This window comes from Sus scrofa, chromosome 9 (assembly GCF_000003025.6).
Source record: "Sus scrofa isolate TJ Tabasco breed Duroc chromosome 9, Sscrofa11.1, whole genome shotgun sequence".
NCBI classification, from domain to species: Eukaryota; Metazoa; Chordata; class Mammalia; order Artiodactyla; family Suidae; genus Sus; species Sus scrofa.
Window position 1 is genome coordinate 33,084,505 of NC_010451.4, and position 144,179 is coordinate 33,228,683.

At 39.1% G+C, this 144,179-nt stretch overlaps 2 protein-coding genes across 2 annotated transcripts; both read right to left on the reverse strand.

Annotated features, from left to right (window-relative positions):
- Positions 316-75,842, reverse strand: TMEM123 (transmembrane protein 123). Its single transcript, XM_005667282.3, has 5 exons — positions 75,308-75,842; positions 70,525-70,581; positions 7,133-7,543; positions 5,602-5,755; positions 316-2,823 (listed from the first exon to the last, which is right to left on the reverse strand). Exons 1-5 carry the CDS (start codon positions 75,405-75,407, stop codon positions 2,799-2,801), a joined length of 747 nt encoding a protein of 248 aa, XP_005667339.1. The 5' UTR covers positions 75,408-75,842; the 3' UTR covers positions 316-2,798.
- On the reverse strand, positions 130,086-140,576 carry MMP7 (matrix metallopeptidase 7). The gene is given in 6 exon segments (NM_001348795.1): positions 130,086-130,396; positions 133,142-133,303; positions 135,136-135,264; positions 136,587-136,735; positions 136,822-137,048; positions 140,304-140,576. Coding segments are annotated over 6 exon segments (804 nt in total). The 5' UTR covers positions 140,412-140,576; the 3' UTR covers positions 130,086-130,367.

The window sequence follows — 144,179 nt, forward strand, 5'->3', positions numbered from 1 at the left end:
AGTAATGATCTTGGTGACAACACTCTCTACAAGTCTTGCCTCGACACTGCTGAGGGGTGCCAGCAGCTGCAGCTCCAACTTGACTCCTAGTCTGGGAACTTCCATATGTTGTAGGTGTGGCCCTAAAAAGACCAAAAAAAAAAAAAAGAAGAACTTGTATGTTTAACAATTTTCCAGGTATGCTCCTGCTGCTGCTGGTCCAGGCAACCATTAAATGTCAGCTAAAGCCCCAACAATCTGCCTTTTTACTTTGGGCTTTTTCTATTCTGTTAATTTCTCCTGAGTTTGAGAAAATGAAGCAAAACCACACAAAACTCTAAAAGAACAAATTTATATTCTAAAAATAGATCTCAGTAACAATGAAATCCCCAAAGTTGGTCATTATATTAAAAAGAAAAACAAAGTAACAGGAATTTGCTTTACATTATTTTTTCTGAAAAATACAAAACTATCACTCTAATATACTGCCAACCCTCATTTATCTGTATTTGAATAATCCATTCTATGGATTATCCAAGGATATTCTAAAATCATAGACTGAATTCTGCCTAATATTTAGATGTATATTTGGATTGCATTTATCTTCAAGTAAAACCATTCTCAAAAAAAGGCAAATAAAACTGAATATTTGCTGAAATAAACATGAGGAAGATAAATTTATGCTTAGGAAATGTGTTCCAAAGTGAAATACTGGTTTGTATCATTTCCCTCAATTTTTGCAGATAACAGAAAAAAAAAAAAAAAACAACCCCCCTCCCCAAAACTCAACCAATTGCATTGAAGTACTGATATTAGAAAGTAACAAATTATACAACTTATACACAGAAAAAAAGACAACTAACCCTAACCTAACTCTAACCCTAACCCTAACTAGATAACTACATCACTTCAAACCTAAAGCACAGGAAATTTTAAAGGCAAATAATGATATTTAGTACTAAAAAAAGTGGTTTTTAATATCTTCAAAGTGCTAAAGAAACAAGTATTCAAGAAAATTTCAGGTCTGTCTACAAAGTTCTGACTTGAAGTACTGGAAAATTAAGAATACAGAAGATAAGTTTAAAAGGCCCCCAATACCATAAAACCTGTCTTAGAAATGAAGCAATGGTTAAAAGACCAGTTAGTCCTAAGTTAGTAACATACAACTTACCTATCAGCCCACATCTCTTTTCACACTAATGTAATTTAATTTTTATCCATATTCATCACATCATTTGATCATAATGCATAGTGAGTAGAAATGATCCTTTTATATCAGAATTCTCGATTCTTGGCAAACCAAAAGCTGATCACAAAAGTTACATTAAATTCCTATTAATACAGGTACATATTAAGTAGGACTTCTTAGCTCATTTTTGGACTGTCAGAAATTGGTGTGATTTACTTTGACCATCTAAGATAGAAGAAATAATATTTTAGTACATAGTATAACTAAATACCTCTTTTGTCAAAACTTGACCCTGAGTTCTGAGTGCTGGAATATAAACTGTAAAACTGAAAACACTCCAAAATACACTGACTGTATTGATGTCCCTACAGTACTGTGCTTTTCCTGTCCATTAACATAATACATCTCATCAGCAAAGGAGGAAGAGGAGTGGTCTAGGAGACTGAAGTAAAGAAGCAGGATGTTTCCTGTCTTAAAAACGCCTCTTTTAAAACTCTGAAGGAATTTATTCCAACTATAGTGGTATTTTAATATAAAAATGCTGTCTCCCCAATCTTGAGTAATATCAACCATGCACTTTCAAAAATGCTCATCTTGTAGGTTCAGGAGCCTAAGGTGGGGTGGTCCCACAGTCCCTGCCTTAATAAACACAGCAGTCATCCATCATTCTGACTGAAAAGAGTTCTAATGCTTTGGATGGATATCATCTAAGATCTTTTTTTTTTTTTTAAAGTTAGGTGTGTTTACATTATTTAATTTCTAAATATTGAGAGCAGTCCTACGTCTGTTAAAATATTCACTAAATATAAAATCAATAGCTGAATATGAAATAAAGCAACTTCCAGTGCTGACAATATTCTCACAGTAGCAAATAACTTTTTAAAACAACTAAGTCTTTAAAATATTCTCATGTTAAACATCGCATTTTACTGAAATTATAGAGGGAAAAAAAGGTAATTACATCAATAGCCATTGAAAGCTCAAAAGAAGTTATTGAAAGTACATGCTCACCAATGGCTAACAAGGATAAACCCAGGTATTGTTTCTAGTTCTATACTTTGGTGGGAGAGGGTATGAATTTTATTTCTAAACCAAATAACTAAGCTTTAAACATATGTATTATCGATGCCTCTGTAGAGACACTTAAACTAAAATTATACTTACGGCTTGGTTTATTCATATTGGTTTGTTCATATAATTTCTGCTACGTGACATTGGTAATTAGGATACATTCAGCTCTTAATCGCACTGAGGTTCTTTGTGTTAGCAGAAAGGACATCAAAAGCGTTTGGACAAGCTCCTTATTTGTGTGACCAGATGGCATCATGCCCTTCAGTGATAATGTCTTCCAATTACCGGCCCTAGGCAACCAATGCCACAGAAAATGGACAGGACTTGTCTTATTATGTTTTCCAAAAATGAATATTATAGCTATTGAATTAACTGGTATGCTCTATATGTTCATTAAAAAACCCAAACCAAACCCTTTTTACCTTTAGTAATCACAAGGAATCTTTACATACTTATATAATACATTGTACATTATATGCATGGCCTGTTTAGCTATTTTCAAGAAGAGAATGATAGGGCTGCATCAATCTTTCTTCTTTCTTTTGGTCCTTAGAGTCCCTTAAATGATGGCATCATGTTCGTCACTGTAATAAATGAAAAGTTAAAATTACTTTATGTTTTGTATTTGTTTCAAACCACTTATATGTTCACATTTTAAAGTAAGTAATGAGTAATTCAAGCTTCAGAATCAAAACAGTCATTTCTTTGTGTAAAGTTTCCAAAGTAAAAGGTATACTGTAGTGGTTAAGGATTCAAACAGTGTGTTCAGGTTGTGAAATGCACCTGTACTCAAAGCTCTGCAGTGGCTGTGTGACTTTTCACCAATTAGCTATAAACAACCCTCTTCAAAAAAGAAAACAACCATCATTTCTTGATGATCTTCTATGTGCCAGATATCATGCTGCAGAATATGTCTATAACTCATTTAATCATTACTATAGCCCCAAGCAGAGAGGGTTCTTTATCTATCTATATATATATGTATGTATCATTTTATTTATTTAACCACTCCCATTTTGCAGAATATCAGAAGCTAAGCAAGCATGTGAACTCCCATCTTGTCCACTATACACTGTGCTGTATCATTTACATAAACATGGGCAGGTACCCTGCCAGTCAATAATAAAGTCAGACTCAAGATTAAGTCTGTCTGCCGCAAACCCCATCTCTTTACCACTTCTCTCCACTGTCTCTCCATGAAGCTCTAAGAAACACAGGAGCTAACCTTTAACCAGTGTTGTAATCAGTGTTATTATCTAATATATGAAAACCAGAAATGCTCAGTATTACTACATACAGAAGGTCTCAAGTTTCCTTAATGGGACAAATATTAACTTCTTTCTTATGGAATGTCATTATTTATAATGTCAAAGGACACTAAAATGCACTTTTTAAAAAATGCAGCACCAAGAAAAACATGGCCAATTAAACTACAACGCAATGCTTTTTCACCCTACAGACTGTAAGATATACCCATTTCAGAGGTATTAAAATGTGAAAAGATACAAAAACAAAAATGTGCACTTGAGACCCAACTAAATATGGTGTTTTCATATTTACTAGTTTCTATATCAATAAGAGTCATATTAGAGTCACACTGCCTTACATACTGATTAGTTTCCTTACAGTTATGGGGCTTCTGGACTCTGACTTCCTCCACAGGGCATGCTGCGTGTGGAGCATGTGCTCATGTGTATGTAAGGAAAACATTATAGTCCATAAAGCTAAAATTACATGCTTTGTAGTCAAGGCACTTTAAAATGAAAATAGCACATTTAAATTTAATTCCTTTGATATTTTATAGCCTCAACTATATCAATAAATACTGATATTATAAAAAAGGAATGGCATTAAATTTACCATAATCAAAATGTGCATTCTGTTTAACTGGTGAAATTTACCAAGAAAACAGATGATAAATATTTCTAGAAACAAATGGTGGTTTTAAAAAAATATCTCAAATTGTAAAGCATTTTTAAAGCTAACTCTAGTCAGTTTCCTTCATGTATTTTTTTCTTTTATGGGCTGATCTAAAAAAAGACAATGTTTCTGAATATACTTTTAATCTGGTACCACCTTGATATTTTTTTAAAGTAAGTTTGATATGATGAATACTGTATGTGGAGGGTAACTTTTAAAGTTTGGTTTTCTTAGTTCAATAAAAAAATTTGAGAAATATTTTCACACTATGTTCTCCTAGAAATTCACAATGCACACGATATATATAAGGCTTACAGAATTCTTAGAGTAATGTAACCTGTTCTATTTCACTTTGCTCAATTAGTATTTCCCAAATGTTTCTAACATGGAAACTGTATGGAACACAATAGGTATATGATAATCTAAACAGAACATATTTTGGGAAATGGTCCTCGATGCTATGGTATTTTATACTACCATAACAATCAAAAGAATAAATTCAGGAGTTGGTGGTAAAAACCCAACTAGATTCCATGAGGATGCGAGTTCAATCCCTGGCCTTGCTCAGTGGATTAAGGATCCACTGTTGCCGTGAAGTCTACATCACAGATGTGGCCTGGATCTGGAGTGGCAGTGGCTGTGGTGCAGGGCAGCAGTTACAGACAGCTTCAACCGAACCCTTAGCCTGGGAACTTCCATATACCACACTTGAGGCCATAAAAAGAAAAAAAAAAAAGAGAATAAATTCACTTTGTACATATAAGCAAAAGGACTTGTTGGAGTAACAGAAATTGGGAGATAATACCTCCAAAAAACATTAGATGTATAGAATTAAAGGAAGGGTGGACATGGTTTGTTGATTGGCACTTGTTGATAAAGCTTATCACAAAAACACAGTTTTACTACAAATAAACTGTAACATATATTACTTGTACTAACAACTCATTTGATATTGTAAACAAGGGAAAATGAGGCTGTCAGAAGAATGTCTAATTTGTCACAGAAAGTAAAATTCATGCTTTTATTGAAGATGTTATTTTAGTGTGTCTTGTGTTTGTCAGTATAGACTACTGACTACTGACTAGGTCAGTAGCCTCATAAGACCTGATACAGTACTTCTTGCAATCCGAGGTATAAACAAGAAGGACTGGCTAAACTTAGGTCTCTAGTAAAAACAGTAACAACAAAAAATGCATGGCACTAATAAAATGCAAATACTTTTATAGGTATATATATCCATGTTCATTTGCAAATAATTATAATCACGAGCTTATACATAAATAATTTTATTTTGGGCATAGAGGATTAATGGGAATATAACTCATAAATCTGAACTATTAATCCCTGCGATGAACACTGGCTCTACTCTGATGTTTTGTTATGATTGTTAAATAAAGAAATACAGAACTAATTTTAAAAAGTCCTGGCCAAGGAAAACTTACATGGTTCTATACCGAATGCCTCTTCTTGAATAATACATTTTGCAGCCAATGTAAAGAAAAGATAAAACTCCCAGTGTTAATACAATACCACCAACAAAGCTGCCGGTATCAAATTTTGATCCTTTATTTTCCTTAGAATTAATAGTTGCTGTGACTAGAACAAAAGAAAAAATATGTTTTAGTGGTTTTTAAATACATTGTAATAAGCTAAAACATTGTGAATTTCTGTATAGGAACACTGAATTGGGGGTCAGGAGAATGCAGGCACAGAAAGTTGCCTGATTTTGTCTAGTGATTGCCTGGCTCTAGTCTTCTTCACTTGATCCAACAGAGCCCTTAAAGAAACCCCCAGTGCCTGCAACCCCAAGATCTTAAGGTGAGACTGGACTTGGCAGTCTATCAGAACGTCACAGACAGCAAGATCTGGGGAATTTTTCTTAGAAATCCTCTAAGTAAAATATGTCTGGATAATAGCTGTAACTTTAAAACTGGATGCAACTTGAGTAGATGTTTCTAACTGAAATTCCTTCTTTTAAATAAATTACGAGTTTTAACCATTTTAATTTTATCAAGAGCCCGAGACATTAAAGCTGATTTTAATACATAAATTGTAGTAATAAAATAAACTATATGGAGTAGAAATACATAAAAATGCAAAATAAACCATAAAATCTGCCATTTGTTCTAATAAATGTAATCATAAACTTTTAAACAGAACTTCAGCTTTGAATAACTTAAAAGAAAATCTTAAGGTTTCTAAATTCATTAGTTTCACAGGCATTACATTTTAAACAAATGCAAAAAAGGAGTGCTGAGACTAATACTACATATAGGATTATATATAATACATTAAAAAGCATCTTTATAACACAAGTGAATTAAAACCAAAGTTCACCATGACTCCGGTTTAGAAATCATGTAGCTTGAGCCTGGCTAATTCCTTTTCAGAATGAAGTACTAAGAGTTAAAGGAAGACAAGTTTTCAAACCAGGTAAAATAAAATTCCCCATTAGGATAAATTATTTATTCACAGACGGATGTTATGCAATCATTATTTGGCATCATTAAGTTGGAAATAATTTTTTTTTTTTTTTTTTTTTGCTTTTTGCCTTTTCTAGGGCCACACCTGCGGCATATGGAGGTTCCCAGGCTAGGGGTTGAATTGAAGCTATAGCTGCCGACCTACGCCAGAGCCACAGCAACGCGGGATCCAAGCCATGTCTGCAACCTACACCACAGCTCACAGCAACATCAGATCCTTAACCCACTGAGCAAGGCCAGGGATCAAACCTGCAACCTCATGGTTCCCAGTCAGATTCGTTAACCACTGAGCCATGATGGGATCTCCTGGAAATAATTTTTTAAAGGAATAAGTCAGTTACTACATCAACTGACTCTTCCTGATCTCTACATCTAATTTATTTAGGAAATAAGAAATAACTGTCCATATTTTTGCAAAATGGAATGATGTAAATGTGGTATTTAACAACTATTTTCAGCACAGGAAAAACAGGTCCATTTTTATACATACTTGTTACTGATGGAGAAACAGATGTCACCGAACTATTGTGGGTTGTGTTCATTGTGGATGTTGACATCTGGGATATATTCTGTGAAACACTTGTTATTTTGGGTGTAGACCTTATGGTGGTGGAAGTCGTATTTGTTGAGACCTGTGGTGTCATTTTAGTTGTTGCTATGGGTTTCAAGGTGGTGGCTGTTGCATTCTTGGAGACTGAGGAAACAGGAGTTGTTGATGGTTTTGCTGTGGTTTTCAAAGTGGGGGTTGTTGAATTCTTTGAAGAAACTGGAGTTGTTGACGATTTTGCTATGGGTTTCGAGGTGGTAGTTGTCACCTTTGAGACTGGGGAAACTTGAGTTGCTGATAGTTTCACAGTGAAGTTAGAAGATTCATTTGTACGGCCTAAAGGCACCTGCAGGGCTGCAAGAAAATCAAGAAACATTAAAGCTGGAGCTATGCCTTATAGAATTAAGATCCCACTTTACTGACTTTCATGGTCACACTTTAAAAATATGGTCTAACAGGGAGTTCCCATTGGGGAGCAGGGGAAACAAATCCAACTGGTATCCACAGAGATATGGGTTCAATCCCTGGTCTTGCTTAGTGGGTCAGGGATCTGGTGTTACGGTTAGCTACAGTGTAGGTCGAAGGTATAGCTCGGATCCTCTGTTGCTGTGGCCCTGGTGTAGGCTGGCGGCTGCAGCTCCAATTCAACCCCTAGCCTGGAAACTTCCATATATTGCAGATGCGGCCCTAAAAAGCAAAAAGCAAAAAAAAAAAAAAAAAAAGAGAAGGTCTAACAAACACAATCAGAATCAAAGATAGTCTATTAACACTTAGTATGAGATAGCAATAAGCCATAAAATGTCTCAAACTAGTAAAATATTTAAAAGTAAACAACCATGGATTTACATAAAGTTAGAAATTTATGTGAACATATGGGAAAAACAAAACAACCAACAACACAGAACCCTGTATTGAGCTCCTTCAATACAGGGTTGGTGTCTTAACCATCATCCCACACTTCATCTCACAAATAGTAGCTGAATATATGATTAAACTACTGGATTTTTCTAAAGTCTCTGCCATGTTCTTTCAAAAAGCATTGAGCATGAATGAGACATTCTTTTTTTAAATGTTCCTTTTTTTCTTTTTTATTAAAGTATAGCTGACTTACAATGTTGTGCCAGAGACATGCTTTTTAAGGGTAAAACCAGCTTCCCGCAGTGCATTAAGAAGTGAAAGAATGTTGTCAATGTGGCTAGTTGGAAATCTCATACTGATGATCATTGGAGAGATATTTATAAAATTATTTCTGAAAACTTTAAAAATCTAAAATTAGTTTTGTAAGGGAAAATCACTGGTGTTAATTTAAAATAACTGGAAATAAACATGCCCTAATACCAAAAAATATTATCTATATATAATATCCTGTGACCAAAAGTAAATCTTTGTCTTAATAATATTCTTTCATACTCTATCTTCATTGTAACACTGCAACTTAACTGATGTTTATGACTAAAAGATACTTTAGTTATTATAATTTATTTTTATCATTATTTTTGGCCATGCCTGAGGCATGCAGAAGTTTCAGGGCCAAGGATCAAACCCATGCCACAGCAGTGACAACCCTAATCCTTAACCTGCAGAGCCATCTGACAACTCCTGTTATTACAATTTAGTATATACTGTCTAGAGAATGAAAAATGCTTCTTTGTCCTAATTTATGATGTAGTTTATTTTTGAATTTGTTTCTTAGTCTCAAAGTTTATTTGCAGGTTTAGTGGTTTCTCATGTTGCCTATCTACTCCCATTTTATACTCTCTATGGCCAAGTTCTAACGTGGAGAGAAGGAACCACCGGGCTTGCCTTCTCCTTTCCCCCAGTGACGGCAGCACAGGGCCTTCATTGCTGCTGTCACATCCCCAAAGCGATCACTTTGTGTATTATCATCCTGTCTTCCACAAGTAATTTGGACTTACTATTCAAAGAATTCAAACATTTATTTTCAACTTTACAGGCTCGTTTTAATAGTGTTGCTTATCTGCTTTTACTGCATTCCTATCACATTTTCTGAACTTTGGTTCTCCATTGTATAATCTTTTCCTGTGAGTATTATCTGACTTTAAAAAGAAGGCGAAAGGAATTAATAGTTTTGTATTATAGAGACTAATAAATTATTCAAGTAGATGATACAAACGCTATGAACTTTAAACTTATCTTTTATTATTCAATTCTGAATGCTCTCTAGAGATATAAGTAATACACTACAACACTGAAATAATCACCTTTTATTTTACACTGGTGAATGAATGCTATTGTAATGAAATTAATACAGCAAAGAACCATCATTTATATCCTTTCTTTAGAACAGAATGATCTTTGCAGACTAAAACAATGAATGAACACAATGCTGCTTTTGGGTTACACACACACACACACACACAGCCCACAGCCTACTCCCTTCTCTGCCATAGTAAGATATTCAGAGGTACTGTACCATGAGTCACATTGCCAAAAAAACAGACTTGTAACAGGTTAATTCATCACTAAGAAAACCGAAATGTGTTAAAGAAACCACTAAGCAGCTATATTTTCTCTACAAACTGGCAAAACAGGCAAATAAGATTTAAAGTGTGTTTCAGAGTTCCCATATGGCACAGTGGGTTAAGGATCCAGCATAGTCACTGCAGTGGCTGGGGTCACTGCTGTGGCACAGGTTTTGAGCTCTGACCGGGGAACTTCTCTACATGCTGGGGGCACAACCAAAAAAAATAAATAAATGAAGCGTATTCAGGATTTTCTTTTTCTTGGTCTTTTAAGGGCTACACTTGTAGCTTATGGAAATTCCTAGGCTAGGGGTCAAATCAGAGCTGTAGCCACCAGCCTACACCACAGCCACAGCAACATGGGATCCTTAACCCACTGATCGAGGCCAGGGATTGAACCCACATCCTTGTGGATACCAGTCGGGTTCATTACTGCTGAGCCATGACAGGAACTCTCTGATTTACAATGTTTAAGTGAGTTGACTGCAATGCAAGGAGGCTCCTTCAAGGTTAGAACTCACATCCAGTAACCCAATCCCCGAGTCTGTAATATAAGTAAATGGTTATTTGTGCTCCTCTGCAACTGAGACCATCCCAGCATGGCTGGGTGCCTTTCTTCCGCCTTAACTGTTCAGCTCCTGACCAGTGCCCTCCAGGGCATGGCACAGTGAGCACCTGCAGAGAGGTCAGCAGAAGACCATCCATGCAGGACGTGGCAAGGGTTAGGTCCTATCGGACTTTGCCATGTTAGCCGTTTGGTCTTTCCCAGCCTCTGAGAAGCAGACACTGTAAAGGTGTGGAGGGTGGATGACACAAGTGAAGGGGGTCAAAAGGTACAAACTTTTAGTTATAAAATCACTAAGTCATGAGGATGTAACGTACAGCACTTGGTGACTATAATTAATAATACTCTACTGTATATTCGAAAGCTGTTAAAAGAATGGACCTGAAAAGTTCTCATCACAAAAAAAGAAATTTTAACTAAATGATAGATAGATGGTATCTATTTAGATACATTATTCTATATTATGATAGACGTTACTTACTGTGATCATTTTGTAATACATACACAAGTATCAAATCATTATGTTATAGACTTGAAACTGATGTTTTATGTCTATTACATCTCAATTTTTAAAAGTACACAGAAAAACAAAATCAAAACGAAGTAAGTTATATAAAGGCCCAAAGAGGGTATGTTACTGGAGAGTGTCAAGCGTGCCATGTGTCCATGCCCACCTCTGCCCCTGGAGGAAAGGAGGAGACCGCTAGCTCTCACCTCAAACCAAGCTGGCAAGGCTTCAGGCGGTCACCTGAAGAGCAGGACCAGTATCTCCTGGACTTGAAGGGACAAAGACTGGGATTTGACTCAAGTGTGAAGTGACTCTAAGGGCGAGATGCTGCCTGTCAGCAGAGTTTAAAAGGCTGTGCTGGGAGGAGACACTTCTTTCCACTGACAGTAAAGGTACTGGTTTCCCATGAACCACATCAGGCCCCGTGGAACGCAGCCAGTGTGTGGCTGCCTTCAGAGCCTCTCCAAAGAGCTCTGCAGAGAGGGGTGATGATAACCAGCAGAGAGGGGAACGTCAAAAACTAGGGGCTGAGGGTTTGAAGCACGAGGGTCAGCTGGAGGGGAGGCCCCAGTGCATCAAGGGAGCTGCAGGGAGAGGCCCCAGCTGCAGCATCTCCTTGGAATCCACCATAGAAAATCACACCTGCCACCCAGGAGGCACCAGCTGGCTTCTACCCTTGAGCGCCTTTAGGCCTGATCCTTTAGGGTCCAAACCAGCAGAAGTGGGGGAGAGAAAGGCAGAGCAAGAAAGGAAGCCAACAATATCAAGTTTCCCACTGTAGCCCTCCAAGCCTGAAGCAGGCAATATCTTTTCAGATCTACCTCCTAGAGTAATGAAAATAAAAATAAATGGAACCTAATTAAACTTAAAAGCTTTTGCACAGTAAAGGAAACCATAAGTAAAATGGAAAGACAACCTACAGAATGGGAGAAAACATTTAGAAATGAAGTGACTGACAAGAGATTAATCTCCAAAACATACACATGCAGCTCAATATTCAAAAAAATAAACAACCAATCAAAAAATGGGTAGAAGACCTAAACAGACATTTCTCCAAAGAAGACATACAGATGGCCAAAAAATACATGAAAAGTTACTCAACATTAATTATTAGAGAAATGAAAATCAAAACTACAATGAGGTATCACTTCACACAAGTCAGAATGGCCATCATCAAAACATCTAAGAACATCTCCAATGCTGGAGAGGGTGTAGGGAAAAGGTAACCTTCCTACACTGCTTAGGGAATGTAAATTGGTACAACCACTATGGAAAACAGTATAGATGCCTCAAAAAACTAAAAACAGTAAATTCCTGTGTGTTGCAGCAAGCTAAGAATTGCTTGTTGCCATAACTGCAGCATGGGTTCAATCCCTGGCCCAGGAACTTTCACATGCTTCCTGTGCAGCCAAACAGAACAAAACACCCCTAAAAATAGAGCTAAAACCTAAAAATAGAGCTACTATATAATCAAGCAATCCCACTCCAGGGCATATATCCAGAGAAAACCATAATTCAAAAAAATAAATGCACCTTTATGTTCATTGTGGCACTATTTAAATAGCTAAGACATGGAAGCAACCTGAATGTATATGAACAGAGAAATGGATAAAGAAGATGTGGTACACACATACAATGGAATATTACTCAGCCATGAAAAAGAATGAAACAATGCCATTTGTAGCAAAATGGAGAGACTTTGAGATTATACTAAGTGAAGTAAGTCAGAGAAAAACACCATATGATAGCACTTACAGGTGGAATCAAAAAAAAAAAAGATACAAATGAACTTATTTACAGAACACAAACAGACTCACAGACTTCAAAAAAACTTACAGTTACGAAGGGGACAGGTAGGGAGTAGGGACAGACTGGGTGCTAGGGATTGGCATGGGCACACTACTGTATATGGAATGACTGGTCAATGGGGATCTGATGTATAGCATAGGGAATGCTACTCAATATTCTGTGATAACCTATATGGGAGAAGAATCTGGAAAAGAATGGATATGTGTGTGTATGTGTGTATATGTGTGTGTGTATACATATATATATATATATATATATATATATGTATGTATAACTGAATCACTTTGTTATACAGCAGAAATTACCACAACACTGTAATCAATTCTACTTCAGTGAAACTTAAAAAAAATGGGGGAAAAAAACCAAACCAAAAAAATGATGCTCCAGGCTTTCTTCTATTAACACCAGCTGGCCACCTTCTTGTTACCATAAGACCAGGGACACTACTATCAAGCAGCTTGTTTTTTCTACTACCAAGTAAAAATACTCATGCTCTTCAAAGTCTGGATTTATTCCAACTGTTTTTGTACAACTATACTTTGCTGAAATAACTATATCTATAACCTTGCATCCAAAAATATCTAAGTGCTATTTTTTCCTTTATAAACCTAAATATATCAAAGTTAATGGTGACAATTTGTTTTCTTTGGGGTATCAGATACACACTTAAACCAGAGCAGAAAATTCACATTCACTTTAAAAAAAAAAAATCTCAGTTATTTTAAAATACGATAGTAGTAGCTTTTCATTTTCTATGATAGTTGTCAAAAATACACAGCTGTTTAAGACATAGACCACATATTTCTGGTGCCACAGAGTTATTTTGAGGGTTCTAATGATTCTAATGAGCAAATTACTAGTCTTCTGTGTGTGTCTTGGAATATTTTTAAACACTGAGAATCTTTCCTATAGAGAAACTTAAATATCAGTGTAATCCCAGAAATATTCAATATTAAGAAAGCAAAGGGGCCTTTCCTCATTATACAAAGTCAGCAGATTCATTACAAAAATTCTCCTGAATCCAGGAAGATGGGATTAAGATGGTGGAATAGAAGGACTGGAGCTCAACTTCTCTCCTAAAAACAAAGTTTCAACCAAATGCTGAATAATCTTCAACCAAATAGACTGGAAACTTTCAAAAAGATATCCTACTCCAGAAGACAAAGAGGAAGCCACATCAAGAGGCAGGAGGGGTGATTATGTGATATAAGCAACCCCATACCTCCTGGGTGGGAAGCTCCACAGACTGGAAAGTAACTGTATCACAGGGACTCACCTGCAGAAGTGAGAGTTCTGAGCCCCACTTCAAGTCCCCATGCCTGGGGATCTGTCACTGGGAGAAAGCCTCCAGAGCATCTGGCATTGAAGGCCAGTGGGGCTTGTGCATAGGAGCTCCACGGGACTGGGGGAGATGGAGACTCCATTCTTAAAAGGTGCACACAGACTTTCATGTGCACTGGGTCCCAGGGCAAAGGAAAGTCTCCATAAGAATCTGGGGCAGACCTGACTACAGTTCTTGGGGGATCTCCTGGAAAAACAGGGGGTGATTGTGGCTTGTTGTGGGGGAAGGGCATTGGAAGCAAAGCTCTTGGGAATATTCATCAGCATGCATTTCTCTGGAGGTGGCCATTTTGGGGAAAATCTGGCCCCAACCATCAGTGCTGAGAAGCCCCAGGCTAAACAACAATCCAGGTGGGATCACAGACCCACCCATCAGTAAACAGGCTGCCTAAAGACCGCCCCCCAGGCACACAGCCACTTCTAATCTCACCCAGAGACAAAGCCCTACCCACCAGAGGGATAGGAATCAACTCCACCTACCAGTGGGCAGGCACCAGTCCCTCTCATCAGGAAGCCTACATCAAGCCCCTGTACCAACTTCAGCCACAAGGTGGGCAGACACCAGAAGAAAGGTGATACAACTCTATTATCTGTAAAAAGGTCACCACACCAAAAACCTATAAAAATGAAAAGACAGAGAACTATAACTCAGATGAGGGAGAAAGGAAAAAAACCCAGAAAAACAGCTAAGTGATCAGGAGATTCTCAGCCCCCAGGAAGAAGACTTTAGACTGTTGATGCTGAAGATGATGCAAGGAATTGGAAATAAACTGGAGGCAAAGATGGATAACTTACAGGAAACACTGAGCAAAGAGATACAAGATACAAAACTTAAACTAGAAGAGATGCAAAATACAACAACTGAAATAAGAAATTAATTAGAAGCAGCGAAGAGCAGAACACAGGAGACAGAAGAACGAATAAGCAAGGTGGAAGACAGATCAGTGGAAATCGAGGATGTGGAACAGAAAGGAGAAAAAAAAGATTGATAAGAAATGAAGAGAGTCTAAGAGAACTCTGCGGCAATGTTAAATGCACCAACATCTGTATTATAGGGGTACCAGAAGAAGAAGAGAGAAAGGGACAGAAAAAATATTTGAAGAGATAATAGCCAAAAACGTCTCTAACATGGGAAAGGAACCACTCACTCAAATCCAGGAAGCACAATGAGTGCCATATAAAATAAACCCAAGGAGGAACACCCTGAGACATGCATTAATCAAACTAGCCAAGATTAAATTACAAAGAAAATATTGAAAGTAGCTAGGGAAAAGAAACAAACAACATACAAGGGAGCCCCGATAAGGTCATTAGCAGATTTTTCAGCAGAAACTCTGCAGGCCAGAAGGGAGTGGCATGATATACTTAATATGATGAAAAAAAAAAAAAAAAAACCTCCAATCAAGATTACTTTACCCAGCAAGGCTCTCAATTCAGATTTGAAGGAGAAATCAAAAGCTTTACAGATAAGCAAAACCTAAGAGAATTCAACAACAATAAACGAACTTTACAACAAATACTAAAGGAACTTCTCTAAGCAGAAAAGAAAAGGCTGCAACCAGAAACAAAAACACCACAAATGACAAGGCTCACCAGTAAAGGGATATATACAGTAAAGATATGAAATCATCCATGCACAATTATGCCACCAAAATCATAAATTGTGAAGAGGGTACAAATGCAGGACACTGAAGATGCACTTGCAATTAAGAGACCAAGAACTTAAAACAATTTTGTAAATATACAGACTCTTATATCAAAACTTCAGAGTAACTAGCAAACCAAAAATCTACAACTGACACACAAATAAGAAAAATCAACTCAAATACAACATTAAAGACAGTCCTCAAACCACAAGAGGAGAGAACAAGAGAAGGATAGGAGAAAAAAGAGCAACAAAAACAAATCCAAAGCAATTAATAAAATGGCAATAAGAACATACATATCAATAATTACCTTAAATGTTAATTGACTAAACGCCTCAACCAAAAGACACAGACTGGCTGAATGGCTACAAAAACAAGACCCATAAATATGCTGTCTTCAAGAGACCCACTTCACTTCTAGGGCCACATACAAATTGAAAGTGAGAGGATGGAAGAAAATATTCCATGCAAATGGTAATCAAAAGAAAGCTGGAGTAGCAATACTCATATCAGACAAAATAGACTTTAAAATGAAGAATATTTTAAGAGACAAGGAAGGTCACTACATAATTTTCAAAGGATCAGTCCGAGAAGAAGATATCACAATTTTAAATATCTACACCCCCAACATAGGATCACCACATATATAAGGCAACTGCTAACAACCTTAGAAGGACAAATCAACAATAACACAATAATAGTGGGGGACTTAAACACCCCACTTACAGCAATGGACAGATCATCCAGACAAAATCAAAAAGGAAACACAGGCCCTGAATGAAGCATTAGACCAAATGGACTTAATAGATATTTATAGGACAGTCCATCCAAAAGCAACAGAATACACGTTCTTCTCAAGTGCACATGGAACATTCTCTAAGATTGATCACATCCTGGGCTACAAATCCAACCTTGGTAACTTTAAGAAAACTGAAATCATATCAAGCATCTTTTCTGGCCACAAAGCTATATGAGCGGAAATCAACAAGAAAAAATCTGTAAAAAACACAAACACGTGGAGACTAAACAACATGCTACTAAACTACCAATGGATCACTGAAGAAATCAGAGGAAATTAAGAAATACCTAGCAGCAAATGACAACAAAGATATGACACTCCAAAACCTATGGGATGCAGCAAAAGCTGTTCTAAGAGGAAAGTTTACAGCAATACAAGCCTACCTCAGGAAACAAGAAAAAGCTCAAATAAACAAGCTAACTTTACATCTAAAGCATCTAGAGAGAGAAGAACAGACAAGACCGAAAGTTAGTAGGTGGAGAGAAATCATAAAGATCAGAGCAGAAATCAATGAAATAGAAACAAAGAAAACCATAGAAAAGATCAATGAAACGAAAAGTTGGTTCTTTGAAAAGATCAACAAAATTGATAAATCTTTAGCCAGACTTATCAAGAAAAAAAGTGAGAGGACTCAAATCAATAAAATCAGAAATAAAAAAAGAGAAGTAACAACAGACATCACAGAAATACAAAGGATCACAAGAGACTACTATATGCAACTATATGCCAATAAAATGGAAAACCTAGAAGAAATGGACAAATTCTTAGAAAAGTACAATCTTCCAAGACTAAACCAAGATGAAATAGAAAAGATGAATGGGCCAATCACAAGTACTGAAATTGAAACTGTGATTTAACAACTCCCAACAAACAAAAAGTCCAGGACCAGATGGCTTCACAGGTGAATTCTATCAAACATTTAGAGAAGAGCTAATTCTGATGCTTCTGAAACTATTCCAAAAAACTGTAGAGGAAGACTCACTCCCAAACTCAATTCTAGGAGGCCACCAGCACCCTGATACCAAAACCAGACAAAGATACCACAAAAAAAGAAAACTACAGGCCAATTTCACTGATGAACATAGATGCAAAAATCCTCAACAAAACACTAGCAAACCAAATCCAATAATGCATTAAAAGGATTGTATATCATGATCAAGTGGGATTTATCCCAGGGATGCAAGGATTCTTTAATATCTGCAAATCATCAGTGTGATACAACACATTAACAAACTGAAGAATAAAAATGATATGATGCTCTCAATAGATGCAGAAAAAGCCTTTGACAAAATCCAACACCCATTTCTGATAAAAACCCTTCAGAAAGTGGGCATAGAGGGAAACTACGTCAACATAATAAAGGCCATATATGACAAACCCACAGCTAACATCATTCTCAATGGTGAAAAGCTGAAAGAATTCCCACTGAGGTCAGGAACAAGACAAGGATGTTCACTCTCACCACTACTATTCAACATAGTTTTGGAAATTCTAGCCACAGCAATCAGAGAAGTAAAAGAAATAAAAGGAATCCAAGTGGAAAGGAAGAAGTCAAACTATCACTATTTGCAGATGACATGATGCCGTACCTAAAGAACCCTAAAGACTCTACCAGAAAACTGTTAGAGCTCATCCATGAATTTGGGAAAGTCACAGCATACAAAATTAATACACATAAATCAACTGCATTTCTATATACTAACAATGAAAGATCAGAAAGAGAAATTAGGGAGGCAATCCCATTTACCATCGCACCCAAAAGAATAAAATACTTAGGAATAAACCTACCTAAAGAGACAAAAGACCTGTACTCTGAAAACTATAAGATGCTGATGAAAGAAAACAAAGATGACACAAATGGATGGAAAGACATACCATGCTCTTGGATTGGATAAGTCAGTATTATCAAAATGACTATAATACCCAAGGCAATCTAAAGATTCAATGCTTTCCCTATCAAATCACCAAGGACATTTTTCACAGAACTCAAAATGTTTTAAAGTTTGTTTGGAGGCACAAAAGACCCAGAACAGCCAAAGATATCCTGAAGAAAAAAAAATGGAGCTGGAGGAATCAGGCTTCCTGACTTCAGAATATACTACAAAGCTACAGTCATCAAAACCATATGGTGCTGGCATGAAGACAGAAATATAGATCAGTGGAACAGGATAGAAAGCCCAGAATTAAACCCACGCACCTACAGTCAACTAATCTATGACAAAGGAGGCAAGAATACACAGTGGAGAAAAGACAGCCTGTTCAATAAGTGGTGCTGGGATAACTGGACAGCTACATGTAATATAATGAAATTAGAACGCTTCCTGACACCATACACAAAAATAAACTCAAAATGGATTAAACACCTAGACATAAGACCAGACACCATAAAACTCTTAGAGGAAAACATAGACCAAACACTCTCTCACATAAATGACAGCAACATCTTCTCAGATCCACCCCTTAAGAGTAATGACAGAAAAAAAATAAATAAACAAATGGGACCTAATTAAACTTAAAAGTTTCTGCACAGCAAAGGAAACCCTAAACGAAACAAAAAGACAACCCACAGAATGGGAGAAAATCTTTGCAAGTGAATCAACTGACAAGGGATTAATCTCCAAAATTTATAAATACCTGCTACCACTCAATACCAAAAAAACAAACAACCCAATCAAAAAAATGATCAGAAGATCTAGACAGACAATTATCCAAAGAAGACATACAGATGGCCAAAAAACACATGAGAAGATGTTCAACATCACTCATTATCAGAGAAATGCAAATCAAAACCAATTTACACCAGAATATCTAAACAGACAATTCTCCAAAGAAGACATGCAGATGGCCAAAAAACACATGAAAAGATGTTCAACATCACTTATTATCAGAGAAATGCAAATCAAAACCACTTTTACAACAGTCAGAATGGCCATCATCAAAAAGTCTACAAATAATAAGTGCTGGAGAGGATGTGGAGAAAAAGGAACTCTACTACACTGCTGATGGGATTGTAAATTGGTGCAACCACTATGGAAAACAGTACAGAGATTCCTCAGAAAACTAAAAATAGAACTACCATTTGATCTAGCAATCCCACTCCTGGGCATCTACCCAGAGAAAACCATGACGCGCAAAGACACATGTACTCCAATGTTCACTGCAGCACTATTTGCAATAGCCAAGACATGGAAACAACCTAAATGTCCATTGACCGAGGAGTGGATCAAGAAGATGTGGTATATATACGCAGTGGAATATTAGCCATTAAAAGAAACAAAATAATGGCATTTTTCGCAACATGGATGGACCTAGAAATAGAGAAGCCAGTCAATGAGACACCAAAATCAAATGCTATCACTTACATGTGGATTCTAAAAAAAAGGACAGAATGAACTTCTTTGCAGAACAGATACAGACTCACAGACTTTGATAAACTTATAGTTTCCAAATGAGATGGACTGGGGGGTGGGGGGATATACTGAGGGTTTGGGATAGACATGCTTTCAAATTTGATTGTGATGATTGCTGTACACCTATAGACATAATAATATTCATTAAGTAATTAGGAAAAAAAATTCTCCTGAATCCAAACTATCTGAGGACCAAAAATCCATAGAACTGAAAAATCTAGATTAAAAAATAGATAAGGGAAAATTGGACTTTTAAAAAATGTTATCAGGAGTTCCTGTCATGGTGCAGTGGAAATGAATCCCACTAGGGACTGTAAGGTTGCAGGTTCAATCCCTGGCCTCACTCAGTGGGTTAAGGATCTGGCGTTGCCATGAGCTGTGGTGTAGGTCGCAGACACGGCTCAGATCTGGCGTTGCTGTGGCTCTGGCATAAGCTGGCAGCTGTAGCTCTGATTCGACCCCTAGCCTGGGAACCTCCGTATGCCATGGGTACGGCCCTTAAAAAAAAAAGACAAAAGACAAAATAAATAAAATTTCAAAAAGGAAAAATTGTATAATGTAAACAAAGTAAAAATAAAAACTATTTTTTTGGGTTTTCTTTTTGTTTTTTTTTTTTTGCTATGCCACAGCGTGTAGAAGCTCCCAGGCCACAGCAGTGACTTGAAACACAGTGGTGACCACACTGGATCCTTAACTGCTAGGCTAACAGGAAACTCCTGAGGATGTTTGAAGTTATAGTATATCTGTAATAAATTTTGTTTCTGCATTTTGTTATACTATCATCACTCTACCTAAATTTTTTAAAATATAAACAGGATGTTTGTTTACTCTGGCAAGAGGTAATAGAGGCATTTTTAGTCAAAGCAATTAATCTTCCTTAAGGACAGTGAAAACCAACAAATGAGACACAGTCCAGGTTTGTTTAAGGAAACTGGATCTGAAGGGCAATCCTGGGCATTCCCAGGGCTGGATGCAAAGCAGCTGAGCACTGAGTATCAGGAAAGCAGCATGGCTTTTCAAGGTAGTCAGAACCCTCTAGCCAAGGCTGAGTTGACAGGGGCTGTATAGATAACATCCAGGCTTTTTTAGAGACTACCCTAGGTCTTGCTCACTCTATTCAGGTACCCCAGACCCAGCCCACAGTTTGTAACCCTGACTAATTAAAAAAAGAGGCAAGAGTCACCATCACAAGGGCATCAGGCAAAATTATATTCTTCCTCTGTTCCTGCTCAAAACCTTCCTAGCCTCTCATCCTGGCAACCCTCACTCTCCTGGAACAGAATTCACTGTCTGCTATTCTTCCCAGACACCATCTAGTCCCAGCCTGGCTCTTCACTGGCAAACACCAGCCATGCTCCCTTCTCCCAGCATCACTTAGTATCTACTCAGTGCCAAGAACTAAGGAGGAAACACAAGAAACACAGGGAAGATGCAATCTTTCCCAGGTATCTCCTTTATTTTTTATTTTATTATTTATCACCTTATTTTTTCATTTGATCTGGACTCTAAAATCTTTTTTATTATAGTTGATTTATACTGTTCTGTCAATTTCTGCTGTATAGCAAAGTGACCCAGTTTTATACACACACACACACACACACACACACACACTCTCTCTCTCTCTCTCTCATATATCTTTCATTATGTTCCATCGCAAGTGATCAGAATTTTATCTGGACTCTTAATTGCATTATCTTATTTTACCTTTTGAATGGAACCAGCTGGTATTAACTGCAAGAACTACATCTCGTATTTTCACTGTCCTCTACAAAAGAGCCAGGCACTGTTTTGGGAGAAAGTGATCCCTTCCAGCAAACTGTGAGGAGGGAGGGCCAATGCATATCTCTTCACCATGGCGACAGGGCCCTGTCTCCTCTGTGGCCTAATATTCTGTCACTCTCTCTGTCCCATCAGATCTACTCAGCTCCCCATGCAGTTGTTTCTCTGTTTCTGTGGTTTTGTTATATTACTTCCTCTGCCTGGAATGCTTCCCATCCATTTAAATTCTATTACTCTTCATGGCCCAGCCTAGAAATCCCACTGAAGTTATAGTAAATGGACTAAACAGGCTATGTACAAAAACTATTCACTGGATAAAAAACAAAAACCAAAAACCAAAAACTATGAACTGTTTATATGTGATCTTAAATTTAAGATTCAGAAAAGTTGAAACATACTGAAAGTGAAAGCATAAAAAAAATCATACTACAGAATTACTAATCAAAAAAAGGGTGATGAGTGGTTCTGGTTCACCATGGTGTACAAACATTCTAAACTCACCTTCTCCCATAGACACATTGCATCTACAGACAAGTACAGAACAATTTCCTATGGGGGAAAAAAACACCCCAAACTGGCTGAGCGACTCCTACACATTGGGCAAGCAAGAAAAAAAAAACCCAACACTGAAGCAGGTAAAAAAGGCTGAAACAATCTTGCCATAAACCCTCCCTCGTCACCCCCTCTGCTGTGACGCACAATCAGAAGGGAAATAAAACCCATGGCTTCTCCCTAAGGAGTGAAGGGTTGCAACCCCATATCGGGCACCCCAACTTTTAAGACCTGTATCTGAGAGACGAGCCCCCAGGCACCCAGCTTTGATAACCAATGGGGCCACATCCGAAGATCCCTGAGTCTATAGCCAAGTGAGAAATGGCTCTTAAAGGGCTCATCTTCAGATATACCCATCCCAAGGACCAGCTCAGGGACAGTCAACTGAGAGGCATACAGACTTTACGTGAAGTGTTGGTACTTAATATACATCTAAGAGCCTACTGGGGTACCCTCCTGAGAAAAAAAGGCTGGTGGGCATCATTCCAGCTCACTAATATCCCTTGGTGCCCTGACTTTTGAGGCTGATCCCAAGGGACACCTTTAGGACGCCTGGCTCTGATGGCTAGCAGAGTGTATGCTCACAGGTTCCTGAGGACTGTAACCAACAGAGAAAGAGCTCTCAACCAGCTACCACCCCCAAGCAACAGACCCAGGAGCTCAGTCTCTCTGTGAAAGAGGCCTATTAGCTTATCTTCACAGCTAGGCCTGAGAGGCAGGCTTCTAATTAACCACACATCTAAGGGCTGAGTGGAATGCTTTGCACAGACCTAGAGGGTGGGTGCTATCTTCATGCTCTCCCTCTGCCTCACTTCAGAGCACCAGTCATCCTGGAGTGGACTTGGACATGTGTCTGGTGCCCTGTTTCTTGTGGCTGCTGTACAGGGAATGCCCCTTGATTGCCTGGCTCTGGAGGCCGGGCAGGGGGAGAGGAGGGGGCTGTGTTCCTGGGTCCCATGGGACTATAATAAATGCAAAGATGGTTCTTGGCTGGTGGCCACCCCTGGAGAACTGTGCATACAGCAGACAGAAACACACCCCCAGTCTTTCTGAGAGAGAGGCCTACTTGCTTGTCCAGGGGCTCTGGCCTGAGAGACAGGCTTCAGGTTAAGCACACTTCCAGAGGCCCACAGAGGTGCACTTAGGGAATGGAGGCTGGGAGGTGTCACCTTTGCACTCACTCTCCCTTTGCCTCACTCCAGGGGTCTGGGATCTTATGTAAAGGAACTTGTACATTTTCCTGAAACCCCAATTTTTGTGACTGCTGCCCAGGGGACACCTCAAGATCACCTAGCTCTAGCTGCCAGTGGGACTTATGATTGTGGTCCCAAAGGACTGTATATACTTGCACACTTTGAGAGCTGCTACCTAAGAGTTTGGCTTCCAATCAGACTGAGCCTAGGTACTAACTGAGATATCCTCTTCCACACTGACAGGTCTTGTCACACCCTCAACTATGAGCATTCATTAAAAATAAAACAGACTATTTAACAATCAAAAAGCTTAGAAAGACAACTGAGAGCCAGAGCAGGATTGAACAATAAAGTTCATCTCCTATGTGGGCCCACTCCTTAAGGACTGGGAGAGATGGTTGTTTTATCTAACACATAGAAATCAACAAAGAGAGTCAAGAAAAATGAAGAAACAGGAGTATGTTCCAAAGGAAAGTACATGAGAAAAAAAATATATAAATGTGTAACTAGGTCACTTTGCTATACAGCAGAAACTGACAGAGCAATGTAAATCAACTATAATAAAAACAATGAAAAAAACCTCAGAAAAACACTTTAATGAAACAAATATAAGTAATTTACCAGATAAAGAGTTCAAAATAACAGTCATAAAGAAGCTCACCAAACTTGGGAGAAGAATGAATGAACACAGTGAGAACCTCAACAAAGAGAAGATATAAGAAAATACCAAACAGAAGTCACAGAGCTAAAAAATACAATAACTGAACTGAAAAATACACTAAAAGGGTTCAACAGCAGACTAGATAAAACAAGCAGGAGGATCAGTGAACTCAAGCACAGGACAGTGCAACTCTTCCCAAAGCAGAAAAAAGAAAAAAAAAAAAGAATTAAAGTGAAGATTCCTTAAGGGACAACATCAAGCAGACCAACACTTGCATTATAGGCATCCCTGAAAAAGAAGAGAGAAAGGGGCAGAAAATTTAGTGCAAGAAATAATGGCTGAAAACTTCCTCAACCTGGCGAAGGACAGACATCCAGATCCAGGAAACCCAGAGAATTCCAAATAAGCTGAATCCGGAGAGACTCATATAATTAACACATTATAATTAACGTGTCAAAAGATAAAGACAAGGAGAAAATCTTAAAAGCAGCAAGAAAAAACAACCTGTTATATACAAAATAATCTCCATAAGACTAACAGATTTTTTTTTTTTAGCAGAAACTTTGAGGGCCAAAAGGGAGTGGTACAATATATTCAAAGTGCTCAGAGGAAAAGCTGCCAACACTCTAATTGGCAAAGTTGTCATTTGGAATCGACAAAGAGATAAAGAATTTCCAGAAAAGCAAAAGCTAAATGAGTCCATCACTATACTGGCCTTATGAGAAAACACAAGAAGGTGCTAATCAGTAACAGAGAAACATATGAAATAATAAATATCACTGGTAAAGGTAAAATTCAGAATAATGTAAGGTTGGTAGATTAATCACTCATAGAGCTAGAGTGGAAATTAAAACACAAAAGTAATAAAAACAACTATAACTATGATAATTAGTTGAAGAATACACAAGATAAAAGGATATAAATGTGACATCAAAAAACATAAAATGGGGTGGGGAGAGAGCAAAACTGTAGAGTTTTAGAACAGGTCAAATTTAAGTTGTTACCAACTTAACGTAGACTGCTATAAGTTGTTTTAGCAGGCTTCATGGTTACCACAAAGAAAAACACCTTTAGTAAATACATGAAAGGTAAAGGAACCTAAGCATACCACTAAAGCATGTCAGCAAATTAAAAATACAGGGAACAGAGGTACTACAAAACAGCCAGAAGTTAACAAAATGGAAATAAGTCCATACCTGTCAACAATTGCTCTAAATGTAAATGGACCAAAAATTCCAATTGAAACACAAACAGTGGATGAATAGGGGAAAAAAAAAAACCACATCTATATGCTGCCCACAAGAGACTCATTTCAGGTAAAAGGACACACAGAGACTGAAAGAGAGAGGATAGGGGAAGATATTCCCTGCAACTGGAAATAAAAAGAAAGCTGGGAGAGGTTTACTTATATCAGACAAAATAAACTTTAAAAAAGAAAAAGATTGTAATAAGAGACAAAGAAGGCACTACATGATGATAAAGAGCTCAACTATATAAGAAATATATTTATAAGTATTTATGTACCTAATATAGGAGCACCTAAATATATGAAGCAAATATTAACAAACCTAAATGGAGAAACAGCAATACAGTAACATCATCCAGAAAATCAATAAGGAAACAGTGGCCTTAAATGACATGCCAGAACATAGAGAATTAGTAGATATATACAGAACATTCCATCCAAAAAGCAACAGAATGCACATTTTTTTCAAGTGCACATGGAACATTCTCCAGCATAGATCATATGTTAGGCCAGAAAATAAGCCTTAAAGTTAACAGCACTAAAATCATATCAAGCACCATTTCCCACCACAATGATAGGAAACTAGAAATCAAATACAAGAAGAAAACAGAAAAATACAAAAGTATGTAAAGATTAAACAAAATACTACTGAACAACCAATGAGTCAAAGAAGAAATCAAAGAGAAAATAAAAAAAATACCTTAAGATGAATGAAAATGGAAATACAGCGCCACACCAAAACTTATGGGATGCAGCAAAAGTAGTTCTAACAGGGAAGTGCATGGCTACAAATGCCCACCTCAAGAAACAAGAAAAATCTTATAAACAACTTTACCCCTAAAGAAACTAGAAAAAGAACAAATGAAACTCGAAGTTAGTTGAAAAAATAAAACAAAGATCAGAGTTGAAAAATGAAATAGAGGCTAAAAAGACAAGTGTCCTTTGATGAGTGAATGGATAAAGATGTGATACACACATAGCCATACACACACACACTACAGAATATTGCTCAGTCATTAAAAAACAAAGGAAACTTTGCCATTTGTAACAACAGGGATGGACTTTGAGGGCATTTTATTAAGTGAAATAAGCCAGAGAAGGATAAATACTGTACGATGTCACTTATATGTGAAATCAAAAGGAAAAACTGAACTCAGAGACACAAATAATAGATTGGTAGTAATGGATGTGGAGACGTGGGGGCAGGGGGTGATGGGTGAAAAGAGTGAAGGAGGCAAGAGGTATAAACTTCAAGTTATAAAACAAGTCAGGGGATGTAATGCACAACCTGTTGACTACAGCTAGTAATACAATATTTCATAAAGTTACTTAATAAATCTTAAAAGTTCTTATTATAAGAAAGAAAAATTTGTAACTAGGTGTGGGGTTGGATGTTAACTAGGTTTATTGTGATCGCTTTGCCAATATACAATTACCGAATCATTATGCTGTATACCTGAAACTAATATAAAGTTTACATCAGTTATATCTCAATAAGTAAAAGGAATGCATTTTGCTTATTTTAAAATTATGTTTTATACAGCATGTTTGTGTAATCAATTAAAACAGATTTCATATTCCTCCTCCCTCCAATTTTGGAGTTTTAAAACATGCTCAAAAGCTCAAGATTATAAGGTAATTCAGTAAAGTTCTTATTTATTTTTGGAGGTTTCCTATAAGTTCAAATCAGGAAAATGCTACAAATGAGGCCAGAAATTAGTTGTGATAAATTAAAGGAATAAATAATATCTGCCATGAATAAAAAGAAAAAAATCCCAGAGACAGGATACTGATAACACAAGTCAGATTATGACCATAAATCCTGGCACACAGCTATGCTCATTCACTCACATACTGTCTGTACCTGCTGTGGTGCATGGACAGAACTGAGTATAGTTGCAATAGAGACCATATGGCCCCCAAAGCCATAGATATTTACCATCTGGCCCTTCACAGAAAAATTTCACTGATTTCTGATATAGCGGGTTTGTTTAATAAAGTGTTAATAGTTTGTTTGGAGTTCCTGCTGTGGCTCAGTGGATAACAAATCCGACTAGGAACCATGAGGTTGCAGGTTCGATCCCTGGCCTTGCTCAGTGGGTTAAGGATCTGGCACTGCTGTTAGCTGTGGTGTAGGCTGCAGATGCAGCTCGGATCCCGCGTTGCTGTGGCTGTGGTGTAGGCCAGCGGCTACAGCTCCGATTGGATCCCTAGCCTGGGAACCTCCATATGCCGCAGGAGCGGCCCAAGAAATGGCAAAAAGACAAAATAAATAAAGTGTTAACAGTTTGTAAAGGCTCCTGTAAGAATCAAATGCCTAGGAATTATCAAACACCTAGGAATTATACGTCTTCCCTAATCAAGAATGTGCGGTTTCACACCATTATTGAAATAACTATACCCTAGGTAATGACTAACTATATCCTGTCACCTTGGCCATAAGCCTTTTTCTTGAAACATACAGCTTAGAGCACATATAAGTATATACGGCTTACAGCAGTGTAACTCCTTGGTGTTCCTTTCAGGATAAACTAGCTGCAAAATGTATTTCTAGGCCTCTCAATGGGGAGACCACACTGTAGAACGTGGTTTTCAGTCCCAGCTGCACAGAGTCACCTTGGTCAGGGGCCACCCCCATATTCTTACCTAATTGCTGTGAGGTGGGGTCTAGGTGACTATAATGTGCAGCTAGCATTGAGAACATTACTGAATAGGGCTATTAGTTACAGCAAATCAATTTATAAGTTGGGAGGTATCTACCAGAAGTGATTACTTTGGTTTTAAAACCATTTATGTGTGTGGCTATTTGCTCTGACAGAACCAGTTATACTAGGACTACTCTCAAAAATGATGACAACATGATGCCTTCTGTCTAAAAGAGAGCGCTCACCCATTTATTCTAATGGGAAACATGCATTCAATTCCTCCCAGAGGTTACAAAATTATGAAGAAATAATTTAAACAGAAGTGGTCAAAATAAGGATGGGACAAGAGACATATATGCCTATTTAACTCAATTGCAAATTACTGTCTAAATCATAAAGAAATCTCAGCCAACTCTGGCTCTTGCATTAGTACTAAGACATAGGTTGGTTTGTTTTTTAAACTGCCTCTCAGGCAGTTTAGCCCATGACGTCATTCCTAACCAGAGGTAAAGGATAAATAATCTACTTTAAGGTCAACTGATTAGTAACCTTAAGTACATCTGCAAAATTCCTTTTGCCAGGAAGATAATAATCATAGGAATGATTCTCATATTCACAGGTGAGAAAATTAGACAAATGGTGAGGGTCATTAAGGGGTCATCTTAGAATTCCACCTACCACAGAGTTTTGGGTAAAGTTGACCTTGCCCTGCAAATCTGGGAAAACTAAATTATTAGCTGTCAAATGGGAGAAATTGTCAGCAAACTTTCATTAAATTTAAAGGTTCAAATTGAGGCAAACAGATTTGATTCCCAACCATAGGCTGGCTAAAATTCTCCAATGTGGTACATCAATCAACTGTAGTTCAATTAAAAAAACAAAAAAATAAAGTTTTCCTATGTGAATTTTTTCTTTTTTTTTTTTTTTTTTTTTTTAGGGCCACACCTGGGGCATCTGTAAATTCCCAGGCTAGGGGTCAATTCAGAGCTGCAGCTGCCAGCCTATGCCACAGCCACAGCAATGTGGGATACGAGCCCAGTCTGCGATCCATACCACAGCTCAGAGCAATGCCAGATCCTAACCCACTGAGCAAGGCCAGGGATCAAATCCACATCCTCATAGAGTGAGGCCAAGGATGGATTCCTCATCTTCGTGGATACTAGCTGGGTTCGTTACCGCTGAGCCATGGTGGGAACTCCCTTCTCCTATGTGAATTTATTGAACATACTTTTTTTGAGGGGAGTAGTTTCAAAAACTTTCCAGGAGCCTTTCAATTTAATAAGAGCTATGTTTTCTCATGTCCTGAATAAATACTTATTAGCTACCAAGAGCGAACTGTCAAACCAGGGTTAATCATATCCCTTGTGTACCTAACAGAGAATTAACCCAATGCTGTGAGGCAAGTGAGCTTCCTTCTCAAGACTCCAGGAAAGAAAAATTTTTGTCTGTTGTCTGTTGTTGCTATTTCTTGGGCAGCTCCTGCGGCATATGGAGGTTCCCAGGCTAGGGGTCGAATCGGAACTGTAGCCACCGGCCTACGCCAGAGCCACAGCAATGCGGGATCCGAGCCGCGTCTGCAACCTACACCACAGCTCACAGCAATGCCGGATCGTTAACCCACTGAGCAAGGGCAGGGACCGAACCTGCAACCTCATGGTTCCTAGTCGGATTCGTTAACCACTGTGCCACGACGGGAACTCCCAGGAAAGAAATTTTAAATGGTCCCCTAGCAACAAATTACCAAGAGAATTAAATGACTGGTTTAGGCATAAATTTATTAATCTAAAAAGATAATTCAATATTATCTATTTATGAACAGAAATTATTGGCACAGATTAGAAGCATCTGGTAATAAAGGCTGAGGGATAGTTTTGCCTGCATTTCTACCTGGGAGGTAGTATTATCAATCCTATCCATCGGCTGTTTAACACTTCCTACTCTGCTTGGAATGGCTTTTCTGGATTAAGTAGAAAATGAACTATGTTCATCCCTGTTTTAAACCAGGAACAGTAATGCTGGAAATACACTTTAAGTGACTTTAAGACTTCATTTTTCATTCCAGTTACATTTTAAAACTAAATTTCTTTCTGTAGAAACTTATGAAAATATTGGAATAGAAAATTTATATAGAAATATGCACATATATACATATTATATGTGCACTATATACAAATACACATTGTCTTAGAAACTGTGATGGATATTTTCTGTTTGTTCCTCTAGTTCCCCCCCTACCCTTGTCCCACCAGCTCTCTGTCCTGAGAAGTGACAGAGGCTCCCTTGCTCCCCTAAGGTTCTGGTTTGGGTAAGCCAAAGGGAAAGCATCCTTTGTTGATGCTTTTTATACTCTTGTGATTATGTCAATGCCCCAACATTAACCTTAAACATGTTGCTAGCTAAGGATAAGAAAACAGATTTTAGGGAGAAAAAAATAACAACATAAACATTCTCAGAATTACTCTGAGCATTTAATAAACCTCAGCTGGGAATGTACCAAATACTCTTGATATTCCATGTTCTATAATCCTACATACAGGAAATACTACCAGCCTGTCTCCATTGTAAAACACACAAAAAAACAATAATAGAAACTTCTTATACTCTGAAATACCATTTCATTGTCCCAGTAGGGCTATAGTGTATGAGAAAGTATGTCTGAAATATTTTGAAAGAGTATTATTAGAGCTATACTGAAACCTCCAAAGATTATGCAGGTGGTACTGTCGCTCAGTTACAGAAGATTTATGGTTTGAACATGGAGAATAAGCATGTGTAATGTGCAGCTGCCACATAAGAATTTGGTCATTAACAAGCTCAAAGCACCACAACAAAGAGATATTCAGTCAGCAAAAAGCAGTCTGCTCAAATGTCAGCAAAAAGAAATCCCTAGAGATGACAACTGCACAGTTTAGCATCCTCTATTAAATAATTTTAACTCATTGTATGTATGAAAGCATTAGAAAATCTAATATTTAATACTGAACAATATTTTCTTACAAGAGAAAAAAAACTTTGCAATTACTAAAAAACACGTATTTGCTTAAATGCTAGACATGGTATGACTTGTAATACTCCACTTACATCATCTGAAAATCAATAAGGAGACAGTGGCCTTAAAATAATGAACACCTGCTTTACGTCAAAAACTGGACCCGGTGCTTTCCATGTTTTTAATTTTTAAAGTTTTTCATGGGATCTGTATAATAACACTGAAAGTAGGTTTGCTCCCTGAAATTTACAGATAAGAATACTGTGACTTAGAAGGTTAAATAAATGCCCCAAACTGCTATCAGACACAGTGGTCAGCGGTCCATCACACAGGTCTTGGACTGATCTGAGCCTGATGATCTTTTCACTGGTTTGCTCACTGTCTCCTGATGAAAATCCACCTGAATTCTGGAGCCTACTGAGTTTACTTCAGGCATTAATTTTACCATTGACTATCTGCATTGCACTCAAATCACTACCAATAAAAACAAATATACTTAATAACAATAGTTGAAGGTAAAATAAGAACTGAGAATTTAAAAATCAAGAGCCTCTCATAATTCTCATTAAGTTAATACTGCAGATGTACAAAGATACAAAGGAGTTTCCTGGTGGTACAGCAGATTAAGGATCTGATGTTGTTAGTGCAGCAGCTAGGGTCACTGCTCTGGCACAGAATCAACCCCTGCCCAGGAACTTCCACACGCTGAGGGCAGCTCCTCCCCGCCCCCACCCCACCCCCGCAAAGGTACAAAGCGTAACACAAACACCTATGTTCTTATCATTCTAATTAGAAAACTGCCAATTAAGAAACCCCACAGAAGTGTGCCCTCCCCTAACTGAAGTCCTTCAAAGTAACCATTGTCCTGAATTTATCATAGATTTCTTTATATACTATCTCTAAGCCATACAGTACTATTTTTTTCACTTTTTTTTTTTTTTTTGGCTGTAACTGCAGCATATGGAAATTCCCAGGCCAGGTATTGAATCCCAGCCACAACTGCCACCTAAGCATAGCTGTGGCAATGCTGGATCCTTCACCCACTGCACCAGATCAGGGATTGAACCCACACCACTGCACAGACAACACTGGATCTTTAACCCACTGCACCACAGCGGGAACCCCTCACATTTAAATTCTTACAACTAGCATCATGCTATAGATATTTTTTCTTTTTTTTTTTTTTTTTTTTTTTGGTCTTTTTGTCTTTTCTAGGGCCACACCTGCGGCATATAGGAGTTCCCAGGCTAGGGGTTGAATTGGAGCTGTTGCCACCAGCCTATGCCACAGCCACAGCAATGCCAGATCCGAGCCGAGTCCGAGACAGCTCACAGCAACAGTGGATCCTTAACCTACTGAGCGAGGCCAGGGAACAAACCTGTAACCTCATCGTTCCTAGTTGGATTCGTTAACCACTGAGCCACGATGAGAACTCCTAACCTTGTTTTTTTATACTCAACATTACATAAATAAATTTTACTCATGTTGCTACCTATATCCCTAATTCACACATTTCTCAGTATTAACCTTTTCTTAATTTCTAAGAATATTTTGAAATATTTTCTGTTTCTACAAGTCTGATTACATAAAATGACTAACTCCAATATCTTTCTGAACCATCTACCCAGAACACAGCTGAAAGGCAAATATATCTATATACACTCTGGCTCTTTACTTATAAGGGGTCCATCCCCTTCCACCTGCTCTTAGAACCCAACAACTACCGACTCAACAATTTCACTTTCAGGAACCTAGCTAAAATGCTAGTGTTAAGCTGGTAAAGATATATATATATATATATATTCGCTGCAGAATACATATATACACCTTTATATATATTGTAGAAGAGTAACAATATCTACCAATGGGGGCGTGGTTAAGGAAATTATGGTACATCCATACTGCGGAACACAAAAATGGAGATGAATGAGAAAGCTATATATACTGTGATGGTTAATGTCTACAAATTCTTTAATATGCCTCCCTTCAAAAGGCGAAGCCTAATTTCACTTCCCTTATATGGAGACCTAACTTAGAAACTTGCTTCTAGCAAACAATATGGCAGAAGTGATGCTGTGTAACTCCTGAGGATAGGTTGTCAATAGGATAGCTTCTACTTGGCTCTCTCTAGGATCTACTGAATCTTTAAGATTGCTCACTCCTGGGGAGCCTGCTACCATGTTGTGAAGATACTCAAGCAACCCCGTGGGGAGAGGAACTGAGACCTCCTGCCAATAGCCTATCTTTTGAGTTAGTTCAACTCTGAATGAAGCCTTCAGCCCCACCCAAACCTGCAACCTCAAATCCAACTCCAGCTAAGCACCCGCACTACAAATTCCTGACCCACAGGAACTGAGGTAATAAATACAGTCAGACAAGTTCCCTGGTGGCCTAGTGGTTAAGGATTCAGCATTGTCACTGAATGGACACAGATTAGGGTTAGGGTTAGGTTCAGATTCAATCCCTGGCCTAGGAACTTCCATAGGCCTTGGGTGCAGTCAAAAAAACAAAAAACAAAACCCCACAAATATATATTTGAGGAATTCCCACTGTGGTACAGTGGGTTAAGAATCTGAATGCAGTGACTTGAGCCACTGCAGAGGTGTGGGTTCAATCTCCAGCCTGGCACAGTAGGTTAAAGACCCAACATTGTCACATGCATAGGTCACAGCTGTGGCTCAGATTCAATCCCCGGCCCAGGAACTTCCATATGCTGTGGGTGCAGCCATAAAATATATGTGTGTTTGTGTATGTGTGTGTGTGTGTATATATATATATATATATATATATATATATATATATATATATATATATATAGTGAAACCACTAAGTTCTAGGGCTCTATTATATAACAATAACCAGTAACATACTAACATAAAAATAAAAAGCTCAATAGCTGGGTCAAAAAAGCAAGCTGCAGAACATTATGTATGAGCCTATTTTGTACAGTCACACCAGTAAACAGTGATTATTTCTAGGAGTAATTGGACAGGGAGGGAGGGACCAGGTCCTTCGTTGATTTTACATGCTTTTGCATTGCTGGAAAGATTAAGTGCATGCATCATTTCTTAAAATGTTTAAGAACCTATAAAGATTCTTAAAATTTAGAAAATAAATTTGAAATTTTAAACCAACTGAGATTAAAAAAAGTTCCTCTCACCCCTTGTTAAAAGAAGAGAACAAAATTTTAGGCATGCTGCTAACAAGTTCTATTATGTGGTTTCCTAGTTGACTGCTGATTAAAAGCAGCAAATTGAGGGAGGAGTGGGATATCAGAGGGAGGCATAATGTCAAGACAAAGGCATGACAGTTGAGTCTGTTAGAAAAAAAGGAGAAGCTAAAATAAGCCATCTGAAGCCACTCAAGTGTAGGAACAAAGACCCCTCTGTGTCTGAGGATGTAACTGTTTCACAAGACTATGATTATAAAAACAATATTTATAAAGCAGTGAAGAGTTTATGAAGTATTCCCTATCCTGAATTTTATTTTTTAACCCACAGTAAATCTTGAGCCATAACGAAGTATTTTTACTGCCATTTTAGTTTGGAAACAAAGCCAGGGAGTGAATGGAGTCAAGGCACAGCGACCATGAATTCTATGCTGAGATTGAACTTGATTATACAGATAATGGTATTTATCTGATACTGAAGAGGGAGGGCGTCAAGCTGGTAGATGTGAGACCCCAAGTCACTACAGCCAGAATGAGTGCTCTCTCCAGACCCCTCAGCTCTGTGCGGACTGTACACTTAGGGGCAACCTTGTCAGAAACAGTCCTGGGGGAGACAAACACATGTTCTTATCAGGAGTTTCTTGGAAAGGGCTGGAAACTGAAAACCTGTTTGTTGAAAATGTAGAGGCAGTAATGAAGAAAAGTCTAACTTGTATCAATTAGTAGTCTCCACATGGCAGCATATGTATCTAATGATCTGTCAATCAATAACTTGAGATTTTGAAGAGGCAGCCAGGTATGTGAGAAAGAAACCCAGGTTTTTGCATCAACCACTCCTGTGCTTGAGTGGTTAGGCAGTTCATTTTCTTCTTCTTCTTTTTAGGGCTGCACCTGCGGCATATGGAAGTTCCCAAGCTAAGGGCTGAATCTGAGCTGCAGCTGCTGTCCTACACCACAGAAACAGCAATGCCAGATCTGAGCCACATCTGCTATCTATGCTGCAGCTGAGGCAATGTTGGATCTTTAACCCAATGAGTGAAGCCAGGGATTGAACCCACATTCTCACGAATACTAGTCAGGTTCTTGACCCGCTGAGCCACAATGGGAACTCCAGAGCAATTACTTTTTAAATCACAACTTTTCCACATTTCTAAAATAACACTTTAAAAAGTTACCGGGTGGAATTCAAAAACAAGGGTGAAATACCTGCACAATGCGTGCTGACAGCATGAGGCTCAGCAAGTGGCTAACATCATCGTCCCCACCACCCTCCGCATGTTACAACTGAAGGCGGCCCGGACCAAATTTCCAGCATAGACTCATCTCCGTCCCCACGACCTTCTTCACATCCTGTCCCCCAGTGACAAATCTCTTCTTCTTCACCCCATCTCTGACCACTAAGACCTAGTTCAAGTGCTGTTTTCCTCAAGATTTTCCTAACTGAAAAGTAATCTTTCCCTCTTTTGAGTGCACTTTTATTATGTTTTGCATCCTGTTTTTTTTTTTTTTCCCTAAATGACTGTTTTGCTCTTATTACCTTTTGAATTAAATTGTAAGTATCGCAAGGGCAGTGCCTATATTCAGTTGGTTTCTATAGGTCCCATAGTACCTAGCACACTGGCCAAACACATTAGGTTCAAAGTGAATATTTGCTGAGTGGACATAACAAAGGAGTATCAGAGGCTTAAGCAGCAGAATCATCACTCAATTTCACTCAATTTCAGCTAGATTTTGGAGTTCCCATCGTGGCGCAGTGGTTAACGAATCCGACTAGGAACCATTAGGTTGCAGGTTCGATCCCTGCCCTTGCTCAGTGGGTTAAGGATCTGGCGTTGCCGTGCGCCGTGCTGTAGGTTGCAGACGTGGCTCAGATCCTGCGTTGCTGTGGCTCTGATGTAGGCCGGTGGCTACAGCTCCGATTGGACCCTTAGCCTAGGAGCCTCCATATGCCGCGGGAGCGGCCCAAGAAATGGCAAAAAGACAAAAAAAAAAAAAAAAAAAGTTCAGCTAGATTTTTATAGCTTTGAGTCGAAGTAACTATAGCAACATATTGGAATTCTGACTTCACTCTTGAGCACTGTATTTGCAATTCTCTTAATGACAGTAATAGTTTACAAATACATAGCATTTATTATGTGCCAGGCACTGTTCTAAGTGCTTTATATGTATTAACTCACTTAATTCGCACAACAACCCTATAAAGAAGTATTAGAAGGAAACTGAGGTACAAAGATTTTAAGGCCATAATCATCAATCTCTTCCCTCTGTGTAAAAAAAACGAAAACTAATGAAAATGCAGATGGGTAAACCTAGGAGTCAACAATCTTAAAAAGCTATAATGGCCAAAGAAAATTTATTACATATTGTAACACTCCTCACATTTACCTCAGTCAGTCTTCATGAAACTCCTGTGGGATGGAATTAATTGTTTTATTTTACATTATTTCCCTATACACATTTTAATTATTAATGTTTATGTTTTCCTCAAGGTAAAAGAAGTTTGTTATCTATCATCCATAATTAATCTCCACTGATCTACTGAAATACTTTTAGTTACCTCTAAATAAAGTGTAAGTATCAAGCAAATTTGTCTCCCAATCTCTAGGCACTGGACCTCAGAGGGACTTAACTTTGCCTGAGGTCAACTGCTTTGCAGCTAACTAGTAGATGGACAAAACATACATAAGAGATTTTTTAGGGACTGCATTGCCTTTTTGTCATTGTTTTAAAAATTCGGATTCTTTTCATTATAGCTGGTTTAAAGTGTTCTGTCAATTTTCTACTGTACAGCAAGGTGACCCAGTTACACATGCATGTATACATTCTTTTTTCTCACATTATCATGCTCCATCATAAGTGACTAGACATAGTTCCCAGTCCTATACAGAAGGATCTTACTGCCTATCCATTTAAAAGGCAACAGTCTGTATCTATTAACCCCAAGCTCCCCATCCATCCCACTCTCTCTCTGTCCCCCTTGGCAACCACAAGTTTATTCTCCAAGTCCATGATTTTCTTTTCTGTGGAAAGGTTCATCTGTGCCATATATTAGATTCCAGATATGTTATATCATACAGTATCTGTCTTTCTCTTTCTGACTTACTTCACTCAGTATGAGAGTCTCTAGTTCCATCCATGTTGCTGCAAATAGCATTATTTCATTCTTTTTTATGGTTAAGAAGTATTCCACTGTGTATATATACACCACATCTTCCTAATCCAATGATCTGGTCAATGGACATCTGGGTTGTTTCCATGTCTTGCCTATTGTGAATAGTGCTGCAATGAACATGCATACAGGTGCATGTGTCTTTTTTAAAGACAGAACACAAAATTTATTGACCTAAAACTCTGCTTTGAGCACAAAATTACCTAGCATCCATTTCTTTACAATAATTTATCCCTAATTAAAGATGTTGCTATGTACATTTTAGGTATCTCAAGGAAGTTAAAAATTTGGCTTTGACTTCATAATAATGAAAGACCCCTGAAAGTTCACAACCTAATAAGGTATGTAAGGATTTTGGCAGGCATTTTGCTGCTGTTGTTTAACAGTGAAAACAAATTTACTTACTAGAATTCGAAGATAAGAACTGAGCAAGCGGTTTAACATTAAAAAGCCTGTTTTATTTCTCAGTTATAGATCAAAATCCATGACTGGCTAATACATTTAATCAGAAAACTGAATAACCAGCTGTGGATAAAAAGTATTGTGTTTGGGCATATACATCAGTTATTTGATATTCTGTAGTATCTGGAATGTCTTCAAGCCAAATCGCAGTTTTCTAATTGTGAATGTATTACTGTCTACTGTGGATCAATTTAAGTTGCAGACTTAGTTGCAGGGGTTTTTATGTGTGTGTTTTTGTGCAGGTTCTCCTTTTACAATTACAACACACTATGTATATCTTATTCATCCGTTTTATCTAATAAGTATGCTGACAAACACTATTAATTCACAGTTGGCTTAAAAATAAATGCCTCCCCCCCTACTCCGTAAAGATCTGATTATACACAGAATGGGGAGTAGGCTCAGTCCTTCTTGGCAAGCTGCTTTCCTCAAGGCTGCTAAATTTCTCCCTCTTCCTCTAGCAACGGATGTGTGTCCCCACCCTTTTCCTGGTGAACTTGAGGGCCCACTTGTCCTTGGAGACCTTGACAGCCTCATGTGTACACCACTCATACAGAGCAAAGCTGTACACCTCCAGGACTGGCCCCACACGAATTGAGTGTGTGTGATCACCTTGGGCCCTTGTTGAGGTTCACGGCCATGGGGCAGCACAGAGCAGTGACCACTGCTCTTCAGTGCCTGCTGCAGCGGAAGGCCAAGAAATGTCTTTCAAATTCAAATGGCACAATGGTACCCCAACACATTTAAATTCTTATCCTTGAGCTTTTAATTATGTTGAGTTTCACAAAAGAAGTCTCAGGTCTCTGTTCAAGTAGTACATGCCCAAGAACCAAGAGGAACAAGGGTAAAAGCAGAAATGGTAGAAAGAAAATGGGCAGGGTATAAATTATAAGGAAATAGAATTTACATGTTAATATTCTGACAGTTCATTCAGGAAGACAAAGAGTATTCTATGTTGAGAGGTAGAAGAGAATACACCTACACCTTTTGAGAATTATCATGATAATTTTCTCGGAAGACATACTTCTAGGTTAAAAACTTGCTGAGAAAAAAGTGAGAAGCAAATAAGAAAAGTGATTCTAATGAGAAAAATCTCAAATAAACAACCTAACCCATCACCTAAAAGAACTGGAAAAAGAACAACAAAACCTAAAGTTAGCAAGGAAGGAAATCATAAAGATCAGAGAGGAAATAGAGTTATTTTCAAAAATGGGAAAAAGCAGTTCCTGTTGTGGTACAGCAGAAATGAATCCAACTAGGAACCATGAGGTTGCAGGTTGATCCGTGGCCTCGCTCAGTGGGTTAAGGATCTGGCGTTGCTGCGAGCTGTGGTGTGGGTTGCAGATGCAGCTCGATCCCTCGTTGTGGTGGCATAGGCCTGTGGCTGTAACTCTGATTCAGCCCCTAGCCTGGGAACCATATGCCACAGGTGCAGCCCTAAAAAAAAAAAAAAAAGTAGAAAAAAAATCTGTGAGTTCCCTTTGTGATGCAGTGGAAATGAATCTGACTAGTATCCATAAGGATGTAGGGTCGATCCCTGGCCTTGCTCAGTGGGTTAAGGATCCAGCCTTGCCATGAGCTGTGGTGTAGGTTGCAGACACGGCTCTGATCCCATGTTGCTGTAGCTGTGGCGTAGGCCAGCAGCTGTAGCTTTGATTCAACCCCTAGCCTGGGAACTTGCATATGCTATGTGTGTGGCCCTAAAAAGCCAAAAAAAAAAAAAAAAAAAAAAAGGTAAAAACGGGGGAAAAAAAGCAAATCATTAAAACCAAGAGCTGGTTCTTTGAAAGGGTAAACAAAATTGACAAATCTCTGGCCAGGCTTGCCAAGAAGAAAAGAGAGAGGACCCAGATAAACAGAAAAATGAAATAGGAGAAATCACAACTGAAACCACGGAAACATCAAAAACCATAAGAGAATGCTATGAACAATTATGTCAACAGATTTGACAACCTAGAAGAAATGTACAAGTTTCTAGAAACATACAGTCCACCAGCACTGAATCAGAATAGATAACCTGAACAGACCAATCACTAGAAGTGAAATAGAATCTGTTATAAAAAACAAACAAACAAACAAAACCTCCTTACAAACAAAAGTCTAAGAGCAGATGGCTTCATGGTGAATTTTACCAAACATAGAAGAGCTTATGTCAAAATTTATATTGATACTTCTCAAACTCTTCCAAAAGACTGAAAAGAAAGAAATACTCCCAAAGACATTCTATTAAGGCATCATCACCCTGATACCAAAACCAGACAAAGAGACTATCAAAAAAGAAAATTACAGGCCCATGTCCTTGATGAATACAGATGCAAAAATTATCAACAAATGTTAACAAACCAAATCCAACAACACATAAAAAGAATCATACACCATGACCAAGTTGGATTCATCCCAGAATCACAATGATGGTTCAACATACTCAAATCAATCAATGTCATACACCACATTAACAAAATAAAAGTCAAAAACCACATGATATCAATAGATGTGGAAAATGTATTTGATAAAATGCAACATCCATTCATGATAAAAAGATCTTACCAAAGTGGGTATAGAGGGAACCTATGTTAACATAATAACAATTTACAACAAGCCCATAGCCAATATAATACTGAATCGTGAAAAGCTAAAGCCTTCTTGCTAAAATCTGGAAGAAGACAAGGATGCCCATTCTCACCACTTCTATTCAACACAGCATTAGAAGTTCTAAAAACAGCAATCAGAGAAGAAAAAGAAAAGATTCAAATTGGTAGGGAAGAGGTAAAATTGCCATTATATGCAGATGAAATGTTACTGTATATATAAACCCCTAAGGACTCCATAAGAAACTACTAGAACTGATAAATGAATTAGGAACAAACTTTATCAAGGAAGTGAAAGGCATATGCTGAGAACTACAATGCACTAATATAAGGAAACTGAAGGTGATTCAAAGAAATGGAAAGATAGCCCATGCTTTTATATTGGAAGAATTAATATTTTTTAAATGGCCATACCCAAAGCAATCTACAGATTTATTATCATCCCTGTCAAATTACCCATGACATTTTCCAAAGAACTAGAACAAATAATCTTAAAATGTATATGGAACCATAAAAAGAACCAGAATTGCCAAAGCACTCCTGAGGGGGGGGCAGAGAGCAGGAGGCATAACCCACCCAGACTTTAGACAACATTAAGAAGTTACAGTAATCAAAACAGTGTGGTATTGGCACAAAAACAGACATAGGGATCAATGGCACAGAATAGCCCAGAAATAAATCCATACATCTATGGTCAATTAATCTTCAACAAAGGATGCCAGAATATACAATGGAGAAAAAGTCTCTTCATCAAGCAGTGTTGGGAAAGTTGGACAGCTGCATGTAAATAAATGAAGTCAGAACACACCCTCACACCATACTAAAAATAAACCTAAATGCCTCAAAGACAAATATAAGACATGACACCATAAAACTCCTAGAAAAGAACATAGGCAAAACGTTCTCTGACATAAATCATACCAATGTTTTCTTAGGTCAGTTTCCCAAGGCAATAGAAATAAAAGAAAAATAAATAAAAATGGAACATAATCAAACTTACAAGCTTTTGCACAGCATAGGAAACCAAAAGCAAAATGAACAGATAATGTACAGACTGGGAGAAAATATTTGCAAATGATGTGACCATAAAAGCTTAATTTCCAAAATATACAAATAGCTTATATAACTCAGTAACAACAACCAAAAAACCCCGAACAACCCAATCAGAAAATGGGTAAAAGACCTGAACAGGCGTTTCTCCAACAACAAAGATGGCCAACAGGCACATCAAAGGATGCTCAATATTTGTAATTATTAAATACAAATCAAAACTACAGTGAGTTACCACCTCACATCAGTCAGAATGCCCATTATTTAAAAAGTCTATAAATAACAAATGCTGAAGAGGGTGTGGGGAAATGGGAACATTCCTATATTGCTGGTGGTAATATAAATTGGTACAGCCACCAAGGAAAAAAGAGTATGGCAGTCCCTCAGAAAACTAAAAGTAGAGTTGCCATGTGATCCACAACCCCATTCCTGGGCATACACCCAGACAAAATTATAATTCAAAAAGATACATGTACCTCTATGTTCACAGCAGCACTAATCACAATAGCCAAGACATGAGAACAACCTAAATGTCCATCAAAAGATGAATGGATAATGAAGACATGGGTAACAGACACAGACTCCACACATGCACACACGTGTGTGAGCACATACACACAGTGGAATATTACTCAGCCATAAAAAAGAATGAAATAATACCATCTACAGCAACATGGATAGAGCTAGAGGTTATCATACTAAGTGGAGTCAAAAAGAGAAAGATAAATGCCATATGATATCAAATGAGAAAGACAAATACCATATGATATCACTTCTATGTGAAATCTAAAACGTGACATAAATGAACTTATTTATGAAATAAACAAACTCATAGAGAACAGACTTGTGGTTGCCTAGGAGAAGGGGGAACTGGGGATGGAAGGATTGGGAGGTGGGGATTAGCAGAGGCAAACTATTACATACAGGATGGATAAACAACAACCTGTGATAAACTATAATGGAAAGGAATATGAAAAAGCATATACACAACTAAGTCACTTTGCTGTACAGCAAAAATAACACAATATTGTGAATCAACTATACTTCAATAAAATAAAAAAGTAAAAATGATTCTAGATTAATGTTATCCTGTATCAGAAATCCTGGTTATCTGGACAATTTACAAAGGTAAATGAAAAGATACTCTGAAATTTATGGAAAATGATCCTTCTCCAATTCAAAGTGGTGGAACATTTTTGCCACAGCTCACATATAATACAAAGCTGACAAGAGATGTTTCTCAAAAGAAAAGGCCTAACTACTCTCCACTTAGTCTGATCAGACAAAATCATTAGTATTGATGGTGGCTATGTGGCTAATATAGGGAACATCCACTGTTTTTTTTCCCTGTTTAGCTCCTGGTCCTATATATATATATGATATATATGAGATATATATGAGATAATATTTATTTATTTGTATTTGCTTTTTAGGGCCGCACCTGCAGCACATGGACGTTCCCAGGTACAGGTCTAACTGGAGCTGTGGCTACAAACCTATGCCACAGCCACAGGCACATAGGATTCAAACTGTGTCTGTAACCTACATCATGGCTCATGACAATGCCAGATCCTTAACCCACTAAACAAGGCCAGGGATTGAACCTGTGTCTTCATGGATACTTTGTCGGGTTCCCTACTGCTGAGCCACAGTGGGAACTCCCCCCCCCTTTTTTTTTTAACAGCTTTCACTCTTCCTTTAGAGACCCACCTCTCCTTTATTCCATGTGCTTCAAAGGGACAGTAAATGAGTAGGAAAGTGATTCAAATTAGGCCAATTATACTCTCAGGAATTTGAAACTTGAGTAATATACACTAGGGTGGAAAATAGTTGACAGTCATTTTTGATGGCAACTCCCTAAAGATATTTCTGCTCACTCCTGCCCTTGAAATACCTAGCACTAAGTCTAGTTGTTCAATGTTTTCTCTTTGACTTTGTGACACCATGTCTTCCAATAATTCCTTGTTTGCCTAAACCAGCAGGTTAGTTTCTGCAACCAAATATTTTTAACAATATGACAATTAAACCTGCAGTGATGCCTACTTTCTTCTTCCTCTTCTTCATAAACAAGTATATGGTCCTCTTCAGTTTTTTTTCCCCCTTTCCAACAGAAGGTACTTTTCAATTTGTGCCAAGAGGAAGATTACACAAAGCTATTTGCTAAAAGGCAAGTTCTGGTGTGTAAATTGGAAGCTTCTAAAATTAAGATTTTTCCCTTTGAAACAGTCTTTGACACTCCTCTATGAACCTTTGACTATTTCTTTGAGAAAACATTTTCTAAAACTAAGACATGAATACATGAATGCCTGTATCTGTATGCTGCAATGTCACTATACTTACAAGCCCACTCGACTGTTAAGTTTTGATTCTAAAGTAAACTGTTACAATCATAGCATTCTACCAAGCAGAAGCTTTACATCTTATACATAGCAGCTTTCGCTGGTAAACCAGTATGGATTTCAGACGCAGCTAGACGAACTGACTTTATAGGGACTTAGCATCATCTAAAGCACTCAGTCTAAAAAGTTTTTTCTGGGTCTGCGTAATCAAGAGCGTAGTTATAAAAAGAATTATTCTCAGTCCAACCTACCAAAAAGAGATTAACTTCTCTGCCGAGACTGCAACATATAAGTTGTAGATATGGTGTCAAGTCTCGTCAATAAAATTATGCCATAGTAAGCATGTATTTTCCTTGGTGTGTCAGAGTCACTATAGATTGCTGAATCTCAAAGCTACTTTGTGGGAATTCCCATTGTGGCAGAGCAGAAAAGGATCTGAATAGAATCCACAAGGATGCAGGTTCAATTCCTGGCCTCGCTCAGTGGGTCGGGGATCTGGTGTTGCCACGAGCTGTGGTGTAGGTCACAGACACAGCTTGGATACTGCGTGGCTGTGGTATAGGCCGGCAGTTACAACTCCAATTTAAGGCCTGGCCTGGGAACTTCCATATGCCACAGGTGTGGCCCTAAAAGGCAAAAACAAAACAAAACAAAAAACAAACCAACAACAAAGAAAAAGAAAAAAAAAAGGAAAAAAAAAAGCGCTACTGTGAAACAGAAGCTCTCTGAATAAAAATAATACAATCATGGGAAAATTGAATTACAACGAACTCTTGTAAGAAAATTTAGTGACTAGAACTAAATATACGCAATTGAAAAAAAAAATAAACTGAACACTTTCTCTTCTCTAGTAAGTAAGAAGAACGCCTCAGTGGGCATTCACTGAGGAATTGTATAGTATTTCTTAGTTTATAATTTTCACATATAATTAAGCATTATCATTAATTCCCAGCACAAATACATTAAATAAGAAAAAAATCGGAGTTCCCGTCATGGTGCAGTGGTTAGCTAATCCAACTGGGAACCACGAGGTTGCGGGTTCAATACCTGGCCTTGCTCAGTGGGTTAAGGATCTGGCGTTGCCATGAGCTGTGGTGTAGGTTGCAGACACGGCTCGGATCCCGCATTGCTGTGGCTCTGGTATAGGCCGGTGGCTACAGCTCCGATTCGACCCCTAGCCTGGGAACCTCCACATGCCACAGGAAGTGGCCCTAGAAAAGGCAAAAAGACAAAAAAAGGGGGAAAAAAATCATACAACTAAGGGAAAGACAAATGAACTTCCCTGCTGACATCTTTTTCTAAATCCTGTGGTCTCTCCATAATAAATCCCAGAAGTCCCTTGGATTCACCTTTATGACCTTGGGTGGACTCAGGACCTAGACTAAGTTTACACAATCTATTTAGATAGCAGGGGATGGGTAATTGTGCTTTTGCTTTGGGAGGAGATTCCATAGGGATCTTTATTTTTTTTAACCTCTGCCCTCAGAGCTTCTGTTGCCTTGATTTAGAATGTTCTGTTCTGGCAAACTCCTATGCCTCTGGCAGAGCTGGTGACTTGTTCTTGTTTTCTCACTCGGTCTTGAGAATACCCATCACATGGTACTGGCCAACTCTTGTTCATGTGTTTCTCATGACCTTGAAAAGGGCAAGGATTCTCTTGTTTCACTGCTGTATCCCAAGTCTAGCAGTGTTCCTGGGACTTGGGAACCATACATTAATCATTTACTAATAAAAAGACAGCTTCTCATCTACAAAAAGATGAGAATCAATTAAATTCACCCCTCCCTTTACTTAAAAGTATTTGTATTCTTCCTTTTCCTAAAATTTCTTAAGTAGTACATGTTGAAAAACAATTCAAATAAGCACTGACTCCATATTTGCATATACCAAGAAGCTACTGAGAGTGACATCACCTAGACGGGCAACACAGAATGTTCCCGACTTTGCTTTCCTCTTGAGAAGAACTAATGATGACTACTCACTGACTCACTGACAAGACACCACTAAGAATCCCAGATGAGGGTGAGGCTGAAGTACCTCCCCTCCACCGCAGAGACCAAGACCAACCACATTGGAAGGGTACCTCCCTCTCCCTTGGCTGGCACAGCACCACGCCTGGAGGTTCCCCTGTGCCTAGGTTTCTTCAGGGGTAAGAAAGCCCAGAGTAGACATCACATTTTATCGGTGGTTTCAGTCTCGTCACCTGGGACTGCAGCACAATCTGTGGGGACCAACCACTAGGCATCTGAGTGATGAAAAAGGGGGAAGGGGCTCGCAAAAAGTAGCAGTAGGATCTCGGGAGACCAACTCCCTGCGGGAGTACCCAAGTGGTAATCCCATTACCAAGTGGTAATATTCATCTGCAGAACCAACTCAGTGCCGCCTCACTAGGGAACTCTGTGGAGTGCAGGTCTGCTTGCCTCAAGTGAAGAGATTTGCCAGGCCTGGAGCCTAGTCTGTCTGCTCCCAGGCAGGGATGCTGAATCCCACCCCAGTTCACAGTTGAGTGTACCTCCTGGCCCCTCCTGACCAGAAAGCCTGATAGGAAAAATCTGCAGGTGCTTGGAACTGGCTGGCCCTCCCATCCTGATCAGGCAAGGGAGCTGAGTCATAGTCCCACCTGCTGAGGACTGACGTTCCCACCGTACCCAGGAGCTTCTGGCAAGAACACCTGGAAACTGCATAGCACAGCAATACTGGAGCAGAGAGCCCAGGAGGCAGAGTTGGTCGTCTGCAGAGCAAAGCTACAAAGAATCTTACCAGCCTGGGACCTGGTCCTCCCACTATGCCTGAGCAGGAAAACTAATTTGTAGCCCTGCCTACTGCTGAATACAGCCTTCAGCTCATCCTAGCAAACACCTAATCAGAGCATATGAGAAGCTGCATGGCCCATCCAACAGCCTTGCTTACACTGATACCTGAATAAAGAGCACAGCCAGCGGCCATATCTGGCCAAAGAATTCAGTTTCAAGTCTTGCAAATTAAGGTTTCCCCCCAAAAAGCTGTGCAGGCTCTGATGCCCACTTTGCTACCACACCAAGGGAGAGAAGCTAATTCATAGCCCCATCTACCACTGAGTGGAGTACCCAGTCTTGACTGTCTACTCAGCCTGATCAGAGAATCCAAGCAACTGTAGAGCAGTGAACAGAATCAGCATCCTTATCGACCTGCTCTCACTCAATGGTACTGCCCTCAACTCTCAGCTGCAAAGTTTGGGCAGTGGTCTCACCCAAAAGAGACCCTGACAGCGAGGCCCACCTGCCCAAGGATGTTATCAGTAGACAGGGGCATAAACCCAAACCAAGGCGACTGGTTAAGAACTGTCTCTGCCAAAGTATACCTATAAAGAACAGAAGAGGAGACCACTACTCAAATGTGCAGATACCAACATGAGGAATGAAGGATCACAAAAAATTTGTTGAATATGACACAACCAAGGGAAACCAATAAAGCTCCAACAACTGAACTTAAAGGAAGGAGATCTATGAATTGTTAAAGAATTCAGAATAATCTTCTTGAAGTTCAGTGAACTACAGAAACATACAGACCACTAAATGAAATTAGGAAAACAATGTATGAACAAAGTAAGTTCAATAAAGAAGTAGGGACCATTAAAAAAATTCCACAAATTCCAGAGCAGAAAAATACAATGACTACACTGAAGAATTCAAAAGATAATTTCAAAAGCAGACTTAACCACGTAGAAGAATCAGTGACCTAGAAGACAGAATATATGAAATTATTCAGTCAGAGGACAGCAAACAGAAAAAAGAATGAAAAAGAGTGAAGAAACACTAGAGACCTTATGGGAAATAGTCAAAACAAATAATATCTGGATTATGGGAATTCCAGAAGATGAGAATGGGACAGAAAGTATATTTAAAGCAATAATGGCTGAAAACATCCCAAACTAGGGGAGAGAAATGGACACCCAGATCCATAAGGACCAAGGAGCCCAAATAGTTGAACCCAAATAGGGCTACATTGAGACACACTACAACTAAACTATGTCAAAAGTCAAAGATAGAAGTTCTCGTCATGGCACAGCAGAAACGAATCCAGCTAGGAACCAAGAGGTTGTGAGTTCAATCCCTGGCCTCACTCAGTGGATTAAGGATCTGGCATTGCCATGAACTGTGGTGTAGGTAGCAAACTCGGCTCAGATGTTGCCACAGCTGCAGCGCAGCTCACAGCTGCAGCTCGGATTCAGTCCCTGGCCTGAGAACTTCCATATGCCACCAGTGTGGCCATTAAAAAAAAAAAAGGGCAAAAGTTAAATCCTTACCCATAAATAATTACTGCAAACATAAATATATTAAATTCTTCATTCAAAAGACACAGACTAGCTGAATGAATTTTTTAAAAAAAGATCCACAGAGTTCCTGCTGTGGCACAGCAGGTTAAAAATCTGACTCCAGTGGCTAGGGTTGCTGCTGCGGTGCAGGTCTGATCCCTGGCCTGGCATAGTGGGTTAAAGGATATGGCATTGCCGCAGCTTTAATGTAGGTTGCAGCTGTGGCTCGGATTCAATCCCTGGCCTGGGAACTTCCGTATGTTGCAGGTGTGCCTACTTAAAAAATTAAAAAATAAAATTAAAAAAAGCAAGGTCCATGATATGCTGCCTAAGAAAGACTCATTTCAATCTTAAAAACAGACATAGATTGAGAGTGAAAGGAAAGGAAAAATTTTAAGCAAATAATATACCAAAGAAAGAAGGGATAGATACTTCAAACAAAAGACTTTAAAATTAAAAATGGTAAAAAGTTTATTAATGATAAAAAGATAAATCCAGCAAGATGATGTAACATTGTATATATTTACACACCAAATATCACAGCACTCAAATATAGCAGCAAAAACTACAGAGCCAAAATAAGAAATACACAATAACATAATTGCAGTTGGGACTTTAATACCTCTCTCAAATACTGGATACTTCATCTAGACAGAATCAACAAGGAAACAACATGTTTGAATAGTACTATATACCAATGGACCTAAGAGAATGTACAAAATATTCAATCCAACAATGGCAGAAAGCAAATTCTCTAACACATATGGAACATTTTCTAAGACAGACCATATGTTAGGCCACAAAACAAGTCTTAGCAAATTCAAGAAGACTGAAATTATACCAACTATCTTCTCTGACTACAATGCCATGAAACTAGAAATCAGTAACAGGAGTAAAACTGGAAAATTCACCCAATACATGGAAATTAAACTATACTCTCCTGGACAGCCAATGGATGAAAGAGAAGTTAAAGGGGAAATGAAAAATATTTTGAGACAATGAAAATGGAAAACAATATTCCAAAACTTATGAGATAAAACAAAAACGAGCAGCAAATGCCTACATTAAGAAACAAGAACTCCTGTACAGAAGAAAGTAGCACAACATTGAATGAACTCAAATGAGCAATGTAACACTACACCTTAAGGAATTAGTAAAAGAAGAATAAACCAAACCCAAAGCTAGCAAAAGGAAGGAAATAATAAATATTAGAGTATAAACAAATAGAGAAACAACAGAAACAATAGGAAAACAATAGAAAAAATTTTAAAACCCAAAAGTTGGTTCTTTCAAAAGACAAACAAATTTGACAAAACTTTAGCTAGACTAACGAAGGGAAAAAGAAAACCCAAACCAACAATAGTATACATGAAAAAAGGAGATATTACAACTTATACAGAAATACAAATAATCATATCAGGTTGCTATGAACAATTATATACCAAAAAATTGAACAAACTACAAGAAAAAGAAAAATTCTTAAAAACATACAGCCTTTCAAGACCAAATCCAAAAGAAATAGTAAATCTGAATGAATCAGTAATTGAAATTCTCTCAACATGGAAAAGACCAGGACCAGGGGGCTTCACTGGTGAATTTTATAAACATTTAAAGAATTAATGCTAATCCTTTTCAAACTCTTCCAAAAAGCCAAAGAGGAGGGAACATTCCCAAACTCATTTTATGAGAATAGTATTACCCTAATACCAAAGCAAAAACATTACACTCCCAGAAAAGAAAACTACAGGCCAATATTTCTGAAGAATTTAGATACAAAAATACTTAAAATAAGCAGTTCCTTTGTGGCACAGTGGGCTAAGGATCCTGGACTGTCACTGCAGCACCTAGGGTTGTTGCTGTGATGTGGCTCAGTCACTGGCCCAGGAACTTCCACATGCCACAGGCTCAGTCAAAAAACCAAAAACCTTAAAATAGTAGAAAACCAAATTCAGCAGCACATTAAAAAGATCACTTGGTATGAACAAGCAGATTATTTCAGAGACACAAGGATGGGTCACTAGCCATAAATCAATGCGATATACCACATGAGTAAAATGAAAGATAAAAATAACATGATCAATAGATACACTAAAAGCATCTGACAAAATCTGACATCCATTTATGATTAAAAACAAAACAAAAAAAAGCTCATTAAGTGGCAGAGTGAATGTACCTCAACATAATAAAGGCCTTACATGACAAGCCCACAGCTAACATCATACTCAAAGGTGGAAGGCTGAAAGCTTTTTCTGCTAAAGTGAGGAACATAAGAGTGCCTACTCCTATTCAACATAGTACTAGAAGTCATCGCCAGAGCAGTAGGGTAAGAAAAAAAATAAAGATATCAAATTAGAAAGGAATTAGTAAAACTGTCTCCATTTGTAGATGACATGATTTTATATATACAAAATCCTAAAGACTCACCCCCCAAAAAAACTGGATACAAAACTAACATACAAAAGCAGTAGTATTATAATACATTAAAAATTAATTATCTGAAAAAATAAAGAAAATGGTCCCATTTGTAATAGGATCAAAAAGAATAAAATATTTAGGGATAAATTTAACTGAAGAAGTGAAAGATCTCTACACTGAAAACAATAAGACACTGATAAAAGAAATCAGATGACAAATAATTGAAAGGTATCCTGTGTTCACCGCTTAGAAGAATGAATACTGCTAAAATGTCCATACTACCCAAAGTCATCTAGGGATTCAATGCAATTCCTACCAAGGTTCCAGTGACATTTTTTACAAAAGTAGAAAAACAACACTAATATTTATATGGAATCACAAAGAAGAGTCAGAGTAATCCTGAGAAAGAAGAACAAAGCAAGAAGCATGATACTTCCTGATTTCAAGCTATATTAATCAAAGCAGTAGTTCTAGCATAAAAACAGACATATGTACTAATGAAGCAGAACTGAAAGCCCAGAAACAAACCCAGACACACATGGTCAAGTAATATTTGACACGGGAGCCAAGAATACTCAATGGAGAAAAGACAGTCTCTTCAATAAAAGGTGCTAGGAAAAATGAATATTCACATGAAAAAGAATGGAACTAGGAAGTTCCTGGGTGGCCTAGTGAGTGAAGGATCCAGCGCTGTCACTGCTGTGGTTTGATCCCTGGCCTGGGAACTTCTCCATGCTGCAGACATGCCCACCTCCCAAAAAAGAATGGAATTAGACCCCTATCTTACACCATTCACAAAAACTAACTCAAATGGATTAAAAACCTAAATGTTAAAACCTAAAGGCACAAAACCTCTAGAAGAAAACACAGAAGAAAAGCTTTTTGACAGGCCTTGGAAATGATTTGTTTGGATATGACACTTAAAGACAAGCAATGAAATAAAAAATAAACATTTTCTTTATTTTTAGTTTGACTACATCAAACTAAAAAGCTTCTGCAAACATAGCTAAGAAATGATCAACAAAATGAAGATAACTCTATAAATGGAAAAAAAATTTGCAAACGATACATCTGATAGGTAGTTAATAAACAAAATATATAAAGAACTCATACAATAGCAAAAATCAAATGATTTCAATTAAAAGATAAGCAAAGGATCTGAATATACATTTTTCCAAAGAAGATATAAAAATGAGAAACAGGTATATGAAAAGATGCTCAACATCACTCATTATCAGGGGAATGCAAATCAAAACCTAATCAGCTATGTATGACCTCATGCCTATTAGAATGGCTGGGATCAAAAAGACAAAAGATAAATGCTGGTGACAACATGGAAAAAAGGGACTTGCGCACTGCTGGTAGAACTGTAAACTGGTAGAGCCACTTTGGAAAACAGTACGGAGGTTCTGCAAAAAATATTAAAAATACAGCTACCATATGATCGAGCCAATTGCACATCTGGGTATTTATAAAAGAAAAACAAAACACTGCATAGGAAACACTGCATAGAAGAGATACCTGCACCCTCATGTTCAAAGCAGCATTTTTTACAACAGCCAAGAAAAGGAAACAATCTGAGTATACATGGACAGATGAATGGACAAAAAGTTGTGATATATTTTACACACACACACACACAAACATGGAAATATTATTCAACCATAAAAAGGAGGAAATCCTGCCATTTCCAACAACATAGGTGGACTCTGCAGGCATTACGTTAAATCAAATAAGTCAGACAGAAAAGAAAAATACTTTATGTATGATCTCACTTACATGGGATCTAAAAAGAACAAAATAAAAACCAACAAACCAAACTCATAGAACAAGAGAGCAGATTTGTAATTACAAGGGGAGAGGAGAGAAGGAAGAGGAAATGGACGAAGGTGGTCAAAAGACACAAATTTCTACTTAAAAGGTAAATTAAGTACTAGGGAGGTAATATACAACATCATGACTATATTAACTCTACTGTACAGTACATATGAAAACTTGAGAATAAATCTTAAGAGTTCTGATCACAAGGGGAAAAACACATTTTTTTCTTTTTCTGTTTTTGTATCTATATAAGATGATGGATGTTAATTAAACTTACTGTGGTAATCACTTCACAATACATTGAGTCAAATCATTATGCTTACACCTTAAATTTATACAGTGCTGTTTGTCAATTATATCTCATTAAAACTGTGAAAAAGTGATATTTTAAATGTTGTACTAATATTTTTTAAAGCATGTTTTTTTATATATGAAATACACAATCTCAATATGTACAACTTTATGATGAAAACTACTAAAGGACTCAAGACAAAATTTTACCCCAATTTTCTCTGGAGAAAGGCATAAATGATTCACATTTCGTTATTTGTAAAGTTACTGCTATTTGCTTTTTTCTTCTTTTTTGTCACACTGTGATGTAAAAAAAGTTAACAGGGATAAGTTAACTTGGTACGGAAGTATTCTTTAATGTCTTAGAAGATTCTAAGAAAAAAAAAAATTGGAGTTCCCGTTGTGGCTCAGTGTTTAACGAATCCGACTAGGAACTATGAGGTTGCAGGTTCAATCCCTGCCCTTGCTCAGTGGGTTAAGGATCCGGCATTACCGTGAACTGTGGTATACGTTGCAGACGCAGCTCAGATCTGGCGTTGCTGTGGCTGTGGTATAGGCCAGCAGCTACAGCTCCGATTAGACCCCTAGCCTGGGAACCTCCATATGTCACGGGAGCAGCCCAAGAAATGGCAAAAAGACAAAAAAAAAAAAAAAAAAAAAAAAAAAAAAAAAGATTGTAAGAAATAATCCAAAAACAATTAAGAATACCTGTATTAAGTTGATATAAGTAGAATAAAAAGTCTTATGAATGGCCTTTTCAACTATTCTCTCTAGCTTTTCTTCTTTTTGCTTTTTTAGGGCTGTACCCGCAGCATATGTAGGTTCCCAGGATAGGGGTTGAATGAGGGGAGGGGTGTGTCACGGCTACCAGCCTACACCACAGCCACAACAACTCAGGATCCGAGCCTACACCACAGCTCACAGTAACGCTGGATCCTTAGCCCACTGAAGAAGGCTAGGGATCGAACCCACACATCCTCATGGATACTAGTCAGATTTGTTTCTGCTGAGCCACAAAGGGAACTTCTCTCCAGCTTTTCATGTAAATAAATCCTTCAGTTCTGAAACTTCTCTCAAGGAAACTGTGTATTTTTGGCAAGTTAGTTCCTATTCTTCCCTGACAGCTAATGGACTTTCACCAAATTTAAACAACGTTAAACACAATAAACAAAAGTTATGGTACTACTAACTTAACAACTACTATTCTCCCCTACCTGGGTTCTATTCCCTGCCCCCTCAACTTAACCCCCACCTAACAACAACAAAAAATCAGCTCTTTGGATCACTGCCATGTCCTGTTCAGGAAGTCTTTGTGGGATAAGGGGTCGGGGTATATCCTAAAATGAGAGCACTGTAACTCTGCATAAACTCACCAGTTAAGATTTTATAATTATAAAAAAAATTACTTTTAGAAAGCTCTCATTGTAAAAGTAGGCATGCATTTCAAAGCCTGCAATAGCTACTTAGAGAGAGGGGCCCCCTTCAGCCACTCTCTAAACCAGTAATCCTCAACCTACATTATACATCAGAACCACCTGGGCATGTTTTTTTTTTTTTTTTTTTTTTTGCGGGGAGGGAAGGGCACTGCACCTCTGGCATGTGGAAATTCTGGGGCCAGGAATCGAACCTGAAACACAGCAGTGACAATGCTGGGTCCTTAACCTGCTGAACCACAAGGAAACTGCAACCTGGTCATGTTTTATACTCTTTTCCTTCCCACTCAGAATTTTACCTGGTTTTAAGTGGGACCCAGACCAGTATGCCTTAATGTTCCAGGTGATTCTAATGTGCTACTAAATTTGAGAAACGTTAAGGTTTCTTCCAGTTCTAAGATTCTCTAATTTTATTTTATTTTGTCTTTTTGCTATTTCTTTGGGCCGCTCCCACGGCAAATGGAGGTTCCAGGCTAGGGGTCGAATTGGAGCTGTAGCCACTGGCCTATGCCAGAGCCACAGCGACGCGGGACCCCAGCCGCGTCTGCAACCACACCACAGCTCACGGCAACGCCGGATCGTTATCCCACTGAGCAAGGGCAGGGACCGAACCTGCAACCTCATGGTTCCTAGTCGGATTCGTTAACCACTGCGCCACAACGGGAACTCCTAATTTTAAAACATAAAATGGAATAATATTTCTAGTTTCTAAGATTTATCCTGCAAGAAACACCTAATAACTGGGTCATGCAGGAAGTTAAAACTGCCTCATTTTCACACTATTACTTCCACTTTCCGTCTCTCTCAAAGACAGGGAAGCATATATATAAAGTGGGGTTCTCTTCACTCTCCACTTTACGGTAACCCCCACTTCTCTGTCCTTCTTTTCCTCTGTCTTCTGTCATGAAGCTTTCACTCTTTGGACAGAGCTCTGCCCTCTCTTCCCCTCCAGCCTACTCTGATCTCTCAGCTATTCTCAACTTCTTCCCTGTAATCACTGCCCAGATAAGTGGCGTCCAGGTGTCTGAGTTTGACTGGGCCAATAAAACATTTGAGCTCAAAAAACACCTAGCTGCCAGCCATCAATTCCTCTCACCTGCCACACTCAATCCATCAGCAAAATCTATTTTCATCTCCACCACTAGCATCCTGGACCATCATCCAGTTGAACTAATTTGTTTAAAATCCTGCAATGGCTTCCCACCTTGTTATTATCCTAAGGAACTTCAATAACCCCCTCTCCTCCTCAACATCAGTAAAGCTTTCTGATGCCTTTCCCCACATCACCTTTATGACCCTTTTATGCCGTGCAGGGCACAGATGTTCCTGTCTTGCCAGAAGGTCACTCAGGCTGAACAACCTGGGCATCTCCTACTCCGCAGGAAGACTGACCACAGAAAGGCCCTGGTGAGCCCAACAAGGTCCTCTCTGTCCTCCTGGAGCTGAATGGCCCGGTCTATCCATTCCCCACACCCCCCACTGCATCAGGGCCTATTTGGAGGGGCTTGATGAGAACAAAAAGAAAGAAAACAGAGTTGCCCAGGGACAGAGTAATAAAATTATGGCAACTATCCCATTAACATTTAAGCCTGTTCTTACTAACTATAAAGTGAAAAGCCCTGGGTCCAGTTAAAGAACTATCAGGCAGAGTGTAGATGGTGATTTATTCTGACCAAGGGGCTCCCAACTAAGCTTGGAGGTAAGCCTGGAGTAGCAAGCTCAAAAACTGGTTTCTTCCCTCTCGGAGCATTCATTTATCCTTTGTTTTAACAAAAATGTGTCAGGTCCTGTGCTGGGCACTGGAGATGGGGTACTGAGGGAAATCAGCTCTGCCTCTGAAGGAGAAGACTTTGTGGTAGGGCGGCAGTCTGAGCTAAAGCATCAGACAAACAGACATGATCCTCTGAAAGCCTAAAACCACAGGTCAAGGACCATTCTCCAAGGAAGCAAAGCTTGGGCAGAGATCTGAGGGCTGAATAGGTGTTACCCAGACAGGGGCAGAGATGGGAGGAGAGAGTTCTTTAGGGAAAGAGAGCAGTGTATCCAAAGACTCTGTGGCAAATGAGAGCACAGATGGGAGGGATCAGAAAATGGTCATTCTCGCAGATACAGAGAATAAATGGGTGACATCCAAAGGTGGGGGGGAAGAATGGGTTAAATAGTTGAGGGTGACTAAGAAGTACAAACTTCCAGTTATAAAATAAGTCATGATGATATAATGTACAGCATAGGGAATATGATCAATAGTATCGTAATAATGTTGCATAGTGGTAATTAGACACTGGTGAATATTTGTTAATGAATAAAGAATACAAAATAACTATGCTGCACAGCTGAAACTAATGTAATATTGTAAGCTGACTATATTTCAGTTTTTAAAAAAAGGTCATTGTGGCTGGAGAGCGAAGAGGAGCACATTTATTTAGTTTTTAGTTTGTGCCAGGTGCTATTTTCAGGCACATGCTTTACACATGAGACAGTTAAATTATTTTATCAGCTCAGTTTTTTTTAACAAAAGGAACTGAGACACAGTGAAGTAACTTGCCCAAGTTCACTTAATAGAAAAACTTATTTTTCTCTGTATCTTCCCCAAAATACAACAGGCACATACATTGGTGTGAAAAATCACTAAAACTAGTGAATCCAATTCATTGCAGAGTGAAAAAAAAAGTCAAACCAGTTCTTACTGAACAGTCAGGTGATAGACTAAAATTGTCACTTTTCTCTTTTCTTTTTTTTTTTTTTTTTTTTTTTTTTTTTTTTTTGTCATTTCTTGGGGGCCCGCTCCCCACCCAGCCACGGCAATATGGAGCGTGTTCCCAGGCTAGGGGTCCCTAACCAGAGCTGTAGCCGCCGGGCCTACGCCAGAGCCACAGCAACTCGGGATCTGAGCTGCGTCTGCAACCTACACCACAGCTCATGACAACACCGGATCCTTAACCCACTGAGCAAGGTGGGTTAAGGTTCCTAGTTGGATTTGTTAACCACTGAGCCACGACGGGAACTCCTAAAACTGTCACTTTTCAATTAGTTGTTTTCATGTCATAAATCGCAATCATAAAATGTTTTGTTATTTTAAAATGTGATTATTAGTTATAAAAGAAAAATAGATTCCCATGCCATGTTACGATCCATAGAACATGATTGGGTTGTCCTTGTCAGTTAACGATGGTTGCCGATTGTTAGTTCAACCGCTCATTGTTTGGTCTGTAGCCAGTTAAGCTATTAATGAATATATCACGGAGAAAAAAAAAACAAAAAAAAAAAAAAAAAAAAAAAAAAAAAGAAAAAATACTTCGTGGGAGTAATTGTAATAATGATTGAAAAAAAACTGTAGTTTCCAAAATTTCTACAATCAGAAAAAAGACAATTAACCTAATTTTAAAAATGGGTAAAATACTTACATAGGATGACCAATAAACACATAAAAAATGCTCAACATCAACAGAAATGCAAATCAAAACACAATGAAATACTATTTCATACCCTCTAGGATGGCTAGAATCAAAAAGTTTAAAACTGCTGGAAAGGATGAAAAAAAAATCAGATCCTGATACACTGCCAGTGGGAATGTAAAAGGTATAATCATTTAGGAAAACAGCCAGGCAGTTCATTAAACAAAGTGTTACCATATGACCCAGAAAAAATATGTGCATGCAAAAAATATGTACACAATTGTTTATAGCATTATTCATAATAGTCAGAAGATGGAAGCAACCTACATGTCTATCAATGGACAAATGTATAAACATTACATGGTATAACCATACAAAAGAATATTATTCAGCCATCCAAGGGATGAATCTTGAAAACATTAAATGAAAGATGCCAATCACAAAAGACCACATATTACAGTGATTCCATTCATATGAAAGTCCAGAATAAGGAAATCTAGAGACAGAAAGTGGATTAGTGATTGCTTAGGGCTGGGGGTGGGATGGAGGATAAAGGAATGATGACTAAAGGGCACAGAATGTCTTTGTTGAAGTGATGACAATATTCTAAAATTAACTGGTGATGGCTGCACATATCTGAATATACTAAAAACCACTAAACTGTACACTTGAAATGAGTGAATTAGATCTCAGTAAAGCTTTTTTTTTTTTTAAAGAACCTTCCTCTAAACAATATGCAAATATTCTAAACTCAAAGGACTAAAACTCCTGATGAAACTTTATTAATCAAGTATCAGATTGGCAAATTTTTTTTTTTTTTTTGGTCTTTTTTTTTTTGCCATTTCTTGGGCCGCTCCACGGCATATGGAGGTTCCCCGGCTAGGGGTCTAATTGGAGCTGTAGCCACTGGCCTACACCAGAACCAGAGCAACACAGGATCCAAGCCGCGTCTGTGACCTACACCACAGCTCATGGCAACGCTGGATCGTTAACCCACTGAGCAAGGGCAGGGATCGAACCCGCAACCTCATGGTTCCTAGTCGGATTCGTTAACCACTGCACCACGATGGGAACTCCCAGATTGGCAAATATTAAAATGTCTGCTGGAGTTCCCATTTGGCACAGCAGAAACGAATCCGACTAGGAACCATGAGATTGCAGGTTTGATCCGGGCCTCGCTCAGTGGGTTAAGGAACTGGCATTGCTGTGGGCTGTGGTGTACGTTGCAGATGCGGCTCAGATCCTGAGCTGCTGTGGCTGTGGCGTAGGCCGTTAGCTGTAGCTCCGATCTGACCCCTAGCTGGGACCTTCCATATGTCGTGGATGCGGCCCTGAAAAGCAAAAAATAATAATAGTAATAATAAATGTTTACTATCACACAGTGCTGTAGAGACTGGAAAACAGGCATCTCTTACTGCCATTGTGAGTAAGCTAGTATAATATTCTTGGAGGAAAGTTTACCAATAGTGATCACCAATTAAAATACATGCACCATTTGACTCAACAATTACACCACTAGAAAAGAGTACCACATGTGCCCTAGCAGAGGTATACCAGCACAAAACAGGAAGGATGCTCACTGCAGCACTGCTTAAACCAGTAGAGACTGCAAATAACCTAAATATCCACGAATGAGTGGAGGAGTTATGCTGTGTCTGTACAATGGAATACTACGCAGCCATGAGGAAGGATGGGGTATAAGTGAGACCAGCTGAGTAAAGAACAGTGGGCTTTAGCAGTATCCGTTTATGTCCCTAAGAAACACACAGGCTTCTGTGGATTATGGATTATGCTTAAGTTGTTTTGGGGAGGATACATGTAAAACTGGTAACCATTTCTAGCTTTAGACAGGAATGGTTGGTCCCTCAAGTGAGATAAGAAATGCAGGAACAGATCTTTGGGTGGAATATTGAGTCTGGTTTTTGACTGTTAAGTACATTTGGCAAAAGGACTGAGTGGGACTCCACAGAGAAAGGAAGACTGGTATAACGTATTTCATATTTTTTGAGTACTGTTTGAACTTTTATATACATGAATTACTCGTATTTTATAAAAAGTTGTACACAAAATTAAAATATTAAGGAAAAAAAGATACTGACAAGCAAAAGATGAATGCCTGATACTAACTACTGCTTAACTCTAATCAGTACATCAACATTTCTTCCTCAGACCTTTATGCTTTATGCATCTGGGGAAGTTATTTTTGAGAAAGCTCTATGTATTACTACATAATGGGCTAAGTCGTTAATCTTGGTCAGAAAGAAGTCATGAGCGTTCAGAGCAAGCCTACAGGCTTTCTGTGGAAAAGCACGGTAAAAAAGTGCCACGGTATTCAATTCCAGTTCAGTCCATTCTCTTATTCAAACTAGATCCAGATTCAACAAGGACCCACTGTGCACTCAATGTGTGTCAGACCTTCTCAGGCATATTGCAAGACAGCAGGAACCAAGGGGCAGGCAGCTGGCTCTTCAGCCCTAGATCTCCTTTTTGGGGGACAGGGGACCTCTATTTCCTTTCCACACCATCTTTTTCTGGCTTTTGAAAATGGACAGAAGTATAATAAAATTTCTCAAACATTTATTTTTCTCATTTCTGTCGCTGTTTAGCACTTCTCAGCATTTCTGGGATTTGTGCATTGATTTCATCTCTCCTAACCTCTGTTCACGGTGACCTTCTCTTCCATCCTGCCCTCTTAAACCCAAGCTAACATTTACAATTTCCTGGATTTTCCCAGAACTCAGAGAGCAGACTGGTTACTCAGCCCCGCATCTCTAAAGCTTAAAATGATTTAAGTGTTAAATGTTCCCTTTTCTAGTTCACATTGCAATGAAGTACAAGCAGCAGTTCTATATCTGAATTGGAAGCATTTCTTTTGGCTCCTAATGACAACTTCAGGAAAGAATACCAGAACAGTTTAAATTTATTATTACACTTGCTTCTTGAGAGTGCTGAGTATGAAGGTGCACAGTGGTTTAGAATCACTACAGCATTTTAAAGCTTAAAGAACTAACCTCCACTCCCATCCCAATTAAAAAAAAAAAAAAAAAAAAGACCCAGGAAACTTAATGAAGCTGCCAGAATCCACATTTCTGGCCTCCTCTTCTGGAGCCTGCTCTATGCTGTTGATGTTGCAAAATACAACTCTTACATCTTACATACTGTTTTTCCACTTCATAACTTTCACATGTAATAACATAATTGCAGTGTACACCCACCACCACATGCCAGCCACAGTGACCCGCCTGTGTTCCTTGGACCAAGAAGCTCACTCCTGTTTCACATCTTCACTAAATATTCCCTTTGCCTACACTGCTCTTCCCTCTGGTATATGCAGGGCTGGCTCTTCCTGTCAGTCAGGGCTCAGTTTGGCTGACTCCACCTCAAAAAGGTCCTTCTTGACCACCCAGTCTGAAGCAGTCTTTCCTTAGTCATTCTTTGCCACACTACTCTGTTTATGTATGTACCCATTTATATTATCCTAGTTATCTTTATTTTTTTGCCATTTTATTTAATTATTTATTTGATTAATTTACTCAGGCTGCACCTGCAGCATGTGGAAATTCCTGGGCCAAGGACTGAACCTGAGCCACTGCAGTGACCCAAACCACAGCAATGACAATGCCAGATCTGTAAGCTGCTGAGCCACCAGGCAACTCCCTGTTTGTTTTTAAAAATCATGATGTGAAATCATCTTCTTTAGTTTTTGTTTTTTTGGCTGTGCCTATAGCATGTGGAAGTTCCTGGGCTAGGAACTGAAGCCCCTGCAGTGGCAATGCTGGATCCTTAACCCGCTGTGCCAAAGGGAATGCCCTTAGTTGTTTATCTCCTTATTGTCTGTACCTCCCCACCTGATTATAAACTTCTTGAGAGTAGGAACTAATCTGTCTTATTTATCACTATATGCCTTGTGCCTGAAACAGCAAATAGCAGAGTGGGCAGTCAAACATCTGTGGTGGCCTAGCAGTTAGGGATCTGGCATTGTCACTTCTACGGCTGGGGTTCAATCCCTAGCCTAAGAACCTTATACTTCTGGCATGGCCAAAAAAAAAAAAAAAAAGGCAAAAAACCCCCAAAAAAACCTACAAACAAAAACCAAACATCTGTTCACTGTCTAAATGAACATAATATTGCATAATTTCTCACTCTACATTTTTTGAAAAAAAAAATAATGTTAAAAATTACTGGCAATTTTCAAATACAATCTCAAAAGCATAAATTGAATACAATAAAGTCTTTGAGGAGTGAAGCAGTTTAAGTACAAATTAACTCCTCAGAGTAGTCAGGGAAATTCTTTCCTACACCAATTACCTATCTAGAAACAAATATCAATACCTATATCGGAGTTCCCGTCGTGGCGCAGTGGTTAACGAATCCGACTAGGAACCATGAGGTCGCGGGTTCGGTCCCTGCCCTTGCTCAGTGGGTTAACGATCCGGCGTTGCCGTGAGCTGTGGTGTAGGTTGCAGACGTGGCTCGGATCCCGCGTTGCTATGGCTCTGGCGTAGGCCGGTGGCTACAGCTCCGATTCAATCCCTAGCCTGGGAACCTCCATATGCCGCGGGAGCGGCCCAAGAAATAGCAACAACAACAACAACAACAAAAAAAAACAAAAAAAAAACCTATATCTACATGTCTGTCTGTCTATTTGTACCTGAAGCAACCCTGTTAGGCCAACTGGTTCCTGTCTTACAGCAGCTTACAATCTAGCAGGAAATTTCCACCTAATGTTCCTTTCATACAAAAATATTTTACCCAAAGTAAATAGAATGTATCAAGGAATATGGGATTATGTACCTGATGAGTTCTTTCCACTTCAATGAGACTTTTAGTGTTTCCATTGGGGTTAAAATTAGAATAATTATTTGGATAAGTTGTTCCCAAATTTCCGCTACCCTCTTCTGCAGAAATCTAACCCCCAAACTAGTCCATGTGTTCAAAATTGCCACGGTCCCGCCATGTCTGTGGATAAAGCCAACCCTCCTAGAGTGGCCCAAGTGACTGTAGCAAGGATGGGTTACCAAGCCAAAGGTAATCATGTACAGATAGAATGTAAAAGGGAGACCAACTGCTTTGAATCTGGCTTTATGTAATTATGCCTAAGAAAAGAGCTTCAGACTGGATGGTGGTACCCCGAGTCTCTGAAATTCCCCTTTTGGGGTAAGCATGAATGCTAAGTGATCAAGGAGAAGCCTGCATCCTGAGTGATACTGAGCTGTTGTCCTGGGAGGTCATTCTAGATAATGTTACATTTCCTCATATCCTTGCCCAAACTCATGTTATGAAGAATAGTCTGGGCATGTGCCTTCCTCGCACCATGAAGAATAAAGCCATCCTTCCACAGGCTCTAAAATTTAAGCACTCTGACTATTCATGAAACGGGGAAATGATTTTCTCTGTAAGTTGATAAAGCATCAAACAAGTTCCTACAGAAAAGAATTCAAGGGAGTCCCATTGTGGTTCAGCGGTAATGAACCCAACTGGTATCCATGAGGATGCGGGTTCGATCCCTGGCCTCACTCAGTGGGTTAACAATCTGGTGTTGCTGCGAGCTGCAGTGTAGGTCACAGACATGGCTTGGATCCTGTGTTGCTGTGGCTGTGTCGCAGGCCAGCAGCTATAGCTCTGGTTCAACCCCAGTCTGGGAACTTACATATGCTGCAGGTACAGACCTAAAAGCCCCCCCCCCCCCCCCCCCCCCCCGCAAAAAAGAAAGAAAACTCGAAAGTATTGCCTTTCTTTAAATAATGACTAGAGCATACTAAAAAACTGAACCATTATATATAATTCACTGGTACAGATAGAAAGTAACCTTAATTCCTGTTTCACCAACCTCAAGTATCTCTCTTACTCTATAAACAAACAAAAAAATCCAACTGTAATAATGGATAAGATTGGAACATGGACAGCCATGTCTGAAAAACATATACAGTGGTTCTTTGATAAGGTTCCACAATTCAGTTTAACTGACGTGTGCATACCTACTATGTACCAGGCACAGTGTTAGGTGTCAGGATTAATCATAATACCATTTACAGAACTTAGACGGAAACCAAAAAACAAACAAAAGAGAGAAAAATTGGATTTGTTGACTCCAATGAGTTGAGTCCTATAAAAGCTACAGGCACTGATGCTATAAGTGGTACTGCTGGCAGTCTCCACTTTTTCCAACAGTACATTCCTGAAATACACACACACAGGAGTTTGCCAAAGATGTTGTTTTCCTTTGGGAATTGGTGCCAAATAATCTGCGCTTAGTTGCACCCAATAAGTTGGTAAACAGTATGTTAAAAAAAAAAATTAACAATTGGAAAGAACCACATTACTATAAAAGATAAAATATTAAGCATCATGTTCTAGAAAATACCCAAATTGAACATGTTACATAATGGCTGTCAAGATTCAAAGAGGCTGTAAGAGGTATAAAACAGTTATAGAAATTCTTACACAATGAACAAAACATTTTTTTTTTTTGGTCTTTTCTAGGGCCACTCCCTCGGCATATGGAGGTTCCCAGGCTAGGGGTCTAATAGGAGCCAGAGCTGCCAGTCTACGCCAGAGCCTCAGCAACACCAGATCCAAGCCGTGTCTGCGAACTACACCATAGCTCAGGGCAACACCAGATCCTTAACCCACTGAGCAAGGCCAGGGACTGAACCCGCAACCTGACGGTTCCTCGTCAGACCTGTTAACCACTGTGCCACGACAAAACATTTTTATAGCAGTTGTATTATCTGGTCTCTTCAGAAAAAAATTTTGAGGCAATGCTTTTTTTCCCCCCCTTCAAAATAAACTTCCTTGTGCTAGAAGGGGCATTTGAAATCATCTCAACTGACTGAAGCTGTTCTCAAAATACTGCATGATCATTCAGCAATAAAACAAAAAACTTGCTATGATTAAAATGTCATAGTTAATCTCTATATAATTAAAAACAAGTACATTAAAAATGGACATAGAATAAAAAATTTTTGAGTAAGTATCCCAATCTTTTTGTAACCTGGAATCTTAAAGTTTTGCTAAGTCTAGTTAAATAATTCACTGAATATCTGAATCATTTCCAAGATAAAACACTGAAACACTAAATACTGAACACAGGTTTATCTACTTTTAGCTTTCTTTCACAGAGTTACTAAAGTTTTTTGGTTCTCCTGGTAAACATGTTTTGTGCTGTGCTGAAAAACTGTACTCTGAAGAAGCATATGTTTCCAGATATTACAAAATGCCATTTATAAACTGACCAACCTAAAAAATACTGGTGTAAGAGTTCATGATTTTTTTCTTATTTTCACTAGAAATTAAGGTTACTAAGGGTTAGGAATTCTAACTAATTCTCTAACATAATTACAGCTACTGGAAATAATAAGGGAAACATCAATACGTAAGAAAAGTAGGATGTGTGTTTTTGGTAAAAGAGGGTATGAGAGATGTGTTTTTGTCGAGAGGAAAAAAAGTGATTTGTCCTAAAGTGAAGCTCATTATTTCAGAAAGGGAAAGAGATCCTTAACCCACTGAGCTACCAAGGAACTCCTAGAACTTAGTTTTCTTTGATTTACTAAAAGAACACAGTTTGCTTGGACTGTTGATCTGCTCCTGATAAGAACCTGTGAAAGGTATTTTCTTATCTTTTAAGTAATCTGCCTAGAAAGGAAAGATTTTGTGTTTTATCAAAATTATTTTCTGTGCTTCATGTTGTCTTAAGCAGGTCTTTGATTACTTAGGAAAATAGTCTTCTCAATATTAAAAGAGCTGAGTTTTGCTCAGAACTATGTAACTTTTTTTTTTTTTTTTTTTTTTCCTAGGGCCGCACCTGCGGCATGTAGAGGTTCCCAGGCTAGAGGTCTAATCGGAGCTGCAGCTGCTGGCCTACGCCAGAGCCACAGCAATGCTGGATCCAAGCCACGTCTGTGACCTACACCACAGCTCACAGCAACGCTAGGTCCTTAACCCACTGAGTGAGGCCAGGGGTCAAACCTAAAACCTCATTGTTCCTAGTCAGATTTGTTAACCACTGAGCCACGAAGGAACTCCAGAGCTATGTAACTTTCTTAGATAATTAAGCATTGTTTTACAATAATCTGTGATCTTAGTCAAGTGTCTAAAACCTTTTGATATTTTCAACAAACTTTCAAAAAATCAAATTCTAAAAAAAGTATTTAGATTGTTTCTATGTCTTGGCTATTATGAAGAGTGCAACAGATGAATGGATTAAGATGTGGTACATATGTACAATGGAATACTACTCAGCCATAAAAAAAGAACAAAACAATGCCATTTGCAACAACTTAGATGCAACTAGAGAGTCTCATACTAAGTGAAGCCAGAAAGAGAAAGACAAATACCATATAATATCACTTATATGTGGAATAAAAATGTGGCACAAATGAACTTATCTACTACAGAACAGAAACAGACTCACAGACATAGAGAACAGATTTGTGGTTGCCAAGGGGAGAGGAAGGAGTGGGATGGACTGGAAGTTTGGGATTAGCATATGCAAACTATTACATATAGAATGGATAAGCAATGAAGTCCTGCTATATAGCACAGGAAACTACATCTAATCACTTGTGATAGAACATGATGGAAAATAATACGAGAAAAAGAATGTGTGCGTATGTGCGCGTACACACACACACACACGCATATGTATGACTACTCACTTTATTGTAGAGTAGAAACTGACAGAACATTGTAAATCAATTACACTTTAAGAAAAAAAAATTTAATAAAAAATAAAAATAAACAAAGTCTCTCTTTTCTTTCTTTTTCAGCTGCCTCCACAGCAGTTCCCAGGCCAGAGATGGAATCTGAGCCACAGCTGCAGCAACACCGGATCCTTGAAACAGCACCTCTACAAAGACAAGCTGGATCATTAACCCACTGCACCACAGCGGGAACTCCCTAAATAAAAGTCTTTTTGACCCAAAAGTAACCCTGGGCATTTCCAGATGTTCCTAAAACATTCCAAAAGATTTGTTCTCTCTCTTTATTAAACTAATGAGGCTTATTTGGTAAGTTAAATTACACAGGAAGCACTGTCATATAAGTGATGATAAACCTTCTCAGGTTATATTACAAGGGTGAATGTTATTGATAACAAATCTTACAAATTGTATCAAATTCTTAAAATTCTGATATGTCCTGGCATGAGGTTATGAGTCAGGATTCTAGTCAGTATCTTAAAATGTGTATCACAGAAATAAGCATGCTTTAGTAGGGCGATCTTTTCATAGTGCACTCCTGGGAGATGAAGACCTCAAACACCACACTCCGCAGCCTGGGGATTTCATCTACTGGAAAAAACATCTCTAGAAAGACCCCTTTCAACCCTACGGGAAAGGCCCTATTAAGTACTGTTAACAAACCCTTGTACCACCAAACTAAAAACCAAAAACAGAAAAACTCTTGGCTCTTGGAATAACATATCATATCTAAAGGAAGCATCAAAGCCTGTCTGGACCTGTGTCCTAACTGGTGACCTGAAAATAAAGATTTCCAAGAACTGAAGCAGACAACACCTGAAGGAGACAGCTTTTCCAAGATGACTGCATCAGGTCTGCGTAGCTTTTTCTCCCTTTCTTGGAAAGACAATGCTCTTGTCTGCCTTCCCCAATCTACTGCAAAAGGGGAAACCTCTCTGACTGCTGGAGTTGCCACTAGCAACTCCCTTCTGTTCATGATGTTGGATATCCCTCGTTTTTACCTGTAACCAACTTCTCCTTAGTCCCAAATATCATTGTCAATTATACTCACAAGCCTACAGGTGTTACCTACTGAGTTAGGCTATTAACAGCCAGGTGTCCCCATGCCTTGTTTCAACCTTTCTTTAGCCATGACAATACTAGTTCAACAAAACAACTCCAACAGTTGTATGACCTTTACCCCCCCCCCAAACCTTTTATTAAAAAACCATGCTGACCTATACCCAATGGAAACACAAGTAGGCCAGCTCCTCTTTGCAAGGCTTTTAGAAAAGACCTCTTAGGCTGGGATGGTACCTTATAAAGAATATCATCCCAATTCTTCTGACTCTTGGCTTGAAAAAGTCAATCAGGAAATTCTAGCTAATGAAGCTGTCAATAGCTAGACCTGAGCTGAAGTTCTCTGTGCTCCACCTGATTTTGACTTTGTAGTGAGTGACATTTCTCATGGGGATACGAATGTTTAAACAGCTAGTGAATTGCAGGTCAATGCTTATTAGGACATTTAAATGTCAACATGTATAACAAACCAGAAGACTCTCATTGGTTCTTCCCTGTTAAACTTCCATGGTGCCTTAGACAGGAACTTCCAGGAAGCACACATGACTCTAGGTTTGCCTCCACAGGGAAAGCCCTTCTCTCATGAACGGGTGTTAAGTGCCAATGAATGCAAGATCAAAATTTCTCCCTACATTGGGAGAGCTAACCAACTCCACTGTCAAGATAGCAGCACCCCAACAATGATCATATGACACATTTGCTTCAAGCAGTTTTGGACAATCAATCACATAGCCTTTGTTTATCTACTTCCTGAATAAGGAGGCATTTGTGCAATAGCAAATACCATCTGTTGCATATAGATTAACGCCTCTGGGAAGATAGAAACTCAACTGCACAAGATTAGGGTGCAGGTGTACTGGTTACAACGAATTTCACCTGACTCTCCATGGCTCTTTGATCTGTTGAGTTGGTTACCTTCAGGTCTAGCATTATAGTTAAGAACCACCAAGCCACTTGATTTTTTTGTGTCACTTTTAACTGTTTTGCATAATTATTTTTCAACTCTGTACCTGTTGTCAAATCTCTGCAGAGGTGATACACCAAAAGAGTAACATAATGGAATGCTTTGAGATGATCTCCAGTGCTATGACCTTGATAAGATTATAGACTTTAGATGAGAGGTTATCTGAGAGTTCTCCCTCAAATGTGGTTTCAACAGTTTTCAATTTGTGTACCTTCCTCTGACGTGGACTATGACAAGGAAAGGTCCTTCCCTGCAAAGAGGAACAGAAGCACCAAAACCTGACTCTTGATCAATGAAGTTTTTGAGGAAAGATCCTGATCAAAAGATCTTTATTTACTGAAAATAAATAAAGGAACCCTCATTCAAAAACGAGGTTAAGATGTTCCAAAGGGAGAGCTCTGATATACTACCTCTCAGTGCCCCTTGCAGACCCAGCAGGAAGAAGCTTATTCTACACACCCCAGCAGAGAAAGCTTTTCTCTTTGCCCAGCAACAGCCCAGCCCAGCCCATGAGAAACAACCATATTTAACCAATGAGCAGCTGCTGTCAACCATGCACTCCTGCTCTCCTCCAGTGAACTTCTGTTTGAAGCAGACCCTTCCAACTTCCTCCCTTCCTCTATAAAAACACACTCTGTGGAGTTCCCATCATGGCTCAGTGTAAACGAATCTGACTAGCATCCATGAGGACACAGGTTTGATTCCTGGCCTGGCTCAGTGGGTTAAGGATCCAGGATTACTGTAAGCTGTGGTGTAGGTTGCAGACACGGCTTGGATCTGGCATTGCTGTTGCTGTGGCGTAGGCTGATGGCTATAACTCTGATTGGACCCCAAGCCTGGGAACCTCCATATGCCAGGGGTGTGGCCCTAAAGACAAAAAAACCCCAAAACAAAACAAAACAACCCACACACTCTCTCCTTTGTTCTCCAGACCTGCCTATGATTTGCCACATTTTGCGTGTCCTGAATTACAATCCCTCTGCTATTCCCACATAAACTCATTTTGCTGGTAAAATAACTGGCTATTTAATTTTTAAGGGTGACACACCATACAGAACAATTAATTCATGGATATGAATGGATGAGACTTGAACATGACACCTCAACCATAAACTTCTAGAACAAAACATAGGTGGTAAACTCCCTGACAGTAGTGTTAGCAACAACTTTTTCTGACATCAAAAGCAACAAAAGCAAACATAAGTAGGACTGCATCAAACTAAAAAGCTTCTGCACAGCGAAGGAAACCATCAACAAAATGAAAAGGCCACCTACTGAACAGGAGAAAATATTTGCAAATCACAATTACACTTAGGATAATCTATGTGGTCTTTTTTTTCCCCATTGAAAATTTACTGTAGAATTACTAGAACCAGAATAAAAGTATGTGCGCCAGAAACCAGTAGGCAGAGATAATGAAAAGCAAGCCCAGAGGCAAACTGAAATATGAACTACATGGAGCACAGGACACCCACAAGAATAAAAACTCTGTAACACTGCACAACAATGTGAATGTATTTAATGCCATTGAGCTGTATACTTAAAAATGGCTAACATTATGAATTTTATGTTATGCGTATTTTCCTACAATGAAGTAAAACAATGCCCCCCCCACAACAATAACGCCAATAAGTCAGAGCTTGGTCCATTTTGCAATGTGTCCACACCTTAGAGACATTGGATAAATATCTGCTGAATAAAACTAGAGAATATGGGTCCAGTGATAGGATATGTACACCTTTTTCTGGTTTCTACCTCTGTCAACTCTTAAGGATCGTGAGAAGATAAATACTGCTTACAAAAAACATGCCTTGATGGTTTACTATTTATAACATCTATTTATATTTATAAGATCAGTCTGGTTTCTGTATCTTTCCATGCTAATGAACTCAGAAAATCAAGGAACAAAGCCATTTGTCCCAAACTAAAAGCACAAGAAAAGGGCCTCCTCTATTACAGAAGCAAGATGGTGGGTTGAAATCTAACTGATGGGTGAGGTATAAGTAGAGTATCCTTAGAGTTCACCAAGGCAAATTAAGGCTGTCACAGCGGATCAGCTTAGAGTGACCTATTCCACCAGCAAGAATGGCAGACTTGCATATTCAGAGTTCAAATCTATAGGCAGAGAGCAAAACGTGATACCTAAATATGTGCTTCAAAACTCAGTATTAAATTCCAGCATGCTTTTAGTTTTAGAATTTATACTTTAGAAAAATTTTAAATTCTAAATATATAAATTCTAAATTTAGAATTTAGAAAATTTATAAATTTACTAAATTCTAAATTTAGAGTTTATATGTTAAAATTTATGGAAATAACTTAAAAAATAATAAAGAAAAAATTATAATTTAGAATTTATTCACATCTTTGCTAGACTGAGAAAAACTATCATTTACTGACGCCCACTAAGGGCAGCCTTTGACAGTAGGCTTTGGGGAATTATGAATGAACAACTCATGGTTAAGAGGTCAGTGCACCAGCTGACATGTACGTCACTAGGTGGTATTACTCTATGTATGCTAGACAGATAAAAATCCGTTTCCTGACCTTTTTAAACTTACCTGTTGGGTCAGCACCGTTGCCTTTTAGAGACATAGAATTCTTCTTGTCTGCAGATTCTATAAAAACAAAGAAATATCCTGTTAAGAAAGGACACTTAATATTTAACTAAGAACACTGGTAATGTGTTTCTTTCCAGCCTTGGGATAGTGGTGGTTGCTATGAAACACACCTTGAAACTGTCAGTAAATCTGGGACTGTATTACTGGATTTTGCAAGACAGAGAACATATAAGTACTTGCAAAGTATGTACCATGTGCCAGCCACTGATACGATAGTTCTGCCAAAGTTCATTCACCCATAAGAGGACACAGTGATTGGTGAGGAATTTCTTTCTTTTTTTTTTTTTTTTTTTTTTTTTTTTGCCTCATCCATGGCATGTGAAAGTTCCCAGGCCAAGGAACAAACCCAGGCCATAGCTGCGACCTGAGCTGCTGCAGCGACAATGCCGAATTCTTAACCTGGTGCTCCACAAAGAAACGCGTGGTGAGCAATTTCTGTTACTAACACCTGTGCTCTTCTGAGTAGAGTGGACCATCCTGGGAGGAGCCCTTACTATTGATGTGTGCCTCTAGGTCTTGTACCACCAACACCCTTAACTTCACACAATGGAGAGAAGCTGAAGTGGGTTAGGATTTTCATTTAAAACTGCAACCTTCTCAGTATAACCCTTTTAATTTTTAACCAATACCTTAAAATTTGGAAGAATTCTATGTCCTAGTTAAGCAATTTTTCAGAGTGGGTTATTCACCTTGAGTCTTTGTAAAACAGAAGATTAAATACATATACTACATGGGAGGTGAGCAAGTGTATTGGGTACTTTTTACAAAGATAGGCCTCCCCACCAAAAAAAACCTTCACAATACAAAGGCCGTAAGCAATAACAACTTGGAAGGAGCTAGCTTTACTGAATGTCCAAATTTCTTCCTCTTGCTGGAGCCATAATCCATTCATCACAAAAGAATATGGTGTGAAGACTAAGCTTGAAAAAGATCAAGGTCAGTAGACTATACAGATGTCTTTAGAAGCAGGCATCAAAGAACTGCCAGCATTATGAAGGGCTTCCTACATGCCAGGTCTTGTTGGGGGCATGGGACCTGCCTTAGCTCATCTAACCCTCCCAATGATTCTGTGACAGGAACACTGTAATGCAGTGACAGGAACTGATGCCCAGAGGAGGCCACCCAGCTAGTTAAGTGGCAGAATCTGGATTTGGACCAGGCTGTTTGATTCCAAAGACTGCACATCTGAGTGCCAAAACGGAACTGTTGATTTTCTATAATAAACCTACTTCTGCCCCAGTGTTCCCGGTTGATGCATTAGCAGTTGTTTAGCCCTAAAACGAAGAGGTCATTTTTTGATTCTTCCTTCTTCCACACTCCACCATCCAATCCATTAGCAAGTGATTTCAGTTCTACCCCCTAAAAAGATCTAGACTATCCACCTACTTCCATTACCATGTGCCATCATCCTTTGTCTAGGCTACTACAAGAGCCTCCTGTTCTTGTCTCCCTGCTGCTGTCATTCTTATGAGGGATGATTTCTGGCAACCTTTTTTTTTTTTTTTTGGTCTTTCTGGGGCCACATCTGCGGCACATGGAGGTTCCCAGGCTAGGGGTCTAACTGGACTGAATGAAGCCAGGGATCGAACCCAAAACCTCATGGTTCCTAGTCAGATTGTTTCCACTACGCCACGATGGGACCTCCCTTTTTTTTTTTCTTTTTTTGATTGAGGAAGAAGGCAGAAGCACTTCTAAGCTCTTTTCTAAACTCTTTCTAGCTCTAGGACTTTTTTTTTTTCTTTTCTCAATAAATACTTATGAAGCACCTACTATGGGCAGGCACTATTTTTATGTCCTGGACCATCTAAGTGCAAGGAGGCTGATGCTTTACTTGACAAAAAGACCAAGTATTAAAATAGAATACTGCACTAAATGGAAGAAAAGAAACTCAGGTTCATGAAGTGGCAAAGACTCACTAAAAATTAACTTCATCTCCTCATTGGCCACCGATTATGGTGGTTTCTGAAGCCTGGGAATCACTTTAGAAGGTCCCAGTTATGTGGATTCCCCCTGCGGGTTAAGAACACTTTAACTAGGGCTTGCCTAAGATTTGACAGATGTAATCAAGAGAGTCAGAAGTAGCCAACCCTTAGCAAGCTATCTGAACTCTAGAAAGCAGCATTTCTGAAGTTATCTTAGTCCTTGGACTTTTCAGTTAAAGGGTCAAAAGGAAAACCCTTTCTCCTCAGGTTATTTAAGGTGGGTTTCTGTCACTTGCCACCAACAGTCCTGATTAATAACCTCCTCTTCCCATTACCTTATATCTTTCATTGCACTACCACAATCTATCCTGTTTGCTGGCTTGCTAACTTGTTCATAGTATCCCCACCCTCCTTCATCTGAATTGTGAAACAATGCAGCTAGACTGTCAAGGATATGTAGGTATTAATGGCTGCACCTGTGGCGTATGGCAGTTCCTGGGCCAGAGATTGAATCCCAACTGCAACTATGACCTATGCCACAGCTGAAGCAATGCCAGATGCTTTAACCCACTGCACTGAGTGGGGATTGAACCCAAGCTTCCACAGTGACCCACACCAGCTGTAGTCAGATTCTTAACCCACTGTGCTACCACAGAACTCCTGTGAAGGATATTTTAAAAGAAGAATTTCAATAATGTTTTTATGTTTTCCCACAATGTTCCAGCAGTATTGTGGATATAAGTATTATCTACTTGAAGAGCCAACATCACCTAATGTAGCTTTATGTAGCTTAGGGACAAAATGGTTAATTAATTGAGAGTTTGGATTCTGGTCTCTGAAATCAAATATGTATTAGCTGTTTTACTCTGAACAAGCTAGGTTAACTTCTAAGCCTTCATTTCCTCATCCAGTGGGATGATGTATGGACCTCAATCAGCACAGTACGAGGAGCAAAGGCGAAGTGTCTAGTAAAAATGAGCCATACAAGTTCTAGTATGATAAAAATCACTACACTTCATAATGACACTTTATACAGATTACACACTGCATATAAAGGTTGGGACAGCATTTATTGCTCTTTTGAGATATCCTCTGTAAGAACCTTCTTTTACGCTAGTTTTAAGGTGACATTACCGTTTGGAGAAATGGATTCCAGCTCACCTTGGTTATACTAGTACATGAAATCAAGGCTCTCATATAGAAGAGCTTATACCATTAACTCTAGTGAGACATATAAACAGAACAAAGAGTGAGTATTAAAACAGGGCAAGAAAGTTCTCTTGGGTGCACTGGGTTAAGAATCCAGCACTGTCCCAGCTGTGGCGCAGGTTCTATCCCTGGCCTGGGACTTTACATGTGCAGTTGGTGTGGCCAAAAAAATAACTAAATAAAAATAAAATAGGGCAAAAAAAATCTGTGTTATGAGGGCAAAAGAAAAACAAAGGCACTCAGTTTCTTTAGAGAAACACACAAAAAAGGTTTACTTTCACAAAGCAACAAAGAAAAAAATGGAGACCTACCCACATAAATACTGGTATAAAGTTAGCATCAAGATATACTGTTTAATTTCAGATAGTTCACCTTTACAATAAAACATTTCACAATATTTAAAGTATGATAGACATGATTTTACTGACCACTTTAATAATCTCAAAATGAAATCTACGAAGCATTTGTCACATGTGCAATTCCAGCAAACAAAAAGAAAAAAAAACAGCAAAACAAACAAAAATTGTTATTCATCCAGATTATTCTAGCAAAAGCAGGTGCTGTGCCTGAACTGTCTGGTTTGCAAACTGCTGTCTTCATCTCTCGCTGGATAAAGCGAATATAAAGCTAAATATACAGCGAGTAGATTTTAAAACCAGGAAAACTTGGGTCACTTAAAGTAACTTATTCTAGTTTACTGACCGTTACCCAGCGACCTGATTTCTAAAATAGTTGACAAAAAACAATTTACACTGCAAATTCCGGCTTTCCTAGCTTTATAAAAAGGATTTTTTAAAGTCCCCAAAGGGCAAAGGGCTTAAAGGGTCACCTCCCCTCGCCCCAGAAGGGAAATGTCAAAATCGTTTTTTGTTTTGTCTTTACTCATAACGGTGTGGACTCTAACAATCGTGATCTTAACGCTTCACAGCTGATAGGCGGCACGGCCGGTGTTTACGGTACAGGAAGGGCTGGAAGCGCCCATCTATGTGGGCATAAGCATCACCTGCGCCCTGGAGAGCAGGGCGCACTTCCCAAAGGCTCCCAACCAGCTACATTAGCCCCAAAGTCTTAAATTTAAGCGTCTGGGGTCCTTAAGACTATGAATCATGTTTGATACTACACAGATAGATGATGAAACGCCAGAAAACGGCAGAAAGGTTCCGCAATAAACTGGTAGACATGTTTGCTAGGGAATCAGCAGACATATTTTTCAATCCACCAAATCGTTTACCAAAGGAAAGCTTTAGATAAACTCTAACCTCTTAGGAAACATTAACTTCAGGGAAAGACTATAACAACTAACTTGAACCCTTCGCTGAAGGCCCGTCCGTCGGCAACTCAACAGGTTATCCTCACTCCTCCAGGCCTGCGACCGCGGCTTGCAGAGAAGGGGCGGCCCCGGGGCAGGTGGGAGACCGGCCCGAGACTCAGTTTCCCCCAGCCTCATCAGTGCACCTCCAGGTCGGTCCCGTGCCTTCGGCCTAAGACTTGCAAGAACTTTCTGCACAACCAGGTTCCAACTTGGAAACTCCCCATGGGCAGCGTGCCTCCTCCCGGGACCTGGGCTGGCGACCCTGGCAGCCACTACTTACCCTCCAAGTCTGTGCTGTCGGCGACAATCTTCAGCAGCGCTATCGCCAGCACGGCCCCTAGAGCCAGCACCGCCAAGAAACCTCGCGAGCCGAGTCCCATTGTTCCGAGGGCAAGACGCGGAGGCCTCGTGGGCTCGCAACCGAGGTAGCGGCTGCGCGAGTGAGAGAGGAGCCTTCGCGCACCCGAGTCCGCTCCGCGTCCCCTTCCGCCGCGCACGCCTCCCTCCTGCTGCCTAACCCGCAGAGACCAAATAGGGCGCGGGAGCCGGGCCTAGAGGGGGCGTCGCGTGCCGGCCACAGCTGCGGGACGGGACGGGGCGGGGCGGGACGGAGGGGCGGGGCCGGAGCTCGGGGGCGGTGTCTGCTATTTGGAGCACCCGGGCTTTTCTCTCAGCTGCCCCTTCTGATGATGCGCGCCTGCGAGCCCCAGAACGCTCGAGCAGTTTCTTTTCTTTTCGGAAATGGCAGTTTTGTTTTCTTGGATAAAAGCGCGCACTGCTGCCTCTCCGGATACCAAGCACGCCGGGCTTCGCTGGGCCCGGAAGGAAGTCTTTGAAGAGTAGATTTCAGGTGGGGCACCGGGTGGCGGGGGCTGGGGGCGGGGAGTGCGGCTCAGAGTTAAGAGGTTGAATTCGCAAGTGCAAACGAGGGCGGTCGAAAGGGAGGTCCAGGAAAGAAACTGGAGTGAATGGGATTCCCTTTGAGGGGGTCCTGGGCCGTCAGAGTTTTGGGTTTTTTTTCCCCCCGGAGTGACCCAGCCTAAGATGGGGTGACAGGGTGTGGGAACGGGTGTTCAACAAATTCACCAAGCTCATACTGAAGCACGCATGATCTCTATACCCCAAATTGTACCTCACCCTCCCTTCTCAGGCTCCCTGTTTCTCTGGATGAGGATAGAAAGTACTGGAGTGGACACGGAGTGGGGGGAGTGGGGAACATAGAAGAGTTGGAAGCTATTCCGAGTCACGTATAGTCAACAAGGCCAAGGTTGCACATCCCTGTTAGGATGGAATAACCAGTTTTGAATAGTTTTTGGCTAAGGCCCTCTTCAGCCTTGGAACCAATTCTGTGCACCTGTCTTGACTTGCAGTGCACCCAAAGCCTACATTTTATGTCTACTAAGAACTCTGAAGTGACCTGTAGCAACCCATTGCTGATGCAATAAAACGGTATAGATTGAATCCTGATTTGGGTAGGAAACCCTCAGTTGAAAAGAATCCAGGGCGCTTAAAATCCTTGAACCCACCTCCCCCACCCCAACATTCTAAATGTTGCAGATCTATGGTACCTGACTCAGATTTCATGACATAAAGGTCACGATATCTCAGTTAAAGTCCCAAAAATATGGTGTGAGAGAATATTTTCTGATCTCAGGTAAGTCTATCAATGTAGACATGACTAATCATAGAGATTAACTGGGGCAATTTCTCCTAAATATGCAAGACATCCGTCTGTTGATTCAACCAAAGTTGCAAATACTCACTGGCATCCACCATGGGCAAAAAGTGAGCACTGCACATTTAGCTTTTGGTTACACCATTGAATTGGGGGATCTGGTTAGGAATAAATTGTTCTGGTGACCGCTTACCCCATTGCCCAAGCATTTTACAATCCATACTCAACTTGTCTTTCCAGCCTTGGTTCAACTACCCATGAACGAGGGTGCTCTCTAGTTCTTTGGTATTTGATAGGAATAGCAGCAGAGGTGGCTGACTTGGTTGGCAGCACTGGCAGGAAAAGCAGTTTCTCCCTGGTTGCAAGATAGAGTTTCTGATGCAGCAGTGGCGTTGCTGGGGAACTGCAATGGAGACAGTTTCCTCACTGGACTAGTTCTACAGTGGTTTTGTGCATTATTCCTGGATGCCTAGCCTCCATCATGATTCTTGTCGCCCTCCAATAATTCTGAAAGCTACCCAGTAACTTCAATATACTCCTTTTCTGTTATATCAGCAGTAGTCAGCTTTTCACAACCAAGAATCCTAACTTTAGACAATTAGTTATGTTTTTTTTCCCCTACTAGGCTATAACCTTCTTTAGATGCTTTACTAGCTATTTACTGAGTGCTTATTCTGTGGTAGATAGCACAGCAGGGGCAAGACTGATACATTGACAGTTACAGCTTGTGACTGAGACAGAATGTGGTAGAGGCTCTGATGTGATAATGGAAAAGCACACATTGGAGCCATGGTCTGTGTCTTTATATTCATACCTGAGGGTATAACACGCTTCCTGTCCTATAGAAGGCATTCAGTTTATATTTGCGGAATGAATATTAGGTGGAGATAAACAGAGCAGCAAAACTCTGGTACTCTTCAACCTCAATTGTGTTCTTTTTAGATACATCCTATATTTCCCATATGTCTGTATTTTTGAACTTGATCACCTAAGGGTACACCAGAGATTGGAAACATTGATTCATTCACCCATCCATCAGTCAAATCCAAAAAACTTATTTTTGTGTGTAAAAAGGAAGAGGTGATAGAGGAAGGCTCATCTGGTTTGATGTCCACAGATGATTACCTTCTGGCTACATATAAATCAGTCTGCTGATAAATCTGTATTTGCATGAGGAACAAATCCGAATCTGCCTGCCTCTGAAACTGTGAGGTAGCTGCAAATAAGGCAAGGCAGTGGAAAGATTTAGCACAAGAGTATAAGTTGGCCTGTGGCCATTTACTTGTTTCTGCCAGTTTCTTGTCAACTTTCGTTTTAGCAGATTGACAACACCTTATAAGCTGTGATTAAGTCTTCACAATGAAAGTTGATTTATTGGGTCTTTTCTCTCTTCTGTACCCCTGCTTCCTTTCCCTGTAAATTAAAGCCCCTATTTTTCCCCACACCTTCTTCTTCCCTCTCCTTTCAGATTTTCTTTCCTGACCGCCCCCCTCCCCCGCCACCTCAGAGTACAACCTGCAGCCGGAGTTAAATCTGTTTAGTTAAAAAACAAACAAAACCCCAGAACCCTTACTGTGCATGTTGAGTTCAGTGTTGTACAGGATTTTAGAATTAAGACAATCAAAAGTAAAAATACAACAAGCAAAAAAAAACAGGTAACAGTAAAAAATAAAAGGGAGTTCCCATTGTGGCTCAGTGGTTAACGAATCCGACTAGGAACCATGAGGTTGCAAGTTTGATCCCTGGCCTTGCTCAGTGGGTTAAGGATCTGGTGTTGCCGTGAGCTGTGGTGTAGGTTGCAGATACAGCTTGGATCCAGCGTTGCTGTGGCTCTGGTGTAGGCCGGCGGCTACAGCTCCGATTCAACCCCTAGCCTGGGAACCTCCATATGCTGCGGGAGCGGCCCAAGAAAAGGCAAAAAGACAAAAATAAATAAATAAATAAACAAACAAAAAAAGAACAATTGGTTTTTCCTCTTGAAACAAGGAGGTCATAGATGAAAGTTCTGAGTGGACTGAAGTTTTTCAGGAATGACTCAAAAGGGATTGGAGAGCTGTGTCTGAATCTGAAGGATTTGGTTGGGAGAGAGGTGAGTTTTCATTATGGATCTGGGCAAGATTATGTTGTGCCATGAGGGCAATAGGAAGGTGAAATCTGAGTTCAGAGTTCAGGTGGTGGGCACTGGGAAGTCCCATGGGCCTTTCCGTTGTTGGTCCTGGCTTATGTATCAGCTGCTGCTTTGTTTCTTCTCTATAGAGATTCAGCTTGCTTTCCTTTCCTGTTTTAAGTCACTGCCAGAAGTTCCTGCTGTGGTGCGATAGCGCCATGGGTTAGGAATCCGACTGCAGAGGCTCAGGTTGCTGCAGAGGTATGGTTTCCATCCCTAGCCAGGTGCAGTGGGTTAAAGAATCTGGTGTTGCAGCAGCTGCAGTGACGTTTGCAGCTGCAGCTTGGATTCATTGTCTGACCTGGGAACTTCCATATCCTGCAGGTGTGGCCATTAAAAAAAAAAAAAAAAAAGTCTCTGCCAACTGCTCCATTCTTCAGTGTTTTTATTTCTTCCAGCCTTCAAATGGAATTAGTTGCAAGTCCCCAGGCCATTCTATAGTAAGAGCTAATCACGATTAGAGAAATTGACAATAGGTAAAAGAGCTATTGTGAGGAAATTAAAGAAAAACTGAAATAAAGTTCGTAGAGTCTTGATCCCTGCTCCGTTTCCTATCACCCTATCTAGGAAATGCAAGAATAGGGCTTACTGTTCATTCAGCAAAAGTTGGAGTAATTGAAAACACACACATACACATAAGCAACAATTAGAAGGGTGTCATGCTAACAAAATACAGCAATGTGATGGAGAAAAACTGGGTCGTTACTTTGGAACAAAGTGTGGAAGTCCTAAGAAGATAACTGAGTCCTTAAAGGGAGCCGTGTGAAAACCAGGGGGAAGTACATTTTAACTAAGTTTGGTGTGTTGGGGAACAGAAAGAAAGCAAGTGTGGCTGAAGCAGAGAAGTATAAGATGAGGTTTGGGGCTTTTCAGGTGAGGAGTTGGGTATTAATTTATTTAATTTTTTTTTATTAAAGTATAGTTGATTTAGTGTTCCTTCTGTTTCCTCTGTACAGTAAAGTGACTCAGCCACCCATACACATCCATTTTTTTTCCCCACTTTCTGTAAGAACCTGATGGAAAATTTAAATATGATGAAAAGCCATTCAAGAGTTGACAGTGACGTGATTTATGTTTTTATAAAAGACTACACCAGCTGCCATAGAGAGGAAAAAGTAGAAAGAGGAAGTTCATTTAGGAGGTTATTGCATGATGGCTTGAACTAGGGTAGAAGTAGTAAAAATGGAAGAAGTGAGTGGATTTGGGATGTGGATTGACTGGAGTCAATTGGATGTGGTGTTTGAGAGAAAGAGAAATTAGGGCAGAACCCTGGATTTGTGGCTTGAGAACTGGATGAGTGGTAGCTCCACGTCCCTTATCCTGGAATATTCATTCACACTTCCTGAACTTGCTCCCACTGTCCTTCTGGAGCTTGTGAATCTCTTACAGCAGCCTCCATCAAGAACGCATGCAGAGAGAGTTCCCAATGTGGCTCAGCGGGTTAAGAACCCGACTGGTGTCCATGAGCATTCAGGTTCAATCCCTGGCCTTGCTCAGTGGGTTAAGGATCCAGCGTTGCTGCAAGCTGCTATGTAGGTCACAGATGTGGCCCAGATCCGGTGTTGCTGTGGCTGTGGTGTAGGCCGGCAGATGCAGCTCTGATTCAGCTCCCAGCCCAGGAACTTCCATAAGCTACAAGTGTGGCTGTTAAACAAAATAAAGATGTGTTCCCATGTGGCTCAGAGGTTAAGTTTTTGGTGGTGTTACTCCCGTGGCTTGGGTCAATCCTGTGGTTCCATGCCTGGGAACTTCTGCATGCCACAGATGTGACCAAAAAAAAAAAAAGGCACGCAGAGGAGTTCCCTGATGACTCAGTGGGTTAAGGCTCCAATGTTGTCACTGTGTGGCTCAGGTTGGTGCTGTGGTGCATGTTTGATCCTTTTTATCCCTGGCCTGGGTACTTCTGAATGCCATGGGCATGGCCAAAAAAAAAAAACAAAACAAAAACAAAACAAAACAAAACAAAAAAACCCAAACAAAACAAATAAAAATAATGCATGCAGAGGGAGCAATGGGAGAACAAAAATTTTCAGCGATCATCTGTTGGTACCTGCTTGACATGTGTCAAGAAGTACTGGGTGACTCTGTAGTGACCTATATGGTAAAAGCATCAGAAAAGGAATGAATATATGTATATGTGTAACTAATTCACCTTGCTCTGCTCCTGAAACAAACACAACATTGTAAATCAACTATACCCCAGTGAAATTTAAAGAAATAATTTTTTTTTTTTAAAGAGTATTGGGTGTTACCCAAATCTGCTCTCACCCAGGAAGAGTGCACTTTGGGTGTTACTAGACTGAGGGAAGAGAGGAAAATAAGAAATGTGGTGAAATAGATGTAACCGTTGTTTGGAGGATCATCACAGTGTTGGGGGAAAGAAAACAAAGACTCCAGCAAGACCCCTCTGTTGCAATATAGACGAGCGCAAGCGAACATAATGTTACTATTGAGCAAGCATTATCAGAGAGAACATGCACATAAGATAACACAAAAAAGTTGGAGACATTTTCACACAATTATACAGAACAGTAAAAGAGAGAGAAAAATGAAAACTTATCTCTGTGAGAGAAAAGATGATGTACCTTATAATTATCTCTTACCTGTGAGAGACCTCTGAGCTCATTCCAGAGTAAATGTTTACAGTTTCAAGGATCAGGAGGCCATGACTCTGCTTTGAAAGATCAAAAGGTCAAACTTTTTTTGCCGGGGTCGGGGAGGGGGGGAGGGGGGAGAAGAAGAGAAAGTTACTGGGATGCTACTGGGATAGTTTTTTTTTTTTTTTTGAGGGGTTACTATTTTGGTTTTGGTTTATCACTTTTATTTATTTACGTGTAGTTGCTTTGCACTCTTGTGTTCATTTCAGGTGTACAGCATAATGATTCATTATACATACATATATATTTGTATTCTTTTGCAGATTCTTTTCCCTTGTAGCTTATTACAAAATATTGAGTATCATTCTCTGTGCTGTATAGTAGGTCCTTGTTACTTATCTGTTTTATGTGTAGTAGTGTGTATATGTTAATTCCAACCTCCTAATTTATCCCTCACCCTGCCCTTTCCCTTTGGTAACCATAAGTTTGTTTTCAATGTCTATAAGTTCACTTGTATCTTTTTTTTTTTTTTTAAGATTCCACATGTAAGTGATATATTTGTCTTTGGCTTAGCATGATAATTTCTAGGGATATCCATGTTGCTGCAAATGGCATTATTTCATGCTTTTTTATGGCTGAGTAATATTCATTGTACATATACTACATCTTCTTTATCCATTAATCTCTCAATGGACATTTAGGTGGTTTTCATGTCTTGGCTGTTGTAAATAGTGCTGCAAAAACCATTGAAGTGCATGTATCTTTTCAAATTACAGTATTCTCTGGATATATGCCTGGAAATGGGATTGCTGGATCCTTTGAAAACTCTATTTTTGGTTTTTTGAGGAACTTTTATACTGTTCTTTATAGTAGCTACGCCAGTTTACATTCCCACCATCACTGGAGGTGGGGTCCCTTTGTGCCACACTATCTCCAGCATTTTTTGTTTGTAGACATTTTGATGATAGCCATTCTGACCAAAGTGAAGTATTACCCGATTATAGTTTTGATTTGCATTTCTCTAATAATTAGTGATGCTGGACATTTTTACATGTGCCTGCTGTATATCTTTGGAGAAATGAAGGTCAGATCATTTCTATGAGGCCATTTTATGCCCTCAAGATGACACCCTAGAGAGGAAAGGGTGGAGAGGCAGTGACCTCCTTCCTCAAAGAAAATTTCATCATTTTACCTTTACAACTTACCTATTTTTCCCCAAAGAACTTTCATGTAGCCCACTCTGAATAAATAATATATGAAAATTTCTTTGTGTGATGAGAATTAAAAAAGAACCACATTGTAAGCATGTGTCATTTTTCTCCCCTCTCCTCTCCCCCACCTCCCCGAAGTCCTAATTCCTGGGTCTCCTTCCAGGAGAGTGGTGTGCCAACTTCTTTCCTGAGCTCCCCTTGCACAGAGACTGAGGAGAGGGGGGCTGAGTTGAAGAAACAGGAATGAATGGCAAGATGATACAAACAATTGTAATTTATTGGCTGAAAGGAAGAAAAAGGGGAAGAAAAGAACCGAGAACCACAGGAGACGAAGTTTAGAGAGAATTTTTGGTGAAGATTTTGCGACTGGGACCTGAATCAGCCATGGACTTGACATGTACTGAAGTGAAAAAAAATGGGGACAAAGAGATTTTAAGAAGTGCTATTATGGGTCACGAGTTGAATTTCCTTATAATATTCAAGTAATGGAAGTAAAGATTCAAATGACTTATCATCATCATCATCATTTGCTTTTTAGGGCTGCACCTGCAGCATATGGAAATTCCTGGGCTAGGAGTCTAATCTGAGCTATAGCTGCCGACCTACACCACAGCCACAGCAACACAGGATCTGAGCTGTGTCTGCAGTCTATACCACAGCTCCCGGCAGTGCCAGAGCGAGGCCAGGGGTAGAACTTGAATCCTCATGGATACTAGTCAGGTTCATTTCCACTGAGCCACAACAGGAACTCCTCAAGTGACTTTCAAATTACTTTTGATAACTGAACCAAATTTCTTGGAATGTGAATCCTGCCAAGACTGGGTGTCACGGACCCCTTATGGAAATTCTGAGCAGTATTAACCTTGAAGATGGTATAAAATCAGTAATATCATTCTGAAGTTCTTTGCTGAGTACCTACTGTATTTGTAGCACTCTGTGTGGTATTCGGGAGGAAACAAACTAGTATAACATGTGGCCATGTCCTTGGAGCTTTTTTATTTAGGTAAATGACACATTTCCACATGGACAGGTAAGTTAAGGGCTGCAGCAACCTTGGAGCCAAGCTGCATCTTCGACCTACGCCACAGCTCACAGCAACGCCAGATCCTTAACCCACTGAGCAAGGCCAGAGATTGAACCCACAATCTCATGGTTCCTAGTTGGATTTGTTTCTGCTGTGCCACCACAGGAACTCCAGGGACAAACTTATCTTACGAAAGGGATGTCCTAAGCCTGTGAGGGCTGTGAATTGGTAGGAAGGAGTGCTGACTCTATTTTGCATGCATTCCTAGGCCCTAAACTAAATTTTTCCTTATTCTGTTTTTTTTTTTCTTTCTGCACCCATGGCATATAAAGTTCTTAGGCCAGGAATCAAACCCATGCCACAGCAGCTACCCGAGCTTCTGCAGTGACAACGCTGGATCCTTAACCTGCTGTACCACAAGGGAATTCCATCCTTATTTTGTTTTTTAAGCTTGCACCCCAAATTATAATAATTTTCTTAAGCTTTAAGATTCTAGGAGTTCTTGCTGTGGCACAGTAGGTTAAGGATAAGGCATTGTCTCTTCGGTGATATAGGTTTGATCCCCTACCTGGCCCATATGCCACATGTGTGACCAAAAAAAAAAAAAGATTCTATAATTTCAACCATACATAGCAAGCGAAAACACTTATGTATTGGAGGGAGGGGGAAGCCTGGGAAAAAAGTACTGAAAAGTTAACAGTTATTTTTCTGGTTGACAGCTAAGTGACCTTTTCTTTTTCCTTTCCACCTTTCCAAATTTCTAACTTCTCTAAAATAAGTATTTATTGCATCTCAAGGATTTCTTTAAAAAAAAAAAAAACCCTTAATTTAGAATGGTAAGACTAATAATGATACAAAAATGTTTCTATGATTATTCTACAGTTTGGTTCTAGGCTAAGGGTAAGTATGACTAAATCTTCTCCTAGAGTTTAAACCTAAAGAAGAAAAGAATAAAACAAAATTCTCTCCATTATGGAGAGCAAAATTCAGAACTTAATTCAAATTGTTTCCTCCAATATATTGATTTGTCTATTTCCAATGGCCCAGTCTTTGGGTAGACTTTGCTTCCATTTGCCTGATCATCTGAGTTAAATGATGAGTTAAATGAGTTAACTAGTAGAGCTAAACTTTGAAAGAGGACTGGATTGGGAGTGTAGATACTTGGTTTCTGATGTCAGCTCTGCAGTTGACTATATGGTCTAACCATCTAACTATCTTGATTTCTTCACCTTAAATATTAGGGATTTAAGGAGTTCCCTGGTGGCCCAGTGGTTAAGATTTGGAACTTTCACCACTGTGGCCTGGGTTCAGTCCTTGGTCTTGGAGTTGAGACCCCCACATCAAGCTGCTGCCTGCCATGACCAAAAAAGAAAAAAAAAAAAGAAAATAGGAGTGAGAGAGATTCACATGCATTGTTGGTGGAAATGTACAGTGGTGTGGCTGGTATAGAAAAGAGTTTGTCAGTTCCTCAAAGAGTTAAATGTAGAATGACTATATCACCCAGCAATTCAACTCCAACATGCATACCCAAAAGAATAAAAAAATGGACTCAGATTTTTTTTTTTTTTGTCTTTTTGCTATTTTTTGGGCCACTCCCACGGCGTATGGAGGTTCCCAGGCTAGGGGTCGAATTGGAGCTGTAGCCACTGGCCTACACCAGAGCCACAGCAATGCAGGATCTGAGCTGCGTCTGCAACCTACACCACAGCTCAGGGCAACGCCAGATCGTTAACCCACTGAGCAAGGGCAGGGACCGAACCCGCAACCTCATGGTTCCTAGTCGGATTCGTTAACCACTGCGCCACGATGGGAACTCCGACTCAGATATTTTTATACCAACATTCAGAATAGCATTATTCACGATATCCAAAAGGTTAAAACAACTCAAGTGTCCATTAAGAAGAATTGGTTGACGAAATGTGGTGTATACATACAAAGTGTTCTGAAGCCAGTTCCATCATGGCAAGAAAGCAAGGGGGGGGGGGGCTTCCTCAACAAACAGTGCTCTGATGCCACTTAGGTGGCCTACGATTTAACTCCATTTTGATACTCCCTACCCTGGTCAGGGGCTCAGACCTACAAGACTACCCTGTGCTCCAGATGCCAATCACAAGTCCATGTGCTCCTGACCCACAGGCTGTGAATCACAGGTTCCTGTGGTCCCCTCTTTGGGTTCAATTAATTTGCTGGAGTGGTTCACAGAACTTGGGAAACCCTTTTATGTACTAGATTATGGGTTTATTGTAAAAGGATATAACCTGAGAAAAACCAGACAGAAGAGGTGCATAGGACAAGGTATGGGGACAGGGTGCTGAGCTTCTGCGCCCTCTCCAGGAGCACCACCCTCCTTCACATCTCCACATGAACACAAACGAGCCTGGAAGCTCTCCAAACCCTGTCCTTTTGGGGTTTTATGGAGACTTCATTAAATAGAATTAATTAAATCAACATACACTGGTTATGATTCTATCCTCTCCCCTCCCAGAGGATAGGGGATGGGACAGAAATTTCCAACCTCCCATCAGTTAGTTCCCCCAGCAACCAGCCCCCATTCTTAGGTGACCTAGGGGCATTCCAAAAGTCACCTCATTCACAGCACTGAAGAAGCTTAGGATTCCTTTGGCGCAGTGTAACGAATCCGACTAGGAACCATGAGTTGCGGTTCTCCCTTGCTCAGTGGTTAACGATCCGTTGCGTAGCTGTGGTGTAGGTTGCAGACGTGCTCGATCCGAGTTGCTTGCTCTGCGTAGCAGCGCTACAGCTCCGATTCACTAGCTGGAACTCATATCACGGAGTGCCAAAAATAGCAACAACAAAACAAAAAAAAAAAAAAAAAAAAAAAAAAGAAGCCTTTATTTCTCTCATTACTTAGAATTCCAAGTGTTTTCAAAGCTCTTGTGCTATAAATGGGAACAAAAACCAAATATATACTTCCTGATATAAATCACCATATCACAACATATAATGGTATATTACTCAGTTGTAAAAAGGAATGAGGTTCTGGACACATGCTGTGATATGGATGAACCTTAAGGACATTATGCTGAGTTAAATAAGGCAGACACAGAAAGGCAAATCTAGAATAGGCAATTTCATAGAGACAGAAAATAGATTTAAAGGTTACCAGGGTCTGGGGGAGGGAGCAGTAGGGAGTTATTGCTTAATGGGTGCACAGTTACTGTTTGGAGTGATAAAAAAATTTTGGAAAGAGCTAGTGGTGATGGCTGTACAACATTGTGAGTATACTTAATTCCACTGAATTGTACACATAAAAATGGTTAAATGGCAAATTTTATGTATGTTGACTTAAAAAAAATTGCACAACATGGTTGTGGTGCAACAAAAATGAATCCAACTAGGAACCATGAGGTTGACGGTTCGATCCCTGGCCTCACTTAGTGGGTTAAGGATCTGGCGTTGCTGTGAGCTGTGGTGTAGGCTGGCAACTGTAGCTCCCATTCGACTGCTAGCCTGGGAACCTCCGTGTGCCACGGGTGTGGCCCTAAAAAGCAAAAGCAAAAAAAAATTGCACAACATGGAGTTCCCATTGTGGCTGAGTAGGTTAAGGACACAACATTGTCTCCATGACATTGTAGGTTCAATCCCTTGCCTTGCTCTGTGGGCTAAGTATTGCTGCAAGCTGCAGCATAGGTCAGAGATGCAGCTTGGATCTGGTTTTGCTGTGGCTGTGGTATAGGCCGGCTGTTGAAGCTCTGATTCAGCCTCTAACCCAGGAATTTCCATATGCTGTAGATGCATACGTAAAAGAAAAAAAAACTGCACAATGTGAAAGTTGTGAGTTAAGTTTTTTTGGGGGCAAAATGAAGACTATAGCCTAGGAGGTGGCACTTCAGATAACTCTGAGAAACCACTCTGAGGTGGTGAGCCGGGCGCTGGGATATATAGGAGTTTTGCAAGAAAGAGCAAATAGTAGGAATAAAAGATTACTGTTAATAAAAGAGAAATAGATATCTCTTAAGGAATTTAGCGCTTTTCTGTTATGGGAAGATGCATGGTCTGGGCTCACTGAAATCATTCCTTTGATGTGCACCTCTGCTCTCTGGAGCCAGTATCCTGTTTTTTTTCACATCCTGAGGGCTCACCGTCAGGAGTGGCTGCAGTCTGATGGCTGCTAGATGGCAGGTATTCTTTGCTTCCTTCCTTCCTTCCCTCAGGGCTCACCAGGGGACCCTAGGAGGTGGCTGCAATTGCTGATGACTCTGACTTCCTTTGTTTACTGATACCGCAGGCTGTGCTTTATTTCTCACATATATATTTTGCTACTATAAAAAATTGACAGATTTTAATGAGATATTAAGAAGATAGGAACCATGAAGTTGTGGGTTCGATCCCTGGCCTTGATCAGTGGGTTAATGATCCGGTGTTGCCATGAGCTGTGGTGTAGTTTGCAGATGTGGCTTGGATCCTGCGTTGTCTGTGGTTATGGTGTAGGCCAGTGGCTAGAGCGCCAATTAGACCCCTAGCCTGGGAACCTCCATGTGCTGTGGGTGCAGCCGTAAAAAAAGAGAAAGAAAGAAAAAAAAAGAAAAGAAAATATCTTTGTACTCAATGTTCTATAATACCATGGCCAAAATACTAATGGAAGAAGAGGGAACTGATCTGGAGCATGACGGATGTGTTAGAATTCGTCCACTAGAACTCTGAGGACAGTAAAACCCCAGAGTAGCAAATGGGAGGCTGCAGGCCAGATCCTGGTGGGAGATGGGTATTGTTCAGATATGCAGTGTTTACCAACATAGCCTTTAAGATGCTAAGAAATCTGTTGCTACTTGGTTGGGTGTATTGCTATGAAAAATTCTGATTTATGATTTCCCTTGAAATATTAAAAGATCTGGTACCACTAGATCCATCTTCTCAACTACCTGGAGTTTTGGCATAGCTGCTCCCTTTAAGCAGTATACACTCTCCAAATAGTCCCTCTGGTCCATATTGTCTTATTCCCAGCTGTCCTCATTAATCTCTGTTACTTGCCTGTCTCCTGTGGCATTTGAATTTGTGGCCCCTAGCATAAATCAATGATCAGGTGAATTGTTTCTGAGAGCCCTCTGTTTGTTTTGTCAGGTTCTTCAAAGAAAAATGTTGTTGACTGCAAAAAAAAAAAAAATGCATACCCTAAAAATTGAAAATGATGTCTTATTTGGAGGGTTTACTGAGGACTTAAGCCCGGGAAACAGGCTCTCAGAGAGTTCTGAGGAACTGTTCCAAAGAGGTAAGGGAGTAGCCAGGGTATATAGGAGTTTTTGCAAAACCAGGTAGTTGGAAGATCAAAAGATTATTGTTAGTTAAAGAGAACCAGACTTCTCAAGTTAATGAATTTAGCACTTCTCTGTGTATGGGAAAGTTCAAGAGGCTGGAATCATGGAAATCACTCTTAACTATGGAGGGGCAGTGTCCTGTTCTTTTCCATTCTGTATCCCCTCAGGATGCACCGTTGGAGGTGTCTGCAGCCCTGGTGGCTTGGTGGCTTCAACATTCTTTGTTAATTCATACGGCAGTGACATTCTTTATCCACAGTGTTAAAGAAATTTCTTCTTCTTTTAGTTCCTCTTTTAGTTACCTCTCTACAATATGGAAATGACTATTTTATGCCATCACATAAGGTTTCAGGCTTCTGTAACTTTCACAAACGTGTGAATAATTTTGTGAGTGAAGAGCTCTAAAGAATACTTAAAAGAGATTATTCACGCAAACAGTTCCTGTAAGTTTGATCACTGCTTTCTTGAATAGTCAAACATTTTACAACTGCTTTAATTGGTTTTATTTTTTATTTCAAAAAGTCATTAGTATTACATTAGTGTTGAAAGAGAATTTAAATAATACACAGAAATACGTAAAAGGAAAATCACTTCCTGTTTTACCTCCTCTGGGATAACCACAGGTAGCGGTTGGGTGTTTTTCTTTCCAGATCTTTGTTTTTGTTTGTATGTTTGTTTTTATTTTTGTTTTTGCAACACAGTTATGTAGAAATTTGTATGTGTATTTATATGAACACAAAAATAGAACATATGCCTTTTTTTTTCCCACAAAAAAGAAATTATACTACATTTACTGGTTTGCAACTTGCTTTTTAAATTTGACAGTATACTGTGATCACTTTTCCATATCTGCACATATAGATAGGCTTCATTCTTTGTGATGGCTATGTAGCATCGGAATATGAATATAATTTATGTAAATGTCTCATGTTTGGCATATTTAGGTTATCTCTGATTTCTACTAACATAATTTTTTTTTTTTTTTGTCTTTGCTATTTCTTTGGGCCTCTCCCTCAGCATATGGAGGTTCCCAGGCTAGGGGTCGAATCGGAGCTGTAGCCACTGGCCTACACCAGAGCCACAGTAACGCGGCATCCGAGCCACGTCTGCAACCTACACCACAGCTCATGGCAACGCCGGATCGTTAACCCACTGAGCAAGGGCAGGGACCGAACCCGCAAGCTCGTGGTTCCTAGTCGGATTCGTTAACCACTGCGCCACGACGGGAACTCCTCTACGAACATAAATTTAATGGCACTGTGAACATACTTCAGCCAATATCCTTGCAATATGGAAGAAGTTATTTTGAAGAGTAGATTCTTAGATTTATTTAGCAAGGAATGTGTGTTTTAAAGTTTTCGATCAGTCTTATAAAGTGCCCTTTAAAATTTACATTCTCACTGTTGATGACACTGAATATTCTTTATCTCTTTGGCTTTTGCCAGTGTTGTAGGCAAATGACCATGTCTCATCTTGTTCCATTTGCATTTCCCTTTTTATTAACTAAGATGGCATGTCTTTTGTCTGTTTCATTAGCCATTTGTATTTCCTTTTCTGGGAATTATCTATTTATATCCTTAATTGGTTAACTCTTATTTGAGCTATGCGCTGGAAAATATGTAATCAGAAAATAGATCTCATGTTTGTATACTAAGAGATGTTTCAAAACCTGGCCCGGACTATGTGTATGCTCCTGTTCCTTGCTAGTGTGTTAGCTTCCTCTTGTTGTTGCTTGTAGCTATATCTGAGTCAACCATCAGATAAGCTACATTTGTTCTTTTGCCCGGAACAGCTAGCTAGGCACAGTGTGTAATTTAGGAATAAAATAAAATAAATGGCAAAGATCCCTTACTGACCTCTGAGTCTAAATAGATATGAAATGTACATGGAAGCAAGTACAACAAAAATAATAAAAATTGTTTGCCTTTGATCACTGCTGTGCAGTTTACATTCTTTTGATAAAGAAGACAAGAACATAAATAGTGAAAATATTAGATTAAAAAAGACGAGTATCATAACATTGTCATACAGGTTTGAGGATATAGAATTAAGTTGGGAGCAAGGGTCTTGGGATTGTGGAACAGCAGAGAATTCCAAGAAGGGCGATAGAGAAATGAAGGATGAGATGGAAGGATTTGTATGGGTGGAAGAAAACCATGTGAAGAAACAGGAAAAAAGGGTGAGTCTGATATTGGGAAGACAGCAGCAAGTGATGGCTTAAAGTGAGATCTTAATTCCCTGCTCAGGAATTGAATCTGGGTGGCCTGGGTGAAAACTAGGAACCCTCACCACTAGACCACCAGGGTCTAAAGGCTAGAAGTGGAGCTGTCCTGCCTCTTGTCTCAATATGAAAATAAGAATTTTTCAAGGAGCGAGGCCGTAAAACAGGTACAAAATTTATTATTAAAAGCACAGAACATGTTCAAGAGCACACAGAGAAGCAGTTTAGAAGCAAAACAGCATATTCAGGAGTTCCCATCGTTGCTCAGTGGTTAACAAATCCGACTAGGAACCATGAGGTTTTGGGTTCGATCCCTGGCCTTGCTCAGTAGGTTAAGGATCTGGCACTGCCATGAGCTGTGGTGTAGGTGGCAGATGTGGCTCGGATCTGGCATTGCAGTGGCTGTGGTGTAGGCCGGCAGCTACAGCTCTGATTAGACCCATATCCTGGGAAACTCCATATGCTGTGGATGTGGCCCTAGAAAAGACAAAATCAAACAAACAAACAAAAACAGCATATTCAGAGAGGAGTGTGGATACCCCTGCTAGTGCAGAGCAGGTCAAAGGGGTGATTTAAATCACTTAAATAGATGCATTTTTTCCAGCTCTTTATTTTCACCTGGCCAATCATCTTGCTTTGTTTCTACTCCTGATTGGACCTGGGACCCTCCCAGTATTCATGTACATCTTTTAGTCAGGATGGTTAGGGGTGTGTGGGGGGTCTATGGGAGATCAACAATCACATATTATGGGACAGTGACCCCCTCCCTTTTGGACCCTCAAGGAGCCTTTCTGTGCATGTGCATTCAGGGAGGTCTCCTTGACTTCAAGTGTGATTGAGGTGGTCCTCCAATCTTTTTACTCCAGCAAAGCTCACCTCCTGCCATTAACTTTCTCCTTGAAGTGTCAGAGAAAATGAGCTTCAATTTACTCAGCCTGACAAACCCCAGAGGCTCATCTACCTCCTACCTCAAGTCTGTCTTGGAAAGAAAGATCAATTTCCTTTGGGATGAGCATGGCATTGGGAGTGCTTGGAAGTGAACATAGTGAAAAATCCCGTATTAGCTTCTTTTTTTCTATGTTTCATACTCTTAACTCACTATCAAGATTACATATATCAAAATTATATATATATATAATTAAGAGTATGAAACATAGAAGAAATATATTCTTGATATATATTAGTATATTTATCAGCCACATCTCACCACTGGTTTATACTGAGTTTTAGAGGAACTTAAATCTTTTATGTTTTCACATAGACCTTGCCTGTGACCTCAGAAGGAAGAGGCCACATCTGAACTATCCTGTCCCTGACCTTTAGTCACAGTAACATCCATTAATTAATTGATACCTTTATTCATTTAACCTTTACAACGTTCCAAAGACAGGTATGGCTCACCAGCTATGCATTAGGACCATGCTAGATGCTGGGGAGACAAAGATGAACTTGTCAAATTCACTTCCTTGTGGAAGTTGACCTAGGCTGGGATAAGTGAAGCACTTAGATGGTTAGCTAGCTAGAACACACGAGTGTCCTAGTGTTAGAGAGAGCACGTCCAAACTTGAATCAGGTTGAGGACCTCTCCATCTTCATTCTTGTTAATGAGGGCTAATCTTTCTGGGAGGGCTGTCAAGTCTGCTGATACTACCTGAGACTCAAGGGACTAGTGAGATGGGCAGAGAATGGGAGGTGGTGATTCACATTCTCATTCAGGGCAGCCTTCATTTTAATTTCTGTTGTACTTTGCTGTATCTGTTCCTGGAAGATAAGTACGCTTCAGCAGGAGGAAGAAGTTTTACTGAGGCTTAAAACATGTTTTCCTTGTTAACCAGTTGGCTCATGTAACCCTCTATCATATTGGAAAATGGTGTGGCTCTAATGATGATGACATTATAGTCTAGTGTAATTAAACACCTGTTTCTTTTTTTGAAGGTACTTTTGTTCAAATTGCTTGGTTTTGTATTATTTTGCTTTATTATTAATGTAGAAATCCAGCAAGTTGAAAATGTTTTCACCTAAATAAGTTTATTGTTGTTACATTTCTCGTTTACATATCAAATAATTCAGATGGCATGTTTATAAAACATCAATTTAAAAGGTTCGATTTCAAGATTAAGGAAGGTAGAGTAAATGAACTCTGTTAAGTGTAGAACATGGGGCTTCTGGCCTTAATTCTGCCACTCCTAACTGTGGAGCCCAAGTTATTTATAGCCCTGATTTCCTCTTAGGTGAAATGGGGAGGAATCATTTGACAAAAGAGGCTTTAATGTTCCATCCAGCTGCCAAAATAACAATAGCAACATGGAACCAAACCCATGAATTCAAGAAATGAAAGCTTGAGCTGACCCAAGAGTTGTGCCAGCTGTCTTCTTGGTTTAACATACTCATTGTTTGGCCCAATAGCCTGTCTTCGAATCTGTCCCTTCCTCCATCTATAAGCCTAAATAAGTCCCTTTAGAGAGTTCCCTGGTGGCTCAAGGGGTTAAAGATCTGGCATTGTCACTGCTGTGGCTCAGGTTTTTTTTTTTTCAATCTTCTGTTTTTATTCAAGTATGGTTGATTTACAATGTTATATTAATTTCTGCAGTACAGCAAAGTTATTCAGTTATATAACTGAAAAAGTATATATATACTTTTAAAAATATTCTTTTTCATTATGTATATCATAGGACATTAAATATAGTTCTCTGTGCTGTACAGTAGGATCTTCTTGTTTATCCCCTCCTTGTATAATAGCTGATAACCTCAACTTCCCATTCCATCCCTTCCTCACCCCTCTTTTTTGGCAACCACAAGTCTGTTCTCCTTGTCCATGAATCTGTTTCTGTTTCGTAGATAGTTTCATTTGTGTCATATTTTAGATTACACGATATGTGATATCATATGGTATTTATCTTTCTCTTTCTGACTACTTTGCTTAGTAAGATTATCTCTAGTTGTATCTGGGTTGCTGCTAATGGCATTATTTCTTTCTTTTTAATGGCTGAGTGATATTCCATTGTGTATATGTACCACATCTTCTTTATCCATTCATCTGTCGATGGTCCAGTCCTTACTCTTTAAGTTGATCCTGTAACAACAGTAGATGAGGGAGCAATGGTTGTCTGAAGGTTAAATGGATTTTTCTGGAGTCTATGATGGATCTGGTGCACAATTTTTTGAGAAGATAAATAAGCACTTTCAAGAGACAGACGTAGTGTGTGTGCTTGTGAACGTGTTAGGGGTTGAGATGAATATGTGAATGTGGTGAACACAGAGCGGTAAAATGCCTTTTTTAGTAAATGACTTCATTTTTTTTTCTTTCTTTTTTTCCCATTATGACTCTGGCTAAATTTCCATATAAAATATGCTGTTAATTATTTCATTCTTTTCAACTAAACAGAGACAATTAAAAAAATTACTGTGGCTCAGGTTTGATCCCTGGCCCATGAACTTCCACATGCCATAGGCACAGCCTAAATAAATAAATAAATAAATAGTCCCTTATGTTGGACTGGACCCTGCAGGCCTGCAAGCACCATACTTGCCCAGCCTTAAACCAAAGAAAGAGCCTGGAGTCAGCACAGAGACACCATTAGTTTAATGGATAGTGGGATCTTATGTATCTGAAGCAAAGTCTTGGACTGACACCCCAAGGTGGACAGGACATGGCAGCAATCTTGGCTCTGGGATAGAGAAGTTTTCCAGTTAGATGTGGAATTGACATCAGGTTGGCTTACTGGTTAGCAAGAGCATCCCAACTAGAAAATAGGCACTCTGAGGGATTGTGCTAAATGGAAGATTTTTATAGGAGGAAGGGTGGGGTAAGGAAGTTATTAGCAAAAGAAAAGGAAGAATTGGAGTTCTCCTTGTGGCGCAGCAGAAACAATCCAATTAGTAGTAACCATGAGATTGTGTTTTCAATCCCTGGCCTTGCTCAGAGGGTTAAGGATCCTGCATTGCCCTGAGCTGTGGTGTAGGTTGCAGATGCGGCTCAGTTCCTGCATTGCTGTGGCTGTGGCATAGGCCAGCAGCTGGAGCTCTGAGTAGACCCCTTGCCTGGGAACCTGCATATGCCATAAGTGTGGTCTAAAAAACAAAAAAAAAAAAAAAAAAAAGGAAAGAATTATCTTTTGGGGGGAGGGAGGAGGAGAGAAAGGCAAGGATTTTATCATGTAGATTGCCTCTTCTTCCTCTGGGGGTTGGGAGAGGATGGAGAGGGTCCACCTTGATACCGACCAGAAAATTACTGAGTGGATGAGTAAATGATATTACTGGGGAAGGTTGAACCTGCAGTTGGGTTAAGTATTAAATGTAGGTATCATGGTCTTTTTTTTTGGTCTTTTTAGGGCCACACTTTTGTGCATATGGAGGTTCCCAGGCTATCGGTCCAATCAGAGTTGCAGCCGCTGGCCTACGCCAGGGCCACAGCAGTGCTGGCTGGATCCGAGCCGCGTCTGTGACCTACACCTCAGCTCACGGCGATGGCCGGATCCTCAGCCACTGAGAGAGATCAGGGAACAAATCCACATCCCCATGGATGTTGTCAGGTTCATTAACCGCTGAGCCACAGAGGGAATTCCATAGGTATCATGGTCTGTAGCACAAGTGATGCATTTTGGACCTGTGGTTTTTCTCTTTAATACAAACAAGAAAGGCACTATTCTTATCACCTCCATTTTACACATGAGGAAGTTCAAGGTACAGGGCTCACAGCTAAGTGGCAATGAGTGTTTGAACACAGGAAGTCTGGGTCCAGAACTCATGCTCTGAACTACTTTGCTTTACTAATTTTATTAAAATTGTTCATATACCTGACCACTTACTTGCTTTAATCAAAGGGTAGAAAATGTTAAGACATCTGGGAAACCTTAGACAAATTAATCATGAAATATGAGAAGGAAAGTCATGCAGACTAAAGCATTAAAATATTCTACAATAATAAAGATAGAAAACACTAAATAAAGGAAACTTTTTAAAATGAAACTGAGGCAGGAGACAGATACATGGGTCCCAGGCTGAGCAACTGGCATCTATCCCCTGCGGACAAATGATTTCAAGATAAGGATTACGGCAGGAGCAAGAAGGAGCTGCGTCCTGCTTGGATAAAAGAGACCACATATTTCTCATTCTTGAGCTCAAAGAGACCTCAGGAACTACACACTTGCAGAAAGTTTCCTCAGGGGCCAGAGAAGGGAGGGGCATCAGACCATTGCACATCCTGTCAACTTTCTGCAAACCCTGGTGCTAGAATCCATCCTGGCTAAAAGATGCCCATGCACACAGGGGAGGGCCCTGAGTCAGGCTGAGGTTGGAGGTAGATGGGCCCCTGGGCTGAGGACAGCTGGGACTTGTTAGGCTGAGGAAATTGGGCCTTGCTTCTCTCTGACACCTCAAGGAGAAAGTTAATTGCAGGAGCTGAGCTCTACTAGAGTAAAATGACAAGATGACCACATTGATCACTCCTGGGGTCAAGGTGACCTCCCCAATTACACACGCACAGCAAGACTCCTAGGGGTCAGAAGGGGCGGGGGTGCCAGGCCATAATAAGTCATGATACTGTCCCAGAACCCCTTGCTCTGGAATGCATCTTTGCCAAAAGATGCATACGCATATCGGGGAGGGTCCTGTGTCCAGTCAGATGTGAGAAATAAGATAATTGGCCAAAGGTAAAGAAAGACCCATTTTTAGGTCTTTAATACCTCTCTGGTGTGCTCCTCACTCAGGGAGATGCCTGCACCTGCCCTCCTCTTTGGGGTGTGTATTACTTTGCTTCTGACTTAAATAAACAGACTGCTTCTGTGTGCTCTCCCACATGTTGTACTGTGACTCTATCCATAAACTTTGTACCTGTCTTTATAGTCTTTACCTCCTTGAAACATTCTTGCTTTCAACAGGGGGCAAGAATCAGAGCAATTCTGCTTCTAGCCTCTAGTTGGTCTAGTGGATAGGATTCCTTGTTTTCACCCGGGCTGCCCAGGTTCAATTCCTGAGCAGAGAATTAAGATCTCACTTCAAGCCATGACTCACTGCTGTCTGAGATCAAGGTCACAGGTGGGCTCAAGGCCAAATGAAGCAAGATGATTGGCCAGAGGGGGCCTGGAAAGACTGCCCCCATACAAGTGATTTAAACCACCGCCAGAGCATGTATCACTCTCTTACTCTCTCGCTCTTTCTCTCTCTTTGCCTCCCCCCCGCCCCGGGTCTGCCTGTGCTTTCTATATACCTGTCTTCTCAATAGACACTTATTTGCCTCACCACTCTCAGTCTCTTTGCCAAATTCTTTCTCCAAAGGGACAAGTACTGCAGACCTACATCAAGTGGTTAGGGTTCAGCATTTTCACCCCACAGACACCTGAAGATAAAAACAATGAAACTCCCTAAGAGTACTAAATAGAACTACAAATCAGAGATTGGTGTTTTTGGCGATATGCAGCCTAGACATCTTGGTTGACTCTCACAATAAAAATTCTGGATAAAGGATAAAAGGACATTTAGAAAATAATAAATGGATGAAGAAATTAAGAATTTTAGAGGCTAAAAAGTAAGTGAAAGCAGAAACATAGAAAGGTCAACGAGTTGATTTTAACTGTGGGGATCTTGCCAAACCAAGCTCTAGTTTTCAAGTGATAGTGTTTAGGATGTGCTACCATAAAATAGTACATCTTGGTATAGTGCATATTTTAAGCTGAAGGAGTTTGAGAAAACGGCAAATCAGGACTATCTCTCTGGTCTTCCCTTGGCTCTTCCCTCACTAAGCAGGTCATGAGACTCTCATGTGAGAGAGACAAAGCAAGAAAAGTAGATATATTTCCTGCTCTTCCAAAGCTTACAGTCTAACTGTAGGAGTGATCTATTTTTATTCCCAGATTGCAAACAAGGCAGATGAAGCTCAGAGAGGCTAAATAATGGTCACATATTTATTAAGTAGAAAAAAACGATATTTGTCTCAATCCTTAGCCCTTCCTCTTTCTACCATGCGACTGCTTTTGTTTTGTTTTGTTTTTTGGCTGCACCCATATATATGGAAATTTCCAGGCTAGGGCTCAAACCCATGCCACAGCAGTGATCCAAGCCTCTTCAGTGAAAACACTAGATCTTTAACCTCTTGAGCCACAAGGGAACTCCCCAGGCTACTTACTAATTTGTGTTAGCAAAGGGCTTTTGGGTTGCAAGTGACAGAAAAGGAACTTGACCTTAAACCAAAAAGGAACTTGTTTCTTTATAAAACTAAGCCTGAGACAAGGAAGAGAAGGTGCTGGCTTCAGGGACGAGTCGGCCCCAGGGAATCCCACAGTTGAGAGTCTGTCCCGTGCCCTCTGGTTTTCATTCTTATTCTAGCTCTTTGTCTCTGCATCTTTTTTTTTTTTTTTTAAACTGTCCTTTCAATTTTTTTCATTTTTAAAAAGTTTTATTGAAGTATAGTTAATTTACAAGGCTGTGATGATTTCTGATGTACAACAAAGTGACCCAGTCATATGTATACCCTGTCAGATAAATTTTTCTCCATATACTGGGGAATACACTACTGGGAATTTGTGCTGTGTCCCAGTGACTCACAACAAAGGAAAAAAGGCAACTTCCCTGATATCTATAGTTAGAAAACTAATTTATGGGTAATGAGCACACCTTTGGATCCATCATTGAGGCCAGAGGGGTGAGGTATTTTAGTTGGTTTTGTTTATGTCACTCACCTACTCCTATAGCCAAGGATGACAAAGCCTATTATCAAAAAAAGGGGAGGTGGCATAAAGGTGGCTGCTGAAGGGAACATGAATGGGGCCAGCATTTAATAAGAACCTTAAAAATGTTAGGTGAAGAACAAATTCTAACTAGTGTCTGGTATAGCACCTCTGCATCATTATTTACTAATGACATTGCACTGTAATTTCCAAATGCTATATTGATCAGATTTGTTCTATGATGGCTTGTAAAAAAGTTAATTAGCAGCTCTCTCCTGTTTTCTTATTGTCTAAATAACATTCAATATATATGTTCCTTGATGATTAAAAAAAATTCACCCATAAAAGCACTGGGGCCTTGCACTTTTTGTGGGGTAGGCTTTGAAGTGGGATGCTAATATTTATTTAGAATTCTTTCTTGAGCATTGGGTGTACTTAAATTTGCACAATTAATAACATACAGTAGACAGTCAAAATACGGTAGCTTCTTTATCTTCAACTGGAAACAGAGAAGATTGCAATGAAGATACTTGAGAAAGAGCCCAATATTTTGAAAGCAAAATTTTCAGAAGATTAATGTAATAGCAACGTTGAAAAAGAGAAGTATTAGAGAAGTCCTGTAGGAAAATGCTTCTCATTGGTCATGGAGAATCAGTTTATTTTTTTAATTTTTAAAACCTATTGCAGATCATTTGTTAAGAAAAAGAAAATTTAAACAACTGGTATACAAAATACAAGCCCGATATTCTAGTTTTAGATTTAACAGACATAAAATCATTCTCTCAAATTGTTGTCAGTGTTTCTAAACAACAACTTGCAATTTCTGTACTTACCTTGTGTTGGACTGGGAACAAACCTTTCATGGAAGGTCCCTGGTCCCCACTGACCAGGAGATTGTGAATAATTCCTCTGTCAATGCTGGCCAAAGCCCACAGGAACCCATCTGTTTCTGAGAAAGCTCGTTATCACTCGTTGTAGCAAGATGAGTTACATAGCCTGCAACATCTTGGTAAAAACAGTTGTTCCTCCTTCCCTGCAGGGGGTATGTTCCAAGCTCTCCTGTGGATGCCTGAACCTGCAGATAGTACTGAACCCTATATTTACTGTTTCTTCTTATACATACATACCTATCATAAAGTTTGATTTATAGGAGTTGACATTGTGGCTCAGCGGATTAAGAACCTGACATAGTATCCTTGAGGATGTGGGTTCAATCCCTGACCTTGCTTAGTGGGTCAAAGATCCAGTGTTGCTGCAAGTTGTGGCATAGGTCACAGAGGCAGCTTGGATCCAGCATTTCTGTGGGTGTGGTGTAGACCTCAGCTGCAGCTCCGATTCAACCCCTAGCCCAGGAACTTCATATGCTTGCAGGTGTGACTGTAAAAAGAAAAAAAAATTAATTTGTAAATTAGGCACAATAAGAGATTGACAATAACAATAATAAAATAGAATAATTACAACAATATTCTTTGTAATAAAAGTTATGTGAATATGGTGTCTCTCAAAATATCTTATTGTACCAATGTAATGTCTTTTCCATCTTAACTAAGCCCTTACCATGCACCGTGGTTATAACTTCGGCAGTTTGAGATGCAACAGCAAAATTGGCATATATCTCTTTTTCCTTCTTCACAATTTCATGGAGAGAAGATTTGTTCTTTCCATAAATCTTGACAGCTTCAGCGTAGTATTTTTTTTTCTTTATTGAGTCTCAAACTTTCACTTTTTCACTTAAAGGAAGCCCTTCGTGGCTCCTCTGGCAGATCTGAATTGCCAGCATTACTACTCTTGCACTGTGGCGCTCTTGTTAAGTAAGGGTGACTTGAATAGAGGCACTATCATACTAGGCCAGTTGATCTGATAACCAGATTGGGCACTAAGTGACTAAGGGGAAGGATAGCTGGACGATGGGAGGATTCACGTCGTGGTGGGGGGACGGAGCAGTTGGTGTGGGATTTTGTCACCCTACTCAGAACCAAACACAATTTAAAATTTATGAGTTATTTCTTTTTGAAATTTTCCATTTAATATTTTTAGACTAAGGTTGACCACAGGTAACTGAAACCGCTGAAGTGAAACTGCAGTTAAGTAGGGACTACTACAATTAGGACATTATTTTAGGATTTGGCTTAGGTAATACTGAGAGGTGGGGCTTTGTCTAAGACTGGATGCTGTCAGGAAGTGGGGGCAATTCTTTGATTGGTTATCTTAATCTTACTGGAAAGGGGCAGGAATAAGAAGAACCTAAAACTTTAACTGGCAAAAAGGCGATGGTTGCTCATATTACCTAGGATGGAAAATATTTTGGTTATTTTTGTGGTTTGGACATGTTCCTGTTTTTGTCTGTTCAGATGTGATTACGGAGTGGCCTTGTTTTTGCTCTGATGACAGAGTGGCCTGGGTCTGATGATGTTCTGTGAAACTGTTTATGTTCTACGCCAAGACCTAAGCCTGAGTGCCAGACCAGCTCCCGATATCAGGGACTACTCTTCTCTTTCTCATCTTTATAAGGGGACAAGGGTCTGTCTAAGGGTAAGATCATTTTATTTGAAAGATAAAGGAACAGGATGTGGTAAGCTGCTAAGGCAATACAGAGTCAGTCCTCAAACTTTAACAAGCATCAGAATCACCTGGCAGATTAGTGAAGCCATCACTTGCTGGGCCCAACCCCCTTGTTCTGGTTCAGTAGGTCTGGGTTGGGACTTGGGAATTTGCATTTCTAACCAGTTCCCAGGTGTTGCTGATGCAGTCAGACCACACTTTGAAAACCACTGCAGTAGATGGAGTTATCAAAGGTGAGGATGATTACAGGGAACAAAAGAAGACCTATTGTAGTTAGCTGCAGCTCCCAAGATAAAAATCTAGAGCATTTTCCTAGTCATACTGTGATGCAATTCTAACCCTGGACTACACAGTGCATTTTACTATTTTAAATTACAAGTCTTTGAGGGGGACCTATACCCGGGAACATTCTTTCCAACATAGTCTATGCAAATTGTTGCCTACTGAAGTTTGGACTTAACATGAAAGTGAATTTATGTATTTGTTATCCATTTTCCAGGAAGTCTTCAATTTAAATAGGCAGATCCATTTTAGGAAAATTGGCTAGAAAACCAGTTTTTCAAATGGATTTTCTGAAAATTGGCTGATTTGCAAATAGTGTATCTACTGAGTGCAAAGTAACCCTTACCATCCCCTGTTAACTCTTCCACTCCATCATAAGACAGAGTTCCTTATAAGGTGTGTAACTGCCTATGCTTTTTTTTTAATGATGACTTTTATTTTTTCTATTATATCTGATTTACAGTATCTTGTCATTTTTCTACTTTACAGCAAAGTGACCCAGTCTCTCTCTCTGTCTCTTTCACACACACATATGTATTCTTTTTCTTACAGTATCTTCCATCATGCTCCATCACAAGTGACTAGATTTAGTTCCCAGTGCTCTACAGCAGGATCTCATTGCTTATCCATTCCAAATACAGTAGTTTGCATCTGTTAACCCCAGATTCCCAGTCCACCCCACTCCCTGCCCCTCCTCCTTGCAACCACAATGCTTTTGAAATATTTCAATGTCTTTACTAAAATTTTGACATTGCTTACTTATCTTTTTTCTTTTCTGAGATATTTGGTGAAAAAGAAAGTGGTAAATTGAGGTGGGAATGAGTGATCCCTTCTTGTTCTGAAAAATTGATATTAATTTAATTTCCTCTATGTTTGCTTGATATGGGATAAAAGAAGAGCAGTGTACATGGATCTCTTGTGATTCAGCTGGCTTACCTCTGTATCAAATAAAGAGTCTGTATAAGAACTTATTAATGTGATTTTTATAGCTCTTTTAACAAGTTACAAACTATTAACTCTAAAAGGATATCAACAATCTGGTAATTCATAAAAAACAGCTCAAACAAGTATAAATTATTCCTATAGAATTAGGAAGCTTGGCCTTCTTTCTAAAATAATTTCATCACATCTCTAGAGAGACAGTGTTTGACAAGGAGCTAGATTTTGCAAATCTGGTTAAGTTTTTTTCAGTTTAGCATTCAAATAAGAATTCAAATAGAATGAGATGATTAATTTTGGGGTTGTGGTGGGTCTACCTTTGATTAGCTACTGGACAAGGATTAGGTCTTGCTTGATAAGTAATGTAACTTCTGTTTCTTTGTGAAATGAGGAACTTAGACTAATTAAACTCTAAGGAGTCTCTGAATGCTTTAATGTTCAAGTTATTATACTAGCCCTAGAGCTGTAGGTTTTAATTATATTACGCTCATCTCTTTCACAGCTCTTCTTAATTATTATTATTATTATTGTCATTTTAGGGCCACGCCTGTAGCATATGGAGATTCCCAGGATAGGGGTTGAATTGGAGCTGTAGCCGCTGGCCTAAGCCACAGCCACAGCACTGCCAGATCCGAGCTGTGTCTGCAACCTATACCACAGCTCATGGCAATGCCAGATCCTTAACCCACTGAATGAGGCCAGGGACTGAACCTATATCCTCATAGACACTAGTCAGATTCGTTTCCACTGGGCCACGACGGGAACTCCTTCTTAATTATTTTTTAATGTTAGAAGGATGTTGATGATAAAGGCATGTGTGGAGATGGCGAACATCTGGGAACAGATGAGGAAGAGCTGAAGGACTGGAGATTGTTGAGCTTGGGAGAGAGGAGGTTCACCGTGGGGGAGCTATGAGATTTCTTGGAAAAATATGTGGATCTTGTCCTGTGAGGAAGAAAAACCTATATTCTAAGATCAAAGTGTGGAAATTACTGGGAGACAAAATTTGGTTCAGTGTCAGGAAAAACATTTCAACTATTCATTCAAATATTTCTCAGTATTTGTTGAGCACTTACTATGTGCCAGGCACTGATCTAAATTCTGGGATTTGCCAGTGAACAAAAGACAAAACCTCTTATCCCTATGAGGTGTGTGTTCTGTTAGGGTAGTCTTATGTGGCAGTCACCGGCTCTTTTCAAACAAAGATGGGCTGATCATAGAGAATATGGTGGCTGGGATTTCTCCTTGGGCCTGGATAATTGCCACAGTCTCTAAAGTCTCCAATGGTAGGAACAGTAATCATAACATTTTTTTTTTTTCCCACTGTACAGCAAGGGGGTCAGGTCATCCTTAGATGTATACATTGGAGTTACAGTTTTTTCTCCCACCCTTTCTTCTGTTGCGACATGAGTATCTAGACATAGTTCTCAATGCTATTTAGCAGGATCTCCTTATAAATCTATTCTAGGTTGTGTCTGATAAGCCCAAGCTCCCGATCCTCCACTCCCTCCCCTCCCATCAGGCAACCGCAAGTCTTCTCCAAGTCCATGATTTTCTTTTCTGAGAGATGTTCATTTGTGCTGGATATTAGATTCCAGTTATAAGTGATATCATATGGTATTTGTCTTTCTGGCTCATTTCACTCAGTATGAGAGTCTCTAGTTCCATCCATGTTGCTGCAAATGGCATTATGTCATCCTTTTTTATGGCTGAGTAGTATTCCATTGTGTATATATACCAAATCTTCCGAATCCAATCATCTGTCGATGGACATTTGGCTTGTTTCCATGTCCTGGCTATTGTGAATAGGGCTGCAATGAACATGCGGGTGCATGTGTCTCTTTTAAGTAGAGCTTTGTCCGGATAGATGCCCAAAAGTGGGATTGCAGGGTCATATGGAAGTCCTATGTATAGATTTCTAAGGTATCTCCAGACTGTTCTCCATAGTGGCTGTACCAGTTTACATTCCCACCAGCAGTGCAGGAGGGTTCCCTTTTCTCCACAGCCCCTCCAGCACTTGTTATTTGTGGATTTATTAATGATGGCCATTCTGACTGGTGTGAGGTGGTATCTCATGGTAGTTTTGATTTGCATTTCTCTTATAATCAGCGATGTTGAGCATTTTTTCATGTGTTTGTTGGCCATCTGTATATCTTCCTTGGAGAAATGTCTATTCAGGTCTTTTGCCCATTTTTCCATTGGTTGATTGGATTTTTTGCTGTTGAGTTGTATAAGTTGCTTATATATTCTAGAGATTAAGCCCTTGTCAGTTGCATCATTTGAAACTATTTTCTCCCATTCTGTAAGTTGTCTTTTTGTTTTCTTTTTGGTTTCCTTTGCTGTGCAAAAGCTTTTCAGTTTGATGAGGTCCATGGGTTTATTTTTGCTCTAATTTCTATTGCTTTGGGAGACTGCCCTGAGAAAATATTCATGATGTTGATGTCAGAGAGTGTTTTGCCTATGTTTTCTTCTAGGAGTTTGATGGTGTCCTGTCGTATATTTAAGTCTTTCAGCCATTTGGAGTTTATTTTTGTGCATGGTGTGAGGGTGTGTTCTAGTTTCATTGCTTTGCATGCAGCTGTCCAGGTTTCCCAGCAATGCTTGCTGAATAGACTTTCCTTTCCATTTGATGTTCTTGCCTCCCTTGTCAAAGATTAATTGACCATAGTGTCAGGGTTTATTTCCGGTTCTCTATTCTGTTCCATTGGTCTGTCTGTCTGTTTTGATACCAGTACCACACTGTTTTGATGACTGTGGCTTTGTAGTATTTCTTGAAGTCTGGGAGAGTTATGCCTCCTGCTTGGTTTTTGTTTCTCAGGATTGCTTTGGCGATTCTGGTCTTTGTGTTTCCATATAAATGTTTGGGTTGTTTGTTCTAGTTCTGTGAACAATGTCATGGGTAATTGATAGGGATTGCATTGAATCTGTAGATTGCTTTGGGTAGGATGGCCATTTTCACAATATTGATTTTTCCAATCCAGGAACATGGAATATCTTTCCATTTCTTTACATCTTCTTTGATTTCTTAGTAATCATAACATTTATTAAACAACTTCTAAGTGTCAGGTATGGACCGGTCACTGGAAATGCAAAAATGCATAGACAGATCTTGCCTTCAAGGAGCTCTCAGTCTTGTTGGAGAGAAAGACACAAATGATGTGGAAGTTTGATAATAGGAATATACAGTGAAACAAGAGCACACCAAGAAGGAAGGATAAACTCAACTTGAAGGTGTTCTGAAAGAAGGGACACCTTAGTTTAGATTTAAGTGCTGAAGACTTCACCAGGAGAGGAGACCTCATGAATAAGGTCACAGAGGCCATAAACAAATGGTACATTTAGAAAACTACAGATAATTGTAGGAGTCTAGTTTTTATTTTAATTCCCCATTGGCCAAAATGAGATGGTGCCCATGGTCACTTGGGTTTGTATAAGCATTCATGCCCTTTGAGGGTGGGCCCCCGGATTCGGTAAGGTAGTCTGATCGTATATATTTATTTATTCATTCATGCATCATTTCTACATTTATGTACTAGATACTCCATTGCACTGATTGGGTTACAGAAAATAATTAGACTGTGTTTGTGAGTCTGTTTCTGTTTTGTAGATAGATTCATTTGTGTCATATTTTAGGTTCCACATGTAAGTGATTGGCTTTCTCTTTCTTACTTAGTGTGATAATCTCTAGTTGCATTCATGTTGCTGCAAATGGCATTATTTCATTCTTTTTTATGGCTGAATAGTATTCCATTGTGTATATGTACCACATCTTTAATCCATTCCTCTGTCGATGGTCGTTAGGTTGCTTCCTAAAGCAAGTAAACTCTTAACTTTTAAAATAAAAGCTGATTCATTCCAGTGACTCTGGCAAAGTAGGTTAAAGGATCTGGTGTTGCTGTAGCTGTGGCGTAGGTCACAACTGCGTGGCTCAGATCTGATTCCTGGCCCTGGAACTCCATATTCTGTGGGATGGCCAATAAATAAATAAGTAAATAAATAAATACTTTAAAAAAATCAAGGAGGAGAAACTCCTCCATCTCCAAGTGTATCTTGAGATAAAACCACATTAAGACAAAGCAGAAGAGATGATACCAGACAATTGGCAGGGCTGAGGATGGATACTGAGCCTGGTGAGCAGAGGCAGAGGCATGGTGGGAGTGTGGCAAAAAGGAATCTGGAAAATTGATCAAAGAAACGTCAACAGAGAACTTTCCTCCTGGGGGTAGTGCCTCAGCTACTGGATTTACACCCTGAGTAGGAATTTGCAATATTGTAACTGGTCTGAAGCTAAGATAAGACACTTAGATAGGCAAGAAACAGCACATTTCTTTGTGATCCATGAATCAACCTAGTATTGATTCCAAGCTGTCATTCCATTGGGCTGGTAGGAAGGTGTACGTAAGATATTCTAGCAGTCTTGCTTTGCCAGCTCAACCATACTCCCTCACTGTACCAAGGTTCTGGAGGCCTTTCCTCCCCATGGGTCATTTCTCCCACCCCACCTACTGATGATCTACCCATTGTCTGTGTCTCCACAATCCTATCAAGTCTGGCAGGTTCTGACAGTTTCTCTGACACATTTAAGACACTAGAATATTTGGCAAAGCTCTGAAACAAGGTGCCTAAGCCTCTGCTTCTCTAGATGACCCACATACCTCCTGTCTGGACTCTTGCTGCTTCCTGGGGTAATGACTTGGAGCAGAGCCTGGCTCCCTCCTGCTTCTAGACCTATGCTCCTCTTCTTCCCACCATTGCCAGGTAATCTCTAGTCTGACTGGAATTTCCTCCCTCTTGCTCTTTCACCATGTACTTTAAGTTCATTAAATCCATAACTTGAAAAACATGTTCCTCTTTTCTCCAGGGAAGGGAGGACTTACTTCACCAAAGATGAGGAAAAAGATTTGCATTGCCTTTTCTAGTCCATCAGAGGAAAAGTGAACAGACTTGAAGGGGGAGGAAGAAGGATAGGCTGGGAGTTTGGGGTTGGTAGATGCAAACTATTACATTTAGAATGGATACACAATGAGGCCCTATTGTTCAGCACAGGGAACTATATCCAGTCTCTTGAGATAGACCATGATGGAAGATAATGTAAGAAAGGGAATGTATATATGTATGACTGGGTCACTTTGCTGTGCAGCAGAAATTGGCACAACACTGTAAATCAACTATATTTAATACCAATAAAATTTTTTAAAAGTTTAGCTAATAAGTCACAAAATAAAACAAAGTCAATTTCTAGCCAATACTTTTTCAGGACACAAATTTATACTTTTTTTTTTTTTTCTTTTTAGGGCTGCACCCACTGCATATGGAAGTTCCCAGGCTAGGGGTTGAATCAGAGCTACAGCTGCTGGCCTAGGCCACAGCCACAACACCACCAGATCCCAGCCCCATCTGCGACCTACACCACAGCTTGCGGCAATGCTGGATCCTTAGCCCATGAAGCAAGGCCAGGGATTGAATTGCATCCCCATGGATACTAGTTGGATTCATTTTTGTTGGGAAATCTGTCCCAAGTAAGTTATAATTAGCATCTTCTAAGCATTAATTCTTAATATACTGAATAGAAACCATTTAGCTATTTCAAATTTAAATTAGCCTCCATTAGACCTATCATTCTTGATTTATACCATTGTCTTCTAGAAGATGCCCCAAATGAAAATTTTGAGTATGTTAATTCAAACACTGCATTCATTCATTCATTCATTCAACCATTCAACAAATTCATTTTTTTTTAGGTAATTTTGTTCCAGTGAGGGTGCTAATCCTTAGGTTTCTAATTCAAAACAATTTAAATATAGACTCTACTTTTTCTGCCAAGAACTACACTTTTCATATCAATGTCATGGGGGAGGAGAAGCTTTTAAAAAGTATAAATTAAATGATTCCTTAGATGAAGAGGATGTAATCTGCTTACTTTAGGGTAGATCCTTTACAGAAGATGATCTAGTTATAGATAATGAGAAGGTATAATTAGGTGTTAAATTTGAATAGAATTCTACTCTTATTTAAGGTTCCCAAACTTTTCTGAATAATTGCTTGTTTTTATTCAGGGCTAAAAGTACGTGCTAATTTGAGAGGAAAAAGAAAGAAGCTTGTCAAATGTGCTTGCTATGATGCTGAGGTAGTTCCCAGGGCCTCTTCCAAGTTTATGTTTAGCCCATACACATGCACATAAAACAAATGACAATCCTTATTATTAAAGACTAGGAAAACAAGTCCACCCTTACTTGGTTACTTTATGAGCAAGGAGAATCATAGGTTCTTGGTCCTAAAGTCTATAATTCGAAGGAAAATGCCTTCACAAAAGAAATTAGGAATGAAAGACTGTTGTTCCTTAAAGTTTAACTCATTGTTCTTTGGTAATCATAATGCCACTTTTCTTTCTCACCAATTAAAGTTGCAACAGTAGCTCACAGATGTCACTTAGCTGGAGTCAAGCCAAAGTGCAATTTGTCATCCTCTTTATGCTTCCTAGTAATGGGACTAACCCTTTCACACCTAAAATGATCCGTGAATAAGTAGGCAGGGGTCACGTTGCATGACAACCTTCTGTACTTGCAGAAAGTAAAAAATTTACCTCCAAAGAAATAATTGTGGTCCCCAGGGTCTCCAGGTCTATGCCTGAACAGTAAAGCACTAACTCTGAATTCTCTTTTTGTTCTTTGAGGTATGGACACCTGGGCTGTGATGGCAAATGAGGGTGCGAACTAGAATTTATTTTTGCTGATCCATTCAGCCTTTTAATTGCAGCAAATATACTTTCAGTTAGAACTGATTTCCTCTGGTTTAAATGACAGATGGTTTCTTAAGAGGAAGGGTGACACCATGTGGCAGTTTTAAAACATGACTACAAATTCTTTGGCACTTCCCAAAGTGGGTCCCCCCCTTGTCTTTACTCTGGTTGGCTGTGATTGCTTTGACCAGTAGAGTGTCAAAGTGATGCTGTGTGACTTCTGAGGCTACATAGAAAGGGCTATACTACTTCACTTTGTTTGTGGGAAGACTTGCTCTTGGAGCCTTGAACCATATGTGTGAAGTCTGACCTCTCTCCATGCTGGAGAGACCACGTGTATGGTTGACAGCCCAGCTGAGCCCAGATTTCTAGCCATCCATTACAAAGTGGCAGATGTGTGAGTGAACCCATCTTGGACCCTCCAAGCCAGCCCATCTGCCCCATGGAACAAAATAATTAACCTGTGGAACTTTGCCCTCATTCCTGACCCACGAAATCATGAGATTTAATAAAATTACTATTGTTTTAAGTGACTATTTAGGGTTATTTTTAATGCAATGAGAAAAAATTGTCTTAGTTTGGGTCTTCCAAAGAATAGATGCTAAGACAGGATTAGATATGCAAGGGATTTTTAAAAAATTTTTTATTTTTAAGGCTATACTCTAAGCATGCGGCAATTCCCAGGCTAGGGTTTGAATCAGAGCTATAGCTGCTGACCTATGCCACAGCCACAGCAATGCTGGATACTTAACCCACTGAGTGAGGCCAGGAATCGAACCTGCTTTATCACAAACACTATGTCGGGTTCTTAGTCCACTGAGTCACAATGGGAACAAAAAGAGATTTTTTTTTTCTTTCAGTTTTATTGATGTGTGATTGACATACAACAGTGTATAAACTTAAGTCATATAGCATAATGGCTTGACATACATATCTATTGCGAAATGATTACCACATTAAGTTTCGTTAACATCCTCATATAGTTACAATTTTTTTTCCTTTATGATGAGAACTTTTAGGATTTACTCTGGTAGCATCTTTTAAATATACCATACAACATTGCTAACTATAGTCATTATATTTATATAATGGCACTTATTTATCTTCTCATTGGAAGTTTGTACCTTTTGACCACCTTCACCCAATCCCCACATTCCCCACTTGCTCCCTCTGGCAACCACGAATCTGATCTAGTTTTTAGCAATGGCATTTTTATTTTTATTTTTTTTTGGTCTTTTTTTGCTATTTCTTGGGCCACTCCCGTGGCATGTGGAGGTTCCCAGGCTAGGGGTCCAATCAGAGCTACAGCTGCCGGCCTACACCACAGCCACAGCAACGCCGGCCTACACCACAGCCACAGCAACGCGGGATCCGAGCCGCGTCTGCAACCTAAACCACAGCTCACAGCAACGCCGGATCGTTAACCCACTGAGCAAGGGCAGGGACCGAACCCGCAACCTCATGGTTCCTAGTCGGATTCGTTAACCACTGCGCCATGACAGGAACTCCAGCAATGGCATTTTTAGCAACATGGATGGACCTAAAAATTATCATGCTCAGTGAAGTCAGTCAGACAATGGGACGCCAACATCAAATGTTATCACTGACATGTGGAATCTGAAAAAAGGACACAATGAACTTCTTTGCAGAACAGATACTGACTCACAGACTTTGAAAAACTTGTGGTTTCCAAAGGAGACAATTTGGGGGGTGGGGGGATGTGCTGGGGGTGTGGGATGGAAATCGTATAAAATTGGATTGTGATGATCATTGTACACCTATAAATGTAATAAATTCATTGAGTAATAAAAAGAAACCAGACCAAACCAAAACAAAATTTAGTTTTTTTTTTTTTAGGGCTGCACTCACAGCATATGGAGGTGCCCAGGTTAGGGGTCCTATCAAAACTGTAGCTACTGGCCACAGCCACAGCTGCGTCTGTGACATGCACCACAGCTCAAGGCAATGGCTGGATCCTCAACCCACTGAGCGAGGCCAGGGATTGAACCCAAGTCCTCATGGATGCTAGTCGGGTTCATTAATTGCTGAGCCATGATGGGAACTCCTAAAGTTTTTAATTTTTAAAAATTATTTAAAATAATTTCTATGGCCACACCCACAGCATATGGAAGTTTCTGGGCCAGGGATTGAATCCAAGCTGTAGTTTTGATTTATGCTGCAGCTGTGGCAATGCCAGGTCCTTTAATCCATTGCACCAGGCTGGGGATTGAACCTGCACCTCCACAGTGACCCGAGCTGCTGCTGTCGAATTCTTAACCCACTGTGCCATAGTGGGAACTCTTTTTTTTTTTTTTTAAATTAGACACGCAAGAGATTTATTCTAAGGTATCCTTCCTGGAAAGAGTAGAGGGGGAGAGAGTAATAGAGGGGGAGAGCCTTGAGACCATGATAAAGGTCTGGTGTCTGTGAAGTCTTAGGATATACCACAGTTCAGAAAAAGTTTTGATTAGGCTGTTGGGAAGTCCCAAGCCTATTAGAGAGGTCCTACTTATGCAGAATACTTTATGATCAAACTGAAGTTTGGGACTTTCTCGTGTCCTCTGTGGTATGTTAGAATTTGTAGAATTCACAGACTCATTAAAATAACTCCTAGAATCTCAATATTAGGACTTTCTCCCTCTCACATTGTAAAATTCTTTATTATAACACTTAAAATGTTGTATTATAAGTATTGTTCATTAGGGGTGCACAACAGACTTCATTAGACTTTGAGATTTTTGAAGGCAAATCGTATGTATTTGTCACCTTTGCATACTTCTTCATCCTCCAAGTTCCTGACTCAGTGAGTGTTTGTTGAATGGCTAACTGAGAATAATGGTTAAATTATGTTTTTTGTGTAATCCTTAGAATAAATTATAGTTATCTGGTGTATTTAGGATTCATTGTTGAAGTATTTGAATGTCAATTATGTCTGTTAAAATGTGTTGTAAATAGACTTCTAAATAATCATGATGAAGAAATTTACATATGACCTAGGAATTTTTTTAAATGGCATTTTGGTATTCCTTCCATGTTAAATTTTTTTTTATAGTTTTGTCATCTAGTACTAGTCTCTTGCCCTTTTTTTGACAGGGTTATGGATAGGAGAGTCTGTAAATCATAAGGCTGACATTTTAGTTGATTTCCTGGAAAACAAATGTCATTTTGTGAGTTCCTTACCTAAAACCTTCTGTGTTTGTAGCTTGCTGTAGTGATTTCCATATTTTTGGATTTCAAAGACTAGGATCATTTAAAAAATTAGGGGCACTGACATTTATATTTAAAGTAGGAGCATTGAAAATAACCGATCACCTACTAGTGCTATCATTTTACAAAGGAATGAATATGTCTTTAACAAAAAGTAGTAATCATCTTAGAATTTAAAAACTGAATGAGATAAATTACCAATTTACTATATTATCCTTACTATTTTTCATTCCTTTGCAGAGCAGTACCACCCTGTGTATCTTAGTTTGGAAACCACTGGTTTCCAGTTAAAATTCTGACTGCTTATTTATTTAAGTCCTTCCCAGTTAGTTATTGGTCTAGGTCTCCAGCTTCTTTTCAAACCACCCCCATACCCATCAATTATAATTTTGCAGGCAAAATTATAAGGGGAAGGAGGGATGAGAAAGTCTAGGAAAAGATGCTTCATTTTTAAGGAGACAGACAACCCAGAAGTTGTACATATCGTATCTGCTCATATTCCATTGACCTGAACTTGGCCACATGAATGCACCAGGGAGCCTGGGAGTCCTGGTGTGTAGCTGTTGATCGTGGGCTAAGCTAAAACTTGGTGGTTCTATTATTAAGACGAAGGGGAGAATGAAGACTGGAGAAAAGAGTGATTCTTCACAGTTCACTCCTCTGGCCATCCAGATAGCTAGCTATGCTCTCACTTTTCTTCCCACCAATAGAGCATAATCATTGCCTCCTAATAATCCCAAGTCCTGGTCAGGGGCTGCAGCCATCTCAAACTCCAAATCTCTGGGTGATGTGCTATCTTTTCCATCAGGTATGAGGTGCCTCCCAGACCTGTACCCAAAGCAGTGGAATGGGATAACTGCAATAAAATCTCCTTTTTAGGAAACGGAGGAATGGGAAAATCACTGGACTCAATGGTTTACGATAATGGTTAAATCCAGTGGGGCAGGGAAAAGATACTCTTTGCCTGGCAATTCAATAAATTCTTGGATAGACCTTATGCTGTTTTCTTTGAGGAACTTTTTGCCTATTGTCCTTTAAACATTATTTTCTATATTATCTGGGGTATGTGGGAATTAGTGATAGGTATTCTTAGAGGCTGTTCATAGTTCACAGCCCGCTTCCAACTGGTACAAGATTGGGGTGTCTGATCTAGCTGTTGTCTGTATAAGTTAGGGTGGGCTAAAAGCTCTAAAAATGCAATGGCTTACAGAAGAGGTAATTCATTTCTTTCTTACTAAACAGCCTAGGGCTGGGGCTCCATGTCAGCAGTTGTTCTGCTCCATGCAGTCATTTGGGGATGTTTCTGTTCAGTAGGGCATCAGTGAAGCTTCTTTTAAAAGAGACTTAAAGTTTCCACTGTGGCTCGGTGGGTTAGGAATCTGACATAGTGTCTGTGAGGATGCAGGTTTGATCCCTGGCTTTCCACAGTGGGTTAAGGATTTAGCATTGCCACCAGCTGCAGTGTAGCATACAGATGCAGCTCGGATCCCATGTTGCCGTGGCTGTGGTGTAAGTCAGCAGGTGCAGCTCCAATTCGACCCCTAGCCCGAAAACTTCCATATGCTGCAGGCATGGCTGTAGGGAAAAAAAAGGAGAGAGAGAGAGAGACTTGGAAATGCAGAGTCTTGAACAAGGTAGAATTTTCATTTCTCTCTTTATGTCTCTGACAGCTGGCTGGAAAATAGAGACAAATGGGCATCCTTGGGAGCTTCATATTGAGCAGAGCTGCCCCAGTAGTCTGGGGCTCCTCACAATGGACTGTTAAATGGAACAGAAATAAAATTCTACCTCATTTGAGCTATTCTTCAGGCAGCATTGCAGGCTAGAGGAGTAAAAGTAGAAAGGCAGAAGACCTACAGAATCAACTTTAAAAAGCTTTTCTAGAAATCCCACATAACATTTTTGCATACATGTTATTAGCCTCTACTTACCTGCTGATGACAAGGGAGACTGAGAAATGTCACCTTTGATTCAAGATGGCAGTGTGTTCAGCTAACTATCAAGGTTTCTAAAAGAAAGGGGAGAATGCATGTTGGAGCAAGGACCTAGCCGTCTACGCCATTCTATCTAAATACTTGGGGAAACTTACGTGGCCTTTTTAGTGCTATAGTTCATTTATATGTGCTCGCATAAAATGGGTGGCTATCTGTGATTGAATGTAGTATGGTCATTGTTAAGGAAATTCTGGAAAGACATAGATCTAGAGACAGGGAACTCTGTGGGTGTGATTTGTTACTAAAAATGATTTCTTGCAGCCTGTTAAAAGTAAAACAAATAGCTATGATTTCTTCACTGAATTAAATGATTAACTAGGCAACGGTAAATAGCTGATTCCTTTCTGATACAAGCAGAATTTTAAAGAGGCACTTTTATCCCACGATAACTTACATTAATGTTTATTCTTGAGAAACAGTTTACATTTTCTTTTTCTTTTTTTAATTGAAGTATAATTGATTTATAATATTGAGTTGGTTTCAGGTGTACAGCAAAGTGATTTGGTTATACATGTATATATGTTACACTTTATTTTTTATGTGAGACCATACCTGTCTTTACCTTCCTTTTCTATATGAAAAAATCTTTTAGCCTGAAGAAACTTAGTGCTGATTCTTCTCTTCCTTTTTTCTCTTTTGAAAGACACTGGATTGTGTTATTATTACAAAAGCAATTCATGTTCATAATAGAAAATACACATAAGGAAAACCTGGAGGTGAACACTAATCATATTTTGCTCTTTTTCATTTCATCTCTGAACATATGCCTCTATTTACATATATTTAAAAATCCATTTAAAATGTAACAGGCAATTCAGTGCATAGTGTTTTGTAAATTGAATTTTACCTTAATAACATATTATCACCATTTTTCTTGGTCATAAAAACATTTTTTCCATTTTTTTTATTGTGGTAAAATATGTGGAAGATACAAGTTACCATTTTAAAGTGTATAGTTCAGTGGCATTAAGTTTACCTGACAATTGAACAATGTGAGGGTTAGGGGCACCAATCACTGCATAGTTAAAAATCCATGTATGACTTATAATTGGTCATCTGTATCCATGATTCTGCATCCTCAGAGTCAACTAACCACAGATCAGATAGTACTGTAGTATGTATTTTTTGAAAAAAATCTGTATATAAGTAGATCCATGCAGTTTGAAACTGAGTTGTTCTAGGGTCAACTGTACCTTTATATTTGCTGTGCAGCTGTCACCATCGTCCATCTCCAGGACTATTTCATCTTGCAAAACTGAAGCTCTATACTCCTTAAATAATAACTCTCCATTTCCTCCTCCTGCCAGCCCCTGGCAACCACTGTCCAAGATGTGATTTTTGGCTACTCTAAGAACCCCATATAAGTGGACTCCTACCATATTTATCTTTTTTTTGTGATTGCCTTATTTTACTTGGCATAATGTTCTCCATCCTATAGCATTTGTCAGAACTTCTTCATTTTTAGGCTGACTAATATTCCGTTGTGTTTGTAGACCACATTTTGCTTATCCATTCATCCATCTTGGGTACTTGGGTCGTTCCCACATTTTAGTTATTGTGAATAATGCTGCTATGAGCAGGTGTGTAAAACTATATCTTCAAGACTCTGCTTTCAGTTCTTTTGAATATATACCCAGAAGTGGAATTGTTGGATCGTATGGTAATTCTATTTTTAATTTTTTGAGGAACCACTCTACTGCTTTACCCAATAGCTGTGCCATTTTACATTCCCATCAACAGTGTACCAAGGGTTCAAATTTCTCCACATCCTTGCCAACATTTGTCCTTCTCTGTTTTTTTGATAGTAGTAATCCTAAGGGGTGTGATGTGATATCTTGTAGTTTTGATTTGAATTTCTCTGTGATTAGTGATGTTAAGCATCTTTTCATGTACTTACTGGCCATTTGTATATCTTCTTTGGAAAATAGTCTATTCAAGTCCTTTGCCTATTTTTGAATTAAGTTGTTTTAGTACTGTGTTTTAGGAGTTCTCTGTGTATTTTGGATATTATTGCTTTTTAGATACATGATTTGCCAATATTTTCTCCCATTTTGCTGATTGCCTTTTTAGTCTGTTGGTAGCGTCTTTTGATGTACAACATTTAAAATTTTTCATGAAACTTAATTTGTCTATTTTTTGTTTTTGTTGTTTATGTCTTTCATGTCACATTCAAAAAAATCATTTCTAAATCCACTGTTGTGAAGCTTTGTCCGTATGTTTCCTTCTAAAAGTTTTATAGTTTAAGTCTTACATTTAAACCATGGATCCATTTTGAATAGATCTTTGTATATGGTGTTAGGTAAGGGTCCTAATGCATTCTTTTGCATTTGGATATTCAGTTTTCCCAACATCTTTTGTTGAGGACAGCATTTTCTCCATTGAATCATTTTGGCATCCTTGTTGAAAATCATTTGACCATGTTTTTGGACTCTGTTTTATCCCATTGATCTCGGTGGTGGCTGTCTTTATGCTAGTACTACAGTTTTGATGACTGTAGGTTTGTGGTAAGTGTTGAAATCAGGAAGTGTGAGTTCTCTAGATTTGTTCTTATTTTTCAGGTTGTTTTAACTATTCAGGTGCCTTGAAATTACATTTGATCTTAGGATGAGTTTTTCTATTCCTATAAAAAATGTTATTGGAATTTTGATGGAGATTGTATTAAATATGTAGATCACTTTGGGTAGTATTGACATCTTAATAATATTAAGTCCTAAAATTCATAAACATGGGATCTTCACATTTATGTCTTTAATTTCTTTCAGAAATTTTTTATAGTTCTTACTATATATCTTTTACTTCCTTATTAATTCCTAAGTATTTTACCCTTTTTGATACTATTGTTAATGGGGTTATTTTCTTTATTTCCTTTTGGAATTGTTCATTGTTAGTGTACAGTCATGAAACTGATTTTTGTGTGTTGTCTTTGTATCCTGCTACTTTGCTGAATTTGTTTTTTAATTCTAACAAGTTTGTGTGTGTGTGTATTTGTGTTTGTGTGTAATCTCTAGGGTTTTTAAAGTATAAGATTACATTATCAGAGTTCCCATTGCGACGCAGTGGAAATGAATTTGACTAGTATCCATGAGGATGTAGGTTTGATCCCTGGACCCGTTCATTGGGTTAAGTATCTGATGTTGCCCTGAGCTGTGGTGTAGGTTGCAGATACAGCTTGAATCCTGCGTTACTGTGGCTATGGCTTAGGCTGGCAGCTGTAGCTCTGATTTGAACCCTAACCTGAGAACTTTCATATATGCTGCAAATGTGTCCCTAAAAAGGAAAAACAAAACAAAACAAAACAAAAAAACAACAAAAAAACCCCCAAACGTTATATTGTCTTTGAACAGAGATAATTTTACTTATTTCCTTCCAGTTTAGATGCCTTTTATTTCTTTTTCTTGTCTAATTGCTCTGCTCAGGACTTCTAGTACTATTTGGATAGAAGTGGCAACAGCAGGCATTCCTGCCCTGTTCTTGATCTTAGAGGAAAGGATTTAAGTATTTCACCATTGAGTATGAGGTTCACTGTGGGATTTATATATATGGCTTTTATATGTTGATGTGGTTTCCTTCTGTTCTTAGTGTGCTCAGTGTTTTTTTTTTTTTTTTTTTTTTTTTTTTTTTTTGTCTTTTTGCTATTTCTTTGGGCCGCTCCTGCGGCATATGGAGGTTCCCAGGTCGAATCGGAGCTGTAGCTGCCAGCCTATGCCCGAGCCACAGCAAGGCGGGATCCAAGCCGCGTCTGCAACCTACACCACAGCTCACGGCAACACAGGATCGTTAACCCACTGAGCAAGGGCAGGGACCGCACCCGCAACCTCGTGGTTCCTAGTCGGATTCGTTAACCACTGCGCCACGACGGGAACTCCTCAGTGTTTTTATCATTAAAAATGTGTTAAATTTTGTCAAATGCTTTTCTGCATTAATTGAGATGATTGTGTCATTTTCCTTTTTTAAATATTAATGTGGTGTATTATACTGATTTTCATGTTGTTGCACCATCTTCGCATTCCAGAAATAAATCACACTTGTTCATGGTATATAATCTTTTTAATACACTGCTGAATTTGGTTTGCTAATATTTTGCTAATTTTTGCATCAATATTATAAGGAATATTGGTCTGTAGCTTTTTTTTTTTTCCTTGTAGTGTTTTTGTCTTGTTTGGTAAAAGGGTAATGCTGGCCTTATATAATGAGTTGAGGAGTGTTTCTTTTTCTTCAGTTCTTTGGAAAAGTTTGAGAAGGATTGATGCTAGTTCTTTAAATGTTTGGTAGAATTCATTGGTGAAGTCTTCAAGTCCAAAGCTTATTAGTGATTTTTCTTATTAGATTAGTGATTTAATCTCCTTACTAGTTATAGGCCTATCCAGATTTTCTATTTCTTCATGGTTTAATCTTGGTACATTTTGTATTTCTAGAAATGTATCCATTTAGTCTAAATTATACAATTTGTTGGCATCGAATTTATTATATCTTTCCTTCTACTAGCTTTGATTTAGTTTGTTCTTTTTCTAGTTCCTTACTTGTAAAGTTAAGCTTTTAACTTGAGATATTTCTTGTTTTTTAATGTAAGCATCTATAGTTATAAATTTCCCCTTTAACACTCCATTGGCTGGATCCTATAAGTTTTGGTATGCCGTGTTTTCGCTTTCATTCATATTTAAGTATTTTCTAATTTTTCTTGTGATTTCTTCTTTGATCCATTTTAAAAAAATAAGTGTGTTTTGTTTCCACGAATTTGAAATTTTCCAGTTTTATTTCTGGTATTGATTTCTAACTGCATCCCTTTGTGGTCTGAGAAGATATTTTATATGATATCTATCTTTTAAAAAATCTGTTGATACTTATTATAACCTAGTATACGGTCTATCCTAGAAAATGTCCTATGTGCACTTGAGAAGAATGTGTCTTCTGTTATATTGAATGTTCTGTAGATTTCCCTTAGTTCTAGTTTGTTTATTATGTTGTTCAAGCCCTCTATCTGCTTACTTATCTTCTGTCTGGTTTTTTTATCCATTACTGAGAGTGAGGTATTGAACTTTTCAACTATTACTGCATAACTGCCTATTTCTCCCTTCAATTCTGTCAATATTTGTTTCATATATTTTGAGTATACATTATTAGATTAATATTATTAATACATTATATTAATGTATAATTATTAGTATATATTATAAATGTTTATAATTGTTGCATAATCTTGATATACACACCCATTTGTTAATATATAATGTCCTTCTTTGATTCGTACAAACTTTTTTTTTTTTTTTTTGTCTTTTGTCTTTTTGTTGTTGTTGTTGTTGTTGTTGTTATTGTTGCTATTTCTTGGGCCGCTCCCGCGGCATATGGAGATTCCCAGGCTAGGGGTTGAATCGGAGCTGTAGCCACCGGCCTACGCCAGAGCCACAGCAACGCGGGATCCGAGCCGCGTCTGCAACCTACACCACAGCTCACAGCAACGCCGGATTGTTAACCCACTGAGCAAGGGCAGGGACCGAACCCGCAACCTCATGGTTCCTAGTCGGATTTGTTAACCACTGTGCCACGACGGGAACTCCGTACAAACTTTTTTTGATTTAAAGTATATTTTATCTGCTGTTGGTATAGCCACTCCTGCTCTCTTTTGGTTACTATTTGGTGTCAGCCTATTTGTGTCTTTGGATCTAAGTGAGTCTCTTGTAGACCGTAAATAGTTGCATCATATTTTTTCCCTGACCCCCTCATATTCTTTAATCCAGTCTACTGATCACTATCTCTTTTTTCCTTTTTCTTTTTTGATTGCATCCTTTGCATATGGATTGAATCTGAGCCAGGGATTGAATCTGAGCCCAGGCTGCTACCTACATCAAGTTGCAGCAATGCCAAATCCTTAAGCCACTGTGTCAGGTCAGGGATTGAAACTGAGTTGCTGCAGACAATGCCAAATCCTTAACTTTTTGCACCATAGTGGAAACACCCCAGTCACTGTCTTTTGTTTGGAGAGTTTGATCTGTTTACATTTAAAGTAACTACTGATAAGGAGAGACTTACCTCTGACATTCTGCTATTTCCTTATATGCCTTATAATTTCTTCTATATGCCTTATAATTTTTTGTTACTCATTTCCTGCATTACTGTCTTCTTTTGTGTTTAGTTGCTTTTTTGTAATAAAGTATTTAAATTTCTTTTTTATTTCCTTCGTGTATATTAATTGAACTATTTTCTTTGTGGTTACTATGGGGATTACATTTAACATCCTAAAGTTATAGCACTATAATTTTAATTTATACTTGTTTAAATTCAATAACATACAAGTACTTTTGTCCTTTAATAACTCCATCTCCACCCTTTTCAGTTGCTGATGTCACAATATTACATCTTTATACATTGTGTGTCCCAAAATATAAACTAGTAATTTTTAAAATATCTTAAATTATGTAGAAAACAAAAGTGAAGTTACACATCATTGTTATAACAATAGTGGACTTTAAAATTGTCTGTATATTTACATTATTGAGATATTTATTTCTTGTTATGGCTTTGAGTTACTGTCCTTTCACTTCAATCTATGGGACTCCTTTAAGCATTTCTTTCAGGTCAGGTCTAGTGATTATGAATGCCCTCTTCTGTTGTTTATCTGGCAATGTCTTAATTTTTCCCTTCACTTTTGAAGGACAGTTTTGCCAGATATAGGGTTCTTGGTTGACAGTTTTTTCTTTTAGCACTTTGAATATATCAGCTGAATGACTCTGGTCTCCAAGATTTCTGATGAGAAATTAGCTTATAATCTTATTGAGAATCCCTTGTAATGTTGAATTGCTTCTCTCTTGTTGCTTTCAGAGTCCCTCTTTGTCTTTCAGTTTAGTTGAAATGTGTCTTGGTGTGGATTTCTTTAAATTTATCCTATATGAGATTTGTTGAGTTTATTGGATGTTTATACTCATGTCTTTTATCAAATTTGGAAAGTTGTTGGCCATTATTTCTTTAAATATTTCCTATCTCCCTTTGTCTCTTCTCCTTCTGGGACTCCCACAATATGTATGTTAGTCTGCTTATTGGCCACTTTTCTTCAGTATTTTTTCTTTCTGTTGCTATGATTTAATACTTTCCACTGTCTCTTGTGGTGCAGCAGGGGAAGGATCCAGCACTATCACTGCGATGGCTTGGGTTGCTGCTGTGGCAAGAGTTCAGTCCCTAGCCCAGGAACTTCCATATGCTGCAGATGTGACCAATACATTTTTTTTTTCATTGTCCTATTTTCAAGCTTGCTGCCCATTCAAATATAACCTTGAATTCCTCTAGTGAATTTTATTTTATCTTTTTTTTTTTTTTTTTTTTGCTGTACTTGTGGCATGTGACAGTTCCCAGGCCACAGATCAAACCTGCACCATAGCAGCAACCCAAGCTATTGAGACAATGCTGGGTCCTTAACTGGTTGCATCACACAGGAACTCCAAATTCCTCAAGTGAATTAAAAATTTCGGTTATTTTACTTTTCAACTCCAGGATATCTTTTTGGTTTTCTTTCCAATGTTTCTTTTTTGATCTTTTTATTTTGTTTGTATATATATTTTTTGGCTGCATCTGCAGCATGTGGAAGTTCCTGGGCCAGGGATTGAACCTATACCACAGCAGTGCCCTGAGCCACAGTAGTGATGATGCTGGATCCTTAACTACTAGGCCACCAGGGAGCTCCTGTATATTGTTATCTTGATTTTACAGCTCTCTTCTTTTTGTTCTTTGATCATCTTTAGGATAGTTACTTTATTTATTTTTATTAAATTTTATTGGAGTATAGTTGATTTACAATGCTGTGTTAGTTTCAGGTGTATAGCAATATGAATCAGTTATACACATACACCCATTCCTTTTCAGATTCTTTTCCCCTATTGGTCACTACAGAGTACTCAGTAGATTTCACTGTGCTATAGAGTAGGTCCTTGTTACTCATCCATTCCACGCATAATGGTGTGTAAATGTCAATTCCAACCTCCCATTTTATCCCTCCCCCAGTATTGTCCCTTTGGTAACTGTAAGTTTGGTTTTGAAATCTTTGAGTTTATTTTGTTTTGTTAACAAGTTTCTTTGTATCATTATTTTTTTCCACCTTTTTTGGCCACCCCGCAGCATATGGAGTTTCTAGGCCTGGTATCAGATCCAAACCACAGTTGCAACCTATACTGCAGCTGCAGCAACACCAGATCCTTTAACCCACTGTTCTGGGCTGGAGATTGAACCTGCATCCTGGCACTGCAGAGATGCTGCTGATTCCATTGCACCACAGTGGAACCCTGTATCATTCTTTATTAGATTTCACGTATCAGTAATCTCATATGATATTTGTCTTTATCTGACTTACTTCACTTAGTATGATAATTTCTAGGTCTACCCATGTTGCTGCAAATGGCATTATTTCATTTTTTATGGCTAAGTAATATTCCATAGTATATATGTACCACATCTTCTTTATCTACCCCTCTGTTGATGGACATTTAGTTTAGCTCCCATGTCTTGGCTATCATAAATAGTGCTGCAATGAATACTGGAGTGCATGTATCTTTTCAAATTATAATTTTCTCTGGATAGATGCCCAGGAGTGGGATTGCAGGTTATATGGCAGTTATATATTTAGGCTTAAAGGAATTGCTATACTGTTTTCCGTAATAGCTGCACCAGTTTACATCCGCACTAACAGTATAGGAGTTTTCCCTTTTCCCCACACATTCTCTAGCATTTATTTTCGTAGACTTTTTTTTTTTAAGGGCCACACATGCAGGATATGGAATTCCTAGGCTAGGGGTCAAATTGAAGCTGCAGCCACCAGCCTACACCATAGCCACAGGATCTGAGCCGCATCTGTAACCTATACCACAGCTCAGGGCAACACCAGATATTTAACCCACTGAGTGAGGCCAGGGATCGGACCTGCATCCTCATGGATACTACTTGGTTTTCTTACCTCTGAGACACAATGGGAACTCCTGTAGATTTTTTTTTAAAGTCTTATTGAAATATAGTTGATTTCCAATGTTGTGATAATATCTGCTATACACAAAGCGATTCAGTCATTCATATACATACATCCATTCTTTTTCAGATTTTTTATTATCACTGAATATTGAGTAGAGTTCCCTGTGCTATACAGCAGTTCCAATCATTCCATATACCATAGTGTGCATATGCCAGTCCCAAACCCTTGATTCATCCCTTCCCATACCTGTCCTTTGGTAATCATAAGTTCATTTGCAAAGTTTGTAGAGTTTTTAATGATGGGCACCCTGACTGGTGTGAGGTAATACCTCATTCTAATTTTGATTTGCATTTCTCTAATAATTAGTAATGTTGAGCATAAGATAGTTAAAGTTTTTTGTAACAAGTCCACCATCAGATATTTCTCAGGGACAGTTTCTGTTGTTTTATATTTTCCTTTCAATCAGTCACATGTTGCTGTTTCTTTGAATGTCTTGTGATTTTTTTTCTTTTTTGTTGTTGAAAATTGGTCATTTGAATCTAATGATGTGGTAATTCCTGATACCTCATTATCCTCCTTCTCCAGTGTTGGCTGTTTTTTTTTTTCATTTTTATTATTTTTTACTATTGTAGGCTGTCTCTATGCCAAAGATCTGCTGGAGGTACATACTTAAGGTTTTCTCAGGTCTTTTCTGAGCCTGTACCATCTTCAGGGCATGTGTGGTCACTTTCTAATTTCCACAATAAACGCAGTTGTTTTTGAATTCCCTAGTCTTCTGTCTAGTTCCCAATAGGGAAAAAAGAAAAAATTTAGGGAGAAAAATGTCACTGATCCTTTAAATCATGTAGAATTCACTTTGGCAGGAGGGGGAGGGACTTGCAATGATAGGAAGAGCCATAACAACAATGGCTGTCACCTTTTTTGCCTGTACCACTGTGGTCAGAAGCAGCAATCAGTGATCACATATTAGACCCCTGATATTTAGAGGACAGGATCCTTTTTGCCCACCCTGGATACCAGAGCTGTGTGCAAACTATGTACAGGCTGCTCCAGGAACATGCGCATAGCTGCTTGCCAAGGGATCCATAAACAGCACACTCACCATGAACAAGACTCAGTTCAGAGTTCCCACTCTTTGGGTCTTTCCATTCATTGTTTATGATGAGTTTCTGGAATCCATGTACATAGTGACTTTCTTTGTTTGCAACCATATCCTCAAGGTTAGAACAGTGCCTGGAACATGGTAAATGAATGGAATTTCATGGTTCCCCGGAGAAGGTATCCAAAGGGTACTACTTGAGGCAGGTGTCTGCCATTGCTCCAAACAACTGTGGCAATAGGCAGGATAGTACACACTTGACACCCAAGGACCACTGTGCCTCTTCCATTGAATAAAGACTGTCGGGAGAGGTGGCCACCATCCTGAACGTGACTGTTATTTGTGTTTATCACTAAAAAAGACTGACAAGAAATTGATAATTCTGGAAAACTGACATTTAGCATAAGGGAAGATTACTGTACAAAGTTTTGTCTTTTTCTAATTACTGCATCTAAACTTGACATTCTGATTAGCAGATTTCAGTGATTCAGAATGTCATCTATGTAGGATGAGCCTTGTCTATGTGTACTATGTGTCCCAGAAGAGGAAAGATATTCAAGAAGCAGGATATAACAGGGGATCCTGACATAAAGCCAGGACACCAAATGCCTGGTCTTTTAGTGCATGGTCTTTTATTTCTCACACAGAGAAATAAACCTGTAGCAGAGGTAAGCTCTTACATGGAGGAGATAAACAGCAATCCTACTGTACAGCACAAAGAACTATGTTCAATATCCTATGATAAACCATAGTAGAAAGGATATTTAAAAAAGAATATATATATTTAAAAAAGAATATATATATATTTAAAAAGAATATATATATATATATCTGAATTACTTTGCTCTATAGCAAAAAATACCATTACATTGTAAAGCAACTATACTTCAATTAAAGAGAGAGAGAGAAATAAACCTGCCACATCAAAAATGCAGCAAGGGCATATGGCTTCCTCAGTCATAATACGGAGAGGAAAAAACCATAGTTACTGAGTATGTGATCTCCAGGCTGGTATTTTTACAGATTTGCTGATTGAATTCATATGAACAGTGTGGTCTACACAGCCTCAAGTAACTGATTTAATATAAAGTGATCTCAGGTTGATAGAGCTCCATGCAATTGGCAAAAACAAATTCAAATCCTCTTCTGGAGACTTACCAGCCCCAGTTGCAAGATGCCATCTTATTTTTGCAATGTTAGTATGTAAACATGCATGTTTTACAATATGTAAAACTGGCGATGGGTTTCAACTTCTTATATTTTTACATTGTCATGATGGATAAAATTTACATTTCATTCTGTGACTATAATTAAGTTGTTTGAACTTTATCTGTATGCTGATCCTGAATACTGAATAACCAGTAAAAAGCATTTAAATATGTCACCATATAAACATTACTTAATGCAGAGCCAAGCAATGAGCCATGACTCCAGCAACATGACTTCTCTGCCTCCCCAAGGAGGATTTTCCCTAAGTTTCAAGTGAATTATCCATTCTTCCACTCCTCTAGTTACTTAAAATCATGTCACATTTGACTGTGTGATTTTTATTATAATTTCTCATTTTGCTTGAACTTTTCTGGTTGCCTTTCCTCTGCTTTAGGAGAAGTCCGTGCCCCTTCACCACATCCTAAAGATCTTCCAGATTCTTACTCATCATTCCATATATTGCCTAGTGTCTATCTCATTTTTCTCAGAGTCTATCTTTTTCATATCCCATTGACTGGACTAGTTACTTCCTAGTCCTGGTGCTTAACTATCATTCTGTGTTTCCTTTTCTATCAGCTCTGTATCTGACATCTTTCTCCTTCTTGGATTTCATCCTGTGTGCTTGTAGAATGTCTTGAATTAGCTATCTCAGAAAAAGTGCATGAGAGCTAGACTATCTATGCTCCTGTTGCACAGGAGTGAGTTTATTTTATCTTCACATGCATATCAGTTTCCCAGGGTGCCCATAGCAAAACAAAGTACCACAAATCGGGTGGCAATAAAACAGAATAGGAGGAAGTCTATGCATGGTCAAGGAATATCAACAAATTTCTGAAGACCTAATATAGGTGATAGGTGAAATATATCAGACTCAACCTGGGTTATATGAAGAGGTCTCAAGTGGAAATAGGAGTTAAATTGTCCAACCCCAGAGAAGCTTGGAAACTTCTGTTGGCAGGTTTGATAAAGGAAAAGGTGACAAATGAAATCATCGTAACCCGCTGAGCCACAGGAGAAGTCCACAACACCCACTTTCAATGCCCTGTTCTCTCTCTCAAATTATTTTAAGATGCATTTGGCAAAGGACACTTTGATTGTTTTCTAGGAGTAAATATCTAAATCGCTGGCATTTCTCTTGCAGAAACAAGGTCAGAGTCAATTATTTTGATAATGATACATACAGATCTTCTATTAATCCCCTGTTTTTAACCTTTGCCTTCATCAAGCCTTCCAACTGAAGTTTCCAAGCCTCTCTGGGGTTGGACAATTTAACTCTTATTTCTCCTTGAGACCTCTTTGCATAACCCAAGCCGGGTCTGATGTATTTCACCTGTCACCTATATTAGGTCTTCAGAAATTTATTGAAATTCCTTGTCCATGCATAGACTTCCTCCTATTCTGTTTTATTGCCTCACTACCACTTAAATGGAAACTCAGAGGGGAGTGCAGACAGATTGATGTGCTCAGTCCTCTCTCTTAAACTGGAGTTTGACTTTAAAATTAGAAAAGGTAACGATGAAAGTAATTTAGCAAAATCAAACAAGTATTGCGAACTTCTATAAATACATCATCTTGGCTTTGACATATAGTTGGTTTTATTCCTTAAAATGCCACAATCCTTTCCTCAAATAGGCATCAAAAAAGGCAAAGCCACATCTTTTATTTGTTTTCCTTTCCCATGGGATGGCACTGGTTTAGTGGGAGGTAGGCATGAAAAAAATGTAGGAAGGGACATTGAGAATAATGCAATGAAATAAGAATTTATTTTCTTTAGCCCCGTGGTTCTCATTTGGGGGCTATTTTGCCCCTCAGGGGTCATTTGGCAATGTCTGAAGACAGCTTTGGTTGCTACAACTGAGGGTGTTTTACTGGCATCTAATGGGAGAGGCCGGGTGATATTGCTGAACATCCCACAATGCATAGAACAGCACCTAACAAAGAACTACTCAGCTGAACATGCTAATTGTGCTAAGGTTAAGAACATTTACTCTTGCATAACAATGTGAATATCCTTAACTGCACATTTAAAAAATTAAGACAATAAATCTTATGTGTATTTAACCACACTTTTAAAAAAGAACATGGATCCTTATTTCCTAGGCAAAAGTTATGTTTGGAAGTCATCCTTATGCTTTTTGGATAGGAATAAGAAAATTCAACTTCTATGCTCAGTTGACGCCTAAATTCAGTTAAGATTGGAGTGTGTGGTGAGATATTCACAGACCCCATATATCAGATACTATAGGAGAGACAGTCAAGCTACTATGTCAGGGATTTGCAAACAACAGACATAAACGGTCTCTGGATAACATACACAGAAGACAAAATTTATTGAAAGGCAATGCAGTCAGCTGCAAAAACTGGAAGAGAAACCCTGTACCAAAGGTGTTTGTAGGACGGGACCCAGGGCAGCTTCAGAGATTTATCTGGGTGCAGGAATGAATAGGCAATGTCTCTAAAACTCACTGCTGGAGTGAGTCAGGCTTTGGTGTTTCAGGAGAGTGTCTGATAGGCCAGACTTGGGTCCTATATACTCCCTTCTCAGCCCTGGCAGCATGTGGCATACTACGTGATGTCTCACTAAGACAGCATACAAAGGGGAAAGCCAGCCTTGTCCTAAAAAGTAGGGTGAAGGGATGCTGAGCAGATAAAAACAATTAATATCCATTTCAGCTATAAGATAGATACAACCCTCTGCTGCCCAAACCAAAGTGCAAACAGGCAAACAAACAAAAATACACTTTAATCACGCATTTGCTTAATGTGAACCTTATGGAAATCATTTAACCTTTCTTGATTTTTTTTGTCATCTATAAAGAAAGAACTTTAATGGTTTCTATCTTCCTTTTCATTTTTATTTTAGACCTATTCCCTTATATATATATATTTCCTTTTTTTTCTTTTTATCGCTGCACCTACAGCATATGGAAATTCCTGGGCTAGGGATCTAATTGGAGCTGCAGCTGGGGCCTATGCCACAGCCACAGCAACATTGAATCTGAGCCACAGCTATGACCTATACCACAGCTTGTGGCAACACTGGATCCTCAACCCGCGGAGCAAGGCCAGGGATCGAACCTGCATCCTCACAGAGACGATGTTGTATTCCCTTTTGTTTTGCAAGGTTCTTTGAACTCCTGTTCATATATACCTCATATTTTGCCTAGGTGGTAGATTCTCCCCTCATGTTATCTATCCCTGGAATGGCTTCCTAATGGGTTTGATGGTGTATCTCAGTTTTGGATTGATCCATTTTGGGTGGAAAAAAATCCTTATGTGAATTTTTAAAAAATGACTGCATTTTTTCAGAGTGCATATGTATGGCATAATTTATATCAGTAAGAAAGTAAATTCCAATTCTTCATCCCTCTATTTCTAGATAAAACCATGCATGGATGTAAGGAGTGTGGAGGAGAAGGGACGGCTGAAAGGAAAAGCCTTTGCCAGCTCTGTGTCCTGCTAAAGAGTCAAACCCTGCGTGGAGAGTATTTCTCCCACGGAAGCACAGTGGCGAGTCTCTGTGCATGGAAAGGAGAGCTACTCGCACCTCAGAAAAATGAATTTCTGAGGGAAGTCAGAAGGGAGGCGGTTCAGATATTGAGGATTCGGGACATTGGAGTCTGCAGAGGTAAGTGGCCAGTGGGAAATTCCTGATGCTGGGATATATAAAAGATTTAAAGGATAAGGGTAATATCCAAATTTTAGTTTTGTTTAATTTCTCTGTCCCTGTGCAATGTAAAATCTCACTGTTGATGCAAATCTTCGGCAATGTCAACTGGTTCATAGAAGCCTTGTAGGACTAGTTTGGAGAAACAAAGACAAGAGGGTGAGATGGATATCTGGGTTGTTATGGGGCAGGGAAGGGGAACACAGAGTGGCTGTAGCAGAGAGACACAGTGAACTCAGGCAGGGATAGGAACTGTGAGAGTATAAATACTTGGGAATTCACACACATTTTGTGGGACGTATTGGACTTCCCAAAATACTCAGAGTGAGAGCTTGGACTAAAAGGAAGAGAGGAACTTATTGTACCTTTGGGCTATCCTATCTTGAGCTATGTTATATTGTATTATTATTATACTATGCTAAACTACAATTTCTCCTCCTGATGATAGGGCGAGGTGCAGCTAAATTCCCAAAATAATGTGGTGGGTTTATTTAATTATTTTTTTTGGTCTTAGTCTTTGATATCAATGTATAGCATGTCTTCTCTTGCTCCAGAAATAGTATTCCCAAATGGAGTCATTTTACCATGGAATAAAAATTTTATTTATATGTGTATATAACATTTATTGACATCCACCAAGTGCACGTTGCCTGAGGAGAGTCAAGATGAGTAAGACACAGTCATGTCATTGAAGATCCTATCCCCAGAGCGGGAGAGAGACATATAAAAACCAACCATGAAACAAGGATGGAGGCAGTGAGTGCCTAGTGAAGTGTAGCAACAATGTTCATTAATTCTGGTCAGGAAACAGTTGTGTTATGTAGAATCCAGTGAATGAATGTGTGTTCTCCCTGAAGTTTCTAATTCTTTTCTGGGTTACTTCTCTTTCCTGTTAAAAGACAAAATAAGAATATTCTGACCATGTATAAAACATAAAAAAAACCCTCCTAAGACTATAAGCACACAAGAAATGTCACAGTATGTACAGCCTATCATTCACCCAGCCTAGTTTTCTGTGCCTGAGACAAAGATTCTGAAGATCAACCTCCAAAGGCTAAAAAGGCAGTACCGTGTAGCATTTAGGCCCTGGGGAGTCAGACACCTTTGTATCCTTTCTTCGTCATTTTACCAGCTATGTGTTCTTGGGTAAGTTACTACTTAGCCTCTCTTCATATTAGATCTCCAATCTGTCAAATGAGGCCAGTAGCAACTCTGATTGTTGGATTAAATGAGTTAATGCACATAAATCTTGGTACACTGTAAATGCTTGATGGGTTTTAGCTATTATTTTATCCTGAAAAGAACATTGGGAATTTTACATCTGTAAGTTTAAACACATTCTTTTTTTTTTCCAGCTGTGCCTGGGACAAGTGGAATTTCCTGGGCCAGCGATTGAACCTGCGCCATAGCAGTGACTCAAGTTGCTGCAGTGACAGTGCTGAATCCTTTACCGGCTGTGCCACAAGAGAACTCCTAATCACATTCTTTTGAAATTACATTTTCTATTCATACCACTTCTTGGATTAATGAACTCCCTATATTTAAAACCTATGTAATTAAATCTCATTTTCATTTGTCCAGAGCTACCTCTTTCCAACTTTGCCTGGAGGCACCTCATTGTCTCCTACTTAAGGATTTAATGGCCAATCCATTTTTATTATGTTAAATCTAATCAGTCTGCCTCAGAATGTTTTTTAGTTCCTTTCTAATTTTCTTAAAATTTGAAGATAGTTATACATGCCATAGAGTATTCCATGAGTTGTGTGGCTTTTTATAAGAGGAGGTACTATTTTCTATTTTCTTGGTGATAGCTTTACCAACAAATTGTCAGTGTTTCATGGACTTTTTTTTGACAGCAGTGGCTCCTTGAATCAGGTACAGTTACATGGTATTTTCTAAAATATGTTCTTTGAAATGCTATTCTGAGAGGACTTATTGGGTGTCTTACAGAAAGGATGGGACATTTAGAAAGTGCTGAGTTAAATGAGAGTTTATTAGGCCCTCTTTAACATCCTAAGCACCTGAAATACAGTAGGTAGTAGTTTTTGAACTTGTTTTTCCATAGCATCCTTTTTTTGGGAAATTGTCTTTTTGGACTAGTATTCTGGGAACACAATTTGGGAAATGCTGATTGACAGTAATTTCTAGGCTCAACTGATAAGCTTTAAATCCTTTATCCTGCAGGGGTAATTTTCCCCTGAGGACATAACAATATTTATTCTTTGGAAATACTTTCATTGCTTTTCTGACCATTCCAAGACTCTTAGATAATCTTTTTGCAGTGCATTCTTAACATCCTGATATTTTACTGAAAGGTTTAATTATATCTTCATACTTAAAGATATCATTCTGTATGTATTGTCTTTTCCATGTTGCTTATTGAGCAGTGAGAAAGAAACTTACTAAGTAGTGATACCCTGAGATGTGTAGTAGAAAGAGTATAAAGTCATGCAACCCTGGCTTGGAATCATTGTTCAAGCACTCAGCAGCCTCTTGACCTTAAAAGATTCTTTTAGCCTCTTTGAATCTTACTATTCTCATCTTTATCTAGAGACATGGATTTTTATCCTTATCTTTTGATTCCTTTCTCATATTACTCTTTCTGACTGACTTAATCAAGCAAACATAAATCAGCTTATCTTTTAAATTAGATTTGGAACTTGATTAAAACAAAAAAGTGGAGATATTCATAAGCGTCATGACCAGCGATTATAAAAAGTCACTGTCTATGGTTAACACATTTTGCTATGCATATATGCAGGTGGGAAAAGCTGGGTCACGTTTAATCACCTAGGGCCAAATCCTTAGGAGCAGGAAGCTGAGGCAGAAGGTGTTATGTTCCTCAGTCCATCCCTTGGGGGAGACTCCCCGAAAGTATTTGAACTGAACAAGAAATAAGAATGGGTACCAGGAGTTCCCGTTGTGGCGCAGTGGTTAGCGAATCCGACTAGGAACCATGAGGTTTCGGGTTCGGTCCCTGCCCTTGCTCAGTGGGTTAACGATCCGGCGTTGCCGTGAACTGTGGTGTAGGTTGCAGACGCGGCTCGGATCCCGCGTTGCTGTGGCTCTGGCCTAGGCCGGTGGCTACAGCTCCGATTCAACCCCTAGCCTGGGAACCTCCATATGCCGCGGAAGTGGCCCAAGAGATAGCAACAACAACAACAACAACAGCAACAACAACAAAAAGACAAAAGACAAAAAAAAAAAAAAAAAAAAAAAAAAGAATGGGTACTGGCTTGAAAAACAAAATGCAAAAAATCCTTGATAGTGTCATTTTCAAGATTTCACCACATGATAGTATATTACTAAAAACTTAAAATCAAAATCCCTGTAGAATAAGATAGCCTGGTTGAATTTCAAGTATCTAAGGTCTCAAATTTCCCTCCTCAATAAATTATTTTTTTTCTGGCTACACCCAGGTCAAAAGTTCCCAGGCCAGAGATAGAACCCAAGCCATAACAGAGACAATGCTGGATCCTTAACTTGCCGCGCTACCTGGAAACTCCATTAGGTGTTAGATATAAAAGTTCCAGTGTGTTTTTCCAAGCAAATACCTATTTCTCTACCTTTCTCATTCAAGCTTAGCCTAAGGAGACAATGTAAAATCCCTCTTATTTGAAATCATAAATATTACCGTATAATTTCTGAATTCCATTGATATCATCCTGTGAAAGTTTGAAATCCTTGGAATATAGTTCTCCGTAGGTTGGATACATCACAGCATTAGGATCAGACGAATGAGCCAGACCTAAAGAATGGCCAAGTTCATGAGTTGCAGCATATAGGAAGTTAATGCCTGCAATGAAGAGAGACATACAGTAACTGTAAACATATATACATAAAATATATAATTAATATATAATAAAATAAAATGTATAAGAAAAAATAACTATACCTCTTTTTAAAATGTATTTTAAGTAAAATATAGTTTATTTACAATGTTTTGTCAATTTCTGATATACAGGTTAATAATTTTTTTTTTTTGGCTGCACCTGTGGTATGTGGAAGTTCTTGGGCCAGAAATTGAACCCATGCCACAGCAATGACCCAAGATGCTGCAGTGACAATGCCGAGTCCTTACTTGCTGTGCTGCAAGAGAGCTCCCAAAGTGAGTTAATTTCTTTCTTTCTTCTATTTTCTTTTTTTGGCTGCATCTACAGCATGTGGAAGTTCCCAGGCCAGGGATCGAACCTGTGCCACAGCACTAACAATGCTGATCTTTAACCTGCTGTGCCACAAGGGAACTCCTAACTAACTCTTTAAATCCTCAATAATTTACTTATTTGTTTCCAGGCCTTAACAAGGAAGGGAGGTTAGAAGGAAAATCAGAATAGTAATGCTTTAATTTCATTACCACTTCTGTTTTTTTTTTTAATGTATGTTTTTCTGCCTATTTGCTTCTTATATAACCACTCAGAGAGAAGTATTCAGTAGTGGAAAGCAAAGGCTTTAGAAGTGCAAAGATTTGGTTTTGAAACCCACCTCTGCTACTTACTAGCTGGACAACTCTGGACAAATTAATGGATATTTCTGAGTCTCAGTTCCTCATCTGTTAAATAGAGATAACGATTCCTACATTGTAAATTTGTTATAATAATCAGAGTTGCCCAATATCTGGAAAATAATGGTTATTCAATAAATGACAGCAACTTAGAATGGCAGGATAGAGAAAGTTGGCTTTGAGAAAGCTTGACTATGAGGCAGGATCTCCAGGCGATGCTGTTTTGCTTTTGATTTGTTAAAGTGTATTACATATATGCGTCTCTCTCCCTCAGACTCATAGAAAGGCTTTGCAAATAAGGGGGAACATGTGAGCCTGTGAGTTTGAGTGGCTAGAGTTATAGTTGTGGTGCATTAGATTGAAGGAAGCTACTGTTAGCCTGCCTTCAGTTGGAAGAAGAAGAAGGAAAAAGATATCTAAGAAGTGAAATAGAAGCAGTGTCATAATTTTACTTAGGTTAGATTTTCATGGCAAGGCATGACCATAGTGGTGAATTCCTATTGCCAAACACAAGTACTAATTTAATTTTCAGGGCCAGTTAACTGTCTCCAGTTTTAAGATTATTTTTGCTAGAGCTCCTCTTTATTAGTTTTCTGTTATATCTATAATTTTCTACTTTGTAAAATAATGAATACAATGACCTGGATTATGGTGGGTTCTTTCTGAACAATAGTGAATAATATAAGAATTCTCCTCCAATTAAAAAATTATTTTGGACATATCTAAAAAGAGCTATAATTTATTGAATAATTAATATAGTCCAAGCATAGCACTAAGCAGTGCACAAGCATTATCTCATTTAATTCAAACAACAATCTTGTAAGGTGGGAATTACTCATAGTCCCATTTCATAGAGAAGGGGCTCAGAGAAGTTAAATGACTCAGCAAATTGAACCCAGCATTGCTTGACTCCATAGCCTGAGCATCTATCTTTTTTTATATATGTACCATCATTAGCATGTTACATTAAATAATGCATTTAAAGTACATAGTACAGAGGTTGGCAGCTAGCAAGGGCTCAACAACTATTATTAATTAAAACAATGATCAAATTATAGATAGTTAAGATATGAGAAGTTCAGGATTTGAAAAAGGCTGCATAGTGGGAAGAATATGGGATGCTGTACCTATGCTGCCACCATCAGACCAGTGTTCATCCTCATCAAAGTGAGCATCTCCTCCCAGGCCTGGTCCAGGTGCAAAGGCATGAGCCAGTGTGTTTCCCGGCCCATCAAATGGGTAGGCGTCCCCGTGAGCTGAAAGAAAAAATGGTGATTGCTTTTAGTGACTGAATTTATCTCCAGTCATTTTATCATTTAGTTTGTATGATTATTGAAGCTAGAAAGAGCACCCAAGCCGCCAGCTGCATTCACAGAGTAATTTGGTTATTTGTCCCAGGAACTTTTTCTTGCGCAAAACCACTGCTCATCTTTGATAATCACCATATGTTGAAAGCTTACTGATATGAGACTTCAAATACATTTCCATCTAATTTACGGTGGCACCTGAGTATTAAATTTAATCTTTTTTTTTTTTTTTTGTCAGATGGTGGCAGGGTGGAGAGTAAGTTTGAGTACTGGATTCAACAGGTACTTGCATTCCGTTTAGTATAAGTTTTCTTAAAAACCTAGGTTATTCTTTGTGGGTATAGTAGACGGACTCTTGGAGGACTGTGCTCAGGGTGTCTTAAAATGGATTTTGATTGTGCTTTTATTTGTGTTGCAGAGATATTTACTTTGAAATTGGTGTCAAGCCATATCCATTTTATCCAGTTTTTGAAAAATATGGAGCACCATGATCAGTGCTTTCTGTAACATTTTCTTTAGTCTTGTCAGTATTGTGGTTGAAGTTCAAATTTCAGCCGAACCGAGAGCATGCAGGCAGTTTAATATTAGAGAGGATGCAAAAGAGCAACAATTTTTCTCTGAATTTGCACCACGAAATACCAGCAATTAATAGCCATTCATGTGGATGGTTTATATCTTCTTAAGCCCTTTAATACAAAAGTGCTCTATTTTTTACTTTCTAACTGTATGAAGGGTGCTGGTAATAGGCTACAAGGGCTGTTTGGCCTCTTGGAGACCACGTAAAGCCTTTGGAAGTTGTAACACCTTCCTCTTCTGGTTTAATGTTGGTGTTATTTAGATATATTTTAAACTGTCCCATAAATACACATAATATGTATATATCATGATTCATGCTACAGAACAGGCTGACAAACTTTTTCTGTAAAGGACCAGACTTATGGGCTTGATGGTCTCTATGGCAATCACTAAATTTGACCATTGTAGCCCCAAAGTACTCATAGACAATAGGTAAATGAAGGACCATGGCTGTGTTCTAATAAATATCTATTTACAGATTTGGCTCAGGGGGCATAGTTTGCCATTGTCTGCTGTAAAAAGTGGCTCTGAATTAATGAACTAGAAAAAAGTGTAATAACATTGATATGTCTTTATGTCTCATTAATCTTTAATGGGATCTCTCTCTCCCTCATTAAAGATTTTAAATTCTGAAAAACAGAAGCTCACTGATACAAACAATAAGCAAAATTGCAGCCTGCATGAATCTTCCTTACCTCCTCTTGCAAAGCCAATTATGATATCAGCAATTCCCCAGCTAACTTTCTTAAAGCTCAATGGGATTTCATTGCTCCACATTTTTAAGGCCTTTGTCACTAATTGATTCACTGTGACATGTGGTAGGTCTCGAGTATATGACACAATCCTGGTAGCAAACAAGAAAACAATGTTTGACTTTTTAGGAAATAGGCTTTATTGTTTTTTGCCTAAATGAGCCAAAGCAAAACTAACCTGTAGGTGACTATTTTGGAAGTCCATTTTGGCTGGCTTGGGAATAGTGAATATTCTGCAACATCTGGTACTCCACATCTGGGCTTCTGCATTATTTTTATAATGTGGGAGTTTAGCATTCCAGTTATAGGCAGGCGAAAAAATTTTTGCATCTGCTTGAGTTTGGCTTCCAAACTATTAGCATCCTTTGTTTTTGAGTTGGATGGATAAAATTTCTTGAGATAGCCCTATTGGAAAGAGAGTAATTGGTCTGTAATTCTTGTTTATTATCTTCTTTTATCTCAGAAGTCTGCACATCTTTGCCTCTGATTCCTGTGAACTCAAACAGTGGTTTGAAGACAGAATAGTTACATAGTCATCAAGTAAAACAAGTGTGCTTAATGAGAAGCAAAATTTAATATTAATGATGAAGCATTGACATTCCATTTCATGAGCAAAAGAAGAGTCCCTCCGTTTCTCTTTGATCCCATTAAATGTTTTGAGGAGAAACCCACTGTATACTTTTGTAACACGTAGACTTGTTTTGTAATAGCCCATCAGGAGGATTTCCCAGTGTGTCCTCAAGGGGCACCACTGAGACCTTCCCCTGGCATCAGAGACCCTATGGGGAAGATCTGAGGTCACCTTACCCCTTCTAAGATTCTCTGCAGATCTAGTTCCAGCTGAGGTTTAAGGTTTTAAGATTTTGAGTATTATGACATTATTTAGTTTAATGTATGTATACTCCAGGTGAAGAAATCCAAACTCAGAGTAACTAAATGATTTGCCCAGGGTCATGTATTAAGTTAGTAGCAGAAATAGTCCTGAGTTTCTTGACTGCCAGTCCTATGCTTTCCCTGGTTAAATTCTAGTAAAGCCCACTTCAAGAGGCTGCAGGGTAAAGCTGGTCTCAGGTGTATTCTATGCACAATTGGGTCCCTGCATATTTCTTTCTTGTGGGGCTGCATCCATGGCATATGGAGTTTCTGGGCAAGGGGTGGAATCTGAGCTGCAGCTTCCTTCTATGCCATTGCAGCGGCAATGCCAGATCCTTAATCCACTGTGGCAGGTAGGGGATTGAACGTAGACCTCAGCAGCGACCCGAGCTGGATCCTTAACGGCTGTACCACAGTGGGAACTCCTGAGAGTTTCTTAAAGGACCCTAGTGAATGGTTAGAAGGATGTCAGTCCAAAGCCTAGGTTTGGAAATAGAAAATGAATGAAATAACAATAGCAGCAGCCCCCAGAGAACTTTAATTCAGCACTTTCTAGTGGCAGGGATTATACTAGGAGATTTTACATACTTACCTCATTTAAACCTCATAATCACTCCATGAAGTAGAGTACAGCAATTTCCTATTTTATATCTTAAGAATCATGGCTCAGAGAAGTGAAATAACTTACAAGAGTCACCCCATGAGTAACTGAAGGAGCTGATATTTAAACTTGTGTTCTGATTCCAAAGCCCATTTCATCAGAAAATGGTATAGGATTATATAATGTGTGATAGCATTGTAAAAATGGTTTAAACACTGGAGCACTCATTTGCAATCTAATTGGGAGTGTATGGTAATGGCTATTTACCCAAGAACCTCTTGGGAGTATGTACTTTATGTAAGTAATTTTAGCAATATTGTGCTCTCTCTTCCTGTTACCAATGACTGTGATTTATTCAGTCAATGGAATTCATTGTTTATCTGTGGCAATTAGGAGTTAATCCTTATTTAAAAACAAACAGCTCATTTTATCCCATCCAGAGCTGTAGGTTTTATAAAGCCTTTGGAAGGAAGATTTCTCCTTTCCTTTGGAAGAAATTGCTCTGTATCCTTGAGATGAATTTTCCTGCCTCCCTTTAAACCCAGACAACCTCACTCTGGTTTATTTGCAACCTGCATACTAAGTAATGGGACTCAAATCTCTTGCAAGCAAGCTCACTCCTTCTGGAGAGTGTGTTAAGTGAAACCATATGAAATTGCTGTTTTGGAGATTGAAAAACAGTCAAATATCAGTCATTTCCTATGGTTCAACCTAATACATTGCAGAGATTTAAAAAAAGTCAGATAGGAGTTCCCCTTGTGGCCCAGTGGTTAATGAATCTGACTAGGAACCATAAGGTTGTGGGTTCGATCCCTGGCTTTGCTCAGTGGGTTGAGGATCCGGCATTGGCATGAGCTGTGGTATAGGTCACAGACGCAGCTCGGATCCCACGTTGCTGTGGCTGTGGCATAGGCCAGCGGCTGTAGCTCCGATTCGACCCCTAGCCTGGGAACCTCTGTATGCCTTGGGTGTGGCCCTAAAAGCTTTATGCTTTGTCTTTTATAGACAAAATAAATAAAAATAAATAAAAAAGTCAAAGATAGTGTGAAATAAAATTTGACGTTTATGTTTAAAAGCTTAATTATAAATATTTAGGTGTAGACATCCCATTATTTTACCAAGTATTAATTTCTTACACTTATTAGGCTGCTTATGAAATAGTACATTGAAAAGAACATGATTTTTGAACCAGAACGTGTTCTTAACTCCTATCTTTACCTTTAGCAAGTATGTAAGTCAACTTAATATGTTTTTGTTTTTCTTTTTCCCAGGAAAAGGCTAAGGATACAATGAAACAATTTATAGGACATACTTCATAATCTGTAATTGTCACATGCATAATAGTTGGTACTGTTACCACTTCATTTATTTACTAGAATAATCCCGTGAGGTATAAAACACAGCTATTATTATTTCCATTGGACATATGAGAAAACAAAATCAGAAATTCATGCCTAGCCCATCATTATTGACTTGTAAATGAGAGAGGTGTAATTTCTATTTTCATTTTTTTTTTTTTGTCTTTTTATGGCTGCACCTGTGGCATATGTAAATTCCCAGGCTGGGGGTCAAATGGGAGCTGTAGTTGCCAGCCTACACCACAGCCACAGCAATGCCAGACACAAGCCACGTCTGTGACTTACACCACAGCTCATGTCAACTTGGATCCTTAGCCTACTGAGTGAGGCCAGGGATCGAACCCGCATCCTCATGGTACTGCTGAGCCATGACAGGAACTCCTCTACTCATATTTTCTAATTTCAAGATTCTTTATCACAAGTAGTTCTCATTTTCAGAGACAATATTTTTCTCTTTATGAAAAAAATCTCAAGTTACAATAAATAATAGTACAAATAACAATGTCAATCTATTGAGTACATTTCAGGGACTCTGTTAAGTGCTTCACAACACCCCCCATTTATTGATATCATTATATTCTTCAACTTCCCAGTGAGGAAAACTGAAGATCAAAGAAATTTAATAACATTCCTATGTTCATCTACACAGTTGAGTGGAGGAATTGGAACTTGAGTCTAGTTTGGGCAGGCTCCAAAGCTTGCTCTTAATAGTTACTTGATTAAAACATATATTGCCTTCATAATCAGAAAAATTATCAAAGTTGAAAAGCACACTTCCTAATGGATGGTGAGCCTTTGGAGCCCCAGGTAAGTGGGCCGGTGACATACCTGAGCCTGTTCCCACTGCTGCTCACTCATGCCTCCTGCCTCCCGGGGAAGCGGCAGGGCTAGGCTGCCAGGCAGCAGACACACAGCACACAGTACAGCCAGTTGCATAGCTGCTGTCCACAGATGGTTGTTCTTGGACTTTAGGTTGGTTTGGTGTTTTTTGCCAGAGGCTGGAGAAATTTATATAGCTTCTCAGCCTTGACTGTGGAAATAAGTGACTCATTGGAATGCTTTTTTTTTCTTCTTAGGACTTTGAAGGTGTGTGTTATTTTTCGTTAATGACAACGAGGAAGTATTATGTCCTTATTGGCAGGAAGCATGCAATGTATTTGTCTTTCAAAGGATTTTTTCCTACCTGTCTGCTGTATAAATTTAACCCATGAGAAAACACATTTTATTTGCCAGAATCAAATTGCTGCGTAGACATGTCTTCTCAATTTTAAAATTGTAGGGAGCATTAGTCAGGACATGTTATATATTAATGTTTTTAAAAAATTTGAAATGCATAGAAAAGTACATAAAACATACAAATAATCAGATAATTAAAATTTTTTTTATTTTAAATGATTTTTGTTTTTTCCATTATAGCTGGTTTATAGTGTTCTGTCAATTTTCTGCTGCACAGCAAGGTGACCCAGTCACACATATGTACATACATTCTTTTTCTCACATTATCCTCCATCATGCTCCGTCATAAGTGACTAGACATAGTTCCCAGTGCTATACAGCTGGATCTCATTGCTGATCCATTCCAAAGGCAATAGTTTGCATCTGTTAACCCCAGATTCCCAGTCCATCCCACTCCCTTCCCCTTGGCAGCCACAAGTCTGTTCTCCATGTGCATTATTTTCTTTTCTGTGGAAAGCTTCATTTGTGCCATATGTTAGATATAAGTGATATCATATGGTATTTGTCTTTCTCTTTCTTACTTCACTTAGAGAGTGAGAGTCTCTAGTTCCATCCAAATTGCTGCAAATGGCATTATTTTGTTCTTTTTTATGGCTGAGTAGTATTTCATTGTGTATATATACACCACATCTTCTTAATCCATCCATCTGTCAATGGACATTTAAGTTGTTCCATGTCTTGGCTCTTGTGAACAGAGCTGCAATGAACAATATGGGTGCATGTGCCTATTTCAAGGAAAGTTTTGTCTGGATATATGCTCAAGAGTGGGATTGCTGGGTCATATGGTAGTTCTATATTTAGTTTTCTGAGGTACCTCCATACTGTTTTCCATGGTGGTTGTACCAATTTACATTCCCACCCACAGTGTAGGTAGGTTCTCTTTTCTTCATACCCTCTATAGCATTTATTTGTGGGCTTTTTAATGCTGGCCATTCTGACTGGTGTGAGGTGATACCTCATAGTAGGTTTGATTTGCATTTCTCAAATAATCAGTGATGTTGAGCATTTTTTCATGTGCTTCTTGGCCATTTGTATATCTTTGGAGAAATGTCTATTCAGATATTCTGCCCATTTTTCCATTGGGTTGTTGCCTTTTTTGCTGTTGAGTTATATAAGTGGTTTGTATATTTTAGAGATTAAGCCCTTGTCAGTTGCATCATTTGAAACTATTTTCTCCCATTCTATAAGTTGTCCTTTTTTTTTTATGGTTTCCTTTGCTGTGCAAAAGCTTGTCAGTTTGATTAGGTCCCATTGATTTATTTTTGCTTTTATTTCTTTTACTTTGGAAGACTGATCTGAGAAAACATTGTGAGGTTGATGTCAGAGAATGTTTTGCCTATGTTCTTTTCTAGGAGTTTGATGGTGTCTTATCTTCTGTTTAAGTCTTTAAGCCATTTTGACTTTATTTTTGTGCATGGTGTGAGGGTGTGTTCTAGTTTCTTTGGTTTACATGCAGCTGTCCAGTTTTCCCAGCACCGGTTACTGAAAAGACTCTCTTTTTCCTATTTTATATTCTTGCCTCCTTTGTTGAAGCTTAATTGACCATAGGTGTCTGGGTTTATTTCTGGGTTCTCTATTCTGTTCCATTGGTCTGTATGTCTGTTTTGGTGCCAATAACACACTGTCTTGATTACTGTGGCTTTGTAATATTACCTGAAGTCTGGGAGAGTTATGCCTCCTGCTTGGTTTTCGATCCTCAGGATTGCTTTGGCAATTCCGGGTCTTTTGTGGTTCCACATAAATTTTTGAATTGTTTGTTCTAGTTCTGTGAAAAATGTCATGGGTAATTTGATAGGGATTGCATTGGATCTGTAGATTGCTTTGGGTAGTATGGCCATTTTTATGATATTAATTTTTCCAACCCAGGAGCATGAATTTTCTTTCCATTTCTTTGAATATTATTTTATTTTCTTGATTAAGGTTTTATAGTTCTCAGCATATAGGTTGTTCATCTCCTTGGTCAGGTTTATTCCCAGGTATTTAATTTTTGGGGGCACAATTTTTAAAGGTATCGTATTTTTGAAAAAAAAAAAATGGAGTTCCCGTCATGGATCCTGGAAATGAATCTGACTAGCATCCATGAGGACACAGCATTGATCCTTGGCCTTGCTCAGTGGGTTAAGGATCCAGCATTGCCATGAGCTGTGGTGTAGGTCACAGATGTGGCTGTGGTGTGGCTGTGGTGTAGGCTAGTGGCTACAGCTCTGATTCCACCCTTAGCCTGGGAACCTCCATATGCTTCAGGTGGGGCCCTAAAAAGACAAAAATATTGTATTTTTGTATTCCTTTTCTAATATTTCATTGTTACTGTACAGAAATGCGACCAACTCCTGCATGTTAATCTTGTATTCTGCTAGTTTGCTGAATTCCTTGATCAGTTTCAGTAGTTTTTGTGTTGAATCCTTAGGGTTTTCTATATATAGTATCATGCCATCTGCCTACAGTGACAATTTTACCTCTTCTCTTCCAATTTGGATACCTTTTATTTATTTTGTTTGTCTGATTGCTGTGGCTAGACTTCCAATTCTATGTTGAGTAAAAGTGGCGAGAGTGGGCATCCTTGTCTTATTCCAGATTTTAGTGGGAAGGCTTTCAGCTTTTCTCCATGAGTGTTATATTTGCTGTGGATTTGTTGTAAATGGTTTTTATTATGTTAGGGTAAGTTCCCTCTTTACCCACTTTGGTAAGAGTTTTTTTTTTTTTTTTTTTTGTCTTTTTGCCTTTTCGAGGGCCGCTCCCGTGGCATGTGGAGGTTCCCAGGCTAGGGGTCTAATCAGAGCTGTAGCCGCCAGCCTACGCCACAGCCACAGCAACACCAGATCTGAGCCACGTCTGCGACCTACAACACAGCTCATGCCAATGCCGGATTCTTAACCTACTGAGCGAGGCCAGGGATTGAATTTGCAACCTCCTGTTTCCTAGTCGGATTTGTTAACCACTGAGCCACTACAGGAACTCCAGGTTGAGTTTTTATCATGAATGGATGTTGGACTTTGTCAAATGTTTTTCTGTGATTACTGAGATGATCATGTGGTTTTTTGACTTTTCTTTGGTTAATGTGGTGTATGATATTGATCGATTTGTGTAATCAGCTAATTATTAAGCAAACATTTTGTAATTGTCACCAGCAAGGAATGATGGCAGGAGCGGCAGATGGAAGTGCTCTGCTGTGATTGAGTCAGTGGCCACCAGAGAGCTAGTGCTCCATTCCCTCACCTTTCAGGGACCTTCATGGAGCTCTGAGAATTCCTTCTTGAAGCCTCTTTTTTTTTTTTTTTCTTTTTAGGGCATACCCATGGCATATGGAAGTTCCCATGCTAGGGGTCAAATTGCAGCTGCAACTGCTGGCCAGTGCCATAGCCACAGCAACACAAGATCGAGCTGCATCTGCAACCTGCACCACAGTTCATGGCAATACTGGATCCTTAGCCTACTTAGCAAGGCCAGGGATTGAACCCACATCCTCTG

Coding starts and splice junctions, on each gene's coding strand:
- TMEM123 (XM_005667282.3), bottom strand. CDS start 75,407: ATGGGACTCGGCTCGCGAGGTTTCTTGGCGGTGCTGGCTCTAGGGGCC. Junction 70,582..75,307: donor CGACAGCACAGACTTGGAGG/GTAAGTAGTGGC, acceptor TTGTTTTTATAG/AATCTGCAGACAAGAAGAAT. Junction 7,544..70,524: donor CAACGGTGCTGACCCAACAG/GTAAGTTTAAAA, acceptor ATTTTCTTGCAG/CCCTGCAGGTGCCTTTAGGC.